The sequence below is a fragment of the Panthera pardus genome, unplaced genomic scaffold, assembly GCF_024362965.1.
Source record: "Panthera pardus isolate Hobbes unplaced genomic scaffold, ASM2436296v1 HiC_scaffold_24, whole genome shotgun sequence".
Classification (NCBI taxonomy): domain Eukaryota; kingdom Metazoa; phylum Chordata; class Mammalia; order Carnivora; family Felidae; genus Panthera; species Panthera pardus.
This window is the reverse complement of record NW_026526810.1, coordinates 23,450,921-23,555,894: the sequence shown is the minus strand read 5'-3', so window position 1 is coordinate 23,555,894 and position 104,974 is coordinate 23,450,921. Positions and strand designations below refer to the sequence as shown.

Here is a 104,974-nt window from a genome sequence, read left to right as displayed (position 1 = left end):
GAACTGTGAGATCATGACTTGAGCTGAAGTCAGTTGCTTAACTGACTGAGCTACCAGGCACCCCTCTGTATTTTTTTTTAAAGAGAGAGAGAGCAAATGGGGGAGAGGGGCAGAGAGAGAGAAAGAGAATCTTAAGCAGGCTCTACACTCAGGGTAATGCCTGAGGCAGGGCTCGATCTCACAACCACGAGATCATGACCTGAGCCAAAATCAAGAGTTAGACACTTAACCAACTGAGCCCCACCCAGGCGCCCCTTAAAATTAGTTCTGTTTTGATGTAAAGACTGGGTGTAATCACAGAATCCTAAGACAGGGCGGAACTCAGAAATCATTGTGTCTTACCAAAGCAAGCAGTCATACTGTTGCCAAAATCTCAAGGCTTTTCTCTACTTTTCCTGCCCTACATATCAGAAGGCATAAAACAAATGACCACATCTGCTTAAAAATATGTATTGTGAGGTTTTTACTCATTTCCTTGCTGGAAATCTATAGCTTCAATCCTGAAAAGTTTTCGGGTTGTCCTTTTAGGCACATTCACAGAACCACAGTTCATATTCTTAGAACTCTACAGTATATTCAACCACCCATTAGCAGTCCACCATATACCTCCACTCAGCCTCCTCTCCAGGGTCACTACTCTATGCAGTAGAGAAGAGAGGGGCTGTCCCTCAGACTGCCTTCTCATTCCAGTTCATCATTTCATTCACCCAACCAACACTAATTAATACAAGTGCCAGGCACAATGCCAGATGAATAAGACCAGGTCTGTGACCTCAAAGAACCTGCAATCTAATAGAGGGAGTACATAGTAAGGAATTTAACCTTGCTCAAAGGGAGGGTAGCCTTTGCTCTTGGTAGCCTTTGCCCTTGGCTCCTAGAAATAAGCTCTAAGCCTTTGGAATGTCCTAAAAAAGTGTTTACCTGGGGGTCTTTGGCCACACTAGACAGTCTAGCAATGTGATTGGGGGGAAATGAGGACTTTGGATCATGTGTTATCAGCTAGACCTCTGGAGAGGCTAGAGACTGGGGTCAGCCAATCAGGTCTATACGACCAAGTCCCAGTAAAAACTTTGGACACCAAGGCTCAGGTCAGATTCTCTGGTTGCCAATACTCCATGAGTACCATCACACACAGTACCCAGGAAAGTTAATGCTGTCCATGATTCCCCTGGGAGAGGACAACTGGAAGACTCGTACTTAGAATTTTTGGGACTCTGCCCCATACATTTCTTCCCTTGGCTAACTAATCTGTTTCCTTTCACTGTGACAAACTCTACCTGTGAGTATAACAGCTTTCAGTGAGTTCTCAGTTCAGTTCAGTGAGTTCTCAGCAACACCCTCTGCCTTTCTGAGGACAAAATAAATGAATTCCAGTGGATTCACTCTCTTTGTTCCTCTGCTTAAGATACAGATGCTTGGTGAGGAGCATGTGATTGGCCCATCTTGAGTCATGAGCCTGATGTTTGGCTAAAGGAAGGCAATTCCCCGAGATTATAGTCCCACCAGACCACACTGCATGGGGAAGAGATAATTCCACAAAAAAGAAACTGGTTGCTGTTCAGAAGGGTGGCCAGAAAACTAATATCCAATCACGACAACTTATTTACACGACCATCTTTGAAACAGGTGACAGGAGGTAGTTTTATAATTCATAAGAAATATGACCAGAAGACACATTCTATTCAGTGATTGATAATATTGGCTCCTTGGTTAAAAATAGAAGGGGCACTCCTCTAAGATACATCCTTTGATCTATCATTCAACAATATCAAGTTGTGCATGGTGATAAGTTTGGCTGGTATGTTCTGTCTCCCAAGAATGTCCTTTGAGGAAGCAGCCTCTCCAGACTGCTTATTTCTGAGCAGAGCGCGGCAAAGTCTCTATGACGCTAGCTAATATGCACAGCTCCTGAAATGATATAGTTGGCCTGCTAAGAGTACAAACTAGAGACTTCCTTTGGAAGATCATGTAGCATCTAGACAGCCGACAACATGCTTCTTGGCAAGAGGAGCACAATGTTCCTATTGCAGAATTGACCCAAATTCAGAAAAGAGTTTATTGATGTAGGCATGCTTAAATCTGCAGCCAGCAGGATCATGGTGGCGGGGGTGGGGGTGGGGGTGGGGGGGACAGTTGTCTTCTTTCTCCGATTTTACAGAGTCAGCTTGAGCAACTCTGTAAGAGCCCAACACTGAGGCAAGTTCCACTGGTGTGCTGAATTTGTGTGATCGGGCTCTACTTAACCACTTCTGCCCAGATCTGTTCCCAGAATTAATCAACACAAAGGAACAACTGCTAGTCAGACAAGATCTGACCTCCATCCCTCCGAAATTTTGTCCACAGGACACTAGTACTGCTGGACTAGAATAGTGAAGTCTTTTTGTCCAATAAAAGAAGTCCTAGAAAGGTGGAAAGCACTGTGAGAAGCAGATGGAGGCCACAGGAAATGGGACACATTTCCTGAACACACAGCAGAAACGAATTGGTTAGTTTCAGATACTATCTTCCACTGCCACAGCTGCCAAAGAGCCTACTTGACAAATCTGAATGGATCTGGCCGGCTCAGAGCTCTTCCATGACATCAAATCTAAAACCTCTGCAGAACACACAGGCCCATCTCTCTCTTCAGCCTCCTCCTGGGCAGCTCCCCAACCCTCGTTTAAACTTGAGCCGTGCTGAACCTGCTTCAGGTCCCAGAGGGAGTCCTGCCCTGCTCTGGAGGGTGCAGCTGCATACCCTGCTGCCTGTGTGAGAAAGTCCCGCTCTCCTGTCTGCAGAGCCCCTTCTGTCCTGCTCAGAACCTCAGTTCTGCTCCAACTTCCTCTATGGAACCTCCTCTGCTTTCCCGCCCCAAGCTCTATGCATCTTTCAGCCCTAAAGCAATGGTCTCAGCGTCCTGCTGGTGGGTGTCTTTCCTCACTGGACTGCGAACTCCTCAAGGGCAGACACCAAGTCCTGTCCCTATAATTCTCTACATCACGGGGGGCCTAGCACAAGGCTTATCTTCTGGAAGGCGCAAATGTTTGTTGAAGTTGTGAATGAACTCCATTTGCATTTTATCTCTGGCAGTGTCTAAACCAAAGAAACTCACACTTCTCAGAAGAGGAAACATATTCAAATACCAAGAACTGCAGTTCCTGGTAAGACCTTTTAGAAAATGACGTTACTAACAGCAGCAACTGGAAACTCAGCAGAATGCTTAAGTGCTAAAAACAGTGCAATGGGCCAAGACTTGAACAGTCATGGTTTAGGTTGCCCGGGTTGGGGCGGGGGGAGGGGGAGGTAGGGGAGGGTCATGGCCATCTAAAGTTTTAAGAATCACAAACACCTTCTTTCTTAAGAATTACATATATTTACATTGTAGATATCTGGGATACACTTTTCACAGGAGTTACTTCTCAAATCCCAAATCCATCCAATCTGGAAACCGCCCTCAACTGTCTGAGCCAGCATTTCAGATAGGAGATAAGCTGTTTCCAGCTGGAGTGGCTTTGGAAAGTCCACTCTAAAATGAAGTCACCTGTTTGTTGTCATTGTCCTCCTCCCCAGCCTTCCTTCTGGGACCAAGCCCCATCCTGTGACTCCCCAAGGAGCCACCCTGTTTAGTTTTCCATGAGGCTCCCTGGGGGGTCAAGGCCATGGGGAGGGCTCTTCAGCTTGGGGGTAGACAGGTGTTCCAACTCATAGTGTCCACTCTCAGATGCCTTGTGTGTGACTTTCTCCTTCATGCCTTCCTGGCTCCTCTTGTGCTCAATAATCTGCTGGAGCTGCTGCCCAGCATATTCTGGCTTGGTGGTCAGTGGGCCAGCTGGCACGGCTACTCCAAGAACATCTGACACCATGTAGGGGCGCAGCCAGCCCACAAGAGGAGTGCTTCCAGGGCTGTAGTGGGTCTGCTTGTGGTAGAAGAGAAGTCCATCTACCTAGAAAAGGGGAAATCAGAGACCAAAGTGACTTCTGGGGCCATGTATTTCGAGGAGAGCCTATGCATATGGGGGCCGCTCTAATGGGCCAACTCTCTTTCCTGGATCACTGCCAGTGGAAAAAGAATCCTTGTTTCTCACACATGCAATTTCTCTAAATGAAGAAATGACCTAGAAATCTAAATTTTAGAAAATAAAAACATAAACAGCACTTTCCTGTTTACAGGGTGCTTGCCTACCCACTACTTCACCCTCTTACCCACCATTGAGGGTGTTTAAGATGGCACTAGGGCTAGCTCTGGGGGCCTCCCCCAAAACCCAGGCAGTATGAAGCACAAATTCAATGTGAACCCAGGTCTTCTGTCCCCAGATCCCATGTACTTTTCAGTACTCAGATGTCTCTGTAATGGGGAATGTTCTCCACACAGGGCACAAACCAGGAGAACTGGACAGGCCCCTCCAAGATGCTGGACTGCTGAACACAGGGAAAACAGGCTGTCAAGAAGCCCTGTTCCCCACACCATTGTTGGCTGCCTGACCTCCCCCTAAATTATCTGCAAGCTATGTTCTGGGAAACTCAGTTTTTCTCAACGGGAAGACCTCCTACAGTCCCACATTTTCTTTTCCGTGATTCAGTGACTCATCTCTAAAAAGCATTTATTGTCACTGGGGCATAGGGTTATAAATAAAGATGGTGTTCTTACCACCTTCTTAATTGACTCTCAGAAATGAAGGCAACTCAGCCTTTGCCATTTCCTCATTTGGGAAGCTGTGATCCTTTTAACAAAATTATATCAAGCTCAAGCAAATACTTCTGCGTGACTAGGCAGAATTTTAAAGGGTACGATGGGCAAAGGAAAGTCTGTGTGTTGAGGCTGGAGAGGATAACTGTAGATTCTGAGGATGATAAAAGGTTGCTGAGAACTGAGGAGCTTCTAGAGACATGAGAATTTTGGTGCTAAATCGAGAAAGTTCTGGACAAACCAGGACAAGTTGGTCACCCTGCCTCCACACCACTGTTCAGAAAGCACTGCCATCCCCAGCCATCATTTGCTCTTGGGAGGAAGGAAGGATAAGGAGTTTGAACCCCTGTGGTCTGTCCGTCACAGGAGCTCCCAACTTTACAGTCAGCTATGGCAGCCAGGCTTGTGGCCGAAAACAGGCACCCCAGAAGGACCTAGGAATGGAAGCCTTGTCCCTCTCTGGGTCCCCACCTCTCCACCTGTAAAATGAGGGACACAGACGAGCAGCTTTGGCATTCTGATGTCTCTAACAGAGCAGAGCTGAGGCTCTGAAGGGCAGCGGCACATCTTTTTCCAGGAATCAGCTTTCAGCCCTTTTCTGATGCTTTGACACAGCAAAGTCAGAGGATATCCTAAGACATTGGGTAACCAAGCTCCCTGTGTCTTGCAATCCCATCAGAGCAATAAAGACAATGCTTGTGTTACCTCAAAAGGGAAATCCATTGACAGCACCTGACACAGGCTCTCAGGGGTACAAGGGAAATTCCTTAGTCCTACAAATTTAAACTAAAATATAAATTACAACAAAGAATTAGCACATGTTACAAATAATATTGATTCTAGCAAGTAAAAACTGTATCAGAGAAAAAAAGTTCAGTCTCATCCTTCCCTACCTCCCCTCCCCCACCATATTACTGGGTTGGAGGTTCTCAACCTTGCTTTATCCACAAGAATCATCAGGGAAGCTCTTAAAAATCACTGAAGCCCATGCCTCACTCAGAGATTCTGGCTGAATTGGTCTGGGATGGGTCCCAGGCATTTTTTTTTTTTAAAGCTGTCCAGTTGAGTTTAACACACACCCAGGACTGAGAACCAGTGTCCTGTGCTAGGTTTAGGGGTTGTATGGTATGTTATTTTCGCAGCCATATGACAGTCCTACAGAACGGCTAGAGAAGCCCCTTCCACATTAGCAAGGATTTTTAGACTGAGCAGTATAATAAAGTGATTAGGACTAAAACTCTAGTAAGTCAGATTGCTTGGGTTTGACTCCCAACTCTGCCAATCATTTCATCTGTATATGCCTCTGCTTTCCCATCTATAAAATAGGATAATGAAAGTATCTACCTCATGGGGGTTGTTGCACGGGTTCAATGACATAATACACGTAGAGTGCTTAGAACAACATTTCAGAGAGAGCAGCTCCTATGTTCCCCTTCCTCAATGCATGTTCTCCCAAGACCTTACCGATAACATCACTAGATACTGACCCCATTTATTGTCCTGTAACTGGTTATCCGATTGCTTTTAAAAGTGTTGCACAAAGTACAATCAAATGCCAATCTACAGGTGTTTGCTAATAAAATGCCCTGAAAATAGCTGTCGCATATTTAATCAGAGTGGATAGCAAAAGCACTTGGGCTTTCATCCTGGACTGTGGGATGTTGGGGAAGGCAGTCCCTCTCTGAGCTTACACTCTCATCTGTGAAAGGAGTCAGCTGACTAGATGAGGTCATTCTCAGCTCACATACAAGAGCAGAAGTTCTCAAAGTGGACCAGCAGTGGTCCACTGTGGACCAGCAGTACCAGCATCACTTGTTAGAAATACAAATTATCAGGCTTCACCCTAGCCCTACTGAATCACAAACACTGGTGAGGAGGGCCCAGGCATCTACGTTTCACCAGGCTTCCGGACGCTGCTGATGCACGTTACAGTTTGAGAACCACTGTACTGGAGTTCTAGATAGCATTATTCGAGATAGTATTATTCTAGATCACATTATTCTAGATAGCATTATTAATAATTATAAAATAATTAGCATTTTATACAACCACTATTTATTAAGTGTATACCATAAGTATGTTAAGAGAACCTGCACATTTGTATCACTTGGTTCTTAGAACAACTCTGTAAAGTAGGTGTTATTAACCCTATTACACAGATGAAGAAACTAAGGCTATATGAAGTCAGTAACTTTGTTAATTGTTAGTTAACGTTAGTAATTGTTAAAGCCAAAACTGGTTCAGATCTGGATGGCTGTTAAGCCCACACCCTTCCCATTATGCCATGCTCCTTCAAAATTAAAAAGATAAGTCCATTCATAATTATTATATTTAGATAACAGACCAGTCCAAACCAATCCCCATAGAGAATCCAGCAATCCTAACACCAGGCCTTACGGGATTGAGCTTGGTTTTCTCTCCCAGTCCTTCTTCTTCTGGTAACTTTGAATGCATCCAGTAGAACCGGAAATCAGTCTGCCACAGAGGAGGGAAACAGAAAGATGAAATGCTGCTCACATCAAATGATGATGTGAACAAACACACTCCATCCGAAATAGTCATGTAGTTTATGAAGATCTAAGCTCTTCTAGCATTGATCTCATGTTTCTTCAAACACTGCCATAAGGTCAGAAAGATACTTATATAAAATTTTTGGAGATTTTTTTCTTAAAATCCAATAGGATTTTTAATGGTAGTAGAGCTGATCACTGATCACTGAAGGCCTACTATGTGGCAGGCCCCATACTAAGGACTTTACACACCCTGATTAGTACTCAACCACCCTCTGAGAGCTGGATTACCATCATCTCCATTTTACAGGCGAGCACTCTGAGGCTCAGAGGGATTATATCATTTGCCCACAGAAAATACCATGGGTCCCAGGACTCTAACTCCAGAGCACATTATGTTAGCCTTTGTTTTATTTTAATTCTGAGGATTAGAAGCTACTATAGAGTTTTAACTTCTCATATATACTTCATTCTCTGAATTACTGGTATGTACCCTTCTGTAGCTATTTAGTACCTTTTGTTTCTTGTCCATTATTTTGCTTTTAAAAATTAAAAGAACAACAACACAGTTATTTCTATATATTATAGAAATATAGGTAGTTTTAGTTACCAAATTTATAAGTTGTGAATACATGTTATGAAACATCCTTCAACAGAATTAAAGGAAAATATGCTCTAGGTTGAATTTATGAGATCTGAGTTTTCGGTGTGGCTCTTGCACTTGAGCAAGGTACTTACCATCTGTAGCTCTTTGCTTCCATTCCTGTACGATGAGGAATGACAACAGTACTCACCTTATAGAGTTCTTGTAAGGGCTTCAATGAGATAATGCTCACAAAGTGCTCAGCAGTACAAGCCTTGGCTATTATTGTTACGAATTCAGCAGCATTCTTTGGAAAATCATGCTTTGGCTAACGGCTATGGAAAGAGGTAACCTACAGTGACAACCCATGATTCTCAGACTTGGGCCTGCACAAGGATCGCCCGGAGGCTCATTAAAACATGAGTTGACCCCAGGGTTTCTGACTCAGTAGGTCTGGGAACTTGCATTTCTAACCACATTGAGAACTACTATGATACACTAACTGACAGGGAACACAAAAAATCACTACTATAAAACTGGGACACTGACAGGGCAGTGTTGGGAGCAGAGATGGAATCTGAGGGGCTGACCTAGCCTTACTCCGATGACTGCTACTGTCACTCCTAAGAATCAACAATCTCAGAAAAATGCTGGCGGAAGGTGACGCTTCGGGGAGAATATCGGGGCCCCTTTTCACTTGGAAAATCTCCTTCCCGAGCAGGCCCCTCAGAGATTCGAGGCTTTCTGTTGAACCAAGGAGGCCCTGCTGTTTTCAGGGTCAGGATGTGGTTGTGAAGCAGTAGAGGTGGCCAGAGACTATTTGATGGTGACTTCATTCTACCTTCTCTTCCTTGTGCCACCTGCACAGGTACCATCCCCGTTGCCCACGGTCCTCCCCACCAGCAATCCTCCCACAGTCCAGAGAGAGTGAGGGGGTGGCTGCAGCTTCTACAGAGTCCCAGCCTGCCCCTCCACTCCGTTTCTCTCTTTTCTCCCCTCAAGATTTGCTGTACTTCCCTTAGTTCCTCCTCCTTCTTTTTTTAAAACAAAGCTAATTTAAACACACTCAAAGAGGCAAGGAACATTAGATAATGTTCTTGATATACCACATCCTGTGCATACCAAGAAGCTGGTCACGTACCAAACCCACATGCTGGGCCACTTTCCCAGGAGAGGAGAAAATAGGAGAAGACATGAGGAGACTATCAATCCCTACCTGGCAGTCATAAAAAGGGTGTCCCCGCCAGCACATCACATCCAGAACATAGTAGGTCTGGTTCACCTCGCTGTAAATGCAGTCCAGAATGGTGTAGTCTGGGGACACAGAGCAGAAAGTCACTACAGGGTTCCCTTTCCAATCAGAGTTTCTTAGGGAGAAAGTTCTTTATGGCCCTTTCTTTTTTATTTTATTTCAATTATTTATTTTGAGAGAGAAGGAGAGAGAGAGAATGCAAGTGGGGGGTGGGGGAGAGAGTGAGGGAGAAAGAGAGAATCCCAAGCAGGATCTGCACGGTTAGTGCGTGGACTCACGAACTGGGAGATCATACACTGAGCCAAAGTCTGACACTTAACGGACGGAGCCACCCAGATGTGCCTTCACGGCCCTTTCTCGCTCCTGGGCAGGTTAAGGGCAACTCGAGGTAGGACAGCATGAGTGGGATCAAGGCAACTCTTAAGCCAGGTGGGAATTTTGAACTTTTATTTTCTGTATTTAATTATTTATTGACTTTAATGTTTATTTATTTGGAGAGGGTGGAGGAGGGGCAGAGAGAGAGGGAGACAACAGAATCCGAAGCAGGCTCCAGGCTCTGAGCTGTCAGCACAAAGCCCGACGCGGGGCTTGAACTCATGAACTGTGAGATCATGACTTGAGCTGAAGTCAGACGCTTAACTGACTGAGCCACCCAGTGGCCCTATTCTGAACTTTTCAATAAACTGGAACATTTACTCACCTTAGAAAAACTCCAGTCCAAACGGCAAGTAATCTTTCATTTGAATTTACATGCCCTTTTGAGTTCCTATTGTAAGTACTATGATCTGCGTGGAATATTACCTGTAAGTAATTCTTGCCTTTAAGGACCTTATAATCCAGTGCTCGCTTCGGCAGCACATATACTAAAAACCTTACAATCCAGTGAAGGAGATAAGATGATCATAGAGAAGAGAACTGAGAGCTGAGCTGTACAACACGACCTGAGAGCAACAGGAATTCCGGAGGAGCGAGATCAGAGCAGCAGGCGATGCTGCATGGAAGAGATGGTATGTGAACACAGTCTTCTGAGATCAGAGGGTTAAAACAATAGGGTAGAGGGGAGGTGGGAGAGCATTTCAGGCTGGAGAACTGATGTGCCATGAGCAAAGGTGTAGAGGTGAAATGAACATGGTACATGTGGGAAGCAGGGAGGCAAGCCAGCTGAACAAAGCTAGGAGTGGGTATATCGCGGAGGGGAAAGACATGAGGATGGGTGAACCAAGGCTCATGTGTGAGAGGTTCTGAAAGCCAGTAGAAAAGCCTGGGCTCAGTACCAAGCACACGAGGAACCACCAAGGGAGCCTGAGCACACAGAAAAGAGAGCAGGCCTCAGGCCCAGCTCTGCCACCTTCTCCATGAATGACAGTGAGCAACTTATTTAACCTCCATGATCTTTGTCTCCTCAGCCGAGCTCAGGTTAGAGGGAGAGGCTAAGGTTTGGACGATGATACAGGAGAAAATATAGGAGAAAAGGGAATTTAGCAGGAAGCCCCAGCAACAGTTTATTATACTTTACACTCAGCGTTCTGAGGGACCTTTTCCCTCAAAACTGCTCGGGTCACCTTGTAATGGATGTCTGTGGGAAGGGTGTGTTGACTTTAATCCAGGGATTTGTTGCCCAGTAGGCTTCACAGGGCTGCATCTATTCTGCAACTGAGGAGGCCTGACCTTGAAGAAGATAGCCTGAATCCAGATATACAGTTTCAAAGGTATGCTTTCAAAGTGAGTCTTTAGAGGCCCCCGGGTGGCTCAGTTGGTTGAGCACCTGACATTGGCTCAGGTCACGATCTCACAGTTTTTGAGTTCAAGCCCCACATTGGGCTTGCTGCTTTCAGTGTAGAGAGCCTGCTTCAGATCTTCCGTTCCCCCCTCTCTCTGTCCCTTCCTTACTCCTGCTCATACTCTCACTCTCAAAAATAAATAAAACATAAAAAAAAATTTTAAAAAGTGAGCCTTTAAAATACATAACCAAGGAACTTCTACTGTCTTTTACGAATTGTAAAACTTAATAAACAGGGGCATCTGGCTGGCTCAATTGGTACAGCATGTGACTCTTGATCTCGGGGTCATGAGTTCGAACCCCTGTTGGGGGTAGAGATTACTTAAATATATATATATGTATTTCAAAAAAAATTTTTTTTAAACTTAATAAATAGATAATTTTATGTAGGTACCTTTTGCTGTCGCTGAGTTTTGCCTGTTGCCTCCTGGCAGCAGGGAAGAAAACCTGTTGACACGGTAACCACTCTTGGTGTAGGCACTGGTAAAGCCCTGTGTGGGAAGTTACCATTCCCATTAGGCATCAGGTCTCCTCACCCTCTTGCCTCACAATCTGCAGGTATCATCAGCGCAAAGATGGCTCTCGACAAATCCCTCCTGCAGAAAAGCCTTTCAATCCCCATGCCAGGTGTAGATGAGGAACACAAAGTGCAGAGAATCCTTCCCACTACAGACTAGGCATGCTGGTATAGGGAGGGGGCCACTACTCACCCTGGAGGCCACGATCAGGGCTCTTTTTCCAACAGGGCACACGACCACAATCCATTCCTGCCCCAGATCTGAAGGGACGTCAATCAACCACTCAGACAGCATCAACTGGGAACACCAAAAAATGGCGTTAAAAATCAACAGGGGTGGGGTGCGTGGCTGTCTCAGTCTGTGAAATATGCGAATCTTGATCTCAAAGTTGTGAGTTTGAGCCCCACGGTGGGTGTTGGAGATTACTTAAAAAATATATATATATATTAAAAAGAAAAATCAGCAGCGGTGTGCTGCTGCGACATCTGCACCAACAGAAAGTTCATATCCTATATATATAAAGTGAGAATACACGTAGGCTGACAGTGGACCTGCACCCGCTTGCTCTTAGTTGACTTGTCTCAACTGACACTGACTCAATGGAGGCTGCGTGAACTTCACTGTGAACTTCAACTTCTCTCCTCATCTTCATTTCCTGCATCCATAATTCTTACTACCTTGCTTCCTGTGTCTGGGTGACGGGACCCTCTTCCTCATCTTACTTTGTCCATCTGCCTGCCGTTCTCATAACTATTATGTTCTAGGAGCTATAACCTCAGAGATGAATAAGGTCCCTGACCTTGAGATGCTCTTAATCTAGATCATTTCTCAAACTGGTGACCCCAAATACCTTACCAAAAGATTTTGGGAAAACTGCCTTAAAAAACGGGGGTGGGGGGACACGGGTGGCAAAATGAATCTGCAAAGATGAACTCTTCCACTCATGGCTCACAATCCCTCCCATCTACACAGAGACTGGCCTATCAACTACTCCCTCCCACGGAATCTCTCATCTCTCCTTCCCCTTGGCCCACAAAATGCTCAAGCCCTAATCATAAAAAACAAAACAAAATGAAAACCTTTAATCACTGCGTTTCTGTTAAACTATTCTACTTTCTCCTTTTTAAAACAACTTTATATTTCTTTTCTTTATTTAAAGTTTATTTATTTTGTGAGAGAGAAAGCACGAGTGGGGAAGGACAGAGGGAGAGGGAGAGAGAATCCTAAGCAGGCTCCGCACCGTCATCACAGAGCTTGACTCAGAGCTCAAGCTTATGAACCACAAGATCATGACCTGAGCTAAAATCAAAAGTCGGACACTTAACCAATTGAGCCACCCAGGCGCCCCAACAACTTCATATTTCTTGATGCTGCCCTCCTGCCCACTCTGACACCCTCAGTCCAGATTTGCAGCCCTGCCAACAGCCCTGCCAACAGCCATCAGTGACCTCCTCTCTCTCTTCCCTCTCCCCCACCTTATCCTCCCGGCTCCACTCCTGGTGTGACACTGCTTGTCACCACCTCTTTGTCCTCCTTGACGCATGTTCCCTTAGCCCCATGACACGGTGCTATTCTTTTTCCTGCCAAACATTCCTCCAAATGCTCCCCCAAAGCAATGTAGAGAATGTTCAGGAGGCTGTTTTAGGTTCCCCTTCTTTTCTCTTAGATGCTGCCCCACTGGGGCTGGACCGCATTATGTTTGCAGTCTCACCTGCCATTTCTGAGAGGACACCTCCTAATTCTCCTTCTTTTTCATTTCCAAATTGCTTTCTTTTCCTCCAGACCCATATTTGCACCTGTCCAGGAGGTATCTCTTTCTCTGCTTGCTCTCTCTGTACCTTAAACTCAATGTACCCAAAACAGCATTCACTGCCTTTGGTCACCCAAGTACCTTCCATCCCTGAAACCCCCCCTTTCTCTTTCTACATCCTGTAGCCCTGTTAATAGCAACACCACTCTCTGTTACCGAATCTTAAACCAAGGCGTAATCAACACTTCCGTAAAGAATGGTACTGCTACAACACCAAAAGCACAAGTGACAAAACACAGGAGCTATAAATAAGACTACACCAAAATTTAAAACTTTAGTGCTGCCACTGATACCAACAGCAAAATAAAAAGATAACCCACAGAATGGGAGAAAATATTGGAAATTATGTATCTGATAAGAGACTTGTATCTAGAATATATAAAGAACTCTTACAACTTAATGATAAAAGGCAACCCAATGAAAAAGGGGCATAGACATTTCTCCAAAAAAGATATACAAATGGTTAATAAGCATGTGAAAACGATGCTGGATATCATTAGTCATTAGGGAAATGCAAATCAAAACCCTGAGACACAACTTCACACCCACTAGGGTGGCTCTACTCACAAGGATGGACAATATCAAGCACTGGCAAGGTGTGGAGACACTGGAGCCCTCATACACGGCTGGTGGAAATGTAAAACATTGTAGTCACTTTGGAAAACAGCCTGACAGTTCCTCAAAATGTTAAACACAGAGTTACCATATGACCTAGTGATTCCATTTCCAGGTATATACCCAAGAGAAATGAAAACATATCCACACAAAAACTTGTGTGTGAATGTTCACAGAAGCATTATTCACAATAGCCAAAAAGGGAAACAACTCTAATGGTCACCAATGGATAAATGGATAAACAAAGTGTAGTATATCTATACAATAGAAAAGATTTTTTTAATGTTTATTTATTTTTGAGAGAGAGTGAGCACAGCGGGAGAGGGGCAGAGAGAGAGGGAGACACAGAATCCAAAGCAGGCTCCATCCAGGCTCTGAGCTATCAGCACAGAGCCCGACGTGGGGCTCGAACTCATGAACCCCAAGATCATGACCTGAGCCGAAGTTGGATGCTTAGCTGACTGAGCCACCCAGGCGCCCCAACAGAATATTATTTGGCAATAAAAAGAAATGAAGTTCTAACACATGCTCTAACACAGATGAACCTTGAAAACCTTATGCTAAGTGAAGAAAACCAGGCAAAAAGGGTACATCTTGTATGATTCCATTTATATGAAATGTCTAGAAGAGGCAAATCCATAGAGAAAGAAAGTAGATTACTGATTGCTAAGGGCTGGGGGAAAGGAAAAATGGGAACTGATTGCTGATGGGTATGAGGGTCTTTTTTGGGGTGATGAAATGTTCTGGAATTAGATAGTGGTAACAGTTGCACAGCCCTGTAAATATATTAAAAACCACTGAATGTGCCAAAACCCTGTAAATGTGTGAATTGTATGGTATGTGAATTTATCTCAAGGCTGTTTAAAAAAATAGTACCTAATACTTGTGGGGCTCCTGGCTAAGTATTTAGGGTATACTATCTCATTTAATCCTTCTAACAATCCTATGAAATAGTACTGTAAATATCCTCATCTACAGATAAGAAACCAGAGATTTAGAGAGGTTAAGTAACTTGCTTAAGGTCAACAAAAAGCCTGGCTTTGAGGTCAGGTCAATGTGACTTCAGAGCTTAAACATTTAACCACTTCTCATATTGCCTCTTCTATCCAATCTACTGTTAAATTCCATCTGTTCAACCTGGCAATACTTCTCATATTCATGACCTCATTTTCTTTACACCTTCACTGCCTTCAGCACTCATCATCAGATGGTTTTAGCAAAGTTAAGCTCCCTACTACAGTCTCTCTCTTCCAGACCCTTTTATATACACTGATGGGCATGTCATACAAAGTCTCAACTCTGTCCCTGGCTCAACAATTCTTGGTGGTTCCCCGAAATCTAAACCATAGTCTAGGGGGACCTGGGTGGCTTAGTCAGTTAAGCATCCAACTCTTGACTTTGGCTCAGGTCATGATCTCATGGTTCATGAGTTTGAACCCCAAGCAGGGCTCTGTGCTGACAGTGTAAAGCCTGCTTAGGATTCTCTCTCTTCCTTTCTCTCTCTGTCCCTCCCCTGCTCATGCTCTCTCTCTCTCAAAAGAAAACAAAACAAACAAAAACCTTAAAATCAGTAAATAAATAAATAAATAAATAAAGTCTAAACTCTTGCACATATTTCTTTGTTTTTAAACGTTTATTTATTTTGAGAGAGAGAGAGAAGGAATCCCAAGCAGGCTCCTTGCTGTCAGCACAGAGCTGGACATGGGGCTCGAACTCATAAGATGTGGGATCATGACTTGGGCCGAAATCAAGAGTCCAAAGTTCAATAGACTGAGTCACCTAGGTGCCCCAAACTCAGGGCTTTTGTACTTCCCAGAATGAGTCATTTTTAAAGGATGTAATCTTTTCTAAAGGTGTAATCTCTCCACCTAGGTGGGGCTCAAATCCATAATCCCGAGGATCAAGAGTCATGTGCTCTATTGACTGAGCCAGGCAGGCACCCCTCCTGCACCTATTTCTGCTGTATTCCTTCCCCTAAGCCTATGCTGCTCTATCCTTACTGGCCTGCATACTGCTCTCAACACACCATATACTCCTCCCACCTCAGGGCTCTTGCTCATCCTGTTCCTGCTGCCTGGAATGCACCTCTGCCTATCAATGTCCTACTCATGCTTCAAACCTGCCTCCTTGTTCATTAACCTTTTCCTGATTTCACAACCCTACTTCCTTCCCTGTTGGAAGTTAATCTCACTTTCTTGTAGCAAAAACCACAATCTCCACTTATTTCGGGAGCACAGGGGCCATTTCTGGCCCTTGTCTACCTTCCCACACACAGCCTAGCTTAATACAGGGCAGGGCCTTCAACAATGCTTGCTGAATAGAACTGAACTATACTCTGTCATAAAGGATGTTATCCATGCTGTAGTTGGGGCACAGAAAGAAGATGGGAGTGTGTGTACCCAGAAACCATATTCTAAAGGTGGGAAAGGATTCTGAGGTAACAAGACACTTGGGTTATAGAGAGAAGAATATAATAGAAAGGTAGATGCCCAATCCCACTTGGACCGATACCCTGCCTTCTAGAATACCTGGACTGCCTGAAGCACTGAACAATTTCCATGCCTGCTTCTCCTATGGCTCCACAAACCACACCAGTTTCTTTCTGCAACCTACAGGCCACTTAGTCACGTTTGTTATAGTCAGCCGTTGTTTTACGGCCTCAACCTTACGTAGGCCAATTGGCTGGCTGGGGTGGCCGTGCAGGCTCCTCATATTCAAGGGCAGCTGTACTTCCCACCTTGCACCATCTGAATGTGAAGATCCAAGACTGGCATGGTAGTCCCCTGCTTGGGAAAGACGACCAACCTAGGAGATGGAGTGGGGGCAGTGCTGGACTGGGCAGGCCCGATCCGGAACCGCTTTACAGCTACCACTAAGAAATGACAAGTGCATGCAGTCTGTTAGTGTATCAATAGCTCAGAGGTCTTCTGCAGCAGGCCGGTGACCTTTGGTTATCGTAGGGTGTAAATGTTCTCAAACCCACCAGCCACAGCCTCCCTCCGTGACCCCCAGTCAGCACATGGCACTGTAAGCCATCTCTTTCCCTCGTCCATACACTTCATGCACAGCAGCAGCTTCTTTGCTATCCCCATTCCTTTCTCCTGTCTCCTCCTCGTCTTTTTTTTTTTTTTAATGTTTACTTTATTTTTGAGAAAGAGAGAAAGAGAGAGAGAGAATCAGTGGGGAGGCGCAGAGAGAGGGAAACCGAGGATCCGAAGCAGGCTCCGTGCTAACAGCAGAGAGCCCGATGTGGGGGCTTGAACTCATGAACCTCGAGATCATGACCTGAGCTGAAGTCAGATACTCAGCTGACTGAGCCACCCAGGTGCCCCCTCTTCCTCCTCTCTTTATGGCAACATTTCCTTTAGTGGGATTTGACCTGGCCTCACCTCCTCTGGACTACTCACTTGATTAGCATAGCGTTTTGGTAACTTCTTGCCAGTGTCAACATCCATCTCTTCATCATCTTTTTTATCATCTTCTTCCTCACTCTCCATCCCTGTCCAGTCATCTTCAGCCAGTCGTCTGGCATGGTTCACGTAATCCAGCCGCTTGCTGGAGGAAAGAAGGCACAAGGACAGGCCTTTATGTCTCATAGGAAGACCCCCTACAATGTGACAAGTTTAGCTTAATTCAAAGGCCCCAAGTTCAAGAGACCCTGGGGATTCTAGTGGAAGAGATGGTAGATTTTCCTTCATAAGGCTAAACTAGTCATGGCCCCCTCACTGGTCCTGGATAGGAAGCACCCTCTGAACCCACTCAGCCTTCCTCAGAATTTCTTAAAAACGGGCAAAGTAAAACGTTGAAAGGAATTTTCAAGGTTCACTAGCTGGAAAAGCCGACCCCACTCCCACCCACCCCATTCCAGACTCCCACACCTCTACCCAGGTGAGAGCTGACACTTTCCTGCCTGGCAGGCATCTAGTCCAAAGGCCCTGGGTGATTGAAGAGAAGAATCACTGAGACGTGGTGAGGAGTTTAAAACAAGGACCACTTCTGGGATTTTCCAACTTCCATAGCTTTCTGAGGAGCGGCCAGGCCTTCTTCTAGTTCTTATCTAAATTTCAAAACAGGCCTCTTAGCTTACGATTTAATCTATCTTTTACTTGTTTTTGCTTTATTGTTATCCTTCTCTCTTTTGAAAAAAACTACGTATTCTAGAAAGCTTGGGCAATTAGTTAAGAAAGAATAAGAACCGTTTGGAACCTAATTGTTCCAAAGTGATCTGTAGATACCTCGTAACCTCCTGCACTTGGTTCCCTCAATGCTAAGGCAAGAAATCCACTACGGAGGCAGTGAGACCAGCTCAGCCGGTTCTCCTCAGATACTCTCAGACACATGAGTTCTTGCACATTCACGTGAGGGTGCACACCAGAGAGGCATATGAAAGCACGATGGTGTTTTAATTCAAGAATAAGGAAGGGGGCACCTGGTGGCTCAGCTGGATATGCATCCAACTCTGTCTCAGGTCATGATCTAGAGGTTCATGAATGTGGGCCCTGCGTTGGGCTCTCTGCTGTCAATGCAGAGCCTACTTCCTCTGTCCTCCTCTCTCTGCCCCTCCTCCCCCATCCCCTCTTTCGCTCAAAAATAAATAAACATTAAAAAAAAATTAGTTCTTTCTAATCCTCTATTCCTTATTACCCAGAAAAGGCCTGTGTTGTACTCAGAATACAAGGATAGGCCCTGATTTCAGAGCAGCCCAGCCTCAGACACTCCTATCCTGCTCTCTTCCCCTGCTTGCTCATCTTGGCATTGAGAATTAAGTGTATGGAAGACATTTCCTCAGATTCCCTGTGGAATTATTTGTATTGAATTCTCAAGGGCTCCACGGAAACATTCGGGCTGAAGGCAGACAGGAAGACCACACCAATGCCAGGATTCAGAGTGCAGAAGCCACACAGGGAATGTGGGGAGTGGAAGTCTGGGTGTGGCCTTCCCAAGTCCCTAAATCGCAAAGCTCAATGCTGCTGCCAGGGAAAAAAGAAAAATTTAACCAAATAACTGAGCTTTTGCTTTCAAACTTCAGCCTTTCCCTACGTCTCCATCTTTTCCTAAGCTCTGGGTATAAAGGATGTCTACCTCTGCCAGGATTTACCCCTCCCAACCTCATGGGCAAGGTGTACCTACTAAGGGTCTACTTCGAAGAAACAAGCCTAGAGCCTCCTGATTGGAGGCTCCCAGCCTGGAAAGAGAAAGCAAAGAGTTAAAGCATCCCTTACGATTTCTGCAGTTCCAATAGTCGGCGGCGCCGCTCACTCTGCTCCAAGGAACTGTACTTGGACTTGTACTGGGACAGGCGGGGGTGTGGGGCAGCTGTGCTGTTCAGATCTTGAGACACAGAAAAGCTACTGGCCAGGGCTTGACTCAGCTCTTCCATCTTCCCTACAAAGGAAAACATAAGAAAATGGTTCATTCATTTCATATCACCTCCTGTGTACAGGCAGTTATGATGTAACATGATGGCTACATTCCTAAAAAAAACTCACTTGATCCAAAATCACAACTGTTTCCATGGGGAGAGAGGAAGTTAAAGGGTAAACGAGTTATATATGAGCATAACATTAATTCCTGCAGATATTTCAATAATTATCATCTTGATAGCTCTCAGTGTACCGATATAAACTTATATATACATCAAGACAAATCAAGTTCACCCTGCTAACTTTTGCTTTGTCATTCATCACCATTAGCCCGTCACTAATTTCTTTTTACCATCATTGATGTCCAGTGATATGATCAAGTACCTAATTTTTTCCTGAGTAGTTCTAAATAGCCATTACTCAATAACTTTTAATATTAATATAACTTTTTAAAAAATGCACACATTTTATTTTATTTTATTTTAGAGAGAGAGACAACGGCGTGAGCAGGGGAGAGGGCTATGGGAGAGAGAGAGAATATCAAGCAGGCTCCACACTCAATTCAAAGCCTGACGTGGGGCTTTGATCCCATAGCCCTGAGATTATGACCCGATTCAAAATCAAGAGTTGGACACTTAATTGACTAAGCCACCCAGGTGTCCCTATTTTATTTTTTTAAGTAAGCTCTACACCCAATGTGGGGCTTGAACTCACCACAAGATCAAGAATAGCGTGTTCCACCAACTGAGGCGGCCAGGCACCCCTCTAATATAACTTTCCCTTTAAAAAAAAAAATTTTTTTTAATGTTTATCTATTCTTACAGAGAGAGGCAGAGAGAGGGAGACACAGAATCTGAAGCAGGCTCCAGGCTCTGAGCTGTCAGCACAGAGCCCGATGTAGGGCTTGAACCCATGAGCAATGAGATCATGACCTGAGCCAAAGTTGGATGCTTAATTGACTGAGTCACCCAGGGGTCCCTCTAATATAACTTGCTGATGCAGATTTTACCCAACTGTTGTTTAACTTTCTAATAAATGCCAACTTACGTTAGAAAATTTAGCTCCAGGAGAAATACTGGTCCTGAGCCCTTACAGCAAGACAAGAGGAGCCCCAATCCCAAACCTGGCAGTTGCTTTCTCATTGTATATTTTGTTTTGTTTGTCTGTTTGTTTGTTTGTTTGTTTGGAGTGGACAAAAGGAAGGTTTCAGGGCTACCTATATAGGACTCACTTGTCAAAGAGCTAGATGTAGAAGGCTACCTACCAGTTAACACCAAGGTGTGTGAAAGACTGATATGTGGTACATTTGGGAGATGGAGTAGATTGGAGACAGAGTACCCAGGTGTGCCCTAAAGAATGGGAGTAGAGAGAAAGAGGTGAATTCACACGTCACTCACCTTTCTGTGAATGAAGGTATGAAGGGCATAGGAGCTTAGCTAAGGGTTAAAGGTGTGCCTCAGACTGTAAGAAAAAAGAACATTTAGGAGAAATCAGACTCACAAAGCTGGGCTGGCCTAACCCTTTAGGTGTAGTATAAAACAGAAGGCATCCTCAGTGCTTAAACTCCACCCCAGGCCAGGTCCCACTGCTCTGAGCACCAAAACCAACAGGCTCATTCCAGAGCCTCCATGGTTAATAACAACATTATGGGTCTCTATTTGGCAATGAATTACTTTCCATTGCACATTTGAAGTCAGACCACCCCCCCCCCCCCCAATTTGCAGCATTTTTTTTTTTTTTTAATTTGAGAGGAACTTAAAATAAATTGTGGTTAGAAACTCATGACATAAAATTTACCGTCTTAACCATTTTAGGTTACAGTTCAGTAGTGTTACGTACATTCACATTGTTGTGCAACCAATTTCCAGAACTCTTCTCATCTTGCAAAACTGAACCTCTATCCTCATTAAACATGAAGGGAACTTTTTCTTAAATTTAAGATTGACATATTACTGGTATGGTTTTGAGGTGAATCTTTTTTTTAATTAAAAAAATTTTAATGCTTATTTATTTTTGAGAGAGAGAGAAAGAGTGCAAGCTGGGGAGGGGCAGAGAGAGGGGGACAGGATCCAAGGCAGGCTTCACGCTGTCCTCGCAGAGCCCGATTGTGGGGTTCCAACTCACAAACCACGAGATCCTGACCTGAGTCAAAGTCGGAGGCTTCACCGACTGAGCCACCCAGGTGCCCCAGTGAATCTTAACATACATGTAATGCAACCAGGGTGGCCATTTGTGGTTGAGCTGGGTGATGATTACGTGGGATTCATAATGGTATGCTATTTTCCGTATTTTCCTGTACTTGTGTACACGTCTAAACACTTCTTTAACACAATCTTTTAAAGAATTCCTGATGTCCTCGGCTTGCCAAAGTAATGACCAAATCTGAAATACACTCATTAGGCCTTGCCATGCTTTTATCTTGGTGTGGCCTCCCGTTCCGCCAAGAATCACAAAATCATTACACACGCCTTGGATACTGGGGCGGCCCTCTGTATCTTTGTGGCTGTTCTTGGCGGGCTCCTGCTCTTTCAACCCATTCCTTGGATGGGGCTGCCTCCAAGGGTCCTGACCTTAGCCCGGGTGGTCTCAGCCAGACTCACGCGCGTCCCCTACTGCCTCTGCCGCCTCCTCCTCCCCCCTCCGCCGCCCCCGCCTCCCACTCCCCAGGCGGGGATCTATGCCTCCACTACTGCTTCCACGGGGTTCCAGCCCCGGGGACACTACCTGCTCCACTCGGTCCTCCTCCCCGCCACAGCCCCGCATTGCCTTTCTCTAGGAGCGCGGCCCCCTAGGCCTTGCACGATTCGCCCCTCCCCCACAAAAAGTCCTTGAGGGGTCCTGGCCCGACCGCCTGTAACAGAAGAGCGGCAGCGCGCCCAACGGGAGCCTGAGCCTGGCTTTGCCTCTCCAGGGGACGCCTCGGGAGTCCAGGAGTACCAGCCGGCCAGAGGGAGAAGCAGCCGGGCGCCGAAGGGCAATTCGGGAGCCGGCGGGGCCCAGGCTCGAACCCAGGACTCACCAGGAGGAGGTGACAGTTCCAGGAGCCGCGGCCACTGCTGACCGGGGCAGACCAATCAGCTGCTCAGGGAGGGCCGGGCCCACCCTTTTGGCCGCTGCCGCGCCGCCGGGCCCACCCGCCGCGCGCCGGGAGTTTCCGGCTCCGCCCACCATCGTGAATTCCGGGAGTGCAGCCGCCGTCCGGTCGCTCGCGGGCCGTTATTTCCGCCTTCACTGGCTGGCGCTTTTTCGGTTGGCCCAGGCAGGGGTCCTTTTGTGATGCACTGTTCGGGACCATTCCTGCCCGGTGACTTGGCCCTGCCGAGGCCTGACCACAAGCTCCTCGGGGCTCCTTTCGCCAACGGGAAGAACCCCGATCTCGGGGCTGGGCATTCAAAGCCCTCCAGGCCCTGGGTCCTGAATCTTCCCCCAGATCCGCCCGCTTTTTAGGAGTACAGGCAGTCCGCTCTCTCTCCTATGCCGGCAGTGCCGGTTGCCTGGACGACACCCCCGGCCCCCGACTCCTCACACACCCGTCTCAATTAGACATTCCCGTCCCTTTCGCTGTTACTACACCGGCGACATACCTCAATTACAGCCCGTTTGCTCAGTTTGGGAGTCTCTTTCCTACTCGGCTGTGGGCTTGGCAACGGCAGGGACCTGGCTTGATTGCTGCTTAAGAAGGCAGCGTCTGGCACAAAACGTAGCACTCAGTAGACCTTGGTGAATTCCTTGAAGGGATTACAGCAAAGGGGTAGGGAGGGGAGAAGCAGCCGAGATTTAGGAGAGATAATCAAATTAGAATGCAACCTCTTGGAGGGAGGACTGATGAGCCAGACACTGCTTCACGTGCATTATCTCCTTTAATCTCCAAATAACACAAGGAAGTAGACTGAAGCTCTGAGAGGTTAAGTACTTGACCAAAATCACACAGCTTTCAAGCCAAACGTTTGAACTGCTGAATGTTGGACTTACAGAGAAGTTGGATATTACTACACTACAGAAAATACACGTTTTGAGTCCAAGGAATGCCAAGATGTTACTTGCTACATATTTTAAGTACATGACACCATCCATTTGAACAAAAAAACACAGAAGATCAGACTGATACAGAGGGTAATGGGTGCTTGGGGTCCTGGAAGACCCAATTTTTTGGGCCTCAGAATTTATGTAGGTGAGCTCTATTTTTTTTTTTTTAATTTTACTTATTTTTGAGAGAGAGAGAGAGAGAGAGAGAGAGAGAGAGAGAGAATGAGTGGGGGAGGGGCAGAGAGAGAGGAAGATACAGAATCTGAAGCAGGCTCCAGGCTCTATCAGCACAGAGCCTGATGCGGGGCTCGAACATATGAACCTCAAGATCATGACCTGAGCCAAAGTCTGGTGCTTAACCGATTGAGCCACCCAGGAGCCCCAGTGAGTAGTCCGACTCTTTCAGTAGTCCGACTGAGCAAGGCTGTGCACTAGGTTATTTATTTGATGCATCCTCAAATAATAGCACATGTTTGCCTGATTTATGAGACAGACAAAGAAAAGCCCAGGGCCCGACTTCACTAGGGAACTTTGACATCAGGATATTAAGTATTTTGTGTCCCAGAACCACCATCTCTACCCATGACTATGGAGGTCACACTAAGTGGTCAGAACTGCACAGAAAAGAACAAAGGCCCTACACATTAAAGCAAAATGAGCTGAGGTCCAGGAAAAAAGGCTCCAGTCCCTCATTCATACTCAGCTGAATAACTTCTCATATCACTGAAAAGAGCAAACTAAATGGTACTTGGCCCAGGGGTTCATTTGGAGCCAGTCTGTGTTCCACAAGGGCCTGCTCTGCCTAGAACAGTGTTCTAGTTCCCCAACTATAGCCATTGGCACCTCACCTTCACAACACTGGCCACATACACATACACATACACCTGTGCTTAATGTCTTTAAATCAATTTACTATTTTAAAAAGGCTAAACAGGGGCACCTGGGTGGCTCAGACAGTCAAGTGTCTCACTTTGGCTGAGGTCACGATCTCGAGGTTCGTGGGTTCGAGCCCTGTGTTGGGCTCTGCGCAGACAGCTCAAATTTTGTGTCTCCCTCTCTCTCTGCCCCTCCCCTGCTGTGTTTGCTCTCTTTCAAAAATAAATAAACTTTAAAAAATAAAATGAAATAAAAAAATAAAAAGCTAAATAGGGGAGCCTGGGTGGCTCAGTTGGATGAGTGTCCGACTATTGATTTCAGCTCAGGTCATGATCTCATGGTTCCTAAGTTCAGGCCCTGCCTTGGGCTCTGCGCTGGCAGTGCAGAGCCTGTTTGGGATTCTAGCTCCCTCTCCCTGCCCTTCCCCTGTGTGTGCAAGCACGCGCGCGCGCACACACACACACACACACACACACACACACACACACACAGTCTCTCCCTCTCTCTCTGAAAATAAATAAACTTAAAAGAGGAACACCGTAGCATTTCTTTAAATCACTTCCCACTTTAACAAAGTATCTATAAAATATATACACTGTGAAAATAGTATATGTTATAATCTAGCTAAATACTAGTAAGTGCAGAAAACTGTGAGACTGAGGACTTTGTAAGAATCAGATTAGCAAGTGTTGGAGAAGTGACATGGAGTAACACAAACAGAACTTTTCTTTTGTACAATCAGCAAAATCCAAAGAGAACAGAAAAGGGAAGGTCCACTTTCTCTCTCCATAATTCAATGTTATTTAAGGTAGAATCTATGCACCCCCTAAAATCATCCGGTAAGTGCCCACAGGAGGAGGAATCCCTACCTAACACAGAGAAGCTTGGGAGCAGGACGGTGTCCAGCCATTTCCAAAAGAGGAGGCTCTCATTAGGAGCCCTGAGTGTCACTCTGTCATCAGTCAACAGATGCGTGTATAATGCCTACCGTTGGTTAGGTACTGTGCCACAGGAAATACCAAAATGACTCAGACTGACCCAGTCCCTGCCCTCCAGGGGCTTACAGCCCAGTTGTGTAGTAGAGAAAGACAAAAGGTAGGTGCTATAGCTGAGTGCAGACCGGTGTTAAGGAGCTCAGGTGACTGGGTAGAAAGCAAGTGGGGTGGGTCCTGGGGCCAGTGTTCAGGGAACTCCTCTCAGAGATGACATTTGAGTCAAGACCTGAATGATGAAAAGGAGCCAGTCATGAGGACAGGGAGACTGACCCCATTTCCAGAGAGGCTTTGTGTAAGGGGTAGACAGAAGGCAGGGAGGAGGGAGAAGCGGTGGGAAGATGAAGTCACAGAGGCAGGCGGGACACCGAAGCCTGTAGGCCGCAATGGGGAGTTTGGATTTTACCTGCATTGCAGACGGAGGTCTTCAAAGTTATGAGATAACCAAATTTGAGTTTGAAAGAGCTCAAACACTGGCCACTCAGTGGGGAACTGAAACGGGCAGTGATGGATCAGGAGGCCAGTGAGCAAGGCTGGCGCTAAAGTGGTGGCAGGGAGGGCTTACTGTTCTCAAAAAGGGGAGGAGGTAAATAAGAATTACACACGTGTTCAAGTCCAGTCCCCCAGCCAAGACATTCCTCTTGAGGTTACTGGAAGTGAAAGAGAATTGGAAAGGGAACAGCTTTCTCCTGATGTAATTTGATGTGATGTAAGGCCTAGGCCCTTCACCCTCTCAGCCATCTTGAGGACCAGAGCTTCTCACTGCCCACTTGGAGACACCCTGTAGGAGAGGGATTCTTCAGCAGGAGGGAGACTCTGACTTGAGAGAGTGACAAAGTCATGTATTAACAGTTGTCACATGAGCCAGGATGCAGAAACTGCAGTCATAGGAGACCCTAAAGCTCAGAGGAGCCACACTTCCTCTCCTCCATTCCTCACCTCAGCTCTGGGTGAGAGGAAGGAACCAAGGTGCCCTTGGTTCACCTCTACACTGTCCCTAGGGCTCAGCTCTGGGTGAGAGGAAGCATGTCAGAGAGGTTAGAGTCTTGCGTTCTGGAGCTGGATGGCTTGGGTCCAAATCCAGACTCAGCTACCCGCTGGCTCTGTGGCCATGTGAGTTATTTCACCTCCATATGCTTCAGTTTCCCCCTCTGTAAAATGTGGCTAATAATAGTAACTACCTCCAAGGTGGTTATAGTTAAGTGAGATCATCCATGTACGGTAAATCATCAAAAATCTTGTTTTATTAGTGCTTAACTTCTTGTTTTAAGATCACCTTTCCCTTAACTGACTGACATATCGTGAGTAAGTTGACTTTGGGGTCCCTGGGTGACTTAGTCGATTAAGTGCTGGACTTCAGCTCAGGTCATGATCTAGCGGTTCATGAGTTCGAGCCCCGCGTCGGGCTCTGTGCTGTCAGCTAGGAACCTCCAGCTTGCTTCGGATTCTGTGTCTTCCTCTCTCTCTACCCCTCCCCCACTCGCACTCTGTGTCTCTCTCTCTCTCTCAAAAATAAACATTAAAAATAAATAAATAAATAAATAAACAAATAAATGAATAAATCGACTTCTAATTAGGTGAGCCCAAGATGGTCTCTTTCTTGCAGACCAAAGTGCATGCCCATGATTTTAATCCAGGTCTTCCTGAGTCCAAAGTTCCTAATCTTTAGCCCACCAGACATTGCCTGCTCTGTATTTTAAGGGATCTCGTTTTGCTCCTGATTTTCAGCCGGTGAGCTGAATGGGTGACTTGGTTCACCTCTACATTGCCCCCTCCCCATGCTAGGAAGAGTCCCAGCCCTGGATGGTGGTGGGGGCTGGTGGGGAGGAGGATATCCTCTGGAAACTTCCCTGGGGACTGACAGTGGGGGCCATTCTCAGATGCGAAGACCAAGATCTGTCCTAACGTTCATACAGCTTTCATCCTGGGTCAGGACTGAGGATTGCTGGGCCAGGCAAAGCACCTCTAATTTCTTTGCTGCCTCTTTTTAAGTGTTGACTGCACTCTTTTATATCCTCTCCTCCACAGCAAAAACTTTAAGAGCAGAGTGTGGTTCAGCCTTCTGCTATTTAAGAGAGGAGAGGGAGTGAGGCCCAGCACAAGAGGACGTGCCTCAAGTCACACTTTTAAGTCATCAGCAGGGCTAGGCCCCTGCTTCTCTTTCTTTTTGCCCACTCTTGCCTGCAGCCAGTCAGCCTCCCACCCTCTCAGTTGTTGGGAGATGATCTGGAGCGTTTGTGGTGGTGCTGGCTCTGTGCCAAGCACTGGACTAGGCACAAGGCTTGTGCTTCTCAAAGTGTGACCAGCAGCACCTTGGGCCCACTCCAGATGTGGAAGGGATGGGCTATCTTGCTACCATAATTTTTAATGGTTGTGTTTCATCATAAGGATATCCAATACTATTTTTAAAATGTTTTATTTATTTTTGAGAGCGAGAGAGAGGGTGTGTGCGCAAGTGGGGGAGGGGCAGAGAGAGAGGGGCCTAGAGGATCCAGAACAGGCTCTGAGCTTACAGCAGAGAGCCCAATGAGGGGCTGGAACTCATGAGCCATGAGATCATGACCTGAGCCCAAGTTAGATGCTCAACCAACTGAGCCACCCAGGCACCCTGAGGATATCCAATAACTTAACCAGTCCCCTTGGGACACATTTTCAATTTTTCGCTATTATTCTGTATTATAAATACTGTGATGAAGATCCCCGTAGCTATTTTTTTGCAAAGACCCATAATTTACTTATGCTAAATTCTTGCAAATGACATTTCTAGGTCAGAAGGTATATAATGTATGTTTCTAAGGTTCTTGATACATATTGTAAAGTTGACTGAGAGGGTGTATCAATTTGCCCTCCTGCCCACTGTGTATATACATTTTTTTTCATCCATTAGGCTTTTTTGTAACAAGTCTAGCTCCCTACCTTTCCTGCAAGTTTCTTTTGTGACCTGGGGAGGGAAAGAAAGGAGGGGCTGAATTTTAAGGTCTTTTTTTTTGTTTGTTTGTTTGCCTTCCTCTAAGCTTTAGGTTTTAACCCATGCAAGGCGCTCCTTTAAGCACTTTGTAGGAATTAAACCATTTAATTCTCTCCATAATTTTTTAAAACTTTTTAAAAAGTTTATTTATTTTAATAAATAAATAAATAAATATAAATAAATAAATAAATAAATAAAAATTAAAAAGTTTAATTTATTTTAAGAGAGACAGTGGGGGAGCTGAGCGGGGAAGGGGCAGAGAGAGAGAGAGAGAGAGAGAGAGAGAGAGAGAGACTCTCAAGCAGGTTCTGCAGTGTCAGCACCGAGACTGACTCAGAGCTTGAACTCATGAAACTGTAAGATCATGACCCCAGCCAAAATCAAGAGTCAGACACTTAACTGACTGAGCCATGCAGGTGCTCCATTAACTTTTTTTTTTTTTAAGTAGGCTCCACAGCTATGTGGGGCTCTAACTCACGACCCTGACATCAAGTTGCCTGTTCTACAGACTGAGCCAGCCAGGTGCCCCCCTCCATAATTTTTAATGTATTATTATTAACCATTCCCATTTTTTTTTTTTCACTTTTTAAAAATTGTGGGGGCGCCTGGCCGGCTCATTTGGAAGAGCATGTGACTCTTGATCTCAGGGTTGTGAGTTTGAGCTCCATGCTGGGTGTAGAGATTACTTAAATAAATAAATAAAACTTAAAAAATATTGTGGTAAACTGTAACATAAAATTTACCATTTTTTCTCTGCCTTCATCATGGAGCCTGCTTTGGATCCTCTGTCCACCCCTCTTTCTACCCGTCCTCTGCTCATGTTCTCTCAAAAATATATATATATTAAAAATATTTGCCATTTTAAACATTAAAAAATTTTTTTTTAACGTTTATTTATTTTTGAGACAGAGAGAGACAGAGCATGAATGGGGGAGGGTCAGAGAGAGAGAGGGAGACACAGAATCTGAAACAGGCTCCAGGCTCTGAGCTGTCAGCACAGAGCCCGACGTGGGGCTTGAACTCACGAACCGCGAGATCATGACCTGAGCCGAAGTCGGACGCTTAACCGACTGAGCCACCCAGGTGCCCCCATTTTAAACATTTTTAAGTGTATAACTCCATGGTGTTAATTACATTTACCATGTTGTATTCACCATCACCACTATTTCCAAAATTTTTTCATTACCCCAAACAGAAACTCTGTACCTGTTCAGCAATAATTCCCCATTCTGTTCACCTATCTCATATTTCTACTTATTTGCAATACAGAAAATGGAGGCATAGGAAGGCTAAGTAAAATAACCAATGTTACATGGCTAGTTAAGCATAGAAGCCACGATTCAGAGTAGGCAGTCTGGCTCCAGAACTTGCTTTCTAAATCTGGCATAGGTTTTTTTTGTTTTGTTTTGTTTTTTGGGTTTTTTTTAAGCCCAATTTTTCTGCTTACAGGTTATTTCTTGTCTTCCCTGCAAAGAGTGAAAGGCTTTTCTAAAGAATCTTGTATTTTACTCCTAAATTCCTAAACCCAATCTCCTCCAAGAGAACTTTGAAGTTGTATCCATTTGGGCTACAGGTGCAGGATCTAACTACTCCAAAGGGCAAATCTGTTTCCTTGTCCTGTGCAGTCTGATAGGAGCCAGTGGTGGCTTTTAGAGCACCAAACTCTCCATGAAATCCCCAATCCTGGGAGCCCTAAGGACATTTCTCAAATGGGCTGAGATTGTGCCCAGCCACCAGAGCTCAGTGCTGAGGAGTAGGATTTCTCTTTTTTTTTTTTTTTAAAAGAGAGAGAGAGGGGCGCCTGGGTGGCTCAGTTGGTTAAGTGTCTGACTTCAGCTCAGGTCATGATCTAGTGATTCTTGAGTTTGAGCCCCACATCGGGCTCTGTGCTGACAGCTTAGAGTCTGGAGCCTGTTTCAGATTCTGTCTCCCTCTCTCTCTGCCCCTCCCCTGCTCATGCTCTGTCTCTCAAAAATAAATATATGTTTAAAAAAAAATTAAAAAAGAAAAAAGAGGGCCTCCTGAGTGGCTCAGTGGTCGAGTGTCCAACTTCGGCTCAAGTCACGATCTCACAGTTCGTGGGTTCGAGTCCCGTATCAGGCTCTGGGCTGACTGCTTGCTCAGAGCCTGGAGACTGCTCCGGATTCTGTGTCTCCTTCTCTCTCTGCCCCTCCCCTGCTCACACTTTGTCTCACTCTGTTTCTCAAAAATAAATAAATGTAAAAAAAAAAAAAAAATTAGAAGAAAAGAGAGGGAGAAGGGCAGAGGGAGAAATAGAATCTTAAGCAGGTTTCACACTCAGCATGGAGCCCGAAGCATGACCCAAGCTGAAATCAAGAGTCAATTGCTCAACTGACTGAGCCACCTGGGTGCCCCCCTCCTTCCATTTCTAAAGGAATGGCACCGAAAAGAACATGGCCTTTAGAGTCAACTCTGGAATTGAACCCCAGCCTTTACAATTCTTTCTGAAGCTGAAAAGGCAGGGATATCATGACCTACCTTGCAGGGTTGTTGGGAGGAACAAATGGTAGCCACTGAGGTAGGGCCTCAGTGAGTGTTAAGCTGAGTGCTTGCTCCTTGCTCAAACCTTTATACAGCACCTTGCTGGGGACGAATCAGATTGCCTGGTGCTGCTCTTTCTCTGCTGGCTTGGAAACTCAAATTCAGGGATTCTCTCTAAACCCCTACCTGTCCCAAGGGCTGGCTGTGCCAACATTGACAGTCTTTTAAAGGGAGCATGATGCCAGCTCTGCCACTTACTGGCTATGCAGTCTTGGGCAGTTTGACCCATCTCTGCCTCAGTTTCCTCATCTGAAAAGTAGAGGATAATTGGATTCCCTGCTTCATAGCACTGTTGGAAGTATTACACAGATTAAAACATGTAATGCACTTACAGCTGTGCCTGACACATACGAGAGGCGTTTGCTAGTGTCAACCTGCCCTTTGTTTCTCTACCAAATGCTGCCTTTCACCTGGGGAAATGGAGAAGGCATACATAAAAGTCAATCCACTGGTCTTGGCAGTCTATTTATTCTCCTCGTGCAAGTCTTGGGTAAAAAGAGGTAGTCTCCCTACTCTCCAATTCCCTACCACGAAGACCATGTTTCCAGGAAACCTCCTGGGCCTCTTCTAACCGCTAGATGGCCAAGCTACAGGGTGATTATTTCCTTAGGCAAGCTAACAGCAAACACTTCAGCCCTCTAATATGGTATTTCCTGGGGCTGGAATATCAACAGGAAGTCCTGTGGGGAAGATCTCTGCCAAAACACTCATTCCCAGGAAGGGATTGGTAAACTGACAAATTTGCCCAGCCCTGTACAACATCCTGCAACCTCCACATGCGCCCCTGTGGCAGGCCTCACCACAGGCAGGTCGCTGCTGACCCAGTTCTTTTCTACTGGGTTCTTGAGCCAAGGAGCCCAGATGTGAACCTACGTGAGAAAAACAGACAGACAAAAATTTGCTCTTACAAAAGTTGGGCCATTTATTGGCATTAGGAAAGCATTCCTTTAGGCACGGGTGGGTCCCTGAATACTAATCTCACCCATTTTATGAAAACTTGAGACCAGACTCTCCATCGTCTGTACATAGCTTAATCACAAAACAAGAGCAAGTACTCGAATTAAACAGGTTTAACCAAACTGTCCTGCTACAAGATAATAAAGGGAAAGCTAGGGGGAGGGGAGGGGCTCAAAGTTCCTTCGCACTACAATGTTTCAGGTACATAATCTAACAATTCCGCAGTGCAGCACAAAACCGCTTCCCATTGTCTCTTAAATCAGTAATGTAATTATCAATAGTCCAAGGACCAAGAAAAGTTTATGGAAAACGGCCGTACCCTTTGGCTCTGTGCGTGACCTGCTGCTGAGGGACAAAGTTCTTAAGAACCAACGACTTGGCCGATACACTCTTGGGGCAAGCGCCCTCACAGAATCTCAAGCATCAGGTCTCAGCTTTCCCATCCTCGAAAGGCAGGGACGATCGGCTAGGCCTCCAGATCGGTCGGCTAGGCCTCCAGATCGAAGTCATCGCGCTCCTCATTGTACTCCAGCACGTGCCGCTTGATCTTGGACGAGTCTACCCAGGTGACAAAGTCCTCCATGCTGCGCGTGACAAGGAAGGCGGGGTCAGTGACCACGTCGGGGCCCACGCGCACGTGGCCCTGTTCCACGAAGGCCACGGCGGCCTGGAGGTGCTGCGCCATGCGCAGCTTCAAGAGCACGGTGGGCAGTCGGCGGCGGCAGAAGGACGAGGCCGTGACGAAGTCGCAGAGCTCGAGCGAGCCGCGCGTGGGCACCAGGCCGAGAGCATACAACTTGTCCAGCAGCGCGGCCGAGGCGCGCACGCGAAACGGGTCGCGCTCGGGTAGGTCGCGCAGGCGCCGCGCCAACTCACGCACAGCCCGGCTCAGCTGGTTGTAGCGCGTGTAGTCCTCCCGCCGCTGCAGCCGATAACGCCGCAACACGCGCAGCTCGTGTAGGTTGTGGTCAGTGACCTCCCAGTTCAGGAAGTCCACCTGCTTCAGCAGCTTCTGCTCGTGGAACTTAAGCTTCCGCACCATGATGGCGGCTCCCGGTGCCGCAAGACCCAAAGCTAAAAGCACAGACCAGTGGCGGCGCGGCTTCCGCTTGGGAGCCGAAGTGCAGGCCGCCCTGGGGCCCCTGGGCCAATGAAAGAAAGGCTCAAGGCCACGCCCTTGATTCCCATTGGTCAGAGTATAGCCACGCCCCATGCATCTATCTCGCGTTTCTTCTTTTCTCGTTGGCTGAAGCCGAGTGGGAGTACTGAAGAAAGGCCGGAGGTGGGGCAGCAGGCCGGGGGCGACACAGCGAGGTGTTTTTGGTTTTGTTTTTTGTTTTAAATTTCCACGAGGTCTTAAGTTACCAGAAATATATCCCCTAGTGAGGTAATCATTTCTTCGCATTCAGGCCGATGCCCTTAGGGACTCTCAGGAGTGTCTGCCCATAGAAGCTGAGGAAGCCAGTCCTGGGGAAGACGGGTGACTGCTGCGCCTGTTTGATGGGGTTTACCGTGCTAATTCATCGTCGGGTTCCTCCCACCTGGTGGGAAGTTTTCCGGATCCGGCGGACGGGAGACCGGCTGGGTAATTGCGGTCGCTCGCTACCGCCAGGTAGCCCCCAGGAGGGCGGGTGGATCCTCCCTGTCAAGTGGGGCTGAATGCAGGCGAACCTATAAAATACTGATTTCCGGGCCGCTTCTTTATACGCACTGATCGGGATCTATACGGGAGCCTCTTTGAAATATGTATTGTTAGTAGGGATGTCGGGTGGTTCAAAAAACCCAGCAAGTCTGAGAAATTTGGATATTAAGTACAAAACCAACTCCTTAGTTGAGCTCAAACGAATAAGCCTGATAGGATGGACTTCCGTCACCCTCAGTACTGGTCACCCAGTACTGAGTTTAATAAATTTAACGCTGTTATGGGTAGTTATATCTGTAAGGTACAGTTGAGTGTAGCGCTGCAGGACTAACCTCTTTATTTGCCCAGGCCTTTGACGCCACCTAGCTTCTTCGTTGATTATTTTATTTTTGTATAGTTTTCATTGTCCTTTTAATACTTGACGTGGAAAATAATATATGTAACACGTGTAAGTTACAAACTATAATGAATACTTATGAACCCAATAGCCGGTTTAAGAAAACATCATCAGGACTATTTCATCTACCTATTCCAGCCACTCCTCCAACCAGAGGTAATGGTATTTATTCTGAATTCTGTGTTTATTTTTGCTTTTTGTTTAAAAAGAAAAAGTAGTTTTATCATTATACATGCATCTCTAAATACATTGAGAACCTTCTTACTCAAAGTGTAGCCAGTGGACTAGCAAAGAGCTTGTTGGACAAGCAGTCTCATTCCTGACCTACAGAATCAAAATCTGCATTTAACAAGATCCCCAGGTAATGTGTATACACACTGATTTTGCAGATGTGATTAAATTAATGATTTTGAGATGGTGAGAATATACTCAATTATCTGGATGGGTCCCATGTTATCATAAGGGTCCTTATAAGTGAAAGAGGAAGACTGAAGAGGCAGAGATGGGATGATGAAAGCAGAAGTCTGAGTGATGTGATAGCGGGTTTTAAAGATGAAAGGGAGCCAAGATCAGGGGACTGTGGGCAGCCTCTAGAAGCTGGAAAAGGCAAGGAAACGAATTTTTCCTTAGAGCCTCATGAAGGAACATGGCGCTGCTGACACTTGAGATCCAGTGAGATCCAGTTTGGATTTCTGTAAAACCATAAGTTTGTGTTGCTTTAAGCCACTAGGTTTGCTGTGAATTGTTACAACTGCAATAGAAAACAAATACAGATTGTTTTTTTTTTTCTAATTGATTTGAAGATGTTCTTTACGTGTTATGGATATTAATCCTTAGCCAGTTATATATGGAACAAATATCTTCTCCCAGTTTGTAGTGTGTCCCCACCCTTCATATTCCCCCAAGCCTCATTCACTTCCATCCTCAATTCTTGCTCAGCATGTCTGCAGTAGGACTCTTGGTTAACTTCCTTCTCCCAGACAATAAACAAAATAAAAAATAAACTATGTGTTTTAGCAAGTGATAAGCGCTATGAAACAAAATTGAGCAGGCTTGTAGGAGAGCTTGGGGTGAGGAAGAGCTGTAATTTTAAATAGGGCATGTCAGGATAGGTCTTACTGAGAAGGTGATATTTTATAGGGATTTAGCCATGTGGATATCTAGTGGAAGAGTATGTCAGAAAGAGGAAACAGTGCAAATGCCTTGAGACAGGCATGTGGCTGACATGTCGGAAGAGGAGTAACAAAGCCATCCTGGCTGGAGCAGAATGGGCTAGGGAGGGGAGGAAAGGGGGTTCAGATAACAGGTTCATAGGCCTTTGCCTAAGTAAGGACTTTGCTTTTTATGTTTGTGAGATGAGGACACTGAATGGTTTTGAGCAGAGGATTGACATCTAACATATTTTAAATGGATCACTCTGACTGCCATGTTGATAATAGACTGTCAGGAGGCAGAGGTGGAAACAGAGATTGGTTGGACACTGTTGCAGTGATCTGGGTGAGAAAGATGGTGGTTGGGACCAGGAGAGCAGCAGTGAGATGTTGATGTGAGAGGAGACCCAGGATGTGGAGAGTCAAGGATGGCTCCAATTTTGGCCTGAGAAAGTGGAAGAAACTACTCCTCACTTGAGATAGGGAAGGCTGCCAAGTAAAACAGGTTTGGGGGGCACTATCCAATATTGCTTGGGACATGTTGGGTTGGAGGTGTCTGTTAGACATCCCAGGGATGTCAAGGAGAAAGACATTTGAGTCTGGAATTCTAGAGAAAGGCCTAGGTTGGAGATTAAAAAATTGAGGTGTTATTGGCAGATAGATGGTATATCAAGCCAGGGCAAGGTCATCAAAGAAATGAAGATGATAGAAAAGACAAGAGGAGCACTTTCTGTAGTCACTCTAGTTTTAAGAATTATTGGAGGGGCGCCTGGGTGGCTCAGGCAGTTGAGCATCTGACCCTTGATTTCGGCTCAGGTCTTGGAGTTTGTGAGTTTGAGCCCCACGTTGGGCCCTGTGCTGACAGTGTGGAGCCTGTTTAGGATTCTCTCTCTCTTTTCCTCTCTGTCTGCCCCTCCTCTGCTCTCTAAATAAAAAATAAATAAGTAAAAGAATTGTTGGAGAGAGGATAAACCGGTGAGGTAGAAGGAAAACATGGAGAGTATGGTCTCCATAATGCAAGTGAAGAAAGTATATTCAGAGGGAAGGAGTGATCAACCTGGTCCAATGCTACTGAAAGGTTGAGTTAGAGGGGAAGTGAGAATAACTATTAGGTCATTGATGACTTTGACCTTGACAAGAATAGTTTCAGTGGAGTGTGAGGGTGAAAGACTGCCTAGAGGGGTTTAAGAAGAGAAAGGGAGGAGAGAAATTATAGGCAGTTAGTACAGATAGCTATTTTGAGGAACTTTGCTAAGGCACACAAAGAGAAATGGGGCAGTAGCTGGTGGGGGAAGTAGAATTGAGAATCTATTTTTTGAAGATGTGGGTTGATTCTTTCCTCAATACTCACAGCTTGTTGGAGGCCATGCCAGTCTATTCTACCTCCATGAACTCCCAGATTTACTTCTCCCTAGCCCAGCACCCTTGCACTGTCAGGCTCTTGTCATCTCTTGTCTGCTTTGCCACTGTGTAGTCCAGTGTACTCCTGCTGCCACCAACTCAACCTGGAAACCACTGTTGCAGCTCTCTCTTACTGACTGTTTCCTAAAAGGGGAACGTTGTGTGCTTGGAGGGGGAATGGATGCTGTTTGCCGAGCTTGAATCAGGGTCCCGGCAGGAAAGAGAGAACACACTCCAATTAGAATAATGTGAAAACTGAATAAAGGGACTTTGTCGTAAGGGAGTAGGCAGGGTGTAGGGAAACCACAAAGTGCAGTTTCCTGAGACTAGTAACTAGGGGTCTGCATTACCCTAGGCTTGAAGGTCACTGGAAGGAAGGGAATGGAAGGTACCTATACTGGATGGAAATCTCTGTGAGCATCAAGAGAGTTTCCCACAAGAACCTGGAAATAAGGGTGGTCCCTGAGAGTTAGAAAAACCCACCCAAAACAGGTGTGGGAGTAAATCCAAGATGGTTGGTCTGTGAATGTGTGACTGAGGTGTTTGGGAACCAACTAAAGACTAGGATCCTAGGTGGATGAGCAGACATCCCATTGATTGTATTAAGGGAGCTAATAAAGGTAAAATGTTTACAATGGTGTCTGGCACTAATGAAGTAGTTGCTGTTTTTAGGCCCAGCTTGAAGAGAGGCTATCTGAACCCAAGAGAGATCACAGAGAAGCAGTATCCCAAAAGCAGCTGGGGGAAACATACTTCAGCTCTGGTTGTAGGAGAGACAGGATAACCTGAATCCTTAAGCTCAAGGCTGGCCCTATTGTGGGGGGACAATATCTCAATGTTTCTTGGCTGAAAAACTTGTTACACCATCCCCTCTTCAAGGGGTTTCTAGATTCACTGAGCTAACCTTCTGGTAACTGGGCTTTGTGAGGAGTGGCCCAAATTGCCTTGATCTATTGATGCAAAAATTCAGGTCTACCTGACAGTTGTATTTCTGTGCTGGTAACTATACTTACTGAGGTGAGCGTTTGGTTATGTATATAATTGTCAAATCACTTTGTTGTACATCTGAAACTAATATATTGTATGTCAACCAAACTTTAATTACAAATAAAAATTAAAAAAAAATTAATACCTGCCCTTCTGGGGTTTGTACATAAGCCTTTATTCAGGTCATATGCCAGCCCTGCATAGGGAATTGGATCTACTCACTGCACCAATGAAATTGGGTTTTGGAGCCAGAGGCCTGCAAATCTCACCCCTCAAAATAGCCAAAGGTGCCACATTTAACAGCTCCACCTTATGCCAATTAATCTGCAACAAGTAGGAAGACAGAATGGAAGGTCTAGCTAGAAGGGGTAGGCAAGTTTCCAGGGCACAGCCAGGAAGAGGAGTAGGGGCTGAAGCCTTTGTCTCACCTTAGATACCTCCTCCTCCAGGAAGCCTTCCTTGATCCTTGCTCCACCCAGGCTGGGGTAGGTGCCCTCCTATGCACATTGCAGGGTACTTGTCACCCTGGGTAGGGGAGTTATCTGTTTACTTGTCCCAACATATCTGAGCTTCTGGAATGTAAGGACAATGTCTTATTTGACTTTGGACATATCTGAGCTTCTGGAATGTAAGGACAATGTCTTATTTGACTTTGTATCCAGGAGGCCTGATACAGAACTGATTACTCAGTTAATGTTTTCTTGGATGCATGATTTAATGAATGAGACAGACACAGAATAGACGAATTAAGGACAAGACGGTGGACTGTAAACCCTAGATGGGGGACACAACCTACTGCCTCCTTGTGTTGTAATCCCCAGTGCCCAGGACAGTGCCTGTTAGTGCCCAAAGTGTTCTGGATGGGCCAACCAAGGGTCAAATCCCCCTTGCCTCTTCCTGGAAGCCTCCGCGGACCACCCCTCTCTCCTTGCTGCTGATGGCCTATAGGAAAAAATCCAGTCTGCGTAAAGCATCACGGAACTGGGTCTTGCCTAAACTTGTTCCCTGTTGCTACATATGTAGGGTCTTGTCTTTCCCTTTGAAGTAAGTCTCCCATGTCAGCCCTGTCTGGCTAAGGTAGTAGGACCTGTAGCGGCCAGTATCCCAGGCCTCTAAGGCTTCTTCCCAGAGGACGCCGCTGACTCCGGGGACCACTCTGGGTCCCCCTCCGGAGAACAATCCCTAGGCTGCGCCAAGGCCCAGTGTCGCCCAGCCTCGCTGGAGTGGGGGTGGGGGAGGCAGCGGAGTGGGAAGAGGCGTCGGCGGCGGGTCTCCCTCCTAGCCCTCTTCCTTAATCCCCAACCCCGGGTGTCGGCTCTGGCGCCCTCCTCGCAAGCCCGCACTTCGCAAACTTTTGGAGTTTTCCTCCAGTTGCGTCACGGAAAAGGCAAAAGGGTGACCGAGCCCAGAAGGCGAGGCGGCGGCGGCGGCGGTGGCGGCGGCGCGGAGCGGAGCCCGAGCCCTTCGGGCGCTAGGTGTTTCCCAGCGTGGGCGGACGGGCGGGGGTCTTGGGGGATCGCGGCCCCCTAGAGCGCTGGTCGCTGTCACCCTCCCACAGCCGGATCTGGGAGCGGGCGAGCGCTGGCGAGCGCCAGAGGGAAAGAAGCGAGGAGTAGGCGGGGGCCCCGGCGCCCGAGCCCCAGGCCGCGGGAGGGCGGAGCCGGGCCGTCCCTGCCCAGCCAGGACGCACGGAAGTGCTGTGGAGTTTGCCCAATTCCCCAGCCTGCTTTTCCTCCTTCCCTCCCTCTCCCCACCCCTCACCACCACCCCCCCCTCGGCTATTCCCTCCTTTCTCCGGACGCCACCTCCCGGAATCCCTTTTTCTGTTGTTTTGGAGCTAGCTTTTCGCTGGCGGCGCAGAGGGACTGCGAGTGTTGGACGCGGAGGCGGGCTGGGGGCGCAGTCCGCCGCCCACCGGCAGGAGCCCGCGGGGCAGAGCGGAGGACGGACGGCGAGCCGGCCGGGCGCACCATCTGCTCGCCGCAGCGCACTCCCCAAACTCCTGTTGAGTGTGTGCGTGCACGCCAGGGTTGGGGGTCTGTACGACCTGCGCGCGGGGACCGGGTACCGCGGGGATTACCTTTGGACGAGGTCCGTGGACTCAGATCAGGGTCAGCTTCAGGCTCAGAAACTGCTGAGGAAATAGGCAAACAAAAGAGGCCACTCAGCTAGTGGCCAGAAGTCGCCAGAGCGCCTCGTCGCGCCCCCTCCTTCCCTAGGGTGGGGGCCGGCCACTTGGGAGGCGGGGAGAAGGCTCCTGAACCGGCTGGGGGCTGGGGGCTGGGGACTGGGTCTGGGGCCGGGGGCCGGGGCCAGAGCCGGGCCAGACCAGGCCAGGCCGCCGGGGTCGACGAGTTGGCGGCCTGTTGTGTAAGCCTCAGTCCTTGTTTTCCCCGGCCTGGCTCGTTGTGAAGCCGGACACATCCACCCTTGGACTAGATTCAAGAGGCTGCTGCTTTTCTCCATGCCCCTCTTGGATTTTCTGGATTTTTGAAAACCCAGTGGCGAGGAGGAGGAGGAGGAAGGAGGAAGGAGCAGATCTACAGAGGAATGTGAGAGCCTCCCAAGGCCTGAGGAGCCAGAAGGAGCTGGGAGCCAGAGCTGCCCAGGGTTTCTGGAACGGTGGTTTCTGAGTGATTTTCTTCTATTTTAGAACATTGTTCCAGTGGAAAGTGTCAAGCGAATTCTTGCCCTCTCAGGGCTGATTTCTCCGAGTCACTTGACTTTTCTTCTGGGAGTGGGAGGAAGGAGAGACTCCCCGATCTGGGGTTGCCAAGGGAAGAGAGGAGGATTATACATGATCCCTCCCTGATCACAGGAGTGTGCTGGGAGACCTAATACTAATAGGGCAGTTAATGGGCAATGGGCATTGTTTTGAATAGTGGGAGGCTGGACAGCATCTGTGGGTGCTGAGACCCCAGCTTAGGTTGCTGACAGACTGAGTTGCTGTGACAGGCCTTGAGCTGCCCGTGCATTCTCAGTTCTGGGCAGGACCCTCTCCTCTTCTTTCTCTACCACGGGTCCAGCCATGGCACTGAAAGGCCGAGCCCTCTATGACTTCCGCAGCGAGAACAAAGAGGAAATCAGCATCCAGCAGGATGAGGACCTGGTCATCTTCAGTGAGACCTCGCTGGATGGCTGGCTGCAGGGCCAGAACAGCCGCGGTGAGACAGGGCTCTTCCCTGCCTCTTACGTAGAGATCATCCGTTCTGGTGCCAGCTCCAACCATGCCGACTATTCCAGCAGCCCAGGCTCTCTGGGCACCCAGGTGAGCTTGTATGACAGCTCCAGTGTGGCCAGTCCTTCCAGGAGTGGTGGCGGTGGTGGCTTCCTCTCGCACCAGGGCAGCTTTGAGGAAGACGACGACGATGACTGGGATGACTGGGACGACGGATGCACAGTGGTAGAGGAGCCTCGGGCCGGTGGTCTGGGCACCAACGGGCACCCCCCTCTCAACCTCTCTTACCCTGGTGCCTACCCCAGCCAGCACATGGCCTACCGGCCCAAGCCACCCCTGGAGCGACAGGACAGCCTGGCATCTGCCAAGCGTGGCAGCGTGGTGGGGCGTAACCTCAACCGTTTCTCATGCTTTGTGCGCTCTGGGGTGGAGGCCTTTATCCTGGGTGATGTGCCCATGATGGCCAAGATCGCTGAGACATACTCCATTGAAATGGGCCCTCGTGGCCCCCAGTGGAAGGCCAACCCCCACCCATTTGCCTGTTCAGTGGAGGACCCCACCAAACAGACCAAATTCAAGGGCATCAAAAGCTACATCTCCTACAAGCTCACACCTACCCACGCTGGCTCACCAGTCTACCGGCGCTACAAACACTTCGACTGGCTCTATAACCGCCTGCTGCACAAGTTCACTGTCATCTCCGTTCCCCACCTGCCAGAGAAGCAGGCCACAGGCCGCTTCGAGGAGGACTTTATTGAGAAGCGGAAGCGTCGGCTCATCCTCTGGATGGACCACATGACAAGCCACCCCGTGCTGTCCCAGTATGAGGGCTTCCAGCATTTCCTCAGCTGCCTGGATGACAAGCAGTGGAAGATGGGCAAACGCAGGGCAGAGAAGGATGAGATGGTGGGTGCCAGCTTCCTGCTCACCTTCCAGATCCCCACGGAGCACCAGGACCTGCAGGATGTGGAGGACCGTGTGGACACCTTCAAGGCCTTCAGCAAGAAGATGGACGACAGTGTCCTGCAGCTCAGCACCGTAGCATCAGAGCTGGTGCGCAAGCACGTGGGGGGTTTCCGCAAGGAATTCCAGAAGCTGGGCAATGCCTTCCAGGCCATCAGTCATGCCTTCCAGTTGGACCCCCCCTTTAGCTCCGAGGCCCTCAACAGTGCTATTTCTCACACGGGCCGTACCTATGAAGCTGTGGGTGAGATGTTTGCTGAGCAGCCCAAGAACGATCTCTTCCAGATGCTCGACACGCTATCTCTCTACCAGGGCCTGCTGTCCAACTTCCCTGACATCATCCACCTGCAGAAAGGTAAGAGCCAGAGTGGGCAAGAGACCCTTGCTAAGTCTGCACTCTGCTGGGCACTGGGGATATGAGGATGGCCTAGAGGAATGGAGCAGCCCATCTAGTCTTTCTGTCTCATTCATTCATTCATTCAACAGTGCGTCAAGCATCTGCTGTGTGGCTAGGTGTAAGGAGATATTATTGTTCCTGGTCAGCTCTGGTTACTGACCTCATGAAGCTCGCTGTTTACCTTTTGTTGTCCATTTGTTTGATTGTGCCTTCATTTTTTCTGTTTCTGTCTCATTTGCTCATCTATCCATTTATGTGCTGAGCCCGTCAAGGTATCAGGCTGAGTCTGGGAATGCGGAGATGACCGAGCCCCAGGCCTTGCCCTTGAGGAGCGCACAGGCTTACGGGGGCCACAGACACAGATAACAAGAGCACAGAGTGGGGCCTGCCTTCCCGCTCCTCACAAGTTCCACTCCCTGCCCTTGCAGCTTCAGAGCCTGGTCTCCCTGCTGCATGCCCTATCTGTGAGCTCCCTGTCTGTGTTCCGGAGGCCCCCTGTCCCCGCTTTGCAGATGAAGAAGCTGGTGTCCTAGAAGAGTGGTTGCACAGGGAGTCCCTGGCCCAGCTGAGACTGTCCCTTCCTCCTTCGCCTCCCCAAGGACACGTCCCTGTTGGCCAATTCCCAAGCCCAGCTGTGTTTTCAGTTCTCATGGCCCCCCTCTGTGGGGGAGGGACAGGATGGGCCTCTGTCTGTTAATGTTGGGCTGTCAAGGAACTGCCAGGGAAGTGACTCATCTCGGGTCACCTAGGGGCACCCGGGCTGGTCTAGGGGAGGAACAGGGGTCCAGGGCACTACCCACATGGCCCCTCCAACTCCTCTTTCCTGAGCCTGGATTCTCTTGCCTGAGCAGTGAGTCAGGGGCTGACCTGGCAGGTGGCTGAGTCCTGGGGACCACAGGCAGGGCAGATGTCAGGAGAGAGGTGTGGTCCTCCCCGGGGCTGCTTGGTAACTCAGGAAGAACGTCTGCAGGGCGTGGGGCTGGCTCCCTGGCCCCTAGGCCCTGAGGTCAGGCCTGGCTTGGTGCTGAGTTTTCCTCTGGGTGGGGCCAGGAGGCAGACCTCTGGACTGAGCCTGGGGGACAGCAAACACTAAGCTCTGCCTCAGTATCCAGGAGAGTCGGGAGTAAGCCAGCCCTGCTCTATTTTCCCGGGAGATTGACTTCTAGAACTTATCCAGCTCCTGGGCTCCTTTCTCCTCTCACTTTCTCTTCCTGCTTTCCATCTCTGCCCTTTTTCCTCACCTCTACCTTCCTGTCCTCCTCCCCTCTTCTATCAGCTTCAGGAGACATGTGGGGACTGTGTCCTCCATCTGCTGTGTGTTCCTGGGAAGTGCCTTCCCCTCTCTGGGCCTTAGGTTCCTGCTCTAGAAAACAAGGGAGGGTAGATCTAGTGAGCTCTCAGGCCTCCAAGGGGGTGAAGACAGGAGACTTCTGGGGAGGGTCTGGTTGAAAACAGAGTGATGCCTTAGAGCTGAGTCTGAGCTCTAGGGCTGGGATATGGCAGTGGACATGGCTGGCAGGCTGGGGCCCAGTGGGGCAAGTGTTTCCCTGGGCGGAAGTGGAGCCACTCTCGCTGCTGTGCTATGGCCTGGGAAAGCTGGTTCAGCCAGCTCCTCGGATGGCATGTTTCTGTGTGGGCAGTGGCAGGGGAAAGCAGGGGCACAGTGATTAAACAGCTGCCCCTGTGCACTTGCTGGGGACCTCACCCTGGGCAGAGCTGGGGGGAGGAAGGCAATCCCATACCCAGCCAGAGTTCCCAGGCTTGTACTGAAGCAGGAAGAAGTAAAGCTGGATGGGCTTTTCTGACTCTGGGGCAGGGAGACAGAGCTGAGAGGGCTTCTACCTGAGGTCTTTCTGAGAGTGCGGGCCCAACAGGCCTCTGGGCTGGTGCATTCAACCTTAGGCAGAGGCTAACCCATCTTCTCTCACCCTGAGGACTCCTCCTCAATAGACCAAGCCCATTGGGCTTACTCTTCCTTCTTCTGGGCTTTGCATTGCTACTCCTAGGCCTGTGGTCGGGCAAGTTAGGGAGAGAGGCTTGGAATCTGGCTGAGACAGAATTGGACAGGTTTGGGGGACCACAGCCTGATGGGGGTAGGAGGGGTTCCATGCTGGCAGTGTGGGTGGAACCCTTTCTCAGAGAAAGGAGCAGCAAAGTTGGGCCTTGGGTCCCTAGAATTCTACCTAGTCTGTCTGGACATCTGAAAGATGGCAAGAGTGTGGCAGAGGCCATGGAAGGAAGCTGATGGGAGGCTCAGGTGGGATCAGGAGACCAGGATTTGGACAAATGTTGCCTCTGAGATGACCGTGAGAGCGTTTTCTCCCCTCAGTGTCCACCTTAGTAAAATGGGTTGTGGAGCCTGATTGGCACTGAGATGAAGCCCACCAGTCTGTCTGCCCACTGGCCCGGGCCCTGGAGCTCAGTCCAGGAGTCTCCTAAGAGGAGTAACCGTATAATTAACCATCTAAGCCAGGGAAGTTTTGGGGATGAAGGGGGCCCTAGTAATAGTTACCCTGGGATAAGGGGAAACAGTGACCATCCAGGGCCCCTACCTGAGAGCCAGCCAGGGTAGGGCTATGTCCTAAGGCTCAGCACAAGCCAGGGAGGTTACAATAAGGTGCGATGATATGCAGAGCAGGAATTGGGGCCCAGGGGTGTCTAACTGCACAGCCCAGGCTGTTTCCCCTGTGCCTGACAGATGGGGTAAGGAGCTCCCCCAGGGATATATGCATGAGCCAGAAGGGGAAGGACGAGGGAGGCTTGGGTGCTTTAGCACTGCTAACTCAGCTGGCATCCTTGCTGGGCCGGAAGCAGGCCCAGGGCTGCAGAATGTACGTGGAGGGACCATGGGACTCACAGGTTGGCCAAGGTAGAATGTCCCCTGCAGGACCAAGTGCTTGTCTGGGGGAAGAGTGGGTCCGACCTCTGTGTTCTGGGCCATCACCTAACCCTCTCTCTCCCTCCCCTCCTAGGCTTCCATAAATAAAGAGAATCATATTGCTACAAGCCCCCACCAGCTGGTTGTCGCTGTCACTGAGAAGCAGTCCGCACACGCTTGCGCATGTCCTCTTGAGCTCTTATTCTGTCAGGTGCCATCCTAAGTGCTTTATACAGACGAGTTCAGTTAAACCTCAACTATGCTATAGGGCTGGCACCATTATCCCATTTTTCCAAGAGCACTATACCACCAAGGACAGTTGTCAGCAGCATCAGATCTGGTCTGGCCTGTCCCTTTTGACACCTGAGAAACCTCCAGCCCGGCAAGAGCAGTGGCTTGCTGGAGGTGACACAGCTGAGACTAGGACTCAGACCTCTTGTCCCTGACCTGGGTGGGGGCCGGGTAATTACCTCCGAGAGGTGGAGACAAGATGGATTAAGGTAGGATCTTAGGAAATATGTCTGGGACCCTGGGGCTCTGAAGCTTCAGCCTCCTTTCCTGGTTCATAGGATCCGGCCTATAGGACACCTGCCAGGGTAGGAGGCTCCCCTGGGTCCTCAGCTCTCAGGTTGAGTCCTACATGGAATGTAGCAGGGATGCTAGACAGGCCTGAGCCCTGACTCCCAGCCTGTCTCTGGGGTACGTTAGTGTTAGCTGGTCCCGGCCCCAGATCTGAGTCACAGGGTGGAGAGGTGACAGAGAGCAGGGTGGGACCTCTGCTCCCCCCCCCCCCCCACCAGGCAGCTTTTGTCCCCCATCTTTGGCTCCCTGCCTGTCTGTGGATACCTAGCAGTTGCAGTAGATTTGTTTCTATTATTTGGGCCTCTGTCTCCTCGTCAACAAAAGGAGCCTTTCTTTCCTCCAAGGCCAGAAAAGCCCTCTTGAATACAGGTCCACCCTTAGTGCACCGAGATTTTTTCAGGCAGGTGGAATCCAGGCTAGTTAGTGTCTCCTTTTCAGGTAGGATCCTTGTCGTTGTCTGGGGGCCCCACACAAATGGGGTGGCTGGGTATGAACCCTCTGCAGTAGAAGCAGTATCCACTGAGGAGGGGTATGTCTGGGCCAGGCATCCCCCGTGTGAGGGGCATGAAGGAGGCTGGGAGCCCCTAGGCAAGTCCTCCTGTCAGGGCCTCGGTTTCCTCTGTACTGTAGTGGGGTAGGGGTGGGGGTGGAGGGTGGGCAGCTGGCATCTAGGGCCTCTTTAGCTCTGAAGTCTCTTATCGGGTCCTCATCCTGGGCCTTGGGCTGAGCCCTCTTCTGCTGCCCAGGTCTGGCCAGCGGGGCTGGAACAGGAGGCAGGAGGTGGCTCAAGGAAGGTGGCAGAAGGACTGAGTGGGTTGGGAACTGGTGACTGCAGAGTTCTTCTGAGTGCTGTGTGAGCGGCCCTGGAGATACTCCAGACTTGCGACTGTCTACCCCAGATGCCATTATTAGCCAGTTAGCCGTGCACTTGCTAACTAATATGCAACTACTTGCATAACTGCTTGCTAACTACTCCTTCTAAATCCTTCTGGAGTTATTTCCAGCATGTAGAGCCCTGGGCCTGACATACAGTGAATGACCAAAAAAAGGGATCTTGAATGCATCGGACATCTTGAGTGAGAGTAAAAAGAGTACATCTTGAAGGCCCCCGGCATGCTGTTGGTGTGCCCTGGATGCTTTTGAAGTGCCTGGGGGTGTTCTCTCCTCCGTGCCAACCCTGCCCACAGCCTTACTCTTCTGTGCACAGTGGATTCCCTGCAGCCCCGCGAGGAGTTTGTGCCAGGCACAGGCGAACTGCCTCCTCCTCCCGGCACCTGTCCCCACTGCCTTTGATGCACAATTAGTCAAGTGCCTGTTAATTCAGAGCTGAAATTCATTCACCAACTGCTTGCTGATTCATTCAGATCTTCTAAATTGGATCCCCTGCCCAGGTTCATCCCCCGTCCCCCATCTGTCACCTGGTTATGACTAGGGCTTCCTCTGGTCCCTTTAGGCTGGTGTGGGGAGGGGCTGGGCCCGTTTGTGGGGAGATGCACACAAAAGAAAACTCCAGGTGGCCTGTGAGGTGCTATTTTAGAATCAATAGTGTGATGGGGGTGGGGAGAAGCCTGGAGAGGGGTCCAGAGGCATTCTGCCTCGGTACTGGGGGAGGCTCTGGTGTGGAGGTGGTGCCTGAGCCCGTTGGGGAGCCTTAAATTGTGTGTAGAGATCTAGGAGGTGGAGGTGCAAAGGTAGGAAAGAGCAGGGTGAGTTTGATGAACATGGGGCCAATTCCCAGAGGGCCTCACAGCTAGGAGAATGGGCATGGGCTTTGATCTGTAAGCAGTGGGGGCCGGGGGGGGGGGGGTCTGGAGCTTTGAGTGCCCAGCTTGGCTGCTCTTCAGGTACCACAGAGAACCTCTCAGAGTCTGGGCCTGAGGTGGGAGCCCCTTAGGAGCCTCTTATAGTAGTTCAGTGAGGAACAGGTTGAATCAGCTCAGCAGACATGTACCAAGTGAGCTCTCCTGTGGGCTAGGCTTTGTCCTGGGTGCCGGAGACATTGAGCTCACAGACCAGAGGAAGGCAGGCAGAGCAGCCACAGGGTGGTAAGAGCGGGGCAGATGAAAGCCCTGGGAATGCTGGGAAGTACCTAATGTGGTGGGGGGAAGGCTTCCTGGAGGAGGTGATGTCTGAGCTGATCAGGAGCCAGTGTGAGAGACGATGCTTCTGTTGGATAAGGACAGCCCTGTCCTGGAACAATGTACAGCCAGCAGGGCTGTGACAGTCTGGGTGTTGTGGGCTGTTGGCAGTGCCCCAGGTTTGGAGGGGAGTTGAGCTGGATGGAGGTGAGGGTTTGGGGAGCGTCCTGGTGGAGACACCAGGTGGAGGGTGGATAGCACTCATGAGGGGGCTCACGGAGGGTATAGGGAGCAGGAGACCAGAGCCCTAACTTCCCTTGTCCTCCTCCACTGTGCCCGTGCCAGGCGCCTTCGCCAAGGTGAAGGAGAGCCAACGCATGAGTGACGAGGGCCGCATGGCACAGGACGAGGCAGATGGCATTCGTAGGCGCTGCCGCGTGGTGGGCTTCGCCCTGCAGGCTGAAATGAACCACTTCCACCAGCGCCGTGAGCTCGACTTCAAGCACATGATGCAGAACTACCTGCGCCAGCAGATCCTCTTCTACCAGCGGGTAGGCCAGCAGCTGGAGAAGACGCTGCGCATGTATGACAACCTCTGATCATGTGTACCTGGCCCCCACCCTGCCCCCGGGCCTGGTCGCTGCAGTGCACTCCGCTCTCTTGACCTCCCCACACCAGCAGTGGCTGGGAGGGGATGGGGTGGGCTTTGGAGGAGTCCTGGGTACCCCCGGGGAAGTCTCCCAGCCCTTAGAGGTAGGGGCACAGAAGGGGTGAGAGTGGGGTCAGGAAGCTTCTGGGCTGAGGTCTGGGCTGCTGGTCATTTGCTTGAGGCCGGGCCACAGTCTTAGCCTCCCCTAGAACCTACAGTACTTGCTCACCTGGCTACCACCCCCTCGTCCATTGAGCAGGCACCAGGGCCTGCTGCAGCTCCGGGTCAGATGCTGGGCACCCGGGACTGCGACATGCCTGCCCTCAGGGAGTCCCCAGTAGAGGTAGGGTCAGACACAGAAACAGATGAGGGCAATGCAGAATGATTGATGGTAAATAAGGGGTTCCTGGGAGCTTAAAGAAAGAACCACTCATTCTGTTGGTCAGGAAAGGCTCCATAGAGTAGGTGACATTTGAGTAGTGTTTTGGAGAATGACAGAGACCTGCCAGACAGTAAACGGGGACAGTAGATGAGAGATGGGGTGGTGGGGGGGAGACATTCAGAAGAGAGGAATAGCATGGGCAAGGATGTGGAGGAATGAAAACACCCCTTCCTCCCACCTTTACTTTTCCCAAGTAAGTTTCGTGCCCCCTCGGTGGAGATTCTGGACTGTGTGATGGAGGGGAGGGATCTTCTTGCTCCTGTGTCCCTGTCCCTGCCTCACCTTGTCCCCTCTGGAGGAGCTGCGGGCCAACTCCCTCCTGTCTCCCCTCCACCTGCTGAGGCTCCATTACCCCTTGGCTAGGGGACCATGCAGCATCTTTACCCTGGGCTCAAGGTGCTGAGACAGGCCACTGACCCCAGGACGTTGGTGGCACCTTTCTGGAAAGGACACCCAGAAGTTACCAGATATTTGAGTTCACCAGCAATAGCTCTCCACATTCCGAGCAGGCTCGGGCCCCAGGCTTCCAGGGTCCTCAGACCCAGTGACTCCCGGAACCCTTTCTGTGGCACAGAGGGAAGGCCAAGACGGGCTGGCTTGCCCACTGCCCCAGAAGCCCTGGGCCCGCATGCCCACGGCCAGCCTCACTGTGATGTCAGCCCCAGCTCCCTCCCTGGCCAGGTTGTGCTGTCTCCCACGTGTGTTTACATCCTCCAGGGGGCTACTCCTTCCCCCTAGGCCTGGGCATGGGCCAGCTGTGGGTTGGGGGAACTGACAGGTGCCACTGCTGGCCCCCCCTTGGGAGGTCATGGCCACTCCTGGCTCCTGCTGCTTGAATCTTTTTTCTTTCTTGTTTTCTTGATAAACCTTTTGCAATTAAGATAACAAAAGCATGGCTTTTTTGTTTGGATCCTGCAGGGATTGAGTGTGGGGGAAGGATGGAACCCTAAGTTTCCCTGGGAGCTATTGGATTATAAGGTTATGTTGGGCACAAAACCTCTAAAATTTGGGGGAGGACTGTGCTGGTGGCAGGTGCTGGCTGGGGAGCTAGAGGTGGCCATGGGCCCCAGCCGGACTCACACCCCTCCCAGACCTCACTCTCCTCATCTCTCAAATGGGTGGAGTCCTGCTAGGGTTTGGCTGTGCTCTGTGATTTCAGACTGAGGGTTGCCCGAGGAAGGGATAGGAGGCCGTGCCCCACACAACCTAATTGTTCCTCTCCCCAGGGAGGCATGCTCCAGCTTTGCCCCCAGGAAAGCCCTGGTCCAGGAGAGGTGGGAGGGGACTCAGAAATTGTGTCCTTCCCCAAAGAGTCCCGGGTGTCCAGGCCGGGGGTGGCTTCCATGCTGGAAACCAAGGAGGTCCTCCCCAGCGGGGCCCTCAGCGGTGTCCCAGTCATGAGCAGGAATCAATGGGAAGGAGGGCAAGGGGGACTCGGTGGAGGGAGGGCTGGTAGGTTCGGGGCCTCAAGGGAGGCTTTGGCCAGGCCAGGGGCCCAGGCAGCTTGTGGCAGTGAGAGGGGGGTAAGGAATGGCCAGGTCCAGGAGAGGTGGGAGGGGACTCAGAAATTGTGTCCTTCCCCAAAGAGTCCCGGGTGTCCAGGCCGGGGGTGGCTTCCATGCTGGAAACCAAGGAGGTCCTCCCCAGCGGGGCCCTCAGCGGTGTCCCAGTCAGTATGAGCAGGAATCAATGGGAAGGAGGGCAAGGGGGACTCGGTGGAGGGAGGGCTGGTAGGTTCGGGGCCTCAAGGGAGGCTTTGGCCAGGCCAGGGGCCCAGGCAGCTTGTGGCAGTGAGAGGGGGGTAAGGAATGGCCAGTGCAGTGGGGAAAGGGCAGCAAAAGCTCTCCGTTCAGGGCAGAGCACCCTCTGGCCCTAGGTCAAAATTAGGTCAGATTTGGGACTTTCTGTGGAATTTTCCCCTCCCTCCTCCCTGCCCTCCTTCCTTCATTTTCCAACCCACCCAAGGACCTTCCCGCCCTTAACCTCTTCACAGCTTTGACCTCCAAGCAGCCTTCTATAGAGGGAACTCTGACCACAATGGGGGAGTCTCCTTACTGAGGCCAGTCTGGGTAGGAGTGGTGGGAATGCCTTTCTTAACCCACAGTGCCTGGAAAGTCCCCTGTTCGTGCTTCCTGCCCTGGGAATAGCACGACCCTCTTGTGTCCCTTTCTTTAGAGGGGGAGCCACCTCCCATGCCTCCCAGCCTTAGGGTGAGGGAAGCAGTCTGACATTTTTCTCAGGAGGGGCTTGGACCTAGGAGGAGAGTCCAAATGTGAAGTCTTGGGACTGGCCAGGTCTATGCTGTAGGCATCCTGAGATCTCTAGGCTGGGGCAGGCCCATGTATAGTGGGGAGTGAGGATGTCACAGCCATTCTCTCTGTTTCTTTATGTCTCTGTGTAGCTTGAGGTATTGGGGGTGGGGTGTGTGTGTGTGTGGCGGGGGGAATTTGAGATGGATCTGGGCTGACTGGAGCCCTTTCAGCAGGGCCCTGGGGGACCGGTAGGGGGGGTGGGGGAGCATCCTGGTGGTGGCAGAGGCTGCTGGCTGGCCTCGGTCACATGCCAGGCAGATGTTCCAGACTGAGCTGGGCCCAACTGCCTCCAATTCCCTCCCTCACTTTGCTCTGAGGGGGTTGGAGAACAAGGCCCCTCTTTCTGCCCTGGGCAGCTATCAGGACCTGGGGTGGGGGTGATTATGAGCCCTGATCCCTGGTCTTGGCCCAGCCCAGGAAAGGAGTTTGCTTTGTGGCCACATGTGGGGGTTGGGGATGGAGGCAGCCCTCAGATCCTGCGTCCTGGCTCCCGGACACACCGGAAGGCCATGAACTGCTATGCCACGGCAGTGCCACGACTGGAGCAGAGCCAAGCCTGTGTGAGGCAGGCCGACAGGTAGTTCCGGACCCAGCTGAGCACCCCTCCTCCTTCCCGTGGCACTGCCATGTAGCCAGCCACATGTCCACGTGGTCGCAGGTGTAGTCGCCTAACCCAAAGCAGGCGCAGCCACGTGCAGCCACATACCCTGCCCACAAGCATGTAGGCTACCCCTGACCATATGTACACGTATGCAGTCATGTACTCACACAGTTTCACTCCCAGCCACGGTGCCACACGCTGTCACACATTCACAGCCACATCCACACGTGGCCACATCCACACACATGCCATAATCCCTTCACATAGCCATACCCCACCCTCACTCACGGTCATACCTCCGTCCTACCCTCGCAGAGCGACACGCGCAGGTACTCAGACGCACGGCCCCAAGTTGCACACGCTCATAGCAAAGGTGTCACACAGGTAGCTGCTTCTAGACTGCACCTGCACCCCCTGCTGGGAGAGCCAGTGGCATCACCCATTGTACAGACAGGGAACTCGAGGTCTAGCGAGCGGCTGGCCGTGTCACCCACAGGGGCCAGAATGTATTCAAGGGCCTGAGCTTAGCTCCCAGTAGCCCTGCGGCCAGTCCCCAGGGCCAGTCCCTACTGCCTCCATTACCCCCTGGCTGAACCCACCCAACAAAGCTCCAGGCATCTCCTATCTCTCCAGCCAGAGCTGAGGCTGCAGCGTCCATATGAGCAAGAGCCAGGATGCGGTGGGCAGGGCCCAGGCCTGGGCGGGAGGAACATTCCTGCACCATCTCCTCCCCAAGCCTGCGAAGACTGGGCCCGCCCTGCCTGCCTGCCCGCTGACTCAGGCCTCCTGGAGCCAAGTCTGCTTGTCCCCAGCCCCCCCCCGCCAACCTGCTTCCCTACCAGCTCAGCTCCAGCGCGCCTCTGACGGCTGGGGTAGGAGACCATGAGCCCTGGCCAAAAGACCATGGGGAGAACTAAAATTTACCTCCCCCAGACATAGCTCAGAAGGGCTGATTGTGAAACCCAGTCCCAGGGTTCAGGATAGTTTAACACAAAGCCTTTTTCCTTTGGCTTGGTTTTTTTGTTAGTCAAACCCTAGTGCAGTCCAGGCTGTTTAGAAAACAGTCTCCCATGGCTGTGGCCTCCTTGGTCCTCACAGCAGTCCTGGGAGGCGTCATTATTCCATTTCACAGACGAAGGGACTGAGGCCTGGCCGGAGGGAGGATGGGGCCGGGCTGGGATCACACCCTGAGACCAAGGTGGAGCTGGACTCGAACCCAGCTCTCCGACTTCGTTCCTCAACGTCTTGACTGACTCACTTAGGTCTGAGGGAAAAGGAGCTAGCAGAGCTCCGCTCCACAGGTGAAAGAATGGGAGCTGGCCGACCCAACTGCTGACATGTGATAGGGGCTTGTGGGTAGCGTGAGTCCTGCCAGCCCTCAGGGACGAAGAGGCTACAGTGGCCCTGCACGGTGGCCATGGCATTGACCCAGGACCTCCGTTTACAGATGAACGTGTGTGAGGAGCATCACTTCATTTCTCTGCAACTGACTGGAATTTCTTTTCTTTTCTTAAAAAAACATTTTTTTAATGTTTATTTTTGAGAGAGAGAGAGAGAGTGAGTGCAAGTGAGGGAGGGGGCAGAGAGAGAGAGAGATACACACACAGAATCCAAAGCAGGTTCCAGGCTCCGAGCTGTCAGCACAGAGCCTGACGCTGGGCTCAAACTCCTGAACCAAGAGATCATGACCTGAGCCGAAGTCAGACACTTAACTGACTCAGCCACCCACAGGCGCCCCCAGAATTTCTTTTTTTGCTTTCTCTTTCCCTCACATGATAGAAAAGGAATCTCAAGTCAGTTTGGGGACCCCTCCTTTCTGCTGGGATGCATATAAGTTTTGGGGAATGGCACTTTTCAAGACATGGGCAGGCCTCTGGCACTTTGAATTTTAGAGGCTGAATCCCACACCCTATCACACACATGAAAATTTGCCTGTGTCCCACATTAAAGGTCATTCATTTCTACTTCTTTCAGTTGGGTTCAGTTTGTTACTTGGCAATGTCTTCTTGTCTTATAGGAATAACTGTATTAATTTTGATTTTGTCTTTTTGTGTCCTGCTTTTTTTTTTTTTCCCCTGCAAACGCTGTTGTGGGTTCTTGCAGACTCTCCTGGACCATGGCACTGGGCCTGTGGTGCCCACCGTGGTCCTAGATTAGCATCGGACCCTCTGGTCATCTCCTCCACCCACCCTCTGTCTTCCCACCTTGTCCTCTGATCCCCATCATGAGGCCTCTGTGGGTCTGGCCTTTGGTCTGTTTTGAGCACTCAGGGTCCCTCAATCATCCTTATACCTGTGGACCTCAAGGAACTTCAGGGGGCTGACAAAAGTCCCTTCTGTGGCCTGTGGTCCCCTTTGAGGCTCATGGTCAGCATTCCACACCCCCCACTGTGCACTCAAGCACAAGAAGCTTTGGGAGGCTCTACAGATCCTATGCAACCCTTTGTCATCTGAGGTCTGGCTGCCTCCTTGGGGCTCTACCTGGGAAGAGGTCCAAGCCCCTGCTGCTCCTGGATCTCCCAGCTTCTGGGGCTTCTACCCTCCCCCAGCTCAGGCAGCACCGTGGACACTGGATGGACATATTTCGCAACCACCCTGCATGCAAGAGATTATCAACATCATTTTACAGACCAGGAAATGGGGCCCAGTGAGGGAGGTGCTGGAATAGCCGAGCTGGTGTGAGATGGTAGCCAGGTCTGGGCCACCTGTGCTGGGAAGCCAACGATTGGTGCCTGAGGGAGGAGTTAGCCTCCTGGAGGCACCTGGGGCCTCCTCTGGGCTGACCTGGTCCCCCTGGCTGCTATTTTGTCAGGAGTACAACAGGCGGGAGTAGTGTGAAGCTCCACTCCACAGCCCTGCTGCCCCCAGATAGCTACAAGTCCCCTGTTTTCTTTCCCTCCACCAGCCAGAGACAGGACCCTGGTATTGGGTGAGCGGCTGAGCCCTAGAGCAAACCCTACCCTTCACATCCTTATTCGAGGGATGTTTCTTAATTGCTTCCTGCTTCCATTTCTCTATTTATAACAGGAGTTGCAGATGGCTGTTAGGATTACATGAGCAAAACGCATCAGCTGGACAGTGCCTGCACATAGCAAGTGTCCAGGGGCTGGGATGACCAGCCTCTGAGCAGACCCTTGAGGGGACCTAGAGAGAGGCTGGGCCAAGAATATTGTTACCTGACTTCATAAGTGAGAGAACTGAGCGAGCCCTCTAAGGCCACACAGTAGGTAGATGGCAGGGTTGGGCCTGGGACTAGGCCCCTGACCACCTCCAGACCTTGAGCCTTGCCCCATGTTGCCACCACATCTTCACGGGGAGCAGTCTCCTTGGGGCTGGCTGACTGTCGTGGTATTTGTCAGTCCAGGGCAGGAGTTCACTGGGCTGTTCGTTGGTTGTCACATACATCATCACACACAAGAGAGCATGGCCCAAGAGTTAAGAGATGCAAGCTCATGTCAGGCCTTCCTTGGATGGATTCATTGGGCAATCTCAGGCAGGGTCACGGCTCGGTCTCAGTTTTCCTCAACGGATGTTAACAGTTGTCACAATTACACGGGGCACGACTTCACGAGTGCGGGCATTGTCACTGCTCTAGGTGTGCTGTGTCCTTGAAGCCACACGGGCCAGCAGGGCAAGGGTGGGGCCAAGTGCCCAACAGCTAACACTGAATGGCTACTGTGTGCTGCTAGGTGCTGGGCATCGGGCTAAGTGGCTCCCATGAGTTATCTAATTCCCCACAACTGTCTGGAAGGTGAGAATGATTGCCAACATTCCCAGTAGACGGAGGCTCAGAGGCATGGAGTCACCTGTGTGAGGTCGTACAGCTGCTCACGGCATCGCGTTGAGGCTGAAGTCTGCCTGGGCCACACTGTGCCCTTCCAAGGTGGGCAGGCTGGGGGCAGCTGTCCTGCTGGAGAGTGAATGCACTAGTGCTGGGAACAGAGGGGAGCGGGGAGATGGGCGGTAAGTGGCAGGCACTGGGTGTTGGTGGCTGTGTGCCTTCAAGTTAGCAGGTGGAAAGGCAGAGGGCCTGGCCCATAGAGCGCACAGAGCAAATATTTGTTGACTGATAGTTTTCTGTAGGGCCTCTGGCTGGAGAAGGATCTGGCCACGGAGAGTGGGCTGGGCAGATGAAGCCAGGGATAGAGAGCTGGGGGTCGGGGACAAGACTCAGGTGTCTGGGAAGGAACTGCGTCAGGAGCCTTTTCGCTTGAGGGGCCAGTATGGCGGGTGAGAGTTGGTAGGGAAATGCCAGGACTGGGTCTTGTGAGTGCCAAGGCTGAGCCGGAGAGTGGGGGGGCCCAGGCCCTGGGGCTTTTATGTGGGGTAGGGGGGGCAGGCAGAGGAGGGGGATGGGGTCTGCGACTGCACCCGCTATCCCAGGCTGTGTGCATCCACCTGTGTGGTCACCGAGTGCCTGTCAGCATGTGCGCCTGTGCTTGTGTGTGGGTCCCCATGGTGGCACCCGTGCCCGTAGTCATTCGGCCACACGTGCTTTTCCCCGTGCTCCCCAGCCTGGAAGAGCAACACCTCTCAACCTGAAGCTCAGGCCCAGACTTGCAATTGGGCTTAACTTCTCTCTTTCACTCACATTCCACATCCATCCACGAGCAAAGCCTTGTGAGCTCCTCCAAAGAGACCCCGAATCTGACCTGTGTCACCATCTTACTGGCCAAGCCACCAAGATGCCCGCCTGGATCACTGTGGTAGCACATCACTGTGGTAGCCTCCAAGCTGTTCTGCCTTCTCTACCTTTTTCCATCCTCCTGATGGTCCAGTAGGAGTCAGAGCCATCTCTTAAGACCCTATTCTTTTTTTTTTTTTTTTTTTTTTTTTACATTTTTTTTAAATTTATTTTTGGGACAGAGAGAGACAGAGCATGAACGGGGGAGGGGCAGAGAGAGAGGGAGACATAGAATCGGAAACAGGCTCCAGGCTCCGAGCCATCAGCCCAGAGCCTGACGCGGGGCTCGAACTCACGGACCGCGAGACTTAAGACCCTATTCTAAATCAAATCATGTCTGACCCTGCTTTCAACCTCCAGGGCTTCCTGCCATTCTTAAGTAAGCCAGATTCCAGATTGCTACCACAGCCCACAAGGTCCCTTTCTGATGGAACCTTGGACACCTGTCCCTTTGGCCACATAACTCCAGACCTACTGTACTCTTATTCCTCACCTAAGCCCAGAATGCTTACGCCTCAGGACCTTTGCATTTGCTGGTCCCCTCTGTCTGGAATGGTCTTCCTCCCAGATGTTTGTGTGGTTTGAACCTCAGTTAAATTCAAGTCGTTGCTTCAAATGTTACCTCTTTGGAGAAACCATCTCTGACCGTCTAATAAAGAGTCTTCCTAGTCCTAGCGCTCTGTCCCCTTGCCCTGCCTTACTGTTCTTTGTTTTACTTATTATCAATTGGCAATTGTATGCATTTGTGTTTCAAGTGTATACAAAAATAGAGAAACTAATATGATGGATCCCCATGTGCCCATACCATAGCCTCAGCAATTACCAACCCTGGGCCAGTATTTTACTCCCCCACATCCCTTGCTTCCAGCAAATGCCAGACATCACAAATTCTCATCTGCAAATAAATACTTCTGTGCAAAGTTAGATTTTAAATATATCTGTTTGTTAGAAGGCAACCTTCGGGGGAGCTGGTGTTTGTCTTGTTCACTGCTGTATCCCCAGTGCCCAGGACGGTGCTCAACTCACAGCAGGTGACTTGGGATGTCTGCAGGGCTATGCCTCAGAACCCCCTTGTGTGGGTTCTGGTTTGCACAGGTCAACCGATGTCAATTGAGTGCGTCTGCACGTGCCTATGTACACTGATGCATGGGGCAGTCCTGTGAATATGTGTGTGCGTGCACGTGTGTGTGTTGCAGCGGCTGGTGGCCAAAAGCATGCTTCCTCCCTGACATCATCTCCACATACCACCCCCCTTGCCCCCCAGGATCCAGGGACTTGCTCTGGGGAGTATTTCCCTCTTTCTCAGCAAGGCATGGCATAAGAAAGGGTGGGAGGGATGCATGCACCAGTCCCTGCTCATTCCTCTGGAGGGCTGGGTTTGAGGCCAGTGTGGCCTGGAGAGCCCCTCATCCTCCTCTGGCTGGTAGGAGGCTGTGCCATCCCAGGCAGTAGAATAGGCAGCCTCCTCCCTCCTGGGCACTGAAGCCCAGCCCAGTTGGGCTGGCATCAGCTGGGCAGGGGTGGGGTAGGTATGTATGAGGGGTGGTGGTATCCCAACCAGGCTGACTCCTGAGGCTCCTAGGGTGACCCCTGGGTAGTTGGGGAACTGAGCTCACTCACCTGGGTGAGAGTTCTGGCCCAGGGACTCAGCAGTCACCCAACCCTCACCCCGGTTCTGCATCTTAAAGGGTTGGCCCTGGCAGGAGGGCAGTGTGGAAGGACATGCTTCCAGCCCAGTACCAGGTTTACTCAGGACAGCTACTCCCTATTAGACTGTGAATTGCACAGGAGCTTCTCTCAGCCTGATCCCCAGAGCCCCTGTCTGCCCCAGGGCCAGTCTCCTGTCCCTCTGGCTCTACACCATCTTGCCCTCCCCCTCATCCCTGCCCCCTGCTGTCCCCCACCCACCCCGTCTTGTTTTGCTTTAAGCTTGGCTCTCTCTGTTCTTCAGGGGACAGCCCAGGCTCCCCCCCTTCAGGAAGGCCCTGTGTTCTGGCCCTCCCTGGGCCCACCGGACCCATCCTCCCTCCAGCCCTGCCCTCCTCAACCGCCCTCCTCCACTGGACAGGGAGGTTCAAGTGGGACTCCTCCCTCTTGGGTCCAAGGGGTCAAGCCTCCTCCAACGTCTTCCAGATCAATGGGGTGGGGTGGAGGAAGGGAGGTCAGAGTGGCTTGTACCGAGAACTTGACCCCTTGCTGCACACCTCACTCTCCTTACCAAAGTCCAGCAAAGGAGAATGCCTTGATGTCCCTCTTTTCCAAATGGGGAATGCATTTGGCCTTCCAGGACTGAGCATTTGTTTAGCACTTACTATGTGCCAGGCACTGTTATGGCCGTAATAAATTATAGTAATAACAGTAATGTCAACTTCGAACATTTGTTAAGCTTCTACAATAGGATAGACCCATATGTTAGGCAATTCAATAATAACCACCATTATAACAGCACTAATAATAATAGTCAATATTTATTGAGCATTTACTATTGTGCCTGGTGCTGTTCTAAGAGCTTTGCCACAACACTGACCCTTTGAAAAGCAGCCTTGGTCAGATGCACTGTTTTGACAGGTTCTAATTCAGGCAGAGGAGTGGAGCCTCTGGCTAACCACACAGGATTCACGGCAGTAGGAACTGGGAAATGGGCAGAAATGAAGACAGGAAGCGGGGCTGAAGGCAGAAAGCAGGTAACAAGCTCTCCCAGGCCTGGCTCTGTACTTTCTAGGGTCAGATATCCCATCCACAGGTGGGTGGACTTCTACAAGTTCATTGGGTAGACACAATCACCATCTCTGCCCTCCCTCCTTCAGTTCATGGGTTCTGTCCCCAGACTGAGGTTTTCAGGCAGCTCATGGGGCAGAGGGGATGAATTTCTGGGGCCTGGAACCTTCTTGGGGTCCAAGAACCCTGCCCAGTTGCCTAGTCCAGGAGCCACACCCACAGGGCAACCTTCCTAGCAGGGCTGACTCAGAAGGAGCCCTTCCGCCCTGACTCACAGCCTTCCAGGAGTGCTCGGGCTTCACCAGCCTCACCCACCTGTCTGCTTGCTCACCAGGCCTTTAGAAGAGGCTACACCTTCCCCAACAAGACCCAACAGGGTTCCTTCTGCTACTCTCTGGTTCTTGGAGGGCTCTGCGCTGGCCAGCATGTCTGGCATCTCTGACCCACACACTTGCCCTGATGCCTCTTTAGGTGCTAGGAATCCCACTGCTGAAAGATGCATCTTTGGCATCTGGAAGGGTTTCAATCCTCCAGGAGGTATGCTGGGTGATTAAGGTGAGTCACTCCTCTAAGGTTGGGGCCCTGAGACCTCTGACTGAATGCGGGGTCCTCTGGGGGCACCCGTGGCTCGGCTCTGCTCTGTGCCCCTGAAGGTTGGGATCAGGTGAGCCCTGCAGTGGCAGGAGCAGCTGGCACAGGGGCCAGTGGATCCTGGAGGTTCTGATGAGGAGCTGTAGTGACAGGGGAAGGCTGAGTGTAAGGGGGTTCTGGGTTGTGTTCTCCTCCTGTCCCATTCAAACAACTTTGATTCTATCGGTGGCAGGCTCCCACATATGATTTGGTTAAAGTGTTCTGCCCATGGGCTTCTGAGCGGAGAGACGCCAGGTATCTGGTGGGGAGAAGGCCATGGGTGAGCATGGAGGAAGAGAAGTGAGTGCTGAAGGGTCTGGCAGGGACAGATTAAACCAGCGCCTTAGGAATTTAGGGCCTGGGGCCAGGTCCGCCTGGGCCCTGGAAGGGGTCTAGGGGCCAGAGCAAGCAGCTGGGAGCCCAGCCAGCATTCCTGGGGATGAGAGAAGCCAGGGGAACCAGATGGGAAGCCATGAAAGAGGGGTCTGGGTGAGATTGGTGGTCAGAGACCTTTTAGCCTGCGGGAAGAGAGAAACTATATTCTGGTAATAGATATCTACTGAACATCTGCTATATACCTAGCCCTGGGCCAGGCTGGACACTGCTCTGATGGGCACACAGCATTGAACTATATTTACTGCAAGGTGTGGAGGGCCGGGGGCCTCGGCAACCTGGGAGGGGAGGGGAGTTGGCTCTGAAGGTACTCAGCACCAGGGTGGCACACAGCCTGGGGGCCACGGCTAGCATTTGTTCTGGGAGCCAGAAGGGACAGTTAGTGGTCCAGCCCCTCTTGTTCCCCAGCCCTCTGCAGGGCAGGACGGGGTACTCTGGGAGGTGCATCCCCTCCTTCTTGATCAGGCCTGGGCAGTAGCCTGGCAGGCAGTTTCTTTCCCCCTCTCCTGCCGGCTGCTGCTGCTGCTCTACTGTGGGGGAGACCCGATGCACTGACTGGGGACCTTGGCTGGACCCTTCCTTTTGTCTCTCCTTCTGTAGGTGGAACCTGGACAGGTGGGGATGGGGGGACTAGCTGGGTTGCAGAAGGCAGGTTGGTAGGTGCTGCTGCACTTTCTGGGACCTGTCTGTGGGAGATAGGGTGGGAGTGGGCTGCTTCCGCAGACCCTCCCCACTGGATCAGACCTGGCTAGCCCGGCCCTCCTCTGCTTCCCTCTTGTCCTGAGTGGAGGCTCCTGGAGCAGGAACCCCCACATCAGAGCCCTATCTGCCCAGATCTGTGGGGCACCTAGGTACTTCAAATGGGTGTGGGGAACGATGGACAGCTTGAGGTGGAAGACAAAACTCTGGAACTAGATCACGTGGTCTGACCCCTTTCTAGCTCTGTCATTGACTGGCTGTGATCTTGGCCTGGTCTCTGCCTCTTGCAGCTCAGTTTCTCCAATCGAAGTCGAGGGGGATGACTTAAGTCAACGTGTCTTAAACTTTACTGGTTGGTTGTCTAATCACCTGGACCTTGTTAAAATGCAGGGTTTGACTCAGCAGATCTGGGGTGAGGCCTGAGAGTCCTCATTTTTCTTTTTCTTTTTTAAAGATTTTTAGTTTTAAGTACTATGTCCACCCAGCATGGTGGACTCATAACCCCCAGATCAAGAGTTGCATACTCTACAGACTGACCCAGAGTTCACAGTCCTCATTTCTAAGAAACTCTCAGGTGCTTCTGATGCTGCTGGTCCATGGACCCACTTTGGGCAACAAAGGCTTAGACAACCCATCTAGTTTGGGCCTTCAGGACCCAGAGACTGGGTCACTTGATCCCTCTCTGACCTCACAAGGCATCAGAAGGAAGCCTTGGGATTAGCTCTAGGTTTTGGGCTAACAGAGCTGGCAGTGCTCAGGTTGGTGGGGCATGGGGCACCACCAGCTGAGGCCGCATTTGGGTAGACAAGTTCTTTCTTGGTCACTGGTCGATTTAACCAAGGGTTACTTTTGTCTGTAGGGGGTCTTAGGACATCTGCCTTGTGAAGGAACACAGCACAACCCACAAATTATCCTGGTGGCCCTCGGAGGAGCCTGCATCCTTTATGAGCACAGCAGCTATCGGTTAAATGCCGTACCTCGTTACACCGAGATAGGAAATGTAACCAGGAGGTAGTTGGGCATGCTTAGCTTTAGCAGCTGCATGGCTGCCCCTTCCATGGAAAGACCCGACACACTCTAAGGAGAGAAGGAGGCTGATAGAGCAAGGTGCCTTCCCACTCTGGGCTTCCCCTCACCAGCCAGTTGACACGGCTGGGTTAGGGCACACATCGTGGTGTGGTAGTTACTCATTTGCATGTCTGGGGCTCTTCAGGAAGGGGTGGGTGGATTCCTATGTGCATCTCCCACAGCAGTTTTGGCACAAAACGCCCTTGCCAATGCCTGACTAATCCTAGCGGTAACTATACAGAGATGGTGTTAACTACAACGGAGCCTCGGGGAGGATAAGGGCTGTGGAGAGAGGGGTCCAGCAGGTCTGGTTAATGTCCTGGCTCCATCCGTTTGCCAGGGCATCTTCACACGTTATGGCAAGGAATGGGAGACCCAACCAGAGAACTCTGGGGGCTGCCCAGGTACCTCCTTCCCTTTAAGATCCTGAATCTTCAGGGCCCAGAGGAAGATGCCAACACCCCTGGCAGTTCCCATTGGTCAGGAGAGGTGCAGGGCAGGGTCAAGATCCATTTTTCTTGCTTTCTATTGGAGGATGATGGTTCCAGCTCGGTGGGTTCTACAGCTGCCATAGCAACTGTGGGCCAGCTCCTAGCATGAGGGGAGGGGCTCAAAGGGAGCCCCTTCTTTAGCATCTAATAGGCTAGACCATTTAGGGTGGTGGGCAGGACTTCTAAGCTAGGGACCCTAGGAACTGGGCCCTCTGTCAATCCCTACCCTGCTTCCCACACCCCCTCCACCACCACCCCTCCCACTGTGGGTTCACTTCTTGGCTCTGCTGATGTCAGCTTGGGTCTCTGGATGGGCAGGAAATCCTAGCCCTTGGTTCCATATGGCCAGCTCTGGGGACTGTTGGGAGGCCACAAGTGAGGGGTACTATCTCCAGAGTTTGTGTGTGCGGCTGTATATATTGTGTGGGTGTATGTTATTATGTAGGCAGGTATTTATGTCTGTGTTGTGTATCTGAAGGTCTAAAGGTACACAGCTGTTTGCACAAGTGCAGCGTGTGTGTGTGTGTGTGTGTGTGTGTGTGTGTGTGTGTGTGTGTGAAGAGGGTCAGAGGCTCCCAGACTTTCCTAAGCACTTGTACACAGGCTGGCTCCTTAAAGCTAGGCGATAGTGAGTTATTTTGCAAAGTGGATAGCAACCCTTTTAAGTCTTGGGTGCATATCTGAAATCTGCAAGGGATTTGCATAAACTGAGGCCCCACATTTAGATTGGGTTCCAAGTTTGGGATTCCAGTAAAAGACCCGCTCCCAGGTCCTCATGGAGCTGCTTGCACTATGCCCTGGGTGCCAGCCCGCTGTCCAGCACAGGCTTAAAGGAGCTGGAGCAGTGTCAGCTGGTGCCAGCTCACTGGGGGCAGGGCAGGCTGGGCTGAGTGAACAGAGAGGGTGTCGTCAGTCCTCTGGGGGAAATCGGAGATAAGGCCAGATCCTGCCTGGCGGGTCTGTCACCCTTGTCTCAGCTTACACTCCCAGGGAAACTGGGTGGAGACTGGCGCCAGATATTAGGGCCCTGAGGATCTGGCCCTGAGCTCCAGGAAGAGGCAGGGAAGAACGTGGGGTGTGGTGTGGAGACACCCTTGGCAGGGCCCCTGTGTGAGGCTGGCCTGAGGGGTGCTGGAGAGACTAGGTTGTAAAAGGAAGCCAGGCCAGGATTTTGAGCCTCTGGTGTAGAGGGATCTCTATGGGGGTCCCTCTCTATGGGTCCTGGCAACTTCCTTGGGGGCAGACTCTTCAGTGTGGCAAGAAGAGCTGGCTGGGCCTCAGGGTCTGGTCTAATCTAATGCTGCTTTGCTGTGTGTGGCTGGACAATCCCCTAATCCTTTCTGACTCTCAGCCTGCCCTCGATCCTCTGGGGGCCCTTTCAGCAGTGAAATACCAGGATTCCTGGTGTCCTGCCCAAATCTTGTGAGTGAAGGAGGATCTAAGGGGATGTCGAGATGTTAAAAGGGCACTGAGAAGCGTCCCTGCAGGGAGCTATAGGGGCAGCAGTGGAGAGGAGGGAGTTTCCTCTCTTGCCCTAGTTCCTGGTTCAGATGTTACAGATACGGAGACACAGGGAAGAGGTGACTCTGGTCCCCAGACACTGGTCAGCTGCCAAAGGCTGGCTGGGACTCTCCACCCCAATGTGGCTGTGCTCAGGTCCCCTGCTCCCACCCCGAGAGCTGCTTTTTCTCTGAGGACATCAGCCTACTGCCAGGGCAGTATCACCTGGGACCCAGAATCTGTCCTTTTCACCTGCAACCCTGGGAGACCCTCAAAAGGGAGAGGGGCAGAAGGTGACAGCTCCTTAGCAGCTCATAGAGGGTCTTCTGGAGACCCTGTATCTCAGCTCCATCTCTAACCAGATGACAGCCTCTCGGGACAGCTGGCTTTTCAGAATCCTTGCTGCTTACCCTACCTTCGAGAAGGAGCACCTTGGTCTTCTTGTTGGGGGTGGAGACCAAAAGAAACCTTTCTTGTGAAAATCTCCAGGGAGCCAAGGGAAGGCACCTGTGGCAGGCCCCTCTGTCTCTCCAGCAGTATCAGGTCCCAGCCTTGGGGTCCCTTTCTCCCCCTTGGTCTCCTCACCTTTGCTCTCTAACCTCTTGAGAGTGGGGAGGGACAAGGCTGTTGAAGCCAAAACTCAGGCAAAGAAATCTATGGCTGGGACACTGAATATATCTCCTGATTTAATTGCTTCCTTCAGCTCCTTGGAGAAGGCCTAGCCTATCTCTACTAAACCAAAGGGCTTTGGTCCCATCCACAAAGACTGGCCCACCTGCCTACACAGGTGGGGACAGAAGAGATCTGAAAGGCCCAAGAGGTGGAAACTTAGGGCTCGAGTAGCTCTGTCTTGCTTGTTTGCTGAGGCCTGGTAGGATGGCCTGCCCCAGGGGAGTGCAAGCTGGTGTGGACAAGGACCCAGTGCATGGTCAGACAAATGACACACAGCTGTCCAGAACCTCCAAAGCACCATTTATCCAGGCCCCATGGACTTGAGTGCCCCCAATGGCTCACCCCCCAGTCCTTGGGGGAGCACAGGCATTACAGTGGCCCCTGGCCTGAGACCCTACATGCTCCTCAGCCCCGCCTGTTCCCGGGCCACAGACCCATACTGCCTACCTAGCCCTCAGCCCATCAAGGCGGGGCCCTGGGAATGAACTGGCCTCAGACCCTCCTCCATCCCACATTCTCAGGGCTCCATTAGTCTGGGCTAGCTCAACACTGTGTTAAATAGCTTCCTTGCAATCCCTCTTAAATAAACCCATTCCCAGAGCAACCTGCCTTACCTTGCACCCTGAATATATTATTCTACTGGCTTATGTCTCCTAGAGAGTGGAGGGTCATTCTCCTCCTGCCCTCTGCTCCAGGGAATACCATCTCCCTAAAAAACCAGGGGAAAAAGTTTTCCCGTCAACCCTGGGGCAGAGACAAAGGGAGCCTTGGCTTGGAGTGGAAAAGCCAGGAATCCCTGTCTATCTTCCCTACCCTCTCTTCTCCTTGACCTCTTAGCAGCCTGGGTCAGATGTGACTTACCCAAGATCACAGACCCAAGATCCAGAGTCCTGATATATCTAGGAGATCACTCTGGTTTTGACAGCCCAGACTAGCTCCAGGGCAGGGGGACTGACTCTAAGCCTGCCTCTGACCTTGGCCCCCTTGCAGTTCTCCAGGCATGGAGAAAGCTGGGGAGATTCCAGCTCTTGACTCTACTTGGTCCTGCACCCCTGGGACTTCCTCCCAGCACCCTCCACCTCAGATGTCCCCAGGTATCTCTGGCTCTGGGGATACTCAGACAGCACCAGGGCATGGGAGCAATGGGGCCGGGGCCTGAGCAAGCCTGTCCCTGGCCTGATCAGCATCTGGGCCCAGGCCAGGCCTCACACCCAGTACTGGCCGTTCTTGAGAGCAGGGTTGGGTGTCCGGCAGAACTGTAGGAGCTCTGGGTCAGGCTGGCCCCCTGGCGGGGGCCCCTGGCTGGGCACTGCAGTGAGTGGGATGGCTTGGCCCGGCTCTACCTTGCGGAAGGTCTCGGTGTCGCTGGCTAGGCCGTTGCGGGGCTTGGCGGTCAGCACCTGGACGTCGTGCTTGCCTGTCTTGTTGCGTTTGCGGAGGTAGAAGAGCAGGGGCAAGATGAGTGCCAGGAGCAGGAGGACCAGGCACACGGGAATGATGACACTGAACATGTTGGCCTCCAGGAAGCCCAGGAAGCCCCTCCTGGCCACGGTGGGCACGGGGCTGGAGGCTAATGGGCCTGGCTCGCCCGTGGGGGTGCTGCTCTCTGGGTTCCTTGCTTCTGTCTGAGCAGCCTCGGGGAGACTGAGCAGGGCCACACTGTAGGGCCGGGCTGCATTGTAAGGCTCAGTGTCAAAGTCCAGTGAGGCCACAGCAGGGGGCACACCCCGTGCCCACAGCTCCAGAGTGAGACTGTCGCCTGCGGGGCCAGGGGACCTACCCTCTGGCCTGCCCACCTCCAGCCCCAGCCTTCCATCCTCAAGATCCCGCTGGGTGAACTGCTCCACAAGCTGGCTGTCCCTGGGCTCCGTTCTGGCCCGGGGCACTCGGACCACGCGGCCATGCCGGGGTCCCGCCAGGAGCCGGAAATGGGGCACACTGCCCGTGCGGTTGGCCAGCTCGCCCGCATCTAGGACGGTGGAGTCCAGGCGCAGGGTGGCACCCTGGGGCCATGGCCCACCCGCCCACACTCGCAGCAGCGCCCTGACGGTGACATTCACTGTGGCTGACGCGTTGGCACCTCTGGCCAGTGCCAGGACGCTGAAGTGGTCTCGAGAGGAGGAGAAGTTGGTGAAGGCGAAGACCACCTCCCCCTGGTCTACCTGGAGCTGGCTGAAGGCCGTGGCCGGCTGCCCGGCCACCAGGAGCTGCCCGAACCGGGGCCCCCTGGTGAGGCGGTAGGCTGCGTCTGGCTCCTCCCGGTCTGACACCACCTGGAGCTGCTCCCGGCTCAGGGAGGAGCGCCCCAGGGCCTGGGGCACCTCTAGGGGCGCGCGCAGCCACACGTCGATGGCCGCCGGCAAGACGTCCACGGCCAGGGCCACGGGCAGCGGGGGGCTGGCCCCGTCAGACACGCTCAGCTGCACGATGCCGGCCACGCTGCTCCCGTTGGCCACGAAGGCCAGCCGCCCCGCGTCCACGTCGGCCTGCGTGAAGCGGATCACGGGCCCCGGGCCGGCCCCCGCCAGACTCAGGAAGCCGTTGAGGGGGGCCCGCTGCACCTCGTACTCGATCTCCCCGGGGGCCGAGTCTGGGTCCACCACACTCAGCTGGGCCCGGGAGACTGGGGCGCGGGAGCCCCGGGTGAGCCGCAGCGGCACGGAGGCCTGGGGCCGAGGCGGCCGCTCGTTCACGTCCCGCACGGTGATGGCGAAGGCCTCCGAGGTTTGGGGGCCCGAAACGGAAGCCCCCGCCGGCCCCTGGAGGTGGGCGCGGAAGCGGAAGCCATCCTGCTGGGTGCCCCCGCCGCCGTGGGCGTAGACCAGCTGCCCTGCGGCCAGCTCCGACTGCAGGAAGTGGGGCCGCCCGGCATCGAGGGGCTCCCCAGACACCAACAGCTGGCCCCGGGTGGGGAACTGTGTGATTTGGAAGAGTACGTCGTGCTCTGGGCGCTGGGGTGATGGAATGGTGGCCAGGAGGTTGGAGGCATCAAGGGCGTCCCTGGTGATCTCCGCCCGCTGGCCTTCAGGGACCCAAAGACCTGGAGGTGGGACATAGGCTGTGAAGGTCCTGTCCACTGAAGAAAGACCTCAGACCCTCAGACCAGGACCCCTGGGGCAAGGTTGTGTCTCTTCCGTCAGACCAGGGACCCCAGGGTGGGGCTCAGGGTACCCCGGAGGATAAGGATCATGTCTCCTCTCTAACCTCAAAGTGTCGCCACCTACCCACTCTCCCTATAACTTTCCAGGTCCTGGGGACTGACATGGGAGCTGCTGACCCTGGCCTTGTGTGCCCTCCTCTCTCGGCCCTTCCAGTGTCCCCCAAACTTTGCTGTTCACCTTTGTTACTCCAGAGGCGGCTGGGGCGCTGGGGACAGGCAGCCTCGAAAGACACAGCCACAGCAAGGGTGGTGGCCACATCAGGGGCTGGGGGTGACGACAGCTGGAGCTCCACGGCGTCACGGACCTCCCAGAAGGGCTCAGGGGGCATCTCGTGCTCATACAGAACAGTCCCAGCATACACCTGTGGGGAGACCCCATTTTGGGATGAGAGGCGGGTTCAGCCCGTGGTGGCTGGTAGCCCCCTCCCAGGGCGGCACTGGCATTGGGTGCTCCAGTCTCCTTGATGAACTCTCGGTGCCCAGCCTCACTCTCGGCTCACCTGGCTGTGCCTCGCTCTAAGTCGGTAACCCGTGCTCTTCCTCACTAGCTCAGTGGGTCACCGTTGGCAATCGTGTGGCAGTGAGGTGACTGGCTCTGGACCCAATGCCTTGTCAAATCTGGGCTCTGCTGCCTCAGGCAAATCACCTCATCTCTCTGAGCCCCTGGGGAAAGCAAAATTCTATCCACGCTTCTCTCAGCAGCTGGTTCTTCCACTGTTGCACTAGGTCCCTGCCCCTCTTCCCCGCCGAAGACACCAGTCTTACCATTTCCCTTCTTTCTCCTGTGGAGACAATCCAGCCCCCGCCCCCCACCCCCAGCAAGGGAACAGTCTCATCATTACTCAACCATGTAGTTATTCTCCTCCATCTTAAAGAAAAAACTTGTGACTTCACTTTTTCCAACATTTGTCGCCCCTCCCATGTTGCTCTCCTTTACAGCAAAACTCCATAAAGAATAGTCTTTAATCTCTCCCAGGCTGCTGTCTCCTGAACTCCAGACTCACATATCCACTTGCTTCCTGGCTGCTCTGTGCAGATGGACAGACCCCCTACCTGCACACCTCTCCTAGTCCCTCCCACTTCATGTGGTGGCAGCTCTGTTCTTCCAGAGGCTCAGGCTCAAACCCCTGGAGTCATCCCAGAGTATTCTTTCTCTTGCATACTGTCACTTCTGGCCTGGATTATCCCCATGGCCTCCTGTGTGCCAGCTTTGACCCCTGCTCCCTCCCCCTACAGTTGTTCTTAACACAGAAGCCAGAGTGAGCCTTTTAAAATGTACGTGAGGCTATGTCACTCTTGCTCAGATAGTGCAGTGGCTCCTCATTTGGCCACAAAGATCTGACCTGGTTACCCCTGTGACCTCACCTCCTACCCTTCCCACCACGGTGTCTCCATTCCAGCCACATCTGCTGTTCTCTAGGGCTGTTTGCATGTTAAACACCTAGGAATATTCCTCGTTTCCATAAAGAAATCTGCTCTCTCCCCCTTGTGATTCAAACGTGTCCTCTTGGCTTATCTTTTGTTTTTCCCTTTTAGGAAATGTAGGAACTGTTGTCCTCTTCTCAGAAAAACAGGACTTGCACAATACTAAGATGGAAACTGGGATCCCAGCATGCAGGAGACTCTAGGACAGGGGGGTTGTGATGAACTGGAGAGGGGTGCCCCATCTAACAGGGGAGCCATCCATCCTTTGAAGGGGGTGAACCACAGTTCTAAAGGGGGCACAGACCAAGGCTGAAAGGGGCTGCAGACCCAGGCTGAAAGGGGCCGCTGTTCCTCAGCTGATTGCGGTAAGAGGGAACACAGCCTTTTAAGAACCTGGAAATCAGGCTTGTGTGTGTGTGTGTGTGTGTGGTGTGTGTGAAATCCCCCAAAGGGGATATGTCGATCATTAATTTAAAAATATTAAATGCATTGTGCAGGCCAAATAAAACACATCTGTGGACCAGATGTGGCCCATAAGGACTGTCAGCTATAACCTGTGGCCCAGGCTGAAGGGTGGCAGGAAGGAAATCGAGGCCCCTAGGAGTGGGGTGAAGGCTGGATGCCTGGGTGCAAGGAGCTTCCGTGGATGGGAGGCATCTGGCTGCGGGTGAGGCAAATTACAGGCAAGACAGGGAGGGGGTCTCTGAGCTCCGGGAGCAAACGGTGTCCTCTGGCGAAAGAAATCTTGGACTAGCAGTCAGGAGCCATAATCCTGGTTTTGTCTCTTACTAGCCACATCCTCTGAATAGTTGCCTCGTATCCTTAAGCCTCAATTTCCTTATCTGCAAAACAGGACACCTGATCTCTGACCCACCCAGCTCAGAGTATTGTGAGACAGTGTGCCGTCAAGACTACCCAGCCCTGTCCTGCCCCCTGCCCCAAAGTCGGGACAGCATCTCTGCTAGGAAGCTTCTTCCCAGCTTCTCTGGGTGGTACTGCTGCCCGGCCCCCTGGTGGCCATTCACTTCCATCCCGCATATTGCTGGGGTGCGGGGAAAGCACTGTGGGTGGGGGAGGGACCCTGAAGGCCTTGTCCTGTTCCCTCCCCCTTCGTAGGCATCGGATGACAGAGGCTCCCAGGGGCTCAGGGTGCACAGCTTCTACAGCCACCAGCCTGCTGAGTATCTTATACGGTGGGAAGGGGACCTGGGCAGAAGCTAGGGCTTCATAAGAACCAAAAATCTGGGGGGATGTTGACATGAGAGACCTTTTGCCATCTTCCCTTGTTAAAGACACCTCCCTCCCTGATGTCTGAAAGATCCTCACCTGCTGTGCCTTTGGAGCAAGCTGAGGCTGCCAGCACACAGGGCACCTCCCCCACGTAGAAGGGATATTAATTTAAGTGATGGCTGCTGGCCCCACCAGCACATTTAGCACAGAGAGTTCTGTGCTCCCAGCAACTAGCAGTGTCCCTCTTCATATGGCTGAGCGTTCTAGTTTTTACCTGGTGGCCGCTGGTGTGCTCTGGGACAGCTATGCCCTGAAGTGAGATGGCAGCATCACGTCCACTCAAGCTCCTCAGCTGCCTTGTGTCCACTCATTGGCTCCCAGGATCCACTCTGCTTCTTGCTGGCTCCTGACCTGAGCTCCAGGCTTGCACCTCTGCTCACAAGCCCAACAGCTGCCTTCATCTTGAACTCCACCCCCCCGAACCAAGCACTGCCCCTCACTAGCCACTGGGGTAAGCTAGTGTCCCCAGCTCAAAGCACCCTTTCTAGCTCCTAAGGTCCAACTGCAGCTTCCTCCTGGAAGCCATGCCCCAGGACCTTATCCCTGTTCTGGGCTCCTGTAGCCCTGACCTCTTGCATCCTTCTGTCTCCCAGACTGGTGGCTCTGGGAGGGCAAGGCATGCACAGCCTGGCCTGTGGTGGGGCCGGCGAGCGTCTGCTGCTAACGATGTGGGAGCGGTGCCCCCGTGTCCACCGGCAGAGTGGGCCACCCGAGGCTGAATGGAGTCTAAGTGGTGGCTGTAGAGAGCTGGGCCCTTACCTCAGCCTGAGTGAAGTTCACCAGGGCCTCCCCAGAGCCGCCCTGCCGGGCGTGGAACAGCCGGCCCAGCCGGGGGCCCTGCACCACGCGGTAGAGCAGGTGGTGGGGGTCCGTGCCTGCACTGGAGCTGGCTCTCAGGCTCTGGCTGCTCAGCGGCTGGACCGACCCTGTGAGAGGGATAAGGGGCCTGTTGGCTTTTGACCAGGAGCCAGGGCGAGGCCTGCGACTGCTGGGAGGCAGCGTGACCCTGGGGTGTCACCCGGCCTACAGGCATGCCTATGCTCACAGACCCACCTGGGCACACGGTCAGCGTCCGGCTGCCCTCTAGCGAGAGGAGCAGCTGCTTCTGGGCCGTCACGCGGAAGAAGTGTCCGGGGGAAGCGTGCTCACCATCGGAGAGGCTGAAGTGGAAGCCTCCGTCCAGGGCTCCTGAGGACGGGGGTGAAGTTGGGTCTTGCTGGCCCATGGTGGCTCCCCATTCTCGGGGCGTCCCACCTCTCAGTACTCACCTCTATGTGAGAACAGCACCAGCCCTCCATCTAGCTGGGCCTGTGTGAAGCTGTGGACCTCGGTGTCCGGTGCCGCCCGCAGCACTACCTGCCCATTGCTGGGCTGCTCGATGGTGTAGACCAGGTCCTCCGGTCCTGAGTCGCTGTCTGTGGCCCTGAGGGCCTCCGGAGGGAAGGGCACAGTGGCCCCCTCCCACATCTGGGGACACACGCCTGTGAAGGTTCTATCCCCACCAAGCTCTCCCACCTTGTTCCTCCCTGGCCCTGAGGCCGTCATCATCGCACTGTGGCTCAGGCCCTCAGCTGTCATGGAGGCCCGTGCCATTCTGGGCCCCCCCCTCACAAAGGGCCCTCCACCCCATTCACCTTCCCCTTTCATCCCAGGGCACAGGCTCCCTTCTCTCTGTCTGCCCTAATATTGCCTTGTCCTTCAAGGCCAGCTCATGTCCCCCTCCCTCAGGAAGCCCCACCTCTTACCCTCACCAGGTTCTCCCTTCAGAGACCCCCAACCCTGACTGACTGCACTGCTTTATCTGGTTCTCACTGGCAGGGCAGAGGTCTCCCTTTAGACCCTCCATAGTGAGTCTGGGCATGGGCTGGGCACACTATGGGATGGTGAGTTTTGCCACCCCAGGTTGCTTATAAGTGGGCTCCCCTTGCAGGTGAGGCAGGGCCTGGGAGGCACAGGGCTGGAGAGGCTGATGTCCTCTCCTGTTGGGTCCTGTCCCATGCCACCGAAGCAGCACTGGGATGAGGGCTCAGGTGTTTCCAGTGCAGTCACAAACCCCAACCAGGTGAATGAGGGGTTGTGGGCAGCCCCTCCCCATGCTCAGGGAAGGGAGCCCCCCTCAGGCTGCCAGCAGGGCAGGATCCCATTTCTGGGATCCCATTTCTGGGATCCTGTTACACAACCCCAGCTGGGTCAGCAACTTGGGCAGTGTTGGGGAGGGGGTTCCCCTACCTGGAAAGCTGAGCCCTCTGGGATTCCGGGGCACCTTCTTCCAGCCCCAGGCTAACCCCCCCCCCCCCCCCTCCCAGGCAGAGCTCTGAAGGGGGACCACGATGTTTGGAGGCGGGGCTTTGGCACTGGGCTCCTGGCACAAACACGGTGGACAGCACCACCTGGTGGCCAAGATGCCACACAGTGCCACCTGCCAGTGGTTCCAGAGCAGCCCTCTCCCCACATTGGACCACTCCCCACAGGTACATCCTCTGCCATCAAAGATGTCCAGTGCCTCATGTCACAGACGGCCCAAGTCAGGTGAATCCTTCCATGACTCTTGTTGAGCCTAGAAGCCAGCATCAAGGCCCTGCCCATCCACTATCTTATATGATCTTGGTCAAGCCATACCCTTTCTGTTCCGCTAGTAACTACTTCCATGACCAAGGAGAAATTCTGTGACCTGGCTGGGCCTCAGCTTTGACCTCTGCTGAATGAGGGCACCACTGTTCTGCAACGATGTAAAGATCAGGGGCTTGAAAAGCCAAGCTGGGACCTTCACTTGGTGTGGGCCAAAGTAGGGACCCTAACCACTCTCCGCCTGGAGTCTACTCTTAAGGGCCTGAAAGGACTTTCTTCAGGAGTTCTGGTCCTGAGCCATAGAAAGAGCCTCCTGTTGACAGTGAATCCAGGGAACAGCAAGGCCATTCACAAGGCTGCCTACTGCACTTATAAGTGTTCAATAAAATTCTCATACCTGTGTTCTATTTTCAGTGCAATAGCCCTTCTCTCTTCCCAACTAGTGAGGCATGTGGCATGGTGCCCATTTTAGAAAAGGAAACGGGCTTGGAGAGGGGAAGCTGTGGGCTGGGCCTCTCTCTTTGGGAGGGGAGGTAGGAGGTGATCCCCGGCGGCTCTCACCTTCAGGCCTGTGTTTGTGGTGAGGATGGGGGGTTGGTCATTGACGGGCAGGATGGTGATGGTGAAGGCCACCGGATGGCTCTGGCGGTCCATCTCTGAGGCATTAGCCACTAGGACAAAGCTATCTGTCAGCGTCTCACTCCCATCGTGCACATAGCGGATCAGCTGCTGTTCCACCTGCGGGCAGGCGCAAGGCTGAAGGTCAGGCCCCAGCAGGCCTGAGACCAGAGAGAGTCTCAGGCCCAGCACCCTTCATGCTCTGCCTTTGGGTATGGGAGGAGGCTGACTCCCGCAGAGCTCCAGTTTCTGCAGGTGGAAATGGGGACAACCATTTCTCCCAGAGTGAAGGAAATGGGACAGTGGTTTCTATATGCCCAGAGACGAAGGAGTGACATAAGTCATCTGAAGCAGAGGTGCTCCATAAATGTGAACATCCTGCCTCCTCTCTGCGAACACCCCAGGCTGGGAGTTGCTGTGGCTTCCCCCACTCTGCACCCAGAGCGGGGCTGTACCCCCAGGGCCTCCCTAATAGCTGTACCTCTTTCCAGGAGAAAGCGCCGAGGGTCCCCTCTTGAGGACCTTCCTCTCTCCGCAGGGCCCCATGCTGGGGTGGCTCTAGCACCTGCAAGTCAAGGCCTGGCAGTGTGGGAAAGTAAGGCCCCGTGACGCGGAGCAGTGGAGGGGCCAGCGTGCGGCTGCCGCCCTCGGGGACGCTGAAGTTCTGTGTCTCCAGTGGGATGGCAGCAGGCAGCACCTCCAGTTCTACACGGACACCCTCAAGGGGAGCGCCCACGCCTGAGGCCACATCCAGGGAGAAGGCATCGCTCCAGGCCTCGGGGCGGGAGTGCAGGTATAGGACCCTGCCCGCGTCCACTGCCTCCTGGGAGAAGCTCTGCACTGGGTCCAAGCTGGGTGGCTCAGCCACGGAGGCGCCGTGGGACAGCATCACCAGGTAGCCAGCGCGCGGCGGGGTCTTCACTGAGAACACGATGTCCGCCGGTGGCACTGCCTCCTGGGCTGCCTGGTTAACAGAGGGTCAGAGGAGCCATCAGGGGTCACAGAGGGAGGCTGTTGTGGTCCCTAAGCGGCCAGAACAGGCTCAGTCTCCATGTCTCCCTAATTCCCCCAGGTAGTGGCCCAGACACCACTGCTTACTCAGACACGCACTCAGGTTCACACACACGACACCCAGAGGTGCAGCTGGTTAGAGGGGCTGCACCTTTCACCACCCCACACCCCCAGTCACGTGATCACACAGCCCCCGAGACCCACACTCCCTGAGCGATGTGCACAATCACACAGCCCAGATTCAGTGACACAGACATACAATATCACTACACAGATAGGTACATCTCACAAGTAATGCACGTAACACACATGCACACACATACACAGAGGCTGTCCCTGCCCCTGCCATCACCACTACTCACCACCAGAGGGCGCTCCATCCTTCAGAGAGGCACAGTCACCACAAACTACGTGCCTCGCGGAGCTTAAGACCCGGGTCCAGCCCCATGGCCACTGGGTGCTCCCTCACCTGATGGTCCAGCAACAAAAGGACACACTTCTCCCAAATTCACATTCCTGTTTCTGTGCCTTTTCCTGGAATACTGTCTGTATTCTAGAATTCTGTTCCCTCTGCCTGGAATACTGTCTCCTCATTCCCTATTAAAACCCCAGACTCTTCAAAGCCCGGCTCAGATGCTGCCTCCTTCATGGCAAAGCCTTTCTGATGCCAGACATGTTTAGTCAAAGTCACCCCCAAAACCCAGACAGCCAGAACCACAAGGGGCTCAGAAATTGGCAGTGTATCTGAAATTGGCAGTGTACCAGAGAGGGCAAGGACTGGCTTGAGGTCACACAGCAAGTTGGCAGGTCTGCTAGATGGCCTGTGGTTGCTCTGTGAGGTTCTTGGATGGTGAGCAGCTCTCTCCAGATCCTCAGGCCTGGTTTGGGGTCTTGGAAAAGAGCTGAGGATTCAGGAGCCTGGAGGTCAAACGAGTCTGTCTCCAAGGCCTACAGTCCTCTAAGTCTGTACCCATGAAAACCCTTCAGGGAACTTACTATTAGAATACAGACTCTCAGGCTCCACTTCAGAGATTCCATGGGTTGGGGGGCCAGGAATCTGCATGGTTAGCCACAGCATGTACACGTGTACACGTGACATGTGGAGGCCCGCACAACTCACAGGCAGACACACAAACTCTCCCAGAAACTCTCAGGCATACAACATGCACGAGTACAGCCGCACACCCAAGGTGTGGACATACACCCGACCCAGGAGTCACCATGGGCACATCCCCAAACATCCGAGCACACAGGGCATGAAGGCTGGATGGAAGGGCCCCCTTCTCTGGCCCCCGGTCCCTTACCTCCAGCTGATCCTTTCTGATCTCAGCCGCCTCCCCCTGGAAGACGTAGATCTTCTTGTGCCGGACCAGATGCAGCGGGGCCAGTGGCCCCTCTAGGGCAATGGTCACTTGCAGGGTGGCATCTGTGTGCACAGGCCCTGCCTCCACAGAGAAGGCCAGGGTGTCTCGAGGGCTAAGGCTGCCGTTGTGGCTGTAGAGAATGGCCCCGTCCAGCAGGTCCTGCTGGGAGAAGACTGTGGCTGGCTGGCCGGCCCGGAGCAGCTGCCCCCAGTGCGGGCCAGCCGTGACGCGGTAGCGGACCTCATCCCCACTGCGGATGTCTAGGTTGGTGTCCAGGTGGAGCACAGCTGTGTCAATGGTGCCCTGGCCTCCCTGAGGGACCACGAGGCTGGAGCCATTGGCCACATGGAGGTAGGGCTCCGAGGCCTGCACTTCGAGCAGCGCGGTGGCCTGGTGCTGCCCGTCCGACACCTGCAGCTGAATCCAGCCGCGGTCGGCCCCCGAGTGCACAAACAGGACTCGCCTCTTCCTGAGGTCCTCCTGGGTGAAGCGGTAGATGGGCCGCGTGGGCTCATCCACAGCCACAATACTGCCGAAGAGAAGGTCCTTGCGGGTCAGTACCAGCTGAGTGTCGGCAAAGCCAGAGTCAGCATCACTGAAGGCCACGTCGTCTGTTGTCAGCAGCCGCCGCCCACCCCTGGCCACGTGGAAGACGCGGCTGATGGTCTGCACGGGAGCGTGGTCGTTTACAGGCTGGATGGCCACGCGGAAGACGCCCCGTACCTCCTCCCAGGCCATGCCACCACTGCCCTCGCTCTGGCGGGTAGCCACAAATGGGATGTCATCTTCTGTGGTCTCAGAGTTGTCATGCTGGTAAACCAGCCGGCCCTGCAGGAGGTCCTCGTTGGTGAAGGATGTCACCGTGGCAGCCTGGTCCCGTGCCCCCCTCCAAACTAACCTCCCATGGCGGGGCCGCTCCATGACCTCATAGAGGTAGCTGGCACTGTTGAGACTCTTGACGAAGAGGTGGTCAGCAGAGAGGATACCCTCGCCACCCTCGGGCACCGAGAGGAGGATGTTGGTGAGGACGGGGGCGTCCGGGTCACCACCAATGTGGATGGGGAAGGTATAGAGTGGGGAGAAGTGTGGCGGAGCTATGACACGGAAACGGAAGATGTCCTCGACTGCCTCCGAGGCACGTGCCGTGGCCCCGTAGGTCACCCGACCGGCCTGCAGGTCATTCTGGGTGAAGCTCTGGCCATCTGACAGCCGTGTGCCCTGTAGCCGAAGATTACCCTTCCTGGGGGCCTGAACCACCTCATAGTGGAAGGTGGTGGGGCTTGGGCCTGCCTCCTCCTCCTCCAGGGTGGCTTCCAGGTGGGCTGTGGTGAGCGCCTCCTGCTGGGTGTTCTGAGTGTGCAGTGGCTCCAGCCGCAGCAGCCACACTGTGGCTCTCTGGATGGTCACTGGGAAGGACAGATTGCTCAGGATCTCCTGCCCCACCTGTACCTCCAGGGCCAGGTTCTCCACAGAGTCTTCCGTGTGATGCTGTGGGTCGGTGCTCAGGTATCTCACGCGGCCCTGCTCCACGTCCCGCTGGTGGAATGCCTGCGTGGCTCGCCACTCAGCACCCTCGGCCCCACCTGCCCCCTGCTTCTGCAGCTCCCCGAACCGCGGGGCCTCGGTGACTCGGAACAGCACGCTCACATCCTGCCCCACAGCGTTGGTCTCCACCGACAGGTTGGCGGGCAAGACAGGTGCGGCGGAGCCCTGGGCCAGGTGCAGCCCGGTGTTGTGGCGGATCTGAATGGTGGGCCGGACGGCCACCACCTTCAGGGTGGCGGGAGGGCTGGCCTGCAGCCCATCGCTGACCCGGAACATCAGGTCCTGGGCGGGCCCACCATGGTGGACATAGACTAGGCTGCCCGCCTCCAGCTCCCGGCAGGAGAACTCGGTGGCTGGCTCCCCAGGCTGGTCTCGGCGCTCCACGGGGAGGCCGGCGGGGCTGCCAAGGAGCTGGAAGGTGAGGACCTCGCAGGAAGAGTCTGGGTCGTAGGCCTGGAAAACCTCTGGCCCCAGCGGCTTCTGTGTGTGTTCCAGGATCACCATGAGGCTGCCGTGTGGGAAGATGACGCGGGGTGGGTCGTTGACAGGGTTTATCTGGACTGGCAGGATGTAAGTTTGGCCCCTCCGGAGGCAGGAGGGCACGGGCCCCCGAGCAGTCACTGACACCTCCAGCACCAGCTGGTCGGAGGTGTCCTCAGAGCCATCATGGACGAAGCGGGCCTTGCGGTTCACCACGTCCAGGAGGGTGAACATTTTCCGTGCCTGGGCACCGGGGATGTCCAGCTCCAACTCTCCGTGGCGTGCCCCGCGGCTCACGCTGAACAGCACCTGGGATTTGCGCAGCTCGGCCTCGCTCAGGTCCAGCGTGGGCTGCACGTGCCGCCACTCAAGCCAGGCTGTGCCACCCTCGGCCACCACCAGCGGGCTGATGGTCAGCAGTCGGGTAAAGTTGGCAAAGACGGGAGGCAGCCCCGCTTCAGGCACGCAGGGCTCGGGCAGCTCCACGGCTGGCCAAGCCTCAGGTGCCAGGGTGGAGAAAGCTTCGTACGGGCCGTAGGTGTCGTCCTCGTATTCGTCTTCCTCCAGCCGGCAGCCGGCTGCCATGCTGCGGGTCAGCAAGGCCTCCCGGAGCCCGTGCCTCTGGCCATTGATGCTGAGGTCCTCCATGCAGCCCAGTAGGGAGACATTGACAGCCCCCGGCGCCAGGCCCAGGCGATGTTCCTGGAGGTGGCGAGAGGCCTCTGTGTCCAGCCCCCCAAGGAGGAGACTGCCACGTGGGTCCAGGTAGCTGAGGACCCCACGGTTGGAAGTGCGTGTGGGGTACTGGTCCACGGAGATTTCCAGCTGGTGAGCATCCACGTGGACGCTGACCTCATGGGGTTGCCCGTCGGCCACAGGCACGCTGTTGTGGAGCAATACAGTGCCCTGGCCCTTCTCGACCACAGCCCGCAGGTGGCCCTCAAATATGTCCACATAGATGAAATCCCCGTGCCGGCCCCCCGCCTGGAAGGCCAGGGGCGCCCGGTGGCTCCGAGTGGTGAGTGTAAACTCCAGGGTGCCTTCATCCCGAGTGCTCCAGGCAGGGAAGGCAGCCAGTGAGTGGGGCCCAGAGAAGCCCAGAGCCACACTGTCATCGGCAGAAAACTCTTCAGCACAGCCCTCAGGCACGTCTGGCGTTAGTGGTCGCAGGAGGTCGCGGCCATTGAGGGTGGCAGCATGGAGGCAGCCCCTCAGGGGCCGACTGGTTCCCCTCACGTAGGGCAGGCCAAGGCTTCCAGTGCCCCCCAGGAAGAGCCCATAGGGGACCTCTAGGGGAGCTCGCGGGACTGGGGCTGAGGCATTCAGGAGCCCATCGACTGACAACAGGGCGTCGCTGTCGGAAATAGTCAGCTGCACGGTGTGGAGGACGGAGTCGCTCAGCAGAGTCCCAGCTGAGGTCTGCAGCTTCAGTTCCTCCTGGCCCAGGGTGAGTCTGACCTGAGGAGAGAGGGAGGAATGCAGTGGGGATCCATCCGCTTTTACTGTAAGCACACAGTTGGTCTGCCACATTGGAGTCCCCAGAGAGGGCCTGGGACAAGAGCTTCTCATGCCACCCCGTCCCCTTCCTGCCACCCCTTTACTCATCCCCCAAACGCTCACCAAAGTGATCTCTGTGCTGGGTCTGGATGGGCTCTGGGGCCCCTGATGTGAATCAGGGAATGACACGTAGCAAGATGCTTCCCTAGAGATTCAGCCTCTATTTTTAATTCTCTCCCACTTTCCCCTGAGTGAGAGCCATCAGAAAAACCACCCTGGCGTCCAGAAGATTCACCCGTGGAAAAATGGGCACGTGGGAATCCCCTGGACACCTTGGGGTCACTGGGTCACTGTTCAGGGATGGGGGCCCAATCAGAAGCTCTCTGTTTTGAAGGTTAAGTAAACAAAAGCTCCTTGACCTGAGGTGAGGGATCCTTGGGGAGAGAAGAACATGGTTCTGTCTCTGTGACTTTGGCACCAGAACTGACTCAGGTGTGGTGTTCCCACAACCAGATGCTAGAATGGGTGGTGGCAGAGTGTGGGAACTGAAAGAGCAGAGAACTAAGAACTGTGGCCTTGGGAGTCCAAGTACGGAGCACCTCCACAGGGCTGTGGCATCACCGTACCCGGCAGAAGGGAAGAGCATCAGTGCCAGGCTGTACCAGGCCTTTGTTCAACAGTGACACCTTGTGGCAGTGAGAAGCAATGGCAGCAGCAGATGGATGACCACCCATAGTCCTCTCCCCGCTGGGGTGTGGAAACAGATGGCTTTCCCAAATCTGGACTAAGGCCTCAGGTTCTCAAACTCTTCACGGCTGGGGGGAGCCTCAAGACAGAGCCAGAAGACTCCTTGCTAATAAAGCTGGGGGTGACTTGTAGGATGAAATGGAAAAATGGAGATGCTTTGGTAGGCTGGTTGTTACCATGGTGGACAGACAACGGAGCTGCAGGGTGACTGGTGCTCGGGCAGAGGGATTTTCAGGGGTTGCTGGGAGCCCAGGAGAGGGTACCCAGCCCAGGTGAGCACCTCCTGGAAGAAGCGATGTCCACACTCAAGGCGGGGCTGGGGTGAGGCAGGGCCCAGGCAGAGGGAGTGGAATGAGCGGGGGCCTGGCAGTGAGAGACCACTTGGGGGCTGGAATGCAGGTGGGTGGTGTGGTAAAGCACAAGCCCGGTCGGGGGTCGTGGGGGGAAGTGTGGGTGGAGGGCTGCAGGGCACAGCCCATCTGTGTGGGAGTCCCCCGTTTGGAGCTGCCATTGCACAGTGGAGACCTAGAGACCCCAAGGTGAAAGTGACTCACACCAGGTCACCCAACTGGCTGGGGGCCATTCAAAGCTGGAGGAGGAGGCCAGCAGGGAGATGTCACTGACCTGCAGGCGTCCGGAGTGGAGTTGCAGCAGGAGGTGGTCAGCCTGGCCCGCTGCCAGGAGAAGCAAGGCTTCGGACTGGGACGTGGAGAACTGCAGCTGGAGGTCTATGTCGGTCAAAGCTGTGGCCATGGGCACCTCCAGGTGGTTCTCACCAAAGAAGGAGGCTGGGAGAGAGGGAGCTGGGGTCAAAGTTCAGACTCTTGCCTGGAGGAGGAGAGGTACTGCAGAGAACACAGGTGGGCTGGGCTGCAGGGAGGGGGTTTCATGCTGGTGAGGCCGCACAGTTCTCCTGTGTGGCACTGCCTTGTCACCTGCCTGGTCCTGGCGCCAGAAGGCACCGCTTCACCTGTGTCCAGCCCAGACTTGGCTCCACAGGAAGCCAGACCCAAACATTCCAAGCAACTCAGGTCTCCTCCTCAAAGGTTCCTGGAGCCAGGGGCCTCTGCCAGCTCTGACTCTTATCTCCTGGGCCCTAGAGGATTCTCCATTCTGGGTCTAGTCCCTCTTGGGCCTAAAGGGAAACCATCCCTCACTGCGTCACCTGGCCTGGTGGTCGCAGCCCCCAGAAATGGAGTTCCAGGAGAACCGTTCCTACCTCAAACTGATCCCTGCTCAAATTCTTTCTACGACATGCCCCACGCTTTGGTTCTTGGGCAACACTGTCCACGCCATGACCTACCTCTGTGGGTGGGCTGGGGCCACGGCTGGGGCCTGGTGGTGGTACCCACCATCTCCGCTTCTCTCTTGGACCGTGCTCCCAGCTGTCTTTGGGGGTGGGGGTGGCAGCTCATCAGCTTGAGTCCAGCAAGGAGCAAAGGCTCTGAGGCCAGATGGAGACCATGTGCATTGCTGGACCCCAAATGGGCCAGAACTTCCTACATCACCCCATATTGCTTCCTGCTGAAGAGCTATTGATAGTCCCTGGTGAGTGGTCAGATCCGGCCCTATTGTTTCCACCACGGCTGGGGAACAACAGCTGACTTCTCCAAGCCTGGGTCTGTCTGAAGACAAGGCCTGGGAGGGGCCGAAGGTTTGGAGAGTGGGCCAGAGGGCCTCTCAGGTCCACATGGCCTACTCAGGCCATATCTGGGGTTTCCCAAGGTCAGTGGTCACTGTGCAGGGCCCCTTTTGTCCCGCACCGGGATACCTCCTCTTTTTAAGCTGCCGCCTCCTCCAAACAGCTTCTCCAAATTAGCCTCCCTTGACCTCCAACCAGCTGCAACAATTTCTGGTTTATTCCTTTTGCAGAGATTAGGGCCAAATATAACTTTGACTCTGTCCCCAGATGTCCAGGGCTAGGGAAGGGAGGGGAGACGGGAATGGGTTAAAAAGGTGACTCATCTCTGTTGGGCTTCTCTTAAACCCCGTGTGAGTGAGTAAAGGCTGATGGCCTTGATAGGGACGATCTGGCACCAGCCCACACACGTGCCCCTGGCCAGCCTGAGCCAGCTGACATGGGCCTGAGGATGTGGCATCGGCCACTGGAGGAGTCCAGACAGATGTTCAAGAACGATAATGCTCTTCCTCTTAGGCTGAGTCGAAACCCCTTGAGTTCACTCCTCTTGCCAGAACTTGCTGGCAATGCCAGAACCTCATCTGAGGGGCTAAAGGTATCAGATGAGAACCACCAAACCCAGCAGACCCAGCAGAGCTTGGTGCCAGTGAGGGGCAGACCAGAGAACAGACAGGGGGCAGGCACCTGCAGGGGCGCCGTATCTGCAAGGGCGTTCCTTGATTCTTGAGACCAAAATGCAGCTCACTAAACTGAGGGCAGTCGAAAGGAAGGTCGGGGGCAAGTGGCCCCCGCAGGATGGATCCGTCACTCTGGCAGCCTGGAGCTCATAGCAGCTGGCAAGAGCTGACTTAAATTTTCAGGATTTTTGCAAGCCAGGTGACGTTGTCCGGTGGGAACATTTATACAATGGAAAGAAGCAAACGCTACAAATCAGGGTTCTCTCTCCCAGAAAGCTAAACATTCACCTGTTTGCCATGCAAGGGGAAGGGGTCCGTCTCCCTCTCCTGAGTGGGCGGGAGCTCACACACCCATCCGCATTCCCTCTTATTAAGGGTGGATGCGCGACACGGTCACGGTCAGGGCCTACACCAGGCAGGAAGTGAAGTAGATGGCTGGCTCTAACCACTGAACCACCTGCCTCCAGCCCCCTCCCAGAAGGGGAGTGCGGCAGCCTGTTTGGCCTGGTTTTTCAGGCCAGAGTGGGAGGGTGGCAGGAAGTAGAGGTACTTTCCAGAGAGCTGGGGTCTGAATGAGCCTATTGAGGGGCTGGGCCCTGCTGTTTCCTGTGGGGCTGGGCAGGGAAGTGCTCACACAAGCTGCCTTGTGCTGCTGGAAGTGCACAGGCCAGGCAGCCCCCTCGCCCCAACAGAGGCCTCTGAGGTCTTGCTGGCCAGGGCTTTGGAAACTCTGACAGTGTCGTTCCCCCCACCTCCTGGTCTCCTTCTGCTGCCCCTTATCGTCTCTGATGGGCTGCATTTCCAAGAACCCAGAAACCCTGTTCTGGGAGACAGTTGGAGGGGGGCTGTGAATGAAGAAGAGACAGTGCAGGATAGAGAAGTGACTTAGGAGTCAATCCCAGAGGGCTTCCTTGGGGAGGTGAAGGTGGTGTAGAGCAGGAGAGAGGGAGAGGAATGGGTGGTTTCAATGGGCAGCAAGGCCAAGGGAGAGACTGGCAGCAGGGATATACAGGCTCTGGGACAGTTGAAGACAGAGGAGTAGAGGGAAAAGTAGCAAGGGCCAGCCTATTCGGCCTGACTGCGGCCTCAGGGCAGTTGGGGGAGGAGAGAAGGTATCAGTGCTGCTTGGAGACTTGGCCTTGACTCTCCTGGGTCAAGAAGACCCATGATTCATCAAACACCAGTGCAGGCTTGTATCAGCTGTGTGGGCTTCCCCTGGGGCCAGGAGAAGGGGCTCAGTCTACCTCAATGTCACCATTTTGTAAAATGGGCACTCCTTCCCAGTCCCTCCTCCTGTCGTGGGGATTAGTCCCGAAGTTCCCTTTCTGGTCTGGGAGTCTGCTCTCAGATATGGGTAGGCAGAGGGTTAATGGTGTGGGCTGCCTGGGTGGTGCCAAGACTTTAGCATGGGTCGGTGTGGGGGGCGGGGAGGGTGCCCCAAGGGGAGGGTAAGTGGGAGGGGCAGAAAGAATGCCGCATGTCTGGGTTTCTCTACCTGAAAGACGGTAGGTAGGTGGGTGTCCAGGACTACATAGAGGTCTATTTTCGTGTGTGTTCCAGTGTGTGGGTGGCTGGGGGTGTGTTTTGGGTTTGCATAAGGCTGTGTGTTTGTGCATGTGTGCGCGTGTGGGCTGGGAGCTGCCAGGACAGAGCAGTGATTGTGCCCAGGCCCGTCCTGCCCCTCGGCGCCGCCCGCCGTGACTTGGCTGGGCCTGGCTCCATGAAAGGGGCCGTGTGCTCCTGGAGGGTTCCCGCCCCCCTGCCCGGCGCCCGTCCATCCCTCCCAGAGGTTTGCTGAAGGTGGAACATCCCACAGCTTCCCACCCTTCCTGCCCACGGACAGGGCGCTTCTGTCTGGGCCAAGGCAGAGTGGCTCCATCCCTCTTCCTGAGACGAGGGTTGGGGGCACAGAAAGAGCCTGTCTTTCCCCCCAAGCCCCTTCTCAGACAGGGAGGTGAAGCTTGGGCCAATGTCCCCCAGCAAGCCACCCTCTGCCAGGGCTCAGGTTGTGCCGGCATCTCCTGTCTCCCTGGGGGCACTCCTAGCGTGTTTATGAATGGGGACCTGAGTCCTGCCTCTGGGGACCCTAAGCATGAGGCTTACTTCCCTCATGATACTCTACTCTCATCTGTCAGCGGGCCCTTAGGACAAAGGGTCACCATGTGGGGAGTATCTCTGCCTAGGAGGCTCCCACGGTGCTCTCCCAGGCTGGCCAGGGGCAGGGTCTCAAGCGGGGGCCCCTTTTCCAGGCACTGGGGGTGGGGGTTGCTGCAGACCTTGATCCTTTTGAGTCTTCAAGACCCCTGGGGCTAGCCAGACTGTCTCTCCCTTTTTCTCTCCCTAATCTCCTCCGTCTCAGTCTTGGCCACTTAGCCACCTTGCTGCCTGTCTCTGCCTCTCCCTGTCTTTCTTTGCCGTTGGCTCTTTTTCCCCCTGCCTCGTGCTGGCTGTAACTGGGAGCACCACCCTTGCCCCAAGACAGTTTAGAGAGTGAGGCCTGGGGCCTCTTGCCTCCCCAGCCCTGCCCCCCACCCCCCAATCCTTGAGTGATGGCTTCCACAATGTCAAAGTTCTCTGCAGCTTTAGCATGCAGTAGGGTGCTTGGCTTTCTCTTTCCTGACAGACAAACGGAGGCTCCAGAGAAGCAGTTTGACAGAGAAGCAGAAAGCTGTCAGTTCTTGGCCCAGACACCTGTCTGAGCCCCGCCCATGCAGGCACCCCCCCACCCCACACCACTCCCAGGCAAGCAGTCCCTGTGTGCCCTGCTCCCAACACATTCCTGGTCGCCTGGGGGCAGCCAGGCGGCCCTACAGCCAGCATGCGTCATGGGCAGCCTCAGCAGCATTCCTGATGTCTGCTGCCGCCTGACTTTATAAGGGAGGAAGTTTGGGAGTCAGAGCTGCTGGGCAGGATGGCCAGTGGGGCATGCCCAGGGCCCGGGGGCAAAGGGGGGCAGTGGGAGAGCTGGACGTGTGTATGTTGGGGAGGTGTACCCAGTGGTACTGAGATGGAGCAGTAGGTGAGAGATGGTTGGGGAGAGAAGGGGGGGTCCATATTCATTCATTCATTCATTCATTCATTCATTCATTCTCAAATACAGCAATGCAGCCATGGAAAAGAAGAACCAATCTGGGGGAGACAGAAGGCATGAGAAAGATTTTAAAACCTTCTCCACAAAAACTGAACTCAGGGGTCCAGGCAGGCTTAAAGAAGGAGATGAAGGAGGAGAAACCAAGAGAGACACAGAAGGCTGGATGTCGGAGCAAGCCTGAGGCTGTGGATAGGAGTGAGGAGAGTGAGGCAGGGGCACTGCCAGCCAACTGGGGAGGGGGAGGGGTCCTGCTGTCCGGCGAAGCCAGACTTCTTCACCGTAGCTCCTTGGGGTTTGGCACCAAGTATGCAGATCCTGTTCCAGATCCACATCCTAGGCAGACAGGGGTGAGGCTGGGAGAGTCCTTCTGAGAAGTCAGAGGGGGGCTGTGGGGGAGTGCCCTAGGAGGGCCAAGGCAGGGATGAAGGGCTCTCTGTCTCCCCTATGGGTGTAATGTGGGTGGCCCTGTGTGAGAGTAAAGATGGGCCAGGTGCCCTGCCCCAGCAGCTGGGCCCACCCTGAGGTCACCCAGGTCCCGCAGAACTCAGGCCAGATCCCCTCCCCTTGTGCCTCCAAGGGATGTGCTTTTTCTTTACCAGCTTTCTGTCCCCAAGCCAGGGCACTTCCGAGGAGGCTAGGAAGGATGGAGACTTATTTAGAACCAGAGCTACAGACCCCGGGGCCAGTGGCGCTGAAGATCCCTGCACTGCCCCCTTCCATTTCAGAGCTGGGAAAGCAATGCCGTGTGCTGATACTCAGTCCCTTAGAGCATCCAAGACCTGTGCATGGTCACAGTGGGTGGCACATAGCCACGAATGTGACTGAGTGCAGGTCAGTGCCACGTATCACAGTGTGTGGAAGGGAGTGTGGGGCAGGTGAGGATGTGGTGCGATGGGTCCCGTCTGGCTCTAGATACTGGACATGACCTTTCCTGAGCATGCCTGACCCTGTGCCTACTTGGTGTCAGCCCCCACCTCAGCACGTCCCAAGGCTCAGTCCTTTCAACCGAGCTATCACCAAGCTTATTACCTCTGCGAGTAACCAGGGGGAAGGTTACAGGGAAAGACTTCAGGTCGGATCAAAGGGACAACATAACCTGCTCATGGTGGTGACAATGGGATCACAAGAGCCAAGCCCAGATGCTTACTACCTGCCAGGGCTAGCTGCCTGGGAGATGCACACACACCTGCGGACTCATAGCACTCACTGCTCTGGCTCTCCTGCCTCCCTGCTTCCAGCCTGAGAGTCCATAACCCAAGGCCACCTCAGAGGCCTGTTGACCACCTGCTCCTCTCTTACCCCACAAGCCACGCCCATAGGAACAACAGTAGTTTAGTTCAAAGTCACACGGAACTTAGACAAGTAGCTGTTCCTCTTGGCAGATAGTAGCTTCCCAGTAGAATGCAGGACGCCAGGCTCTATGTGTTCACGGCAAATGGCCTCCTCATCTCAACCCTATGGAAACCTCTGCCGGGGTCAATGTGGGCCTGTTCCTCTACATTCCAAGAACTCTTGAACCACAGGACTCACTGTCAGGGCAATTGACCTTCTGTTTGGTTGCAAGGTCAAGGAGGCCAGGGCAGGGCAACAGTTTTCTCAGCTATTGGCTGAATCCTGACCCTGGTCACTGGCTTCAGTGGCTCGTCCTCTAACCAAGAGCTTAGAAGCCACCCAAGCCAAGGGGTATATATATATATATTCATATATATATATATATATATATATATACACACACACACACATATATATGTATATATATCTATATATGTATATTTATATATATATATATATATTCCTATATATATATGTATATATATAAACATTTCCAATTTAGGGACCTCTTCTAGAAGGTGAGTATCCCTGAACTGGTGGATTAGGCGATGCTAAACTTGGTCCATAGACACTGACAGGGGCAGGGCTGGTACCCTGGGCTCCCAGCCACATGTCCCAACCCTGGGGCCATGTGTGGCACAGAGGAAGCGGGAGGGAAAATGAGAGGTTTGCTGGAAGAAGCAGCTCAGAGTCCACCCAGGCTGGAGGGCCGGGGTGGGGAGGAAGCAGGGCCTCAATTGCGTCTTTGTAGGAAGCCCGGTCGCTCCCCTAGCCTGAGGCACAGGGGGTGGGGCTGCTGTGGTATGGAGCAATTCTGAGAGGCTTTTCCTTGCCTTATAATTTTCCTCCTTGTGCAGGGAGACGGCTGGATTTCCAGGCCCTCTTCCATATCTCCTTTCCCCAGCTTTCCTGGCCCTGGGGGGATGGGGGGGCCCTCCTCTTAGAGGGCCCAGGCTGAGGTAGGGGGTCTCGCAGGGAAGAAACAGAGCAAGGGACCCTCCTCACCTGGCATTGGGCCTGCTCAACAGCCCCTTCCCCCAACAGGGTCCCGTGAGGTAGCTCCCATTTAACCGGTGAGGAAACTGAGGCTCAAAGAGGGCACCACCTGTGCTAAGGCGTCAGGAGGAGCAGTGGCAGAGTTGGATTTGAGCCCCTGTGCTCGGGGCTCTGGAGCTGGGTGTTGTGGTATCAGGGAGGGGCATGTGCACACAGAAGCAGTGGCGGGGGGGTTATTGTTGCGTGTGAATCGGAAGCGGGGCAGCGGGATGAGGGTGTGAGAGCTGGCCCCTTGCCTGGGGAAGACACACTTTTTCCCTTCCTGTTTTCAGGGTCTCCTGGGGTTGGGGAGAGCGAAGAAGGGAGGGGAGAGCCTTTGCTTTCCATGGTTGGCTTGGCAGCCGGCCTCTCCTGGTGTGGCTGGACGCGGGTCCGGTTCTGGGGCTGGCTGGATCAGGGAGGGCTCTTCTCCAGGGCTGGCTAAGGATGGCATGTTCCAAAAGCCAGTGATAAGTGTCAGCCATGCCCACTGGGGTCTTAGAGGTCAGGGAAGAGGGTGGAGAGGCAAGGGCGTGGGCAAGAAGCCTGGCCCAGGGGGGCTGTGGGGCCACCCCCTCTCTTGGGCTGAATCCAGAGTCAGAAAGCATGTGGCAGCCTGTTGCTCATCTCTGAGCTCCCTTTCAGCTCTGGGATGAGAAACCGTTAGGGGTAGGGCCCTTGGGGAGGTGCCTCGGGGCTTCCCCGAGCCTGGCAGACTGGGCTTGGAGACAGTGAGTGTGTGAGCTGGGAAGGGGGGTTAGCGGAAGCAATGACTGTTGGTCTGGACACAGGCCTGGACCAATTTGGCCCAGCTTGTGCTCAAGAGTCTGTGTGTCCTGGAGAAGCCACCGCTCCCTCTGCCTCAGTTCCCCTATCCGAAGGGGATAATCCCACAGGTGGAAGTCCCATGTCCAGGAGACCAGAGGAAGCAGGGGCTTGGGACAGGGACTACCTCCATCCACCCCCACCCCCCCCCAACACCTCCTAGCCACATGCAGCCATGTTCTCTTTGGCTTCAGTCTTCCCATCTGTGCAGCCTGGATGGGGAGCCTGACACAAACCTGGCTTGCCCAGCCCAGCTCAGCCGTTAGTGGCTGATAGAGAGGTGTGGTCACTACAGCAGGTATAGTGCAGCCACTTCTGGCCTAAGAGGCCACAAGCCCAACTCTCCGGGGCTCTGGGCCCACCTGCCAATGCCCCAGAGACATCTGTACCAGACACACCCAAGCCCACCCAGCTTCAGCCAGACTCAGTGTCATCTGTTCCCAAACCTGCCTGCCTTCCAGAGAAGGCCTCACCACCCACCCACTGCTGGGTGGAAATCTGAAAGTCGTTTTGGACATTCTCCCTCCTCCTTCCCCATGTTCCAACCATCTTGCCCCCAAATTCCCTTTCAAATTCATCTCCTCCTCTTGCTCTTCTGTGCCATCCCACAAGGCAGATGGTCACCATCCTTTGTCTGGCTCAATGAAGTTCCTGCCTTGTTTTGCTAATAGCAGCCACAGTTAACCCAAACTGAAAGTCACTCTGTCATCTACCCTTGTCTGGAAGCCTTCAATGGCTCCTCATTGCCCCACGATCAAGCCCCCACCCTAGTATGGCACTGAAAGTGCTGGGTGACCCTGCCCCAGCCCTGCCAGGTTTTCCTGGTCACCTCCCTTGAACATCCCACATGCCAGCCTCACTAGACCTTGGGCTGTTTTCCATCCACGACTGACAGGTCCCCACTCCCAGCCTTTGCTCAGGCTGGGCCTCCTGCCTGGCCAGCTCTTCTTCCCTCTCTGCCTGTGGAATGCCCTCCTGTTCCTTCGGACAGGACAGGAAGTCTTCCCCCACCCTTCCCCACAGCCCAAAGTTCCTTCTCTGCAAAGACGCTCAGCTGTGGCTTGGGGAGTTGTGCACTGTGGCCTCTCTGCTAACACCCTGTGTCTCCGGAACAAGACTGGCTCTGCTTGGTGAAGGGAGATGGGAAGCAGGGGGAGGGGTCCAACGTGGGGAGAGGGGCAGCTGTGTTCTCTCTGGTTGAGCCAGCCGCAGGGGCTCCGTCTGCAAGCTGGCCCCAGCTCTCTCCCCCACTGTGTCTCACCTCCCGGCTTCTCTTCAGTCCTCCTCTCCCTCCAGGACTCCAGTGCCCAGGCAGGGGGCTGGACACAATGGCTGGGGCGAGGTCGGGGACTGCCCCAGCCAGGGAGTGCTTTTCTGGGCCTGTGGTGACAGAGTCTGGTGCTTGTTTTTAAAGAAAATAGCATCAGAGCCCCTATTTATAGCTGGAGGCCATAGCCACAGACAGGAGATGGCTGGGGCTGAGGTTGTGCAGGCTCCCGCTCAGGCAGGGGCTGGGGGTGGGGCCATTCCCAGGCCCCCTGCCCCCCTTTCTCAGCCTCTGAGGAAGTGCCCGTGGGATCCTGACATCCCCTATGACAGGATGACAGGATGACAGGATGACAGGATGTAGCCTGTGCTTTGGGGTGGGGGAAGGAGGGGACTTGGGTGAGGGGATGGAAAATTTCTCTCAGGATTGGTCCCTGGGGCCCAGAGCCCCTTGTGGGAATGCGTGGAGGTGAGGGTGTGTTGTGTCTGCTGGGAAGACAAGGAAGGACCTGTTGGGGGTTGCCGGATGCAGAGGCAGTGCTCTGGGTTGCCACGGGGACGGGGATGGGTGAAGGAAAGGGAACAGAGCAGGGTCAGAGACCGAGAGACAGACACGGGGAAGAGACAGAGGGGTGGGGGAAGAGAGGCCTGTAGCTTGGCTGACACCATGTGGAGAAGGGGATAGAGAAGCCAGAAGAGACTTCAAGTGGAAGCCTCTGTGCCACAGAAAGTCTTCATGGTGCTCTGGGCAGTGTGGTCAAGGTCTGAGCTGGATCCAGTAAGGAACGGCCTGAACTAAGCATCTCTGTGCCCATCACCCCAGGAGGCCAAGCCTTGCCCACTCCCACCACTGCAGGGCCCAGGGCCTGGAGACCCTCAGTCTCAGGGTGGAGGGCCAGACCTGTTGGAGGCTAAGAAAAGCTGTGGGGGCATGGTGGACCCCGATGGGCTTTGTCACCAAGATTCCCTGAAAGACGGTCCTGGGCTGATGAGGCAAGGTAGTGCCAGGGCCATTGGGGACAGGCCTGAGCCCTGGCTTGCTAGGGGGCGGATTCCCCCAGGCCTGGAGGTGTTACTGGCAGAGGCTGCGGCCTGGGCTCACACCTGCCGCCAGCCTCTATTCGGACCCCTCCCTTGGTTGTGCCGTTGGAGGCTGTGGCGTGGCTGTAGCCTGAGGCATGTGTCATGGAGCCATGGCCACAACCAGTGACTCAGACAGTTAAAAAAAGGAGCAGCTTGGAGCGGTGACTCAACTGGCTCTGGAGGGGCTGGGTGGGTCCGGCTGGTACAAAATGGGGTGGTCTGGGTTTATTTTTGGTAGGGTGGGGCTGGGGCAAGGGGGTGGAAGATGGGAACCGGGGGTGGAGGAGGGCCGCTACCCTCATCTCGGGAGAGCCCCGGCGCTTCATGCCAACTTGGGAAAATGGTTTCTAGGTGCCGGGGAGCTCAGGCAGGCTGGGCCGCCTCTCCGCCTCCCTTCCAGGCCCAGCCCACTTTGCTGTATGGCCCCAGACAAGCAGCTGGCTGTCTCTGGACAGAAGCAGAGCCCCCTGTCCTATTCTCAAGAGGCTTGAGCTCAGAACTTTACAGCTGACCTTGGGGACTGAATATTCTACCCAGAGGCCCAGAGAGGGAGAGTCTGCCCAAAGCCACACAGCAGGGCTAGGTATCCCAAGGACTGTGGTTGCACAGCTGGCTCCGGTCCCTACAACATCTCTCCTGCCTCAAGGCTGTCAACAGTTGGAGGGACAGGCCCCCATCTGAGTACCTGACTCTGGTGGAGCTCAGCTGGGCTTCAGATGGATGGCCGGAAACACACAGGCGCCAGATGCTGAAAGATGGAGCCTCAGCCGGGGGCGGGTGCCTGGATTCTATTAGAACATCCGGGGAGCTGGCTGAGCTGTGCCCAGTGGTCTTTTGAGAAGAGGCTATGGGGGTGAAGGCAGAGGATGCCCACATACCGGGATCTTAACCTGAGTGCCCAGCCCCTGCCCAGCCTCTTATCTAGAGTGTACCTACAGCTGGCACTCTCTGCAGCCAGTTTCCGAGACTCACTTCCTCTCACCTCCGCCAGCTCTGGTCTCACACATACATGGACTTGGGCATCACCAACACCCCCAATGGGTCCAAGCAGCTCAAGGCAGAGAGGGTCCCTCACTCCCTCAGTCTGGATTCTGTTCCTCATGATGCAGTGACTGTGCTTAAGGAGCAGTGCAACAGCCCCATGGGAGCTGTGGAAGCCATTTCACGTCACCAGGCCCTGCCTTCCACCCTGACCTCCAGAGGGGCCCCAGGCGTGGGCAGGGAGCAGGAAAAAGATGGGTGTCTAGGCTCCCCATCCTACAAAAGTTCCCGGTGCCTGCTCATTCATTCCCACCCATCTGCTCTCAGAGTCTGAGTGTCATTTGCTCATTCTTTCAACACATACTGATTGTGTTGCACCCAGGGCCAATGATCCATCTGAGGGGCTGTTAGGCTTTGGGATGGGGCTGGGAAGGGCTTTCCTGCTGCTCCTCGCAGTGGGAGAGGTGTTTGGGCCTCTGTCCAGGGAGTTGGCCGGATGCAGGACCCCCTCCCCCTTTCCGAAGGGTTCTGGGCAGACAGCAGCTGGCTGAGAGCTCCCTTGAGAACCCACCTCCCCTTTTCCATGTCACTGAGTCCCACACAGACTTGTTCACAGGGCTGCCTCATCCAATCCCCTACTCTGGAACCTTTCTCAAAGAATCCCCTTATTGCTAGGCTGCCCCTACTCCAGAAGAAAATGGTAATAACAGAAAATGCAGCCTCAGGAGCGGGTACCTACTAAGCATTTACTCTGGCAAAGGGCTTGAGTCCTCAACACACGTAGGAGGTAGGAATCATTTATCCCCATTTTACAGAGAAGACTGAAGCTCAGAAAGGTCAGATCACTTCCTGAGGTCATGCATCAAGTGGTAGGGCTGGAATTTGATCCTCGGCTCTCTAATACCGTGTTCCTTACCACTGTGTGCCTGTTCTCCTGCCTCCCCCAGCCCTGTAGAGGTTCCTGGAGCTGAGGACTCCGAGGAGGGAGAGGTGGAGTGAGTCAGGACTGAAGGGCGGGAGAAGGCACACTCTTAGCTGCTCCAAGGCACCCAAAAAGGGTGATTTGTTCCTTCCCTGACCATGGTGGGAAGTGTGTGTGTGTGTGTGTGTGTGTGTGTGTGTGTGTATGTGTGTGTGTCTGGGCCTGAGGCTGGCCTGGCCAGCCTCCAACTGCAGGAGAGCTGGGCTGGCCCCAGCTGCTGTGCACAGGGAAGGGGCAGGGAGGGGTTGGAGTCGTGGGAATCAGCATCCTGGGCCCACTGATATTTATAGCTGGCCCCTCCTGAAATGTGGGTGGGGGAGGGTTGCTCTTAGGTGGGAAAGGAAGTTGGTCTCCTCTCTCCAGCCCCCACCATCTCCCCAGAGAGCAGGCTGGCTCAGGCCAGAGGCCCTGCTTCGGCCCTGGAGTTGGGGGGTATGAATCCTGAGCTGGAGGTTTCCCCCAGGACCGCTGGCTACAGGCTTGGATACTCTCCTTGCTAGGCCTTGAGCCTGGCTGCTGAGCACCACTGTATGGTGTGTGTGTGTGTGCACGCATGCATGTACATGTACCTATTGGGCATCGTACTGATGGAAGTCACGGACTAGGGGGCAGAAAGGCCTGTAACCCCATAGTGAAGGAGGGCAGGGCCCCAGGAAGGAGACCACCAGGCTGTGGCCCTCAGCAATCAATGGTTGGAAAAGGTCCACAGAGGTGGAGGTGCTGGAGCTAGACCCTGAAGGATGAGGAGAAACAGAGAAGACCAGTTCCAGGGAACAGCTTGAACAAAGGTGGAGGAGTGCCAGGGATTATGGATTATTACCTGATGGCCGAGTTCATCAGCCACTCTTTGGGACACAGGATGACATTGAATGCCGAGGTTGATATATCGGAGGGGGAGGGAGGGCCCAGCAGGTGTCTTTGGGCCTCTACAGGAGGCTCAGGAATGTCCCGTTTGTTTCTAGGAACAGCAGGAATGGGATGTTGGGGCAGCAGAGGCCAGTCCCCATCCTGGCTGGGAGAAAGCTGGGATTGTGTTCTGCTCCCTGCCTTCAGGCCCCCAGACCTGTTCCATCTGGGAAAGGACATCTTCCAGGGGCCCTTGGTATCCGTTTTGATATGGATTCTTTGAAAGCCAAGAAGTTCTTCCTTGTATCTGACCTGAGTCTCCCCTGCTCTCAGTATGTTTCAACTCAAAGCAATTCCTTGGTTTTCAAGTCTTTTTTTCCATTTTTTTAAAAAGCCACAGAACACTTTGCCAAAACCACATCCTACACAAAAGCCAAATCTGTAAACATGCTCATGGAGCTGCTATGCGTGAATTGGGGTGGGGCCGGCTTCCCACATTCCCGGGCTTAGCCACCTCTGAATGTAAAGCCTGGAACACCTTGGGCATAGTCTGAAAACCCCTGGTTGACTCAGTGATCAATATGCCCTTCTGTGGGCTCAGTCCTGTGTGGAGCAAGGCAGTGGATACCCCTGGTCTGCCTGCAGGAAGCTGCTGGTCCTGTGGCAAGGCCACCACCCAAACCAGGATACAAGGACACAGGGCAGGGAGGCTAGCCCCCACCCTGCTAAGACTTGGTATGTGATTCTGAGAAAGTAGTCTCCCCTCCCTGGGCCCCAGTTTCCTTACGAACCAGGGGGGACTCATCTGGGTGGGGAACCCCTGTAGTAAGGTCTGGGAGGGGAGGCAGCTCACTGACCCACCATGACTATTAAGCCGTGAGGAAGACACACACTGAAATGGATTAGCACGAGCCGTGGCCGGAGGCCTGGCTCAAGCACATCGGAGCCACCAGAGCTGGCTCCACCACAGGCTGGGAATGGCTGGGTCTGGGCAGGAGCTCGGCGGGAGGAAGGAATGGTCAACAGGACAGGCACTGTTCAGAGCTCGGGGAGCCATGCCACCAGGCCACCTTGATGGCAGCCCTCAGTGCTGCTGCCCTACATCTGAGGCGATCATGGCTTCATTTGCCACCGCAACCCTCAAGGGGGGTAGGGGACTTTCCCGAAGAGGATCTGCTTATGCTGTGACAAAGTAGTGAGGGTCCAGAGAGGTGGGGTATAGGGACACAGGAGCTGTTTCTCCCTTGAAGACCTGACTCTCTTCCCTACTGGGGGGGGGGGGGGGGGCGGTGCCTGGGCCCACTGCAGGGTGACTACCTTCCTGGCCCGATCTGGGCTGTTGTTGAGTGGTAAGACTGTGGCCTGTGTGCCCAGAGAGTTGCCTAAGGCTGGGCCCTGCATTTCTGTGAGCCTCAGTTTCCTCATCTATAAAATGGGGAATGTTTCATAAACATAAAATGTTTCTTGACTTGCAGCGCTGCTGTGAGGCTGTGGCCCAACATGGTTAGTGTCCCCCATGGGATGTCTCTGGAGGTAGGGGCCCAATTGTAAGATGGCTCCACCCTCTCCCTTGTTGGGAATGATGCGCCCTTCTGAGAAGCCGAGAGAGCTAGGAGCCCCTACCCTGGGGAGAATCCAAGTACAAAGTTGTTCACACAAACCCGGTTCATTCCAAAATCACTCACGTACGTTGAGTAATAATGATAATGTAGTACTTTTGAAACTGGACATATGCTGGGGCAGGGAGTACAGTGGAGGCAAGAGGGGAGCGGGGTGGGGTCAGGAGTTGGGGAGAGGCTGTGAAGGAGCAGACCAGCAGGGGAGCAGGCTCGAGTCCTGGAGGAAGGCTCCTTGTTCATTCGTTCCTGGCATTGAGTAGGAGCCACAGCACAGCACGGCACCCCCTGCCCCCCTCCTGTCCTCGCCTCCTCATCCCGGGCACCGCCCAGCCCAGGTCTGTGAGTGAGCTGGCTGTGGACGTAGTTGTGCATACTCACGTGCACACCCACATTTGTGTGCGCCAGTGAGTGTGTACGTCAGGGCTATTTCCAACTCCCCCTCCCCTGCCTGCCCCCTCCTGGGCAGCTCGCCCAGTTCCCAGAAGCAGCCTATACGCTTCCTTTGAAAGCTCCACGCACAGCCTGCTCCCCTCCTGCAGTCACTGCCAGCCGCCTGGCCCACCTGGCAGCCCCCTCCACAGCCCCCGGGGCAGGCAGCACTGAAAGACCCTTCTTGTCCTGCCCTGGAGGGCAGGCGAACGTTGGGTGAGGGGTGGCTCAGTTATACTTGGTTCTTGAACAGCTTTTCCAGAGTCTGGGTGGCCCGGGCCAAGGGCCTGGCCTCTGCCCTGCCCCAGAGGCCCCAGAGGCAGTAAGCTCACCTGCGCATACACACACACACACACACACACACACACACACACACACGCTCGTGTGCCTCAGAGGCTGTCTCCAGTACCATTAGTACCCCAGAGGATCCCTAGAGGCAGAAGAATCTACCCTGATTCAATTCCTTGCACTTGATGCCTCCATGGCCCTGTTCTCTAAGCTGCCCCCATCAGTTCAGAGTCCTCACGCGGGGAATGCAGAACCCTCCTTACCAGGAACTCCTGCCCCACCCAGTCCGACTTCAACCTTCTGTCTTTCACCCTCTGTCTTTCAAAGTCAGCTGTGCCAGCCAGGTAAGAGGTATGGGGGCCACTGGCCCCACGGGCTCTGTGTTCACTCTGACCTCTCAATTTTACTCATGCTGTTCCCCTGACTGGAACGCCATCTCCACATCAGCTCAAACCCAATCTCCTGCACTGCTTGTCCCTCTGTTGAAGGCCTCCCATAGGGCTCAGAAGGAGCTGGACACCACACTTATCATCCACACCGTGTCCGCATGGCTCTAGCCTAAGGTCCCACGCAGGTAGGGAGCTCCCTCAGAGCAGGGATGGGGGCTCTTCCTGGGCTGCCAGGATCCTCTGTGGGACCTAGAACACTTTGCTCTCTTTCAGGGGTCTGAGTTTCCCAGTCTGTACCATTGGAAGTTTGGCCCAGATGGTCTCCAATGGGGCTTGATTCCCAGGCCTCATGGCCTAGGTGCTCTGGAATGTTGATGAATGTAGGGAAAACATCCCAGTGCACCTCACTCTGATACCTGAGACCTTGAGGGCCTTTGGGGTTGGGGTTTCCAGTAAGGATGGGAGTGATGCCTTCCTCAGGTAGGGGGCCTGATCCTACCAGGGGAGGGAAGTAAGGCAGGCATGGTGACAGAGATGGGTTGTTGAAGGGGAATCTGCCTGGGAGTGGGGGAGAAGATACCAGCCCTCCTGCCCCCTCCCCACTTCCAAATTCTTCCTAAAGGTAGGGACTGGCTTAACATTATAAAACCCCACTGGTGCCATGCCACTTTTCTGCTCTAAAATCTTCATCGGTTCCCTGTTGCCAACAGAACATAGGCTGTGGGCCGTATTCTGCCATTTAAGGATTCTGTGCCCCAGTCCAATGGCTCTTCCTGGCTTGTGCTCAAAATATGCCTTCTAACCAGGCTGCTGGTCTTCCTATCTCAACATGATCTGCTCATATCCACCTTAGTGCCTTAGCTCAGGCGGAGCTCCTGCCTAGAATACTGACCCCCTTCCCATCCTCCGAGCCTTGGCTCAAGGATCACCCTCGGCCCTGCCCCAGCTTGCCTGTCAATTTCTCTTCCCCATACTCTTCATCTGGATCTTTGCAGACATGATAGGATCTGTTGTTTGAGTTTTAATTTGCTTTTCTGTCTCCTAAAAGAGTTCAAGTTTAGCCTATCCATTTCTGTGTACTCCTCATTGCCCAGCACCATGCTTGTACGTTTTTGTTGCTGAGAAGGTATTTGAGAATGGCTCTCGGTTGAAGCCCAAGGAGATGGGGGTGCTGGAATCTCTTGGCTGGAGTCTGCAGGTTGGATAAGCACCCTTTTCCAGTCACCTTAGATGGCCCCTTCCCACCTCTCCAGAGGCCCAGCCCATCACCCAGACCCTGAGACTTTGAAGGAGGGGGTCCCTGGGAACAGAAGCAAGGAGCCTGGGGATCTAGCTCTGACTCACCCCAGTGGGGGGTCCTCCCCTGACTCATTTCCCCTCTGGGTACCTCGTGATGCTGTCCATTAGAGCTGGCTTCCTTATGTGATGGGGAGCAGGGTGTGGCCTGGGCCCCTGGAAGGGAGATTCAGGCCCTTCTGTTCAAAGTTGCTTTTGGGAATGTTCCTGAAAGATGTAGGCTGAAGCACTACATACATTAGTATGATTCATACATGGGTAGTAATGACTGATAGGCCCCGAGGCCACAGTTCTTACGGCCTTACCTCAAGGAGAATGCTGTGATGGCGGACTTCTGGCATTTAACAGAAAGGACATGCACCCTGGTGCCTCTCAGAAGGTGAACTGCCACTCAGTCTCTGCTGGGGTCAAGCACCAATGGTGGGGACAGGGAAATGTGGTGGGGGTTGCCCAGGGCTGTCTGAGGGACGAGCTCCTGCCGGGGTGCAGGATATCTGAGGGGCTCTAGGAGGCTGAGCCTGTCACTAACCAGGCCTTCTGAGTTAGGAGAGTGGGGAGAGGAGACAGGAGCTAGAGAGGAGAGCAGGAGGAAGGTGGTGAAGAGGCCGTACAGTCAAATGCACCTGGGGCCGAGCAGGGTCCCAGAGTGGTTGGAGGAAACCAGGGGAAGCGGCAGGCGGGAGAGACTGAGGTACATGTGGGACCCCATGGAGGGTGGGGCAGGGTGGCTCCCTCCCCATTTCTCACCATTCCTGGGCTGGACTGCTGAGTCTGGGGTACTGGCTTCTTGCTGTCGCTGAGTGTCCTGTGGGCACCAGTGCCGTCACCAAAAGCCTGCTGGGCTCAGGGAGCCCAGACAGCATTGGGCAGCCCCACTGGGTATAGCGGACTATCCTGCACGGAGGCCACACCCTAGGCCGACGGACTGGGGCCAGCCTCAGACAGCCAGAGCCCACAGAAGCCTCAAGATGGAGAGCTATCACGGGGGGATCTTGCTTCTACCCAGGACTGGAAGCCCCAGAGAGCCCAGCCTGGAATGGCAGGAGCTTGTCTCCCAGTGGGGGCTACTTCTGGGCCCTCTTGTCCCATTTTTCTACCTCAGGAGCCCCCCACAGCTCTGGCAGTCTGGGTTGGGGGTCTCAGGCCCCTTACTCACCTGCGGATGAAGGTCTGGCCAACATGACCAGGGTCAAAGCCAGGGCCAGGGCCAGGGCAGGGGCTGGAGGCGGAGGCTGCTGGCCGGAGCTCATCGCGGCCCGGCTGTGCAGCAGGATCGGCGAGGAGGAGCCGAGCAGAGTGGCAGTAGGGAGCCCGGACACCGAAGGCGCCAAGGCGCGGGCTGAGACAAGGCTGCTCTACGCCGCGGGCTGGGGCTCTGGAGCTGCCCGCGCCGCCACCGCCTTACTTAACTCCGGGGGCGGGGCAGGCGCCGACCCGCGCTCCGGTTTCAGGCTGGGGCTCCCCCGTTGGCCCCCCTCACCCCCAACTTTCTTAAAGGGCCCGTGCTGGGCTGCCTCCTCCCCGGGCAGGGGTGAGAGGACCCTTATAGCTCCGTTAGACCCAGGCTCCACCCTGGAGTTTTGGAACAAAGTCGCAGGGGAGCCTAGATCCAAGCCCTCCCTGAGCTCTGACCCAAGGGCTCCAGGAGACCCCCTCTGGGAGGAGACCTGAGCTGGGCAAGCCCCCTCACTTACCTCACTTGTCTCTCTCCTGCCCTGCAGGGATTGGTGTGTGTGTGTGTGTGTGTGTGTGTGTCTGCTCCAGGCCTAGGAGGACAGCTGTCTACCACTACAGAGACTGCTTTGGGGCTGCTTTCTCTGAGGCCTCTTCGGGTCTTCATTTGGACAGAGAGGCACTGGTCTGAGGTTCTGCACTGCTCTGTGTCCTCTGGCATTGTGACCTTGACCGTCTCTGCCCTGCAGAGCCTCCACTTCCCAGCCTGTAAAGGAGAGATGTTCTAGACTCTCCCACAAGGCAGGAGGGATTCTCAATCCCACAGTATTATTTGCTTCAAAATAACCCTGTGAGGTGAGTGAGAACCACTCCCCCCACCCCTCATTTTACGGAGGAGAAAACTGTGGCTCAGAGCCGGAAGTGGTTCTTACAAGGCCCGAGGGGGAGTGTAGGTCCCTGGCCCTTTGGGACTAGAACCCCGGGCATCCTAACACCTGAATGCAGGTGTCTCAACTTCCTGGGGCCGCCTCCTGGAAATCTGGCCCCGGATTTAGCTCCCACCTAAAAGCTTTTGAGCCCTGCTCCTCTTGGCTCCCCCGCCAGGCAACAACATCAGTCTTGTCCCAAACCACAGGAGAGAGGGCACTCCTGAGACAGAACGTCCAACCCCGGAGACTCTGCCCGCTCTCTGCCTGGCCCCAGCATCTGCATCGCCTGGCCTCAGCTTCTCTGTCCAGCAGATGGGTGGAAGAGTGCCCCAGAGTGCTGTCCCCTCCCTTCTCTCAACAGAATCCTTCTTTCACACCTGCCTGCTCTAGCCTGCTCCCACCCCCACCCCACCAGCACTCTCTTCCCAGCTCCTCCCCACCTTTAAATATTTCTTATTAAAAAAATTATAAATTATATATTATAATGTATATTATATGTATAAATATTATATATTATATTAGTTTCAGATGTACACCATAGTGGTATATATATATTACAAAAGGCTCACCACAATGAGTATAGTTACCATCTTTCATCATACAAAGTTATAACAATATTATCGACTATTCCCTGTGCTGTTCTTTTCATCCCCATGATGTATTTATTTTATAACTGGAAGTTTATACTTCTTAATCCCCTTCCTACTTTGCACCCCCCCCCCCGACAATTGCCAGTTTGTTCTCTGTATTTATGACTGTGCTTCTGTTATTGTTTGTTTGTTCATTTGTTTTTTATTTTATGTATTTATTTTGAGAGAGAGGGAGAGTGCGCATTTGAGCTGGGGAGGGGCAGAGAAAGAGAGAGAGAGAGAGAGAGAGAGAGAGAGAGAGAGAGAGAATCTTAAGCAGTCTCCACGCTCAGTGTGGAGCCCACCTACAGGCTCGATCTCACAACCATGAGATCATGACCCGAGCTGAAATCAAGAGTTGGACGCTTAACCGACTGAACCACCCAGGCGCTCCTGTTTTGTTTTTTAGATTCCACATATAAGTGAAACCATACGGTATTTGACTTTGTATGACTTATTTCATTTAGCATCATACCCTCTAACTCCATTCATGTCATTGCAAAGGGCAAGGTTTCGCTCTTTTCATTTTATGGCTGAGTAATGTTGCTTTGTACATATACACAACATCTTCTTTATACATTCATCTGCCGATGGACACTGGGGCTGCTTCCATATCTTGGCTGTTGTAAATAATGCTGCTGTGACCAGAGGGGTGCATGTAACCTTTGGAATTGGTGTTTCTGATTTCTTCTTCCTGGAAGTGGAAATATTGGATCGTATGGTACTTCTAATTTTAGTTTTTTGAGGAAACTCCACACTGTTTTTCAGAGTGTCCAAGCCCTCTCTTTCACTAGTGACTGTCCTCCCCAGTATAATGACACTTCATAGTTTGCAACAAAATTGAGCCCCATTTTGCAGATGAAGAAACTGAGGTTGAGAGACATTAAGGGGCTTGAGCGAGTCTACACAGCTGCGAAGATGTGGAACCAGGTCTTTGACCCCAAGCCCAGTGCTCTTAACCACCACAGCGTAGTATGATGGTGTGGTGTCTGTGTGGTGTTTGTAAATGCTGATGTTGGACCTAGGCCCTGAGTTCGAATCCCAGCTCTCCTACTTAGCTGTCCAACCTTGAACAAGTTGCTTCACCTCTCCCGTGACTCGGTTTTTTCCTTTGTACAATTGGGTCAGTGAGGATTCCGTGCACTGGTGTACCTCATATGCCTAGCCCGGGGCCTGGCATGCAGCAGACGTTCCATAGACACTTGTCCTTTCTCTTCCTTCTCTGTAGTCCTCACGTCCTTCTGCCCCTCACAGTTTGTACACAGCTTCATACCTGTTGCCTCCCTTGATGAAAAGTCAGCCCCTTGAGGGCTGCTTCTTTATGAATCAAAAAACTTGGGTGGAGATTTCTACCCACCCCATCTGCCCTCCCCTTCCCTCCCCCTCCCTCTCCTCCCTTCCTTCCCCCTTCCCATCTTCTCTCATCTCCCCGAATCCCACCCACGCAGACTTACCCACCACTACCGGGAGTATGTCTGTGGAGCCTCCAGACGAGTTCCCGCCCACAGCTGAGGTTCAAGTCAGGATTAGGTCGCAGCCTCCCCCTGCCTCGTTGCTAGCTAGGGAGAGAAACACAGGCCTGGAAAAATAATGGCAACGAGCACAGCAGTACTAACCCACACTTGCTTGTCTGCTGGGGCTTCCCAGTTTACAAAACATTCACCTGATCTCTTGACAACCCTGGGAAGTATGCGTGTTGGGGGATAGTGTTCCCTTTGCGCTGATGAGAAAACTGAGGCTCTAGTGGAGATACAGGATACTGGGGCTCCTGCACACAAAGCTTGGCCTTTGTTTAGCCTGTAGCCCAGGGCTGGAACCCTGGATAGGTGCTGAGCGACATCATGCCAGCAGACTGGCAGAAAGTTGAGGCCCCATGTTGCTTTGGAACTGATCTCTGACCACCTCCTGCTGTCTCAAGAGCAAAGGTTGTTGGACCCGGCAGTGCCTGCTTCTCATTTGTCCCCTCCCTGGCCTCCTCAGCAGGCCTCCCTGGGACCCTGAAGGCCAGGTCCTGAGCAGAACTGACCAGGACCCATCTATGTCACGAAGTTCTCTGGCGTGGGCTGGCCAGGTGCCCTCGGTGACCGTCTCTGAGTGCCTCTGCCTTCCCGGCCATATCTCAACTTCCTCCAGGAAGCCCTCCCAGTCCTTTCTGCCTTTCCACAAACTCCCTGGAGTAGTGATCTCTTCTCCTGGTGCCTCCCAGGGCATCCCTAGCCTGGTCAGGAGGTGTTACTCAATGCCTCCCTTTCCCCTAGACTGACTTCTTCTCAGCAAGGTACTGCACAACACTTGGGGCAAGGGAGAGGAAAACCCAGAACACTCTTGAAGAATGAAAAAGGATGTCCACACCTCAGGTGAAGGGGGATTCAAAGTGTCCTGAAGCTTCAGAGACCTGTGGCATGTGCTGCCTCAGTTTCTCCAAGTGATCTGCCTCTGGGAGAACAAGACAACAGAAAGCCCAGCATCACCTACTTCCCTACCAGCAGAGTTCAGCTAAGACGCTGGACACGTACTCCTGGTCACTCTCACCCTCAATGATTCTTGGACTCAGTGCCGGCTCTGGCAGCAGCTATGGCTTGGTCCTGCCCCTGGCCAACGCCTGGCAGTCTGAGCGCCTCTGTGTTTTGCACTCTGACCACATGGGCTCCACCCAGAGAACCTGTGGCCGAAGCCAGCGTGCTGGTAAATGGTGGGTACTTATGCCCCAGATGGAGTGGCGTGTGCACTGGGGTGTACTCCAGCTGCCCAGGTCCTGCCCTCAGGGAATTGGCCTTCTGCCATGAAGGACACGGAACCCAGGCCACTACTGCGCAAGGGGACACAAGCTTTTGGCCCCAGTTCCGTGGCCCTGCAGTCTCATGGCCAGGGGCTCCCAGGCCTGGGCTTCTGACCCGGGCCTCTGCTGGGAGTGGTCTTGCTTCTGTTCCTGGCTGGAGGCATCCATGGGGCTCCTGTAAGCGCAGGCAGCCTGGCTCAGGAGGGGCGGGGGCAGCTATTCCCAACAATTACACAATTCAGGAGCTCAGAAGTTGTGTTTGCTGTCTTCAGGAGCCAGCTGCGAATGGGAGGCTAGTGGCAAGGCTTTGCTCTGATCGGGGGCAGGCTTTGAGCCACACCCACACCCTGCAGGGGAGACAGGGGTGAGGGGTGGTGCAGGATCCCCTCAGAGCCTCTGGTCCAAGGGGCAGGACTCATTTTCCACACCGTGTTCACAAAAGCTGTGGCTTCAGTGGCTATGAGCAGCTGGCCACAGCTGACTCCCCTGGGGTCATGCTATTTCTAAATGTTGGTTCATGCTATTAACCCCTGCTGTGCTCCACCAGCAGACATCGGCAGCCTGCAGAGAGTACCTCTGGGAGGGGGGGAAGGAAGAATCCTTGTCTGGATGGAAACTTTGTGAACATACTTGCTCCGAGTCTAGCACGGGGCAGGCAACTTTGGGGGTTAGGGCAGGGCTCCTGAAAGAGGGATGTAAAATACCTGCTCAGGATGGAAATGAAGCTTGTGATGGGCGTTAGGAGACGTGGGTCTGAGCTGGCGGCTGGGCAGGGCAGTGGAAAGAATGTCGGGTCAGGAGCCAGAGGTCCAGTTCTGCCAAGCCTTTTCTGTGTGGCCTCAGGTGAGTCACTTCGCATCTCTGCACCTCTTCTCTCGTCTGTACGTTGTAGAACCGCCATGGTGCTTGCACGATGTTTTCCAGCAGAGATGCTGGCGCTTTATAAACCACGAAGGGCAGTGCCTGGTGGTTATGATGACGGCAACCGTTGATGCCAGGGTCCTACTCTCTGAGCGACTCCCAGGTGTCCCTTGAAGGAAAGGCAAGATGGACAGCCAAGAGACAGCCAGAGCATGCTGACAGAGCTGTCTTCAGCCTGTGTGGGGCTCAGTGAGGATGCCGCCCTACATGAGAACACTGAAGTTCAGCCCCTACTGACCCCATTGGCTCGCTCTCCTTATACAGTGAAATCCTGTGGTAGCCAGCCTCCAAGATGGCCCTCTGTAGTCCCCCACCTTCTGGCATTTGCACCCTTGTTTAGCCACCTCCCACACTGAATAGGGCTGACCTGCGTGGCCACTAAGGGACTGCAGCAGTGACTGTGACTTCCAAGGTGAGGTCCTAAAAGGCATGGCAGCTTCTGCCTCGCTCTCTTCTGACTGCTTGCTCTGCGTGCCAGCCACCATGACCTGAGGAGCCCGTGGGGGGCCCATGTGGAGAAGAACTCTGGCCTTTGGCCAACAGCCGGGACCCGTTCACCACTCATGTGAGCGAGCCATCTTGGAAATGGGTCTGCCAGCACCAATCAAACCTTCAGATGACTGCAGCCCTTACTGCCATCTTGACTGCTGTCTTTTGAAGAGCCTGAAGCCAGAACCATCCAGCTATGCCACTTCTAAATTCCTGACCCACAGAAACTATGTGCAATAGTAAACGTTTATTGCCATCTTAGGCTGTTAGGTTTTGAGGATAATTTATTATGCAGCAGCAGATAACTGATACAGACCCATCCAAGTATAAGTAGTAGTCCAGTGAGCCAGACTGGGCATGGTGCTGGGACTCTGCTCCCACAAGAAGGAACGTTTCCTTGATCAATCAATGGATCAACCCATTCATTCATTCATTCATTCATTCAACAAATATTACTTTTAAAAAATATTATTTATTTTGAGAGAGAGAGTGGGGAAGAGGCAAAGCAAGAGACTCCCAGGCAGGTTCTGTGCTGTCAGATTGTTCTCAAGAACCATGGGATCATGACCTGAGCCAAAATC

General features: G+C 53.1%; 4 protein-coding genes and 1 long non-coding RNA gene across 14 annotated transcripts; 1 reads left to right on the top strand and 4 right to left on the bottom strand.

The window, feature by feature from the left end:
* Nucleotides 1-3,329: 3,329 nt before the first annotated feature.
* SNUPN (snurportin 1) lies at nucleotides 3,330-39,251 on the bottom strand. 9 transcript variants are annotated; one of them, XM_019441388.2, is made up of 10 exons: nucleotides 39,137-39,251; nucleotides 20,495-20,558; nucleotides 18,957-19,119; nucleotides 17,142-17,289; nucleotides 11,502-11,606; nucleotides 11,186-11,282; nucleotides 8,976-9,073; nucleotides 7,064-7,141; nucleotides 5,372-5,452; nucleotides 3,330-3,923 (listed from the first exon to the last, which is right to left on the bottom strand). In XM_019441388.2, the coding sequence occupies exons 3-10, from the start codon at nucleotides 19,112-19,114 to the stop codon at nucleotides 3,603-3,605; spliced, it is 1,086 nt and encodes a 361-aa protein (XP_019296933.2). In that variant the 5' UTR covers nucleotides 19,115-19,119; nucleotides 20,495-20,558; nucleotides 39,137-39,251; the 3' UTR covers nucleotides 3,330-3,602. The 9 variants fall into 9 exon arrangements, with proteins under 9 accessions (XP_019296933.2, XP_019296931.2, XP_019296930.2 ...); XM_019441386.2 differs by lacking the exon at nucleotides 39,137-39,251 and adding an exon at nucleotides 22,682-22,807; XM_019441385.2 differs by lacking the exon at nucleotides 39,137-39,251 and adding an exon at nucleotides 22,117-22,242.
* IMP3 (IMP U3 small nucleolar ribonucleoprotein 3) lies at nucleotides 31,966-32,584 on the bottom strand. Its single transcript, XM_019441394.2, has one exon. It carries the CDS (start codon nucleotides 32,518-32,520, stop codon nucleotides 31,966-31,968), a length of 555 nt encoding a protein of 184 aa, XP_019296939.1. The 5' UTR covers nucleotides 32,521-32,584.
* An 833-nt stretch (nucleotides 39,252-40,084) lies between the features above and the next one.
* Nucleotides 40,085-49,113, top strand: SNX33 (sorting nexin 33). 2 transcript variants are annotated; one of them, XM_019441382.2, is made up of 2 exons: nucleotides 40,085-41,552; nucleotides 47,478-49,113. In XM_019441382.2, exons 1-2 carry the CDS (start codon nucleotides 40,085-40,087, stop codon nucleotides 47,729-47,731), a joined length of 1,722 nt encoding a protein of 573 aa, XP_019296927.1. In that variant the 3' UTR covers nucleotides 47,732-49,113. The 2 variants fall into 2 exon arrangements, with proteins under 2 accessions (XP_019296927.1, XP_019296928.1); XM_019441383.2 differs by lacking the exon at nucleotides 47,478-49,113 and adding an exon at nucleotides 44,567-45,701.
* Nucleotides 49,114-58,183: 9,070 nt separating this feature from the next.
* CSPG4 (chondroitin sulfate proteoglycan 4) lies at nucleotides 58,184-98,870 on the bottom strand. The gene is made up of 10 exons (XM_019441381.2): nucleotides 98,630-98,870; nucleotides 80,320-80,483; nucleotides 75,367-78,909; nucleotides 73,533-74,015; nucleotides 72,995-73,171; nucleotides 71,134-71,332; nucleotides 70,919-71,053; nucleotides 70,625-70,791; nucleotides 67,329-67,512; nucleotides 58,184-67,030 (listed from the first exon to the last, which is right to left on the bottom strand). The coding sequence occupies exons 1-10, from the start codon at nucleotides 98,721-98,723 to the stop codon at nucleotides 65,196-65,198; spliced, it is 6,981 nt and encodes a 2,326-aa protein (XP_019296926.2). The 5' UTR covers nucleotides 98,724-98,870; the 3' UTR covers nucleotides 58,184-65,195.
* Nucleotides 98,871-100,766: 1,896 nt separating this feature from the next.
* LOC109262658 (uncharacterized) lies at nucleotides 100,767-104,270 on the bottom strand. The gene is made up of 3 exons (XR_008416914.1): nucleotides 103,688-104,270; nucleotides 101,659-101,763; nucleotides 100,767-101,488 (listed from the first exon to the last, which is right to left on the bottom strand). It is a non-coding gene; the product is annotated as an uncharacterized LOC109262658 (long non-coding RNA).
* Nucleotides 104,271-104,974: the final 704 nt, after the last annotated feature.

Coding starts and splice junctions, on each gene's coding strand:
- SNUPN (XM_019441388.2), bottom strand. CDS start 19,114: ATGGAAGAGCTGAGTCAAGCCCTGGCCAGTAGCTTTTCTGTGTCTCAA. Junction 11,607..17,141: donor CAAAACGCTATGCTAATCAA/GTGAGTAGTCCA, acceptor TGGTGTTCCCAG/TTGATGCTGTCTGAGTGGTT. Junction 7,142..8,975: donor ACCCTTTTTATGACTGCCAG/GTAGGGATTGAT, acceptor CCTCTGTGGCAG/ACTGATTTCCGGTTCTACTG.
- IMP3 (XM_019441394.2), bottom strand. CDS start 32,520: ATGGTGCGGAAGCTTAAGTTCCACGAGCAGAAGCTGCTGAAGCAGGTG.
- SNX33 (XM_019441382.2), top strand. CDS start 40,085: ATGGCACTGAAAGGCCGAGCCCTCTATGACTTCCGCAGCGAGAACAAA. Junction 41,553..47,477: donor CATCATCCACCTGCAGAAAG/GTAAGAGCCAGA, acceptor TGCCCGTGCCAG/GCGCCTTCGCCAAGGTGAAG.
- CSPG4 (XM_019441381.2), bottom strand. CDS start 98,723: ATGAGCTCCGGCCAGCAGCCTCCGCCTCCAGCCCCTGCCCTGGCCCTG. Junction 74,016..75,366: donor TCAGAAAGGATCAGCTGGAG/GTAAGGGACCGG, acceptor TCTGTTAACCAG/GCAGCCCAGGAGGCAGTGCC. Junction 71,054..71,133: donor GGTGCTGTTCTCACATAGAG/GTGAGTACTGAG, acceptor CCCCGTCCTCAG/GAGCCCTGGACGGAGGCTTC.